Here is a 142,188-nt window from a genome sequence, read left to right as displayed (position 1 = left end):
AAAAGACCCAGATGCTGGGAAAGATTGAAACCAGGAGGAGAAGGGGAGGACAGAGCACAAGATGGATGCCATCGCCAACTCAATGGACATGAGTTGAGAAAGCTCTAGGATGGTGATGGACAGGGAACCCTGGCATGCTGCAGTCCAGTGGGTCAGGAAGAGTCAAGAGTCGGGAACAATTGTGCAACTGAACTGAACTGAATGGTAACAAATGTTGCTGAGGATGTGGAGAAATTGAAACCCTTGTACACTGCTGGTGGTAATGGTGCAGCCACTTCGGAAGACACCTTGGCAATTCCTCAAAAGATTAAACATAGAGTTCTGGTTCACGATGGTGGAGTAGAAGGACATGGAATTCACCTCCTCCCACCGATAGGTCAGAAATATTTCTACATGTGGAACAGTAGAATATCTACTGAAAGCTTGCAGAAAATCCCATACAACCAAAGATGCAAGGAAGGTCCCCACTTAACTGGGTAGGATGAAGGGAAAAGGGAGAAGAGGGAGTGGGACAGGACCTGCGCTCCTGGGAGGGGGCTGTGAAAGATGACCTCTTCCCTCACCTGACAACCTCCTTCACTGAGTGTGAGATCCGCCAGGACAGATAGGGAGCTTCAGAGGCTGGAGAGAAGGGTGTAGGAGCTGGCTTGCTACCCTGCAGAGTAGAGAGACCCACAGATGGTCTGGGCCATATTGCCTCACTTCTGAGCCCAAGACACCTGCCTGCTGGTGTGTGCAGCAACTGGGTGCTGAAACTTAGGTTTCAGAGGGCAGACCCAGGGGTAGGACATGGTTTGGGTGTAGGGAGACAGCCCAAAGGGCTTGGAGTATGGCCAGGCTGAACAAAAGGTGTGCACATGATTGATGGTATTGGCACAAAAACAGACATATGTATCAGTGGAACAAAATAGAGAGCCCAGAAATAAATCCACACACCTATGGTCAATTAATCTATCACAAAATAGGCAAGAATATACAGTGGAGACAAGACAGTCTCTTTAATAAGTGGTGCTGGGAAAACTTGAGAACTATGTGTAAAAGAACGAAGTTAGAACATTCTCTAATACCATATACAAAAATAACTCAAAATGATTAAAGATCTAAGTATAAGATCAGTTACAATAAAGCTACTAGAGAAAAACATAAGGAGAATACTCTTTGACATGAACCATAGCAATGTTTTTTTTTAGGTCTGTCTCCTAGAGTAATGGAAATAAAAGCAAAAATAAGTGAATGGAACCTAATTAAACTTAAAAAGCTTTAAAAGCACAGCAAAGGAAACCATAAATAAAACAAAAAGACAACCTGTGAAATGAAAGGAAATATTTGCAAATGATGTAACCAACAGAGATTAGTCTCCAAAATGTACAAACAGCTCCTACAGTTCAATATAAAACAACAAACAGCCCAATCAAAAAAATGGGAAGAAGACCTAAATAAACATTTCACCAAAGAAGACATATAGAGATAGCCAATGAGCACATGAAGAGATGCTCAATATCACTAATTATTTGAGAAAAAAAATATGGGGTATTGCCTCACGCCAATCAAAATAGTCATCATTAAAGAGATCTACAAATAATAAATGCCAGAGAGGGTGTGGAGAAAAGGGAGCCCTCCTACACTATTGGTGGGAATGTAAATTGGTGCAGCCGCTATGGGGAACGGTATGGAGGTTCCTTTAAAAACTAAAAATAGGGTTACTATATGATCCAGCATATATGCAGATATATGGGCATATATCCGGAGAAAAACTCTGCTTCATAAAGGTACATGCTCCCCAGTGTTCATAACTGCACTATTTACAGTAGCCAAGACATGGAAGCAGTGTAAATGTCCATCAATAGGTGAATGGATGAAGAAGATGTGGGGTGTATACACACACACACACACACACACACATACACACACATATGTATAATACATACACATACACAATGGAATACTACTCAGCTGTCAAAAAATGAAATAATGCCATTTGCAGCAACATGGATGGACCCAGAGATTATCAAATATACTAAAGTAAGTCAGAGAAAGATAACCATCATATGTTATCACATGTGGAATCTAGAATATGCAGGTGAGCTTATTTCCAAAACATGTTTGAGACAGACTCACAGACATGAAAATAAACTTATGATTGCCAAAAGGGGAAAGGTGGTGGGGGAGGGATAAATTAGGAGTTTGGGATTAACAGATACCAATATATCTAAGATAGATAAACAGCAAGGACCTACTGTATAGCGCAAGGAACTGTATTCGATATCTTGTAACAATCTATAATGGGTAAGTGTCTGAAAAAGACTAGGTGTATGTGTAACTGAATCCCTTTGCTCTACACCTGAACTAACACAGCATTGTAAATCAATGATACTTCATTCTCAGTCAGAAAGCAAAGGGTTAGAGTAGACTTCCCATATGACCCAGCAATCCCTTTCCTAGCTATGTCTTCCAAGAGAACTGAGAACATAATGTCCACACATACAAAAAGCACTAGCATTATAATAACCAACAAGTGGAAACAAATGTCCATCTACAGGTGAGTGGATAAACAAGATACAGTATATTATTGGAACATTACTTAACAATAAACAGAAATGAACCGATACATGCTACAGTGTGGATGAATCTCCAATACATTATTATAAGTGATAGAGTGTGTGTTCAACTGCTTAGTTGTGTTGACTCTTTGCAGCCGCATGGACTGCAGCCCGCCAGGATCCTCTGCTCAAGAAATTTTCCAGGCCAGAATATTAGAGTGGGTTGTTTTTTTTGTACTGCAGTGGATCTTTCTGACCCAGGGATCGAAGCCGCATCTCTTGTGTCCCCGACCTTGGCAGGTGGGTTCTTTACCACTAGAGCCACTGGGAAGCCCATAAGTGATAGAAGTCAGAAGCAAAAGACAACATATTATATGATCCTATTTAATGTTTCTGAATTATTGCAAAGCAAAAAAAAAAAAAAAGAAAATTCCACCCTCTGAAAGTGAATGTCATTTCTTCTAAATATGCTTGATTTTTTTTTTTTTCTTTCTCACATTCTCTCTTTAGGAACTCTTTATTGTTCATTTTTATTTTTTAGGCCCCTGGTTTGATATGTATTTAACTGCTCGAGATCCTGTTGTCCTGAACTTTAATCCGTTTATGTCATTCAACCCTGATCCAAAGTCTGAGTATAATGACCAGCTCATCCGGGCCACCAACATGACTGTCTCTGCCATCCGATTTCTGAAGACACTTCGGGCTGACCTTCTGGAGCCAGAAGTGTTCCATTTGAACCCTGCCAAAAGTGATACCGATACCTTCAAGAGATTCATACGCTTTGTGCCTTCCTTCCTATCTTGGTATGGTGCCTATTTGGTCAATGCATATCCCCTGGACATGTCCCAGTATTATCGGCTTTTCAATTCAACTCGTTTACCAAGACCCCATCGAGATGAACTCTTCACCGATGACAAGGCCAGACACCTCCTGGTCCTAAGAAAAGGACATTTCTACATCTTTGATGTCCTGGATCAAGATGGGAACATTGTGAGTGCCTCTGAAATCCAGGCTCATCTGAAGTACATTCTGTCAGACAATAGCCCAGCCCCCGAGTTTCCGCTTTCCTATCTGACTAGTGAGAACCGGGACATCTGGGCAGAGCTCAGACAGAAGCTGGTGAGTGGTGGCAACAAGGAGACACTGAGGAAGGTGGACTCGGCTGTGTTCTGTCTCTGCCTAGATGACTTCCCCATTAAGGACTTTGTCCACTTGTCCCACAGCATGCTGCATGGTGACGGCACAAACCGCTGGTTTGACAAATCCTTTAACCTCATTATAGCCAAGGATGGCACTGCTGCCGTCCACTTTGAGCATGCCTGGGGCGATGGTGTTGCAGTGCTCAGGTTTTTTAATGAAGTGTTTAAAGATAGCACTCAGGCCCCTGCTATCACTCCCCAGAGCCAGCCGGCCAGCACTGACTCTTCTGTGGCCGTACAAAAACTCAACTTCAAGCTGAGCGATGCTTTAAAGACTGGCATTAGCATTGCTAAGGAAAAATTTGATGCCACCGTGAAAACCCTCACCATTGACTACATCCGGTTTCAGAGAGGAGGCAGAGAATTCCTGAAGAAGCAGAAGCTGAGCCCTGACTCCATGGCTCAGCTGGCCTTCCAGGTGGCCTTCCTGCGGCAGTACGGGCAGACGGTGGCCACCTATGAGTCCTGTAGCACTGCGGCATTCAAGCACGGCCGCACCGAGACCATCCGCCCAGCCTCCATCTTCACGAAGAGGTGCTCCGAGGCCTTTGTCAGGGAGCCTTCCAAGCACAGCGCTGGAGAGCTTCAGCAGATGATGGCCAAGTGCTCCACATACCACAACCAGCTGACCAGAGAAGCAGCGATGGGTGAGACAGGGCTGGGGAGCGTGCCGCCTGGCCTTGTTGCCCTCAGCTCTGGGGTGTGCCTCAGTACTCTTCTGATTTCCACCCTTCCCTAGGCTTAATCCATCTGCCAGCTGGTGATTATTTTTTCCTTAGCAGTCTGAACAGCCAGACTAGCCACTAGGGACAGAACATTCTCTCCCCCTGAGCAGGAATGGGGTGATGCGTCTGACTTAAATGCATCATCCTCATTTAAGGTCACTTTCAGCTGTGTCACATACTCTCTTCCTATTACTTATTGGTCTTCAGCCTCATTTTTGACAATGCAGGATTTCTAAGCCCACGGGCCCTCTTACTTCAGCCCAGTTGTAGTGTGTTGGCTGTGTGTAAATAGGCCATCTCAGAAGCTCTTCCCTACCTAAGTGGCATCATTTTGCTCCTTTCTGATAAAATTCAAGACCTAGGAAGGACCTGAAGGATCACATAGTACAGTCCTTTCATATGGCAAAGTCCTGGAACTGAAAGGGACCTCCAAGACATTCTGGTCTCAGCCTTCTCTATTTTATAGGTAGGTTTCACTCACCCTAGCTTCTGGGTGAGTGAAAAGCCTCTGTTTCATCAGCATAGAAACTGGGGCCTCTGTAGTCAGTTAGGCACTGAGACCACTGGCCCAGGATCACACAGCAAATTATCAGGAAAGCTGAGATTAGAACCAAGTCAAATACCCTTTCCATTTTGTTCCACTGACTCCATCTTGACCTTTGTACTTGATTTGGGCTTTTGGTTTTCCCTCAGTTTTTGAGTCCATGGTTTGCTCTCCACATACTTTTCATGATTGTTTAAACTGATTGAATCTCAGAATTTTAAAAACTAGGTTTATCTTAGACCGATTTTTAGCTCAGCTATTCACTGCTTTTTTAAAAGGAATATTCTAGAATGCACTGCTCCAGAATTTAGCAAGGTAGAGGTGTGAATGCAGAGGTCGACAAACCCTTCTTCCCCTCTCAAGGATGCTGTGAAGGATATTCCTGTCTTGGGTGAGAGGTGTTACTTAGTGAGGTCCCTTTCAGTTCTGAGAGTCTGATTTTCCGTTTTGTCTCTGACAGGTCAGGGCTTTGATCGACATTTGTTTGCTCTGCGGTACCTGGCAGCAGCCAAAGGGATCAGCATGCCTGAGCTGTTCCTGGACCCTGCATATAGGCAGATAAACCACAACATCCTGTCCACCAGCACGCTGAGCAGCCCAGCAGTGAGCATTGGCTGCTTTGCCCCTGTGGTCTCTGATGGCTTGGGCATCGCATACGCTGTCCAGGACAACTGGATAGGCTGCAACGTCTCTACCTACCAAAGCCGCAATGCCCGTGAGTTTCTCCAGTGCGTGGAGAAGGCCTTAGAAGACATGTTTGATGCCTTAGAAGGCAAAACCATCAAATCCTAGCTTCTGGGTGAGTGAAAAGCCTCTGTTGCATCAGCATAAAAACTGGGGCCTCTGTGGTCAGTAGGCACTATTCTGTGACTAATGAAACTGATTATGAGGTGCCTGAGCACCATTGTTATAAGATTTGAGCCTTAAAACCATGGTTTTAAAGCTAAACATATGATTTCCAAGATCATAACTAAAGATAATGTGATATTTCGGTTTTAAGGACATTATCAGGAGGTAAGATTTGGAAAATAACTCAGATGTACTTATTGTTGAAGCTGAAATAAAATTTAATTCTTTCTTAGTGGTGGTTCCTCTTAGGCTGTTTTGTTTGGGGTTTTGTTTGTTTTAATTGTTTAACCTAATTGCCTAACCCCCACAAAGAGCTTCCCAGTAGTAAGTTCAGGTGACAGTTCCTGTTGGCTCCTGGTTCTTCAGGTAATGGTGGGAAACACGCATCTTTCCTGTAAACTTGCTTCTCTCTCCTGGGATATCCTTTCTTTAAAAATCCTCTTCATTTTTCTAAGGAGTAAACTGTTACTGCCTGATTCTGATAGTCCTGCTGCAGTGAAGGGGTTATACCCTTGGATTTAAGGAGTTCTGTTTCACCATTCTTCGAGCCAAATGAAGATTAAGAATGTATGTGTATTTATTTTTACCAGTTGAATCTTTTTTTTTTTTGATTATCACAGAAAAAATTTTAATTCCAGAAAAAGAACCAATTTAGTAATCCAAGGGATCAGTTAAAAAAAGATAATTAATCTTAAATGACGGAGTTGTGTCATTATTAAAATAATGTTTTACATAGGTATTTAATTGAATTAGCAAGAAATTATATCTAATATGACTTCTAAAATAGTATACAAAGTTATTTGATCAATATGATCCCAATTTTATAATATAGTTTTTCTAACACATACATATGTATCTTACATATATACTGCATATATAACATATATTTGAATAAATATTAATAGAGGTTTTACCAGTTGAATCTTGTGTGCTGATTATGCTCTGTATATTGTGCAGAGCATAGAAACCTCTCCATTGAGTGAAATGAACACAGAATTTATTGTTAGAACATCACTGCTCTAGCAATGTATTGTTTAAAGTACTGCTATAATGTGAAAAGGAAGAGTATTCTGTTGTTTTTGAAAAGGAAGGGTTTTTTGTTTGTGTTTAATTTTATATGTGTGTCCAGTGGCTTGCCCAGTGAGTTACTGGACAGCTGGAATTTGAACTCTGATAATGAGCCAGTCACAAAGTTCTTCCAGTGCATTATCTCATTTAATCCTCCTCACAGTTCATGTCAACACACCTGCCTGTTTTCTTAGCCAACACTGTCCATTCTTTGCTCAGTAACCATTTGGTAAATACCCAACAGATCCCAGGTCCTCTGTACTCCTTGATTTGATCGGAGAGAGGCATTTGGGGGCTGCCAGTGACTGAAGCGACTTAGTAGCAGCAGCAGCGCACATAAACATATGCTGCTTTCATTCAGCAAACATGATCAGGAGTATCTGAACGTGGTATCTTGGTTCCACCATGTCCTTACTTTATGACTATAGGAAAGTTCTTTTGTCTTTCTGGTCTGTGAGTTCCTTTGTAAAATGGGGATAATTCCTGTAGCATGGGGATGTTATCAGAATTAGCTGTAACAATATAGGTAAAGTACCCAGCACACAGTTGGAGCTGAGTCTCTGCTCTCTTGCTCTGTGATGTCTCTGCTGCCAGTTATATTCCTTAGTGAAATACTCACCTCTGTTGAATAGCAAGTTCCCCATAGCAGGAGCTCTTAAGACCAAAGCCTCAGTTCAAACTTGATGAAAAAGTATATATTTCATGTTTACATCAGGTGAATGTACCCTTGGGGGGTACACCTTGGGTGCAGGCAGTTCCTTAACGATGCTACGGCTGCTGGCCCGTCTCAGTGTTCAGCATTCCTATTTACAACTTTCCCCACCCTTCCTTCTGGTCTTGGGTTCACGCTGTGAAGGAGTCTATGGGGTGAGTAGAATGGCAAAAACAAGTGTTAAGTCTCAGTCCAGTTGGGGCTCACACACATGTCTCGCACATTGGTATAGAACTCTACTTGTAAAGCATCAGCTGATTTGATCCCCTCAACTTTGAAATAGAAGTTATCCTCATCTTCCATACAGAAGATGGGTAGGTTCAGTTCAGTTCAGTTGCTCAGTCGTGTCCGACTCTTTGCGACCCCATGAACTGCAGCACGCCTGGCCTCCCTGTCCGTCACCAATTCCCGAGTTTACCCAGATTTATGTCCATTGAGTCGATGATGCCATCCAACCATCTCATCCTCTGTCATCTCCTTCTCCTCCTGCCCTCAGTCTTTCCCAATATCAGGGTCTTTTCAAATGAGTCAGCTCTTCACATCACGTGGCCAAAGGATTGGAGTTTCAGCTTCAACATCAGTCCTTCCAATGAACACCCAGGACTGATCTCCTTTAGGATGGACTGGTTGGATCTCCTTGCTGTCCAAGGGACTCTTAAGAATCTTCTCCAATACCACAGTTCAAAAGCATCAGTTCTTCGGCTCTCAGCTTTCTTTATAGTCCAACTCTCACATCCATACATGACTACTGGAAAAACCATAGCCTTGACTAGACGGACCTTTGTTGGCAATGTCTCTGCTTTTTAATATGCTGTGTAGGTTGGTCATAACTTTCCTTCCAAGGAATAAGCGTCTTTTAATTTCATGGCTGCAATCACCATGTGCAGTGATTTTGGAGCCCCCCAAAATAAAGTCAGCCACTGTTTCCACTGTTTCCCCATCTATTTGTCATGAAGTGTTGGGACTGGGTGCCATGAGGTGTAGGATCAGGACAACTCTATTGATTCCTTGTCCAGAGCTCTTTTTCTTATGTATGTTCTTCTAGTCTCCCGGTAGAAAGAAAGAAAGTGAAGTCGCTCTGTCGTATCCCACTGTGTGCAACCCTGTGGACTGTAGCCTACCAGGCTCCTCTGTCCATGGGATTCTCCAGGCAAGAATACTGGAGTGGGTTGCTATTTCCTTCTCCAGGGGATCTTCCCTACCCAGGGATTGAACGCGGGTCTCCCGCATTGGAGGCAGACGCTTTAACCTCTGAGCCACCAAATTAGCTGGCCTCCCAATTCAGGAGGATGAATTTTGTTAAATTAACAAAATTTAATGACCCTAAAGCAGCTCCCATGTGGAGTTTCCCATGATGCCTTGGGAAATCAGCAGGCTCCAACCAGGTGGCTCTTTTCCATGACTCCTAAACAAGTATGGCATATCTCCACAGCCACACCAGCCTCTCTGGAAGTTACCTGCTACTCTTTGAGTTGCCTCCAGGATCCTCAGTTTCGTGGATACCACATAGATTATATTTTTTAAAACCAGCTCTATTGAGATAGACTGCTCATGCCATGTCTACCTTTTCATCTCACTTAGAGTTTACCGCTCTGCCATGTTTAGCATATTCGCAGTGTGCAACTGTCACCACAATCAATTCTAGAGTCTTTGCATCTCCAGTAGAAAGGCCGTCCTGATTAGCAGTCTTTCCCCTTTTCCCTCAACCTCCTAACTTCCCCCAAATCCTAGACGGAACTTTACTTTCTGTCTCTATAGATGTTCCTATTCTGGACGTTTCATGTAAATGGAATCCTATAATATGTGGCCTTTTGCTTAGTATAATGTTTCCAAGATTTATCCATGTTCTAGAATGTGATAGTGTTTAGTTTCTTTTTATTGCTGAAGACTGTTCCAGTATATGACTAGGTCACATTTTGTTTATTCATTGATCAGTTGATAGTAACTTGAATTACTTCTCCTTTTTGGCTACTATGAATAATGCTGCAATGGACATTTGTGTAGAAATCTTTGTGTTGACATATGTTTTCATTCCTCCTAGGGTGTATCCCTAGGAGTGGAATTGCTGGGTCATGTAGTAAGTCTGTGTTGACTCATTTAAGGAACTGCCAGGATATTTTCAAAGTAGCTGCGCCACTTACATTCCCACCAGTTGAGTGTGAATGTTCCAGGTCCTCCACACCCTCACCAACACGTGTTTTCATCTATGTTGATCATAGCCATTGTGGTGAGTGCGAAGTGGTATCTTACTGTGGGTTTTATTAGCTTGTGGTTTTTTTTCCAGCTGGTTCTTGATTGCCTTCCCTGGTGGCTCAGCTGGTAAAGAATCTGCCTGCAATTCAGGAGACCTGGGTTCGATCCCTGGGTTGGGAAGATCCCATGGAGAAGGGAGTGGCTGCCTACTCCAGATTTCTAGCCTGGAGAATTCCATGGGTTGTATAGTCCATGGGGTTGCAGAGTTGGGGGTCTTAGTTGCAGCACACATGATCTTTGATCTTCAGCTGTGACATGTGGGATCTTTAGTTGCGGAATGTAAACTCTTAGATGTGGCATGTTGGACCTAGTTCACTGACCAGGGATCAAACCCGAGCCCCACATATTGGGAGCATGGGGTCTCAGCCACTTGACCACTGGGAAAGTCCCTAGTTATGTTTTAAATTAGACCACCTCAAACGTATTTTCCAAATCTCACGGTTCCTATCCAGTTATCTTCGTGAGAATAACTGACAAAAAGGAATGGGAGCCAGGATTGGAGGAGGTGGACATGAGAGAGGGGTTAGGGGCTGAAAGGGAGGATGTTTAGGGTGTTGCAGGAGTCACAGCTGGGGCTTGATGCAGAAAGACATGACGGAGCTTCTAGAAGAGAACAGAGTTCAGGGGAGTGCTTGAGTGGAGTTGGTTACAAGTATATTTTCTTTCTGGGAGTCTTCCATTATAAAGGCATGGCCACTGAATAAGAAGAATCATATTTGGTACTTATGATATTAAGTTCAGTTCAGTTCAGTCGCTCAGTCGTGTCCAGCTCTTTGCGACCCCATGAACTGCAGCACGCCAGGCCTCCCTGTCCATCACCAACTCCCGGAGTTTACCCAAACTTATGTCCATTGAGTTGGTGATGCCATCGAACCATCTCATCCTCTGTTGTCCTCTTCTCTTCCTGCCCTCAATCTTTCTCAGCATCAGGGTCTTTTCAAATGAGTCAGCTCTTCACATCACATGGCCAAAGGATTGGAGTTTTCAGCTTCAACATCAGTCCTTCCAAAGAACACCCAGGACTGATCTCCTTTAGGATGGAATGGTTGGATCTCCTTGCTGTCCAAGGAACTCTCAAGAGTTCTCCAGCACCACAGTTGAAAAGCTTCAATTCTTTGGTGCTCAGCTTTCTTTATAGTCCAACTTTCACATCCATACATGACTACTGGAAAAACCATAGCCTTGACTAGACGGACCTTTGTTGACAAAGTAATGTCTCTGCCTATTAATATGCGGTCTAAGTTGGTCATAACTTTCCTTCCAAGGAGTAAGCGTCTTGTAATTTCATGGCTGCAATCACTATCTGCAGTGATTTTGGAGCCCCCCAAAATAAAGTCAGCCACTGTTTCCACATCTATTTACCATGAAGTGATGGGACCAGATGCCATGATCTTAGTTTTCTGAATGTTGAGCTTTAGGCCAACTTTTTCACTCTCCTCTTTCACTTTCATCAAGAGGCTCTTTAGTTCTTCTTCACTTTCTGCCATAACGGTGGTGTCATCTGCATATCTGAGGATATTGATATTTCTCCCAGCAATCTTGATTCCAGCTTGTGCTTCCTCCAGCCTAGTGTTTCTTATGATGTACTCTGCATAGAAGTTAAATAAGCAGGGTGACAACATACAGCCTTGACGTACTCCTTTTCCTATTTGGAACCAGTCTTGTTCTATGTCCAGTTCTAACTGTTGCTTCTTGACCTGCATACAGATTTCTCAAGAGGCAGGTCAGGTGGTCTGGTATGCCCATCTCTTTCAGAATTTTCCACAGTTTATTATGATCCACACAGTCGAAGGCTTTGACATAGTCAATAAAGCAGAAATAGATGTTTGTCTGGAACTCTCTTGGTTTTTCGATGATCCAGTGAATGTTGGCAATTTGATCTCTGGTTCCTCTGCCTTTTCTAAAACCAACTTGAACATCTGGAAATTCACGGTTCATGTATTGCTGAAGCCTGGCTTGGAGAATTTTGAGCATTACTTTACTAGCGTGTGAGATGAGTGCAATTGTGGGGTAGTTTGAGCATTCTTTGGCATTGCCTTTCTTTGGGATTGGCATGAAAACTGACCTTTTTCAGTCCTGTGGCCACTGCTGAGTTTTCCAAATTTGCTGGCATATTGAGTGCAGCACTTTCACAGCATCATCTTTTACGATTTGAAATAACTGGAATTCCATCACCTCCACTAGCTTTGTTCGTAGTGATGCTTCCTAAGGCCCACTTGACTTCACATTCCCGGATGTCTGGCTCTAGGTGAGTGTAAGTGATCACACCATTGTGATTATCTGGGTTGTGAAGATCTCTTTTGTACAGTTCTTCTGTGTATTCTTGCCACCTCGTCTTAATATCTTCTGCTTCTGTTGGGTCCATACCATTTCTGTCCTTTATTGAGCCCATCGTTCATGAAATGTTCCCTTGATATCTCTGATTTTCTTGAAGAGATCTCTAGTCTTTCCCATTCTGTTGTTTTCCTGTATTTGCAGTGATCTCTGAGGATGGCTTTCTTATCTCTTCTTGCTATTCTTTGGAACTCTGCATTCAAATGGATATCTTTCCTTTTCTCCCTTGCTTTTCGCTTCTCTTCTTTTCACAGGGAACAGGAGAAAATAAACACACTTGTATTAGGGAGCCAGGAGGGTGGGGCTTAAGAAAATGTTTATTTCTTAATGCTTATTTCTTTTTCTTTTTTCCTTTATTGATATCATATGTTTGTGCAATACCAAGTTGTTAGGCAGGAAAAAAAAGAATTCACATTCGCAGCCCCTCACTTCCTTACCTCACTCCTCCTGCTTCAGCCACATTCAGCCTCCCATTTGTCTCAGACACGTCTGCTCTTTACTGTGGCTCTGTCCTTTGTATATGCTATCCTCCATCATTGGAATGCCCTTGGCTCCAACACATTCTCTGCCAAATTCTTGCTTGTTCTTTTTGTAATTGTTGTTCAGTTGTTAAGTTGTGACCCCATGGACTGCAGCATGCCAGGGTCCCCTGCCTTCCAGTATTTCCTGGAGTTTGCTCAAATTCATGTCCATTGAGCTGGTGATGCTATTGAAATGTCTCGTCCTCTGCCACCCCCTTCTCCTTTTGCCTTCAATCTTTCCCAGCATCAGGGTCTTTTCCAGTGAGTTGGCTTTTTGCATCTGGTGGCAAAAGTATTGGAGCTTTAGTTTCAGCTTCAGTCCTTCCAGTGACTATTCAGGGTTGATTTCCTTTAGGATTGACTTTAGGTTTGATCTCCTTGCAGTCTAAAGGACTCCTCAAGAGTCTTCTCCAGCATCACAATTTGAAAGCATCAATTCTTCAGCACTCAGCCTTCTTTATGGTCCAACTCTCGTATCTGTACATGACTATTGGAAAAACCATAATTTTGACTATATGGATCTTTGTTGGCAAAGTGATGTCTCTGCTTTTTAATACATTGTCTAGGTTTTTCATAGCTTTCCTTCCAAGGAGCAAGCATCTTTTAATTTTGTGGCTGCAGTCACTGTCAGTAGTGATTTTGGAGCCCAAGAAAATAAAATTTGTCACTGCTTCCACTTTTCCCCCTTCTATTCGGCATAAAGTGATGGGGCCAGATGCCACGGTCTTAGCGTTCAAGCCAACATTGTTCTTTTCAGCCCAGCTCTAATGTCCCCTTCCATGAAGCCATGCTCGTGGAGTCTCCCTGGAAGAATAAACCATCCCTTCCTCCATCCTCCACTGCTCCCAGCTTCGACTTCTGTTTTAGCCAGCAAGGGGCCTGACACATAATGAGTTATTGCTGGAGATCCCATCGTTCCCTTCTGGTGCCCATGCCTTTGCAAGGAGGTAGCACCTTCTGTCAAGAAGTGGAGTCTATTTGTCCCCTCCTAACCGGCCCACCCCTGCCTCAAGACTCAAGTCATTCCCTTCAGTTCATTCTCCCTGTAGCCAGTGATTTTTTTCATGTGCAAGTCTGATTATATCCCTGCTTAAAATTCCTCAGTAGTTTCCCATTGCTTTGGAAAGCAGTCCATATGTCTTGATGTCACAGTTGTGTCCCTGATGGAGCTGGCCCTGCTTATGTTCTCAGCCCCACCTCTCTTAACAGGTTACCCTGAGGAAGTTGCCTCTGCTGGAACATAACCTCCTCTCCATCCTTTCAGTTATTTTCTGCTTAACTTTCAGGTTTCAGACAGACTGCTTCCATCTCACTCCACCCCCTGAGACTGAGTCAGTGCCCTTCCTGTGTATGCCCAGAGCATCCTGACAGTCTAACCTCTGTCACAGCCGTCCCCATTGCTAGATTGTGGCTATATTCCCTGTGTTGGACAGTAAGTCCTTGTAGCTCATTTTTAGTTGTGCATCTTAATCCCTTACCCCTATTTTGCCACTCCCCCTTTCCTCCCCCTACTGGTAACCACTTAGTTTTTCATATCTGTAAATCTGGTTTTTTGTTATATTCACTAGTTTGTTTTATTTTCTAAATTCCATAAGTAAGTAGTGTTATACAGTACTTGTCTTTCTCTGACTTATTTCACTCAGCATAATACTGAAGAATATCCATGTTGCTGCAAATGGCAAAATTTCATTTTTTTTCTTTTTTTTGTGCATATCTGTTACAGATTTTTGGTTTATAGTTACTGGGAGGTTTATATATAATAACCTCTCTATATATGTGATTAAGTTGCTGATCGCTTAATTTCAAATACATTTTAACCACCCTGCATTTGTACTCTCATCCTATCACAATGACTGTTTTTGACATCATATTTTATATTTAAATGTTTTGTGCAACTCTTAACTTTTTATTGTGGATATAGATGATTCTACCACTTTTTTCTTTTAGCTTTCCTACCAACTTTGTGTGTGGATGATTTCCTACCTTTATTGTATATTTGCCTTTACTGGTGAGCTTTTTCATTTTGTAATTTTCATGTTTCTATTTGTGGCCTTTTCTTTTTCACTTAGAGTTCCTTTAACATGTCTTGTAAAGCTAGTTTGCTGGGGCTGAACTCTGCATAAAATCTGAATGAGAGCCTTGCTGGGTACAGTATTCTTGGTTGCAGGATTTCCCCTTTCATTAGTTTTCATGTGTTATTATCACTCCCTTCTGGTCTGCAGAGTTTCTGTTGAAAAGTCAGCTGAAAGACTTATGGGAGTTCCTGCATATGCTGGTTGTTTCTTTTCACTCTTTCCTTTCTGTTTTTTTTTTTGTTGTTGTTGTTGTTTGCTGTGCTGGGTCTTTGTGGCATGCAGGCTTTCCTCTCATTGCAGTTGCGCGGGCTTTCTAGTTGTGGCACGCAGGCTTAGTTGCCTGTGGCATGTGGGACCTTAGTTCCCCGACCAGGGATTGAAGCTATGTCCCTTGCATTGGAAGGCAGATTCTTAACCACTGGACCTCTAGGGAAGTGTTCCCCCCACCCCCTTTCTGCTTTTAATAGTCTCTTTTTATCCTTTTTGCCGTTTTAATTACAGTGTGTCTTGGTATGTTTCTGTTTGGTTTAATCCTGTATGGGACTCTCTGTGCTTCCTGGACTTGAATGACTGTTTCCTCTCCCAGATTAGAGAAGTTTTCAGCTACTGTCTCTTCAAATGTGTTCTCTGCCCCTTTCTGTCTTCTCCTTCTGGGACAACTATAATGTCAGTGTTAGTATGCCTGATGTTGTCCTAAAGGTCTCTTAAAGCATCCTTACTTCTTTTCGTTCTGTTTTCTTTCTTTCTGTTCAGCATCAGTGACTTCTACTACCCTGTCCTCCAGCTCACTGCTCTGTTCCTCTGTATTTAGTCTGCTTTTGATTTCCCCTAGTGTGTGTTTCATCTCAGTTATTGTATCTTTCATCTCTGGTTGTTCTTTATATCTTCTAACTCTGTTAAAAACTTCTAACTTTCACTCTATATGTCCATTCTTCTCCCTAGTTCTTTGACCATATTTATGATCACTATCCTGAACTCCTTCTTGGGTAGATCGCCTATCTCCACTTCACTTAGTTATTCTCCTTAGCTTTTATCTTGATCCTTCCTCTTGAACTTGTTCCTGCCACCTCACTTTGCTTAAATTGCTGTTTGTATGTTGATGTGTCTGGTAGGTTAGTTGTTTCCACACCTTGGAGAAGTGGCCTTCTGTAGGAAATGTCCTGTGTCCCAGCAGCCCACTCCCCTCTTGTCACTCAAGTTATATGCTCTAAGGTTTCCCCCATGAGGGCTGTGTGGGCCCTTCCATTTGGCAGGCTATGAGGACAGTCTGGCAGGCTTGGGTAGCCCCCAGTCCAATATGTTGCCAGGCCCTGCCTTATTTGGAGGCTCTAGGTTCTTTGTTGGCAGGGCTATGTCACAAGGCAGCTGACTACAGAGCCCCAGGTAGCCCGGGGGCTAGTGCTGGCGCACTGGTGGAGCCATGGGCCAGAAAACTCCAGGACTGTAGCCTGCCCACTGGTGGGTGAAGCCAGGTCCTGAGGTTAGTGTCAGACTACTGGCAGGCAGAGCTGGGACTTGGAGTCTAGTTGCAAGGCACCAGGATCCCAGAGCTGATGTCAGATCACTGGCGGAGGTTGGGGGTGGGGGGAGGGTGGATTCCTGACACAGTTGGATGGAGTCTGAGATGTCCCAGAGTTTTGCTGACCTGCTAGTGGACAGGGCCAAGCTGGTCCCAGGGTGATCTCCTGTGGTCCAACTGGGTCAGGAGGCTGTGGGATTATGGTTTCCTTGCCTCTGGTGTCTGCCTTCTCGTGGGTGAGGCTGGCCTAAAGGTTAGAACAGGCTTCATGGGGGGCAGGGCTGGGTTCCAGGGAATTCTGGGACTGGTGCCTTCCACTGGTAGGTGGAACTGGGCGCTGGGCCTTGTAGTGGGTAGGGTAGTGTCCAGAGGCAGCTGTGGGCTCATGAGGTCTTTGGACAGCTGCGTGCTGACTGCTGGGGCTGCATCCCCTCCTAGTTAGTTCTTTGGCCTGTGTCCCAGCAGTAGTGCCTAGAGGCTGTTGTGTGGGGCCAGATCTTGGTGATAATGAGCTAGAGAAAGGAATCCACAATTTGGGTGCCCAGCAGCACCAGCATCCACGTGGTAGAAGCAGCTCCCAAGAATGGCTGCCACTAATCTGTTTCCAGGGGTGCTACTTGCCCCCCTCCCATCCCCAGGAGACTCCAAGACCAGCTGGTAGGTTTGCCCAGGCTCCTTTCAAGTTAGTGCTTTTGCCCTGGGTCCGAGAGAGTGTGAAATTGTGTGCCCTTTAAGAGTTACGGAGAAGGAAATGGCAACCCACTCCAGTATTCTTGCCTGGAGAATCCCATGGACAGAGAAGCCCGGTGGGCTACAGTCATCCATGGGGTTGCAAAGTCAGACACCACTGAGCAACTGTCACTTCACTTTTAAGAGTTGTCTCTATTTCCCCTAATTTTGTGGGACTCCTGAAACCAAGCGCCTCTGGCCTTCAAAGTCAAATGCTCTGCACACACATATCCCCAGTGCAGGAACTCCTGTGAGAACTTCTGCGTTGTAATTCTCTAGCTTGTGGGAGCCTGCCCCTCCCAGCTATCTTGTTATGGTTCCTTCTTTGTATCTTTAGTTGTAGATGTTTCCCAGGAGTTTCCCATCTTTTTCAGTGATGGCTGTTCTACCAATAGTTGTGATTTTGGGGTGTTTGCAAGAGGTGAGCTCAGTTCTTTCTACACTATCTTGGCCAATCTGTCAGTCACAAGCATTTTAAGATTCAATTCCCAGTTACTTTTGGGGTGGGATATACTTGGGTTGCTGTAGATGGGTGTGTTTTTGTACTGAATTGTGTTCTGCATGTTGCCAGTGTACTGAAACGCATTTGATTTCTGTATACTGATACTACATCCAGTGCCTGTTTATGTTTTTGGATTTGCTAAGTGGAAAATCACAATCTGTGAAAAGTGAGTTATTTCTTCCTTTTTGGTCTTTTCACCTTACTTTCTTTTTAGTCTTACTATGCTAGGGGGTGGGGACAATGATGAAGAGTGATCCAGGATATCCTCATCTCACCCCGTTCTTGAATGGAATACTTCAAACATTTCATTTACTCTGAGTTTCCTATAGATATCATTTGTGAGGTGAGGGTAGTTTCTTTCTGTTCCTAGTTTGCTAAGGGTGTCTGTGGTTTGTTGTTGAATTTTACCAAATACTTTTTTGCATCTATTGACATAATTGACTTCAGCTTTCCATCTGTTACTGATTATTTGTGTTCCTCTACCTCCTAAAAGATGAGAAAATAATGTACAATATAAAGAGAACCTTGAGATCCTTTTAGTGCTTGCCTTTATAACACGTACTGGCTGGTACAGGGAATAAACCCTGAAAGGCTATTATTTACCCAGCCTGATGTTCCTCGCTTGCTTTCAGGCCAGGCAGTAGACTGTTCCCAGTGGGTGGGGGCTGGCAGAAATGCTGGCTGAGGGAGGCCAAAGGAGCCCTGCCCTCTCAGGGGCAGAAAGCACAGGCCCAGGAACTGAGAACGTGAGTGGTCTAGAGGACACGTGACACAGCTGCCAGACTGGCACAGGTAGGTATCTCTTCTCCACCTTTAGACATGGCCAGGTTTTCCTGCCGTGTGGGGATCCCCTTCCTAGAGCCCCACAACTAGCCTTGGAATGGGCAGACCCTCTCCTAGAGGGCCACTCAGAAAAATGAAGACAGTAATTTTTTACTTCCAAAGAATCCCAGGCTCCAGCAGAACACTGAAGAATAAGTCCTCTTGTAACAGCCTTGCCAAATGGCAGTCTCCGGTATGGAGCTACGAGCTTGCCCTAATGACCTGACCATGCACGGAACCACTCTCTCCACCATGTAGAGCATCTGCAGGCCCAGGGGAGCAGGCCCATGAGACCAGAGGCCACGACTGTTGTCTGCACACCTCCACATGGCTGTTCAGGGGTAGAAGACAGAAGCGTGACCACAAAGGGGACAGACCAGGACCATGAGGAGTGGCAGGAAGCAGAGAGGCTGACTCAGTACAGGGAAGAGCCTTCACAGGGATTCCCCTGGTGGGAGGGGACTGCCCCATCACAGCAAGCGAGCAGAGACCCAATGGCCAGCTGGCAGGGACTACAGGCGATTCATGCTGGGACAGAACTACCGACCTCCAAAGTCCCTCTGAACCCTGGAACATGCAGCGACACCAGCTAACAGAAACGCCTGGGTTTACCTGAGGGTCAACCTGGTCAATGTGATGTTTTGGGTCAGGACTGCTGGGTTCAGCATCATTCCACAGGCTCAGCTGCCCTCTGTACCAATAACTTTACACCTTTGGTCCCTGGCTCGGCCTGCGCACTCCCCAGGCGGTTGAGAGCCCTTGGGAAGTCTGTGCTCCTGTTTTGCTAGCTGGATCAGGCTATGATTCAGTACTGCGGGAAGGTGCCAAGAGGCCATCAGAGCCCTCCAACATGGAGAGGGGTGGAAGGAGTGGAGTAGCCATGCACCCAGCGGTGTAGCACAAATGGGGACTTTATTGGCGGGGCTCGGGGAGCTGCGGCAGAGCCGAGCGTGCAGGCTGCAAGGGCCTGTGCAACTGCCAGGTGAGGGACGAGGGGGCCAGCCTCTGCTTGGGGCACGTTGTGCCTTTTCAGTTCTTAGAGGCAAGTGTACAGGAAGAGGGATCAGCACTTCACAAACTGGTGGGCAACCTCGTAGATTCCCACAGACTCCTGAGCCTTTTCGTCATAGTCAGTCCAGTCCTGTGGGGAAAAGGGCAGTGTTAGCCTCAGGCAGCCTGGGACAGCGTGGGGAGAAGAGAACTGGGACTTAAAGGCACAGCTTAGGCTCTAACTCAGACTTCAGGAGCATGTCTGACCCAGGACACGGAAAGACTGCTCAGGTCTGAATTCCTCCTCCTCTGGCTTTGTGATTTTTCAAGTCCCTAGCTTTCCTGAATCTTGGTTCTGTCCTCTGTTTTAAAAAAGGGAACGATAGATTTTATGGTGAACGTTGAAATGAGTTAACACATGTAAAAGTACTTGGCATGGTGACAGGCACATATGAGAGCTCATTAAATCCAGTTACTGTCATTATGCAGATTGAATTTTTTGTCCTTCCTTCTTCTGAGGCCTGACCACAAGCCTTCCTCATCTGCAAGGCAGTAACCTGTCCAGTGGTCCAGTTGACTCTTGGTGTTCACAGTAGTTAATGTTCTATAAAGTCCCCACAAGCACTGAATTAGTGAATATTGAACTCACTGCTCCCAGGGGAAACACAGGTTAGGTTCCTGGGAGCATCTGATCACAATATTTTCTTCAACCAATCAATACATAACCTTGTTTCATGTATGTTTCTGTTTAAAAACACCTTATCTAAATAATATATGTGTGTGTGTGTGTGTGTGTGTATGTATGAATATAGTTGATTCATTAAGACTGGACTCATGGCCAACAGCACTGTATCTCACGCCTAAACAAAGCTTATCTAAGATGTATTTTCTCCAAAAGGCACATCCCAGCCTTCCTGCATGTGATCACTAGGTAGCCCTTTAGCACCACACACTGGGTTATCATAAAAACCAGAATCACCAACAAAAAGCACAAAAGTGTGGAGCCAGCATCTCGCTGAAGAGCCTTGTTCACCAAAAGGATAATTCCCACCAGGTGCTGTATAGCTCCCCACAGGGCCGCCAAGTCCCGCACCTTCTCCTGTAGGTTAATGTCACTGAAGACTGTCCCCGATTCCACACCCTCGGCAGCAAACCCGGCCTGCAGGTGACAGGAAGAAAGCAGTTAATTGGGGGGAAGGCACCAGTGTGGCAGGTGGGCCTGGCCAGGGAGCCCACCCATCTCACAACCCTCTGGCACAGAAGGATACAGACGCAGTGTGGGATACTGTTCTGGGGACACAGACGCAGTGTGGGATACTATTCTGGGGACACAGACGCAGTGTGGGATACTGTTCTGGAAGTGTCCAGATCTTCTGGATACTGAGATCCCAGGGCCTAGCAGCTGCCCTGGGACTAAGACTGGTTTCTCCAAATTAGAGTCCTGGCCTAGAAGGCAGGAGGTGTAGGGTAAACCCTTCCATCACCCCTGGTTTCCTGAAAGACCCCGGGCATGTCACTTCCCTCTCTGCACCTCAGTTTTCTTACTTATGAAATGCAGATAACAGTATAATCTCTTTTGCCTACCTCAAAGGGTGGTGAGGTGAAAATGCTACACACATCTAGTGCCATGAGCCCTGGCTCTGGAGTTGGACTGATGTAGGTTCAAGTAACTGCTCCAGTGTTTACTAACTGCTTCCCCTGAGCAAGTCACAAAATCTCTGAAGTTCTTTTCTCATCTGAAAAACTGGATGAATAAACCTCACAAGGTTACTGTGAGGATGAAGTGAGGTAACATTAAAAGTAACAAGTCTGGTGTCCAACACAGATTAGCTGTTTAAGAGATGACAATGATTATTCTTAGGAAGGTGAATTCCTGCTCCACGGTCTGCAGGAAGCACAGTTCTGCTGTCACTCCCTGCAGTATACACGTTCCCCAAATATACAGGTTCCCTGGGAAGACAGATACCTGGGGCTGGAAATCCACTGGTTCAAGTCCTCGACACTCAAACTCGACTATTGTCTTGAACTTCTCGTTGTCTTCAGCCTATAAAGGAAGTTTGAGGATGATGCAGGATGATCCCACGGCCCCTGTGAGCCCAGAATGGGCCTCAGGAGCTACTCATCTCTCTCTGGAAGAAAGCCACCTTGGCACTGGCTCACCGTGAGGTCTTTCTGAATATGGACTTTCGGGTTGGGGCGCCTGGATGTGAGCTCACACACAGTTGTGCTTCTCTTCCTTTCTGGGCCTAAGATTGTCAGATGGAGCTGAGGAACCCACTACAGCTTTACCGTGAGACTGAACTAGGTGTAAAGTGCCCAGCATAGGACCTGATTCATTGGTCAATAAATGGCAGATAAAATTATCAAAGTAAAAACTATGAGAAGAATACTGAGGTAAAAGGTTTCCAGATCATCCAAAGGGCCTTGGTACACTTAGCTGTGGCCTTTTGGTAACCATCTGCCATGCTGTCAAGGCGGGGGCTGACTTAAGGTCTTTGAAGTGGGATATGCATGGGGAGGATACTCACTGAGTGGAGTGCTATAACCGAAATTTGTGCCTACCTGACCCTTGGGTCCATACGTCCCAGGGACTACACCTACACATTCATTCTCGTTCATTCACTGTTCACTGTAGAAACACTTTCTGCATGCCAACCAAGTGCCTGTCCTTGGTGTAGTTTTGTTTCCTGGTCTGTCTCTTTCACTAGATTATGATTTACTTGAGGGCAAGTCCTTATGTGATCTTTTAACTTCAGGACAAAGCTGAGAGTTTGGCATAAGGCAGGCATTTTTCAAAAACACCAAATAAGGAATGGATAAAGACAAGTAATTGCCCTTCTTTAAATACAGACCCAAAGCATACATTCCCTCCCCTCACTTCTGGACTAATACGCTATGCAGTAACATAAATAAATGTCTAATAAAATCAGATAGCAAGGATGGATGCACCATTCAAAGGACTATCCCACCCATGGATGCAGAGAAGGCTCACTAGTCCTCTAAGATACAGACAAGGCAAGTGTTCCCAGCATTGGAAATTGAGTGGCCAGGTTGGGTCAGAGGTCACGTGAGCTCCCACAGCCCAGCACTTTTAAGAAAGCACTACAATAGCCTGGTTATGAGTCTTTTTGCTCCCAAGCATTCAGTCAGTGTAAGGTGAATAAATGACTGACACAATGAATGAAGGAACAAGTTAGCATGTGCAGTCAGTCAGTCCCGCAGCTCATCACTCTGGTGCAGATGTAACTCTAGAACACAGGCCTCCTGGTTCCCAGCTTTGATCTTATCCCACCATGCCTGCCACTGCAGCGGGAAACTTACGTTGTAAGACTTGATGGTGCTGCTCAAAATCTCTGAAATGTAAAAGAGAAGACAAAGTTGATTTGAGTCCACATCCTGGCCCTACCAGGTAACCAGATGGTGCTCTGTGCAAGAGTCTACTGTAGAGGCTTGGATACCTCAGGCCTGCGTCCACCCACAGGTAACATGAGCATGCTTTCAGTCTGGTACCAGAAAGCTGTGGGCCAGCCTGGCAGAGGCAGTATCCATGGGCTACCTACCAATGGAGTTTTCCCTCGAACACAGCTTGCACTTCTGGACCATAGAGGCAGTGCCACGGCCTCCCTTCAGTGCCACACTGTCCTGGCAAGCAGGAAACAGAACCTCTAGTCACGTATCAGTCAGGTGTACGGGTCCTCAGGAGACCCAATCTTACCACTTCTTATCCAGTTAAAGAGATGAAGACCCAGACAGGGTGAGGAACTTGCCAGGACAAGAATCCTGGGGAGGCTTCTTGAGACGGAGAAAAGGACTACCCCTTGATTTTGAACTCTTGCCTCACATCCCAGTGTTGATCACACCAATGCCTGCCCTCCCAAACCACAGAAAGTGGGATCCAAAGGCCAGAGAGCTTAGGGCCACAGATCCCTGCCCAGAGACCTGTGTCTGTGTGTGGATATAGTGTTGGGGGGAGCAGTTACCATCAGCCGAATGTACTGCCACTTCTCTGAAATCTCACCACAGTTGCCACATTTCATCTTGAGGAGAGGGAAAAAGAGTATTAGTAAAGTAGTTGGCTCAGCTGGGCAGATGCTGAGGGAAGGGCAAGAACGGGGTGAGGTGGGCAGGCTCACAATCTTATCAGCCATCCAAGGACACAACAGGACTAATCTCTGGGCAAAGTGTTTCTCACGGTGACGGGCCCATCCTCCTCTAAGAAGCGCTCAGTCTGGCTACGGAGTCAAGGCTCATGTGGTACAGAAATGGCTTCAAAGTCCCCACAACACTCACTGAGTTAGGAGCTTCCCCTGTGTTCTCACAGGCCCTGGAGGTTGCTGGTAGAAACACTTATCACTCTGTGGCTACTCTATTTCTTTGTCTGCTTCTCTAAATTCTGCTTTTTGAAGCTAGAGACCATCAATTCCTCAAGTAAGACACGGCACTCGGGCTTCAAAAAATTTGAAAATGAACGTGGTCAGAAGGCTTCCTGAAAAGGGGATTTTTCCAGGTACTGAAGGATACTGGGATTTAGACAAGAAGGAAAACAGATGAGAAGCTCCGGAATGTGGGAAAGTGAAGGGCCTCAACTGCTCAAATAAGGCGAGGACCTCTGCAGACCATGCCACTAGGGTACCAGATTTACAAATATGGGTTGGGGAAGTAAGGATGGAGCCCCGCACAAAAATAAAACCTAATCAAGAAAAGAGGTGAAATTACTCTTACTAAATAATCACAAGATCCCTGCAAACAGTCTTTCATTTAGTGTCTGTGTACATAACATGAAACATTTAACGGAGGCAAAAATTACAAAAGGAACTTCAAGACACTGCTAATTAAGAATTAATCAATAAACTTTTAAAAAGAAAACATAAAATTCTACCCAGGAGAAAAGGGAACATTTAATAAGGATTTCTCATCTTGCCAGAGAGAAAGCTCCTGTTCACTACTGAGATCAGGAGGGGAAAGTTTTACGCGAGCCGGGCCTTGGCGCCCCCACCAGAGCCCAGAGGTGCCTGCAGCCTAGACGTCTAGAGCCCCGCCCCTCCAGCCTCACCTTCAGGTACCACCGGAAGTCTTCGCCCACTGGCCGGAGGTTGGTGACGTTTTCCAGCGTGGCTTTGAGCTGCAGCGCGATTTTCTGAGAGAAGGGGCGCCATGGCGACTGCGTCAACAGCGCCTGCGCAGCCCCTGCCCCGCCCCTCTCCTCCCTTCCCGCACGAGCTTTGCCTCCCGGCTCCTTCTCAGCACAAGCCCTCTCTCCTCAGTCCCTCGTGGCGCGATCTCCTGCCTCCTAGGTTCTCGCCACCTGCCCGCTCCTGCCCTGTCGGCGGCTCGCCCCCACTTACCCCCATAGCAGCCCGGCCCACCCTGCGCTTGCTGCGGTCACTGCTTTGCGGCTCGTCGTAAACGGCGGGCGCTGCCTGCGCACCCTCGGTGCGGCTCTGGGCGGGGCCTGGAGGCGGGTGTACGCGGGCCGCTGCTTTCCCAGGGCGCCTGGTCTTTTAGGCAAAGCCGTCTTGTGGAGGTGGTCTGAGACCGCAATTAGCCGGGGTTCAGACCCGCGGAAGGCCCCCTCCAGCAATCCGTAATTAGATATTTACTGAACGGCAAGTCAGTTTGAGGGACGTCGCACCAAACAAGACAGTTCTGCCCGAAACCTCTGCCGGGTCCTCACTATTCTGCCTTCCTTCACCCAACCTTGCCCCGGCTCCCTGCCTGCCCGCCGATGCATCTTAGATCACGTCAGTTCACGCTGCCCAGGGCCGGCTTCGCAGATTTGGGAGACGATTTTCTTTAAACTGCTCGTACCTCTTTACCCAGGGGACCTTTCGGAGGGTTGTCTCGTGTGCATGTCCTTCCGGTGGTCCCCAAGACTGGGCACTCCCCTTCAGCTTACTCTTCTCTGGGTTCCCGGTTTGCTCTAGCATACATTCACTCAACCTGTGCTTTTGTCCAGGGCTCCTCTGAGACCATACAGGCGCCGTAAGCATTACAAACAGCCTGTTTGAGGCTTTTATAGCCTCCTGAGGTCTAGACTGTTTAAAATTTGGAGCGACTCTTTTGATGTCTACTTTGCCACAAACTTACCTGGATTGCCGCCAGGTACCCTTCAATAGCAGAGGGTGCACTGCAGACAGAACCCCGACATCTCAGGTCCCAGATCGGCAGCTAACTTGCTGCCCTTTTTCCATTTTTTTTTCCCCCGTGATCTTTGGAGGAGGCAAAGTAGGGTGTGTGTGTGTGTCTATCTTTGGGACCCTGTGATCTTTTTTTCTCCGCGGTATTTATTTTTGGCTGTGCTGGGTCTTCATTGCTGCAGATGGGCTTTCTCTAGTTGCAGCAAACAGAGGCTAGTCTCTAGGACTCATTAGTTGTTGGCACATGCGCTTAGTTGCTCCGCAACATGTGGAAATCTTCCCAGATCAGAGATTTAACTCATGTCCCCTGCAGTGCCAGGTGCTGGACCACCAGGGAAGTCCTGGGACCCTGTGATCTTTGAAGGAGGCAAAGTAGGGGCATTGTGTGTGTGTGTGTCAAGGAGGCAAAGTAGGGTGTGTGTGTGTCTGTGATCTTTGGAGTCAAAGTAGGGCGTGTGTTGGGGAAACACTTGCTCAGGACTATTTGGGACCTGTCCCAAGTTGGCCACTCTTGAGAGATGTTGAGCTTAGCTTTATCGCCTCCCCTCAATCAAATGAGATTTAGCAAGACCATGCCCACTATCCGTTCAGTCAGCAGTTTGCCTAAGGAAGCCATGCAACCTAGCAGCAGGAAAAATTTCCTGCAGATCTACCTGCTGAACAAATCCCCACACTATCTATACCAACTAGGTGCTTCTTAAATGGCTGTTAGAATTCTGACTTTAAAATGAATTATTGGAAAGATTTTCTGAGAATAGCCACTTTATCCCTTATAATATATTAAACCAAGTATACTTCCCCATAGTGAAATAGTTTCAGATGTATCTTTAAAAGTGATTTTTAAAACTCCAACTTCCAGCTTCCCTGGTGGCTCAGTGGTAAAGAATCCACCTGCTAATGCAGGAGACATGGGTTTGAACCCTGGTCTGGGGATCCAACATGCTGCAGAGCAACTAGGCCCATGCACCACCACTACTGAGCCTGTGCTCTAGAGCCCAGAAATCACAACTACTGAGCCCATATGCCACAACTGCTAAGCCTGTGCCCTAGAGTTCATTCTCCACAAGAAAAACCAGCACAGTGAGAAGCCCAGCGATACAAGAGTAGCCCCTGCTCTCCACAACTAGAGAAAAGCCTGAGCAGCAACAAAGACTAGCACAGCCAAAAATAAGTAAAAAAACCCAAAAAACCCTCCAACCTCAATTATACCTCAGTAAAGCTAGATGAAAAAAATCAAAATATCAACCATACCACTTTACTCCCTACAAAATTAATATTTCATTAATACCAAATATGCAGGATTTAAATTTTCTTACTGATGGCAACTTTACATTTCCTGAATCATGATCCAAGCAGGGTTCGAACATTGTATTGATTATGTGATTGTATGTCTCTCAAATCTTCTTTAACATTCCCACTCCATCTCCATTTATGTTTGCAGCTTATTTTTTTTTAAGAAATCAGATCACTTATCCTGGAGTTTCCTCTGGTTACTGATTGGATTTCCAGTTATTTTTTAGCATGTTTCTCTAATCTTTTACTTCCTATAAACTGGTAGTTATATGTACAGAGTTGATTAGATTTTTGGCAATACTTCACATAAGAACCTAGTGTTAAAAAGTAATTTGAGACAAGTTCACATGTTCAGGTCTTTATAAAATAAAAAAAATTGCTTTTTGTTATGTATTTATTAAAGACAATCATTTATAGTTTATAAAAAAAATACTGCCCTGATATACACAAAAATGTCTAGATAATGGTAATTAAAAGCAGCACTCCCACCCCCCTTGTGTCCACACCAATGTTCCATCTAGATTGGCTTAATCTTGAAGTGTAATCCAATAAGACTGAAGACCAAACACTTCAGGTCCTGGACAAGATAATAAAATACTCGTAAGCCTTCTGGATCCCTGTAATGAAAGAGGAAAAATGTGTTTAAAAAGCTGAAAAAACTCAGCAAAAAATACCATTTAATAACCCAGCTTACTTACGTACCAGGATATTCCTTGTAAGAGGTATTTACAGAATTAAAACTTTGAAAACAACCAAATGTCCAAAAAGAAGAAAAAGTCTATATACATTAAAATGGAATATTAAGAAGTAATTTAAAACATTAAGGTTTTTTAAGAAGGAAATGCTTATATTAAGTAGAAAAAAATCATGATTAAAGTAACAGACCGTTGATCTCAATTCATTTTTTGTGCTTTAAAAGACTATTTTTTAAAGCACAGGAAAAACACAGAAATATTTTAAGATTAATGGTTATCTAACTGATAATTTTATGGGTGATTTTCACCTTTCTACATTTCTGTATTTCCTATATTTTCTACAGTAAGCACATATTACTTTCAGAATTAGGAAAACTTCCTTTTTAAGAGGTAGTGCTAAGCAGGACCAAGAGACTCACTCAACCTTACTATGGCGTAAGTGGGTAAGAACAGGGAGACTGTTCATAGGAAGACAACTATGCCCAACATGTACTAAAAGTGAACTATATCTAATCCCAAATCCTCAAAGAGCACATATTACTTTCAGAATTAGGAAAACTTCCTTTTTAAGAGGTAGTGCTAAGCAGGACCAAGAGACTCACTCAACCTTACTATGGCATAAGTGGGTAAGAACAGGGAGACTGTTCATAGGAAGACAACTATGCCCAACATGTACTAAAAGTGAACTATATCTAATCCCAAATCCTCAAAGAGCACATCTTACTTTCAGAATTAGGAAAACTTCCTTTTTAAGAGGTAGTGCTAAGCAGGACCAAGAAACTCACTCAACCTTACTATAGCATAAGTGGGTAAGAACAGGGAGACTGTTCATAGGAAGACAACTATGCCCAACATGTACTGAAAGTAAACTATGTCTAATCCTAAATCCTCAAAACACAAGAGACAAAGAGGCTGCCAAATTCTAATGATTCTGTGTATACAGTGTATTCATGTCTCAATAATTTACCCTCACAAAAAGGAATTTTAAAATTTATATTCTAAATGATTTCAAGTTTCACTAAAGTCAGGCTTTAAGATGTGCAGTCTGAATAACCAGCACTAAGGTACCCAGACTCACTGATCTCACAGGTATTCCCAGCAGTTGTTTTCTGTTTTGGCCAGACTCTCCCACTTTGGCTGCCCCTATGGCATTACCCTGTGGGTGCATCACTGAGAAGCGCTCACTGACAACGACTGACTAAAACACCAAAAGCAGAAGGAGCAAGCCCTTGAAGGTAATCTGGGAGTCTCTCTATTGATGGGGACACAGCTGGCCAGTTCTTAGATTTGTACCAGATTATTATCTTACCATAACAGTCTCAATTTGATTATGGGTTTCATATCAGCATGCTCAAAAACAGACATATCTGGATATAAGGATCATGTGTACTTACTTGGATTGATTGACATCAATAAGGGAACCAATTTTTGATGTTGTGAAAGAAATGTGTTCGTCTCCAATGACAATTTCAAGCTCCTAGAAACATTGAAAGAAATATCAATCCGAATTGGTTTTTCATCACACAGGAGAAGGGTTCATCATCTTTCAAATCACATGAACTCTAATACAGATGGCCACATTACCAAGACCAACCTGAGCCCTAGACTGTACTGGGTACTAGAAACAAAGAGATAAATGGTATGACCTAAATACTGGTTTAGTGCTTGAGTAGCTTATACTTAGTTGTGTCTGTGAGGCTCCACATTTGGAAGAATTTACATTGCGTTTCATATAGGAGTTTTCATTGTTAACAAGGTGGAGTAACATGTATAAATCTGTTTTACAAATACGAGAATCTAACATTTAAGGGCAACATTGGACAAGGAAAGGAATTCCAGACCTTGAGTTAATCCCAGCTTTCTCACTTACTAGTTGTATACCCTTGGGCCTGAATTTCTAAAGAATGAAAGAAGTACCACAATCTTAAAAAAAAAAAAAATCTATTAGGTGGGGAATAGGAGGGGGGGCCTATGGGACAGATCAGCAAAACCAAAGATTTCTGCCCTTGTGGAACTTATAACCTCTTGAGCTCTACTTCTTTTTAAAAAATATTTATTTAATTTATTTGGCAGATCTAGGTCCCTGAGCAGAGACTGAACCCGGGGCCCCTGAATTGGGAGCAAGGAGTGTTAGCCACTGGACCACAGGGGAAGTCCCCTGAGTTCTACTTCTTAACATTCAGACTTGAAATGTTAATATTTTGTACTTCTGTCAGATTTCTTTTTCAAGATAAATATTACAGTTTAGACCCACCTCCCACTCTATTCTCCTGCATGCCCAGAAGTTGGAATGTATTCTTTCCACTCATGGTTTTAGATTACATTGCAGTTTTTTGTTTTTAGCCCCAGGGCATGGCTTGTGGGATCTTGGTAGTGAAAACGCCAAGTTCTAACCACTGATCACCAGGGCATCCCCATATTGAGTTAAAATTGGTTTGTTACATAAGTACAATATTCTATTTCTACTTCTGTATTATACTGGGCTAACCACCAAAAATTTAAGTTTCTGTCACCATACAGTTGATTCCCTTTACAAATTCTGCACACTCAGCCCCTTCCCTCCAATAACCACTACTCTGTTTTTTGTATCTATGTGGTTCCAGTTGGTTTGTTAATTTATTTTGGTTTTTGTTTATTTTCAACAGTTTTTATATGTAGATCAAGTTCATTATTTTTAGATGCTTGAGAATATTCATCATCATGCATAAGGAAAACCAAACAAGACAATTTCAGACAATGATGAATGCTATGAAGACAAAAGCCAGATCTTATGTAAGTGATAAGAAAAGGCATTTTAAATTAGATAGGCTCTTAAGACATCACTGAAGAAGTGACATTTGAAGACCTCAATAATAAAGACAGTCTCAGATAGAATGTTCCAGGCAATATGTAGCAGACGCAAAGGTTCTAAACTAAGAAGCACCTAGGTGAATCTGAGTAACAGAAATAAGACCAATGAGATTTAAACCCAGTGAGAGATGGCGAAATGGTAGAAGGTAAGCTGGGAGTTCGGATTTTATTTTAAATGCGGTGGGAAGCCAGAGTTTAAAATCAGTGGAATATATAAACAAATCTACAGTTTAAAAGATTACTGTCACTCCGGGAAAGAAAAAATGGGCTCTAGAGGACAGAAGACACAATGAAATCAATTAGAAGTTGGAAGGCAGCATTAAAGTAGAAAGAAGAATCTTTCCGATTAATTTGGTCAAATACGACAGTGGCTTTTATTTTTTAATTACCACAATGTTTGCAGAATAAATATCTAAGCCAGAAACTTACACAGATAGACTTAGCTGCTGGTATAACTTTCCATTACATTGTTGACATGACTATGTTTTATTTATCTTGCTATCTTCACAGTGTTTTGTCCATAGTGGTTACTCAGTAAGAAACGTGGGTAGCAAATACTCTCAAGAAGCGGGAGGTGGACCAGAAGAAGAAATTCAGGGCTGGGCTCCAGGTGGTCCGCAGTTCCACCTGCTGTCCCTGGTCCCCCGTGTGGGCTTCGCGCCGCCTTAGACCAAGGTGCTGGTGACCTGCTCGGTGCAGGGCTCCAGAACACACACACATACTGAGTACATTCAGTGTCATATGCAGAGCAGGAAGCTTCATCTTATGTGTAAGATTTCTGCACTGTGGGTAGCTGCTAAAACACTCACCTGCCGGCCCACTCGGTCAGGAGGAGGCCACAAAGCATCATCCTCTTTGGTAATTTCACTGTCATCAATTATTCTCTTCAGTTCCTCCATCACACTTTTATGTACATAAGCCTGAAAGCAAGGTAAAAAACAGAATTTAAATTGTATCTCTAAGCAGCATTCTGACTCAGATAGTGATGAAAGATTTAAAAAAAAAAAAAGACTAATGAAGATTTATTTCTGGCACCTCTGTAAATGTGAAGACATTCCAGCTTGACTTCAGCATGCTAAGAGGATGGCAGGGTCAGAAGAGTCCAATGACTACACCTCAATCCCACATCTAGTTGTTTCTGTTTCTCGGTACATCCTGTTCATATGGACCTACTCCTTACCTACTTGCACACCTGAGCCCCAAAGAAAGATCTGTGAGTAACTCAGGTTATTTTAAACTAAATGACATGCTTCTGAAGAGCAGACACATGTCTTTTACATTTTACTTTTAAAAAAAAGTGAAGATGCTGACATGTATGGTTAAGCTTAATACTGATCGCTAATTAAATATTATAGTATGAAAGTATACTATTATGGCATTTTCAAATGTGACAAAGCAGTTAAAAGGAAAGAATGGCTTTAATGAAGTTCAATGGTGTGGCAGAAATCACACCAAACACGGACTTTACAAAGGCAGGCAGAGGTCTAAATTCCTGCTCAGTTTCTTACTAGGAAGGGTAACTTTGAACAAGCCCCATAATTGATATATAGGTCTTCAATGTCAGCTGTAAAGGATATGTAACACCACCCATCATAGAGGCTTACAATAGGGGTTAAAATAGGACTACAGATGTGGTACCTAGTGTCATGACTAGAATCTAACATGCATTCAATGATGTTAAGTGCTTTCCCACACTCCCCTTTTGCCTACTCAAATGCAAATTAAAAGAGCTCTATTGAGTGCTAGGTACCAGGGAATGCAGATGATACCACCCTAATGGCAGAAAGTGAAGAGGAACTAAAGAGCCTCTTGATGAAGGTTAAAGAGGAGAGTGAAAAAGCTGGCTTAAAACTCAACACTCAAAAAACTAAGATCATGGCATCCGGTCCCCTCACTTCATAGCAAACAGATGGGGAAAAAATGGAAACAGTGACAGACTTTATTTTCTTAGACTCCAAAATCACTACAGACAGTGACTGCAGCCATGAAGTTAAAAGACACTTGTTCCCCAGAAGAAATGCTATGACAAATCTAGCTCAGTGCCATCGCTCAGTCGTGTCTGACTCTTTGCGACCCCATGGACTGCAGCACGCCAGGCCTCCCTGTCCATCACCAACTCCCAGAGTCCACCCAAACTCATTTCCACTGAGTCGAAGTGCCACCTGTCGTCCCCTTCTCCTCCCACCTAGACAGCATATTAAAAAGCAGAGACATCACTTTGCTGACAAAGGTCCGTATAAACAAAGCTATGTTTTTTTTTCCAGTAGTTATATACGGATGAGAGAGCTGAACTATAATGAAGGCTGAGCGCCAAAGAATTGATGATTTTGAACTGGGTGCTGGAGACTTGAGTCCCTTGGATAGCAAGAAGATCAAACCAGTCAATCATAAAGGAAATCAGTCCTGAATATTCACTGGCAGGACTGATCTTGAAGCTGAAGTTCCAATACTTTGGCCACCTGATGCAAAGAGCCAACTCATTGGTAAAGATTCTGATGCTGGGAAAGATTGAGGGCAGGAGGAAAAGAGGCCAACAGAGGATGAGATAGTTAGAGGACATCACCAACTAAATGGACATGACTTTGAGCAAACTCTGGGAGATACTGAAGGACAGGGAAGCCTGGTGTACTGCAGTCCATGGGGTTGCAAAGTCAGATATGACTTAGCAAATGAACAATCACCACCAAGGAATATATCAAACACTAAGTTAGTGACGGGTATGTTTTTCAGACGAAGCAACTGAGACTTATCAAGCTCAACCAGGAAATTTTCCCAAGGGCACATGTTAGTAAAAGATTCAAGGTTCAAAACCAAGATCTGCAAGACTTCAATGATTACCAGTTATTAACTCATCACTATTAAAGAAAAACTAAAAGAGGATTTGAGAAAAACTTTAGAAGCCGTCTACAGAGACATTTATACTTTCCTATTCTTTATCTTTCAGTATTACTCCCAGATTGGACTTCCCTGGTGGCTCAGACGGTAAAGTGTGCCCACAATTGCAACGCAGCAGGCCTGGGTTTGATCCCGGGTCAGGAAGATCCCCTGGAGAAGGAAATGGCAACCCACTCCAGTACTCTTGCCTGGAAAATCCCATGGATGGAGCAGCCTGGTAGGCTACAGTCCATGGGGTCACAAAGAGTCGGACACGACTGAGCGCCTTCACTTTCATTACTCCCAGAAAGAATAAAAACAGGACACAAGGCTAAATGGTAGTGAACGAAAGGCCCTCAGAAGATTCATTACCTCTTTTCTGATCATGACATCATTTTTGTAATTGCTGTTGTTGGCATATCTCAATTTCCCTGTGAGGGACAAAAAACAAATTCAATATATAATAAAAACATAAAGCGTCATTAGCCTACCAAGACTATCAGCTATTGCTTAAAATGTATCCTAACTTACCCTTCAAAGTGTCTAACAGTTTTAGTATTTACCCCTCTGGTGTTTCCGAAACACTAGAGTTTTTCACTTTAGGCTTTGGTGAACAAAAAAATGTCACCTGCCTTGTCAGTCAACAAAGGCTGTTGCAGCCATTAAGCCATCAGCCACTGCAGCCACACCACCCCCAGCCCCTTCCCCGAGGGTGCACTCTGAGGGGATTCAGGATGTTGAAAACAGGATACTGGTCCTGGACAGTTAAGGTGAATATCAAAGGAATGATTTCAAAGAGCCTAGCATCCTCCCATACAAAGAAAAATGCTAACTTCATTAACTTTAGATGTCTGGTATTTCATTAACAGTAACCTTTAGATGTTATACCTGTTTTTTGTTTGTTTGGGGTTTTTTTTTCCCCTCTAAAACCTCCTATATATCCTGGCTCATCCCTCACCTCTTCAGAATAGTCCCTCAAAGCTATCTGACAGCCTGTCTCCCAGGCTTAAGTCCCCAGTGTTTCCACTAAATAAAACAATTCTCAAACGTTGTTATTTATTTTTTTCCCCAGTGAATCCTATTAAATAACCGTCTAGCCAAAAATACAGCTGACAATGATTTACAATTCTTGCAAAAGGCAGCTCAGGTGTGATAAAAGAACAGACTCTTTTGTGACTGGCAAATCGTATCTCAGCTGGTTAATGTCCTCAGCTGAAAATAGGAGTGACTGATAACCTACCTGCACACAGGGCCTTCAGAGGCTCAAAAGAACTGTGAAAGTTTCTGAAAACTATAAAATGGTTTTTACATATATTTACATATGACTGTGAAACACTGATCTATTCCTTTTCTAAACATGATAGAAAAGCTGTGGTTTTATTATTAAGCATTTTTGGTATACAAGGCCCTCTGTGACACTGTTCATCAAACAGGCTGATTTGGGTATATATGGTGGATATGAAGAAGATAAAAGGAAATAGAGGAGATAATTTTTTCCCTGTAGAAGGCACACTAAAAAGAGTGAAAACAACTGATGCCTTACTGCACTGTGTCTCTGCCTCAAGTCTCTCTCCATTCAGTTCATTCTCCATAGAGTGGTCAGAGTGAAACAGTAACAGATGGATCCAATTGGGTCACTCTAATATTGATATTTTAATACTGACAACGGCTCCTCACTACCTTCTTGATAAAGTCCAAAATCCTCAATGTGGCTTCCTGCTAAGCTGAGCTCATTTCCAGCCTCATTCCTACAACAGGACTCTCACACAGAGCTGGAGTTAATCAAAATACAGTTCACCCTTAAACGATGTATGGGTTAGGTGCCTTCTTTCTGCTCCCAGAGTCTTTTCTGTTTCTTTCTAGAACACCTTATACACTGTCTTATCATTGTTAACATAACTTTCTCCACAATTTGGGCTTGTCAGTTCATTCATGGGGTCCCAAAGAGTCTTAGCAACTGAACTACAAGAAGCTCATTTTTATGCCTTCATTTAGTGGAAGCTTTCTGTCATCTTTCACTCCTTTTCCTTTACCATATTGGTCCCTCACCAAATCCTATCAATTGGCAAAGTCCTATTGGTTCTGTCTCCAACTGTATCCTAAATCCTTCTCTACTTTTACTATCACTCTAGTTCTAACCAACATCCTTTTTCTCTTAACAATTGTAACCATCTCCTGTTAAGTAGTTTTCATTCTTGCCTATTCTGCACCTAATAATTACAATACTTTCTCAAGAACAGATTACACCTCTGCTTAAAACTTCCCAATTGCTTCCTGCTGCACTTAGAAAAAAGTCCAAACTCACCAAGACTGTATGGGGTGGCCCCTGTCTACGTAATTGACATCATCTCTTACTATTCTCCCCAGAGTTTTCACTGCTCTTCAGCCACAATGGCCACCTGAAACATGCCTAGCTCATCTCTGCCTAGAATGTTCTTTTCCCGAGCTGGCTCCTTCTTTGTCAATCAGAGCTCAGCTCGAACATCGGCTCTTCAGCGAATTCTCCAATAGCTATCCTTCCTAAAAGCGGCCCATCAGCAATTGTTCCATCATTTTATTTTCTGATCACTCAACACTATCTGGGATATTTTTTATTTACGACCTCCCAGTAAAAGAATACAAGCTCCACGAGAGAAGAAGCTTGTTTATCGTTCACTCCTACACCCCAAATTGTGCAAGTGAGACTGGCACAGACAGGTGCTCAAGAAAGGTTTGTTGAATAAAGCAATATGGTCAAAATCGTCACTAAACAGAAGCCCCAGCACACGGACAGAAAGAATCAGTGGGGCGGACAAGGATCGTTCCTTCCAAATCGGCGCCTCACACCCTTAGTCCCTTCCTCTAGTTCTTCGTACATTACGGATCGCCGGCCCCCCCACTCTCCCGCCCCCAGGCCTAGTCCTCGCTCCCGGGGAGCCGGGAGGCTTCTCTCACCGTCGGGCCGGAACTCAAATTCCAGGAATTCGTGCCCGAATTTGCCTTTGTGCCCCACGTAGTAACGCAGGTAAAAGTCACTCTCCATGGCTCGCAAAACGGAGACAAGACCGAACTTTTAAGAGAAATCCGCACCGCCACTACAAGCGCCCAACACTGACGTTTACTGCGGCGCGAGGAAGTGACGTTAGGAAACGTCATCGTGCGTCGCGGAGCGACTCCCTCTCTCCTCCCACTTCCGGAGATGGGACCAGGAGACTTTTCCCCTCCCGCCGGAATAAAGCCCCTTCCCCCCGGAGGCGAAGTCGGTTCAGCCCCGCCCCCTCGGCCTGCGACTAGGAGAGGCTGAGGGCTGTTCGTCAGTGTCCCCTTGGGGCTTGAGGCCCAGGCTCCAGTTTCAGTTAGGATACCCAACAGTGTGAGTCAAAATAGGCCCTTCACCGTCTCTGAACCTAGGTCGTCCCATCAGTAAAACAGGGTTAAAGGATCCGATCTCTTGGGAGAACGCAGCGCGGCGCGGCGCGTCTCTAACGTTGGCTCCGACTGAACTCTGCTGTTTAAAAATCAGTTCAAGAAACTTCTCAGCGACACTTTCCCTAAATCCACAGTGGAGCTTGCCATTTTTTTTTTTTTTTTTTGCAACTAACTCTCCCTCACTTATTCTCCATTTTATCTCTTTCTACCTCACTTTTCCCCCTTTTTGCCTCACTGGTCTCTAGATGAGTTGTTGTGAGTAAGAGTTAAGTTTTGAGTGTTTGATCTCCCACTCCGCCCGCGCAATTGAATCGCCTCGGACGGAGCACCTAAAAAATACTGGTTCCAAACCAATAAAGCCAAAATCTTCCACAGTGAACCTGTGTGTGGGTGTTTACTTTTTCTCCGCAGTTTGAATCAGGGCTATGAACTACTGTCCAGGAAGCTCTTGTGTTTTCAGGCCTAAGTGGTTGACTGCGAATGTTTTCTCGGCTGTGGAAAATTTTTTCCTCCTTGATTAGGCCAAGGGCAACCAAACTCTTATTAGAAACCTGCTTTAGCTCATCTAAGTTCCAGCCAAATGGAAATCAGACGCGCGACTATAGCACTATTCTGTCTTCAGGCTGCTGCTGCTGCTGCTAAGTCGCTTCAGTCGTGTCCGACTCTGTGCGACCCCATAGACGGCAGCCGACCAGGCTCCTCCGTCCCTGGGATTCTCCAGGCAAGAACACTGGAGTGGGTTGCCATTTCCTTCTCCAGTACATGAAAGTGAAGTTGCTCAGTAGTGTCCGACTCCTGGCGTCGTCCCTGAAATCTCATTCCCAGTCTTGCCGTTACTACTTTTCTCCCCGAAAAAGTATTGATAATAGAATGAAGAGTGGGTGCTGGGGTGGGGGGTGGGGGGAATGTTACTGGAGATTTGTGTTAAAATAATCCCTCGTGTGACAGTGATTCACTGTGACCAAAGATGAACTGATTAAACTTTTTGGACCTCAGGTTTCTCATCTTTTAGGTGAGCATAGTAATGTTCACTTTTCACTTTCATGCACTGGAGAAGGAAATGGCAACCCACTCCAGTATTCTTGCCTGGAGAATCCCAGGGGCGGGGGAGCCTCGTGGGTTGCCGTTTATGGGGTCGCACAGAATCGGACACGACTGAAGTGACTTAGCAGCAGCAGCAGCAGTAATGTTACACATCTGGCAGAACTATTGCAAGGATAAAAAACAATGTCTTGGAAATTGAAAACTACTTTTCAAACTCCAAATTGCTATAAGGCATCTTATTAAGAAAACACTGGATGTGGGTGGTAACAAGGAACTTGTATAAAAAAGATAAGGGAATCGCTTAATAAATATCAGCCCCTAGGCTGAGTGTGTTTAATTTCTTTGAATTTTCTTTGAATTTTCTCTGAATTTTCACAACAGTCTTGAGGTGGTAATAATTAGAGTTAAGTATTTAGGGACATTGGGTAATTACCACAGGGTTATTTTCCAAGAGTGAAATTATAAAAATTATAATGTAATTGATGAATCTGGGCATCTGGAGACATGGCAAGTATCAAAAAGTGATGAGAAAATTTAAAGGACACCCAACTCCAATCATGCTGTAAGGTAATTTCAGGCTTGGGGGTATGAAACCACATAGTAAAGTATAGCTGAAAGAGCATGGTCTATGTGTCTAATGTGTCTGAAAGTGAAAGTGAAGTTGCTCAGTGGTGTCCGACTCTTAGCGACCCCGTGGACTGCAGCCTACCAGGCTCCTCCGTCCATGGGATTTGAGGTTAGCATAATTTACTGAGCATCTACTGTGTGTCATGTGCTGGAATACAGTGATGGCAGTCAAGGAGCATATAAGCAATTATAATGTAGGCATCAAATTTATAAATAGGGGAAGCACAGAATACTATGGAAGCTCATGCAGGGGCTCCTAATCCAGTCTAGGGGACTAAGTTAAGTCTTCCTGAAGAAAATGTTCCAGACAGAGGGCTCAGAACTTTTTGGTTATAATACAGAAAAAGAAAAAAAAAAAAAGTTGAGAATATAGTAATTCAGTTGGAGAAGAGGTACAAGACTAATCACAAAGGACCTTATAACCCATGTTAAGGGGTTTGGGTTAAAACCCAAGGCTGTTGGATTTAAATGCAAGGAAAACAGATGAAGGGCTTTAAGCAGGAAAGTGGAAAGGGGTGTTGGTGACAAGACCGGTTGCATTCTAGAAAGATCACTCTGTGCAATGTTGTAGACTGGACTGTAAAATGGAAAGATTAGAAGAATGAAACTCACAATGGAGATTAAGATGAAGCCAGAAAGGTAGGGGAAAAATCAGGAGTATGGTATCATGGAAACCAAAATAAGAGTATTTTAAGACAGGAGAGCCAGCAGTGTTATATGCTGCTTCTAGGTCAAGGAAGAAAAGGATTGAAAGTATTTCCAAGGTTTATAATTAAGGAGATCCTGGGTCACCTTGGTAAAAACAACCTCATTGGCATGGGAGTGAGAGGCAGAGCATTGGAATACAAGTAGGCAAAATTTGTTGTGGAAGCACAGAGTTATCTAACCTTACGAGTAAGGTCTGAGTCTGAGAGAACAGAGAAGGCTCCCTAAACATAGTACTCAGGACAAATAGGAGTTAAGCCAGATGAAGAGAGAGAGAAGGAAAATTGAGGCAGAGAACACCACGTGTGCTATATGTATTTTGGGGGCACTAAACATAACTTTGCCAACAAAGGTCTGTCTCGTCTAGGCTATGGTTTTTCCTGTGGTCATGTATGGATGTGAGAGTTGGACTGTGAAGAAAGCTGAATGCCGAAGAATTGATGCTTTTGAACTGTGGTGTTGGAGAAGACTCTTGAGAGTCCCTTGGACTGCAAGGAGATCCAACCAGTCCATCCTAAAGGAGATCAGTCCTGGGTGCTCATTGGAAGGACTGATGCTAAGGCTGAAACTTCAGTACTTTGGCCACCTCATGCGAAGAGTTGACTCATTGGAAAAGACTCTGATGCTGGGAGGGATTGGGGGGCAGGAGGAGAAGGGGATGACAGAGGATGAGATGGTTGGATGGCATCACTGCCTCAATGCACATGAGTTTGGGTGAACTCCAGGAGTTGGTGATGGACAGGGAGGCCTGTCATGCTGCAATTCATGGGATCGCAAAGAGTCAGACACGACTGAGCGACTGAACTGAACTGAACTGAAATATAACTGTTGACTTTGGGCGGTGTCTTCATTCTTTTTCTCATCTCTAAAATAGGAATGATAATATTGAGAGTCTTTATCTCACAAGATTGCTCACTCCCCACTCATTAAAGCATCACAGTACTTTCAGATTTAATAAAAGGAATTTAATCTCTCTCTAGAAACAGTGCACCGAGTTTACAAATGTCCACATTTGGTTTTTAGTTCACCAAGATGATGTCAGTACAACTAGTGAGATGCAGCACGTCACCCCTTGCCTCTGGAAGAGAAACCAGGTTGCAAAGGGGACTGAGTATAGAAGCTAAGGGAACTCAGAAGGACAAGACAAAAAGCAGAATTGGTTAGTGCGACCCACCATTCTAACATGCCTGTTACATCAAATATGATCATTTAGGGGTGTTCAGGGAAGACAAACAAGGAAAATTCATTTGGGTACAATGGGATGGAGTCTGCAAACCAGTACTTCACCTCACATCAACAACAGCTTGTATAGAACAAAATGCTATTTAAAACACATGGTTTGTACAGATATTTTCTCTTGTAATTTTTGTAAAAAAGTATCAAAACCTTCATGTCTTTAAATATATATATATACACACATATACAGGTGGCTTTTTAAAAATTACTTTTCATAGCACAAAGTATTTGCAAATGCGAGGATTTCTGCTGATTCTCAACTATGCACACGGTGCATAGCCTGAATGAACAAAGCTTCCCGATTTCTTATGTTAACTGAAAATATGAAGCTGTTAATTCCTCCATCTCAAAGTTGTCCACATCCTGAAAATCCTCAATACCCTAAAAATAGTGGGGAAATTCCAATACTCTTTGTGCATTGCCAGGAAAAGAAATGATTTACTCTGAAGCACTGAACTGATAACTCGGTTCTGTTTTGTGAAATGATGAGTGTGTAGCAGGATTGAGGGAGAGGAGTAGAGAGGCTCTCATTCCTGTGCTCTTTCCCCATTCCTTCCAGTACCTGACTGGAGGTCCCCTCTGCGGACACCACGTCTTCCAAAATTTCCAGTTTTCTTTTTCACAGTTGAGAAAGTCCCAGAGGCTCTTGACAACATGGAATGCTTCTGTGAAAATCCCACTGCCCTCATATCAGTCTTCATTGACCATGTCAAGAAACTCTGACACAAATACATGAAAAGCAGTCACCATTTCCCTTTGGCCACAGGAAAGCTTGAGTGTAAAGACTGTCATGTCTGCAAAGTGCTTGCAACACATCCTGATCAATTTTCCATGATGTACTTGGTGCCTTACACACAATAAATGACCAAGAAAATTTGATTAATTGAATCAGAAATTAAATAGAAGTATTGTATAAAGTGCTTACATTGAACCTATCTTTCCATCCAGCCTCATTTCTTGCTACGTCTCCCTTGAGCCTTTTGCTCATTACAAATTACATCCAGTTTCTTAAAATCCTCATGCTGTTTCATGCTTCTGTGTCTCAGCTCAGTGTGTCCTCTACCTGAGGCAGCCTGGACACCCCTACTTCATTTCTGAGACTTAGCTTCGGTCTACTTTTCCCACAATGCCTTTCTTGACCCCATTCTTTATCTCCTCAGGTAGAAATGACCTCTCTCTCCTTTGTAATCTAATAGTACTAAAAAAAAACAACAACAAGAAAAAACTACTCCTTTTTTTTGTTTGTTTCCACATATGTCTCCCTCTAATTGCTACTGTGAGTTCCATCAGGACAGAAAGCATTTGATTGACTTGTACATCTGCACTACCTGGCACTTTGTTGGTACCTAGCAAATAGTTTCAGTGGATGAATATACATATTGCAATCACACAGACAGCTGGAGGGATGGTTCATACTTATTGCTATAAATTTAAATCCAATCTCATTCTGAGGTTACAGTTTACCTCAATCTGTTTTATAATCATGCTCTCAAAAGTAAATAAATAAAATTTTAGTTTTCTCTGTTTCTGGAAGACCATTTCTGTCAGGGCCTTCAAAATTCCACCAGAAAGATAGGCCCTAAGATAGGTAGCAGGTTTGATACAGTGTTCTGGCAGCCCAAAGTAGTCTCCTGGAAAAGGAAAGGGAGGAAAAGGGCTTGGAATAGTTTCTTTTATATATATATATCTATCTCTGATAAATTGTCTAACCTTTGGGCCTTATCTCTAAACGCCCTTCCAGCTCTACTGTCCAGTGACTCTGTGATCCATTATTGGCTGTAGATATATGATGACACAGGAGCAAAAGGCAACAGAAGTGCAACTACACCTCAAAATGCCTCCAAGAATAGGGAACGATGGCCCTGACTCCTCAGACTTCATCTTATTTACTGCCATCCAACACATCAGTATTCCACAATTTAGGGTTTTTTTTGTAGGTTGTGCCCATAACAGCCTCTTCCAAACCACAGCTGTAGCATAGTCAGGAAACATGGGCAGAGGAGCCTGGCGGGCTATAGTCCACGGGGCTGCAAAGAGTCAGACATGACTGAGCACATAGGTTCTTATGTCACAGGAAACGTGTATGTCTCCCAGAGAGTTGTGTTTCATCGTCATTTTGAGATTTCAGGCTGAACCATCCTGACCCCACTCATTACTCTTTCTTCAAAGGCCAGGATCTGACTGAAAGTTTAGAAACTATGCATTAGTCACTATTATCATTTCCCCGGAAATTCTGTTTCTTTGGAGGCAGGTTACAGGGAAAGTTGCTTGTTTTGTGTAAATTTCTGTGTTTTTACTTTCGTCATTTTTCTTCAGTCAAAAATAATTTTACTTTCCATTTCTGAAAGAATACTAGTAAGTCATTAAGCTCCACAGGAGTTGTCCCTCTGTTCTTAAAATTCTGTTTGGTGTTGGTCATTCTATGTCAATTGCGTCTACCCTCTTGATGAGTGTTTTAGGACTATCCACACATGTATATCATGAAGAAACTGCTTGTTTATGCAAAGCTTAGTGCCCAGGTTCCAGGACACAGTTAGGAGACCAAGACCATGAATGATGTGGACAAAGGTCCTAGGAAGAGGGTGACAGAACTCCAAATCCAGAGGGCGTCAAGCTGGTGAGACATCCAAGCTTCACTGAGCTGGAGGCAGCTCGCGTGGAGGGGAGGAATGTGCTTAAAAGCATCAAGCTCCAGGTGTGTTCAGGTTAGATACATGCCCTCTGCTATACCACACATTTCCATGTCACATCTTGTCCCTGGTTGTCCAGTGGGTGTGAAGTGGCAGAACATCTGAGTTAATAAAAGACCACACCTTGGATAAGAGTCGACAGGGACTGAATTCCTTCTGGGACTGTAAGATTATCTTTTCAATGGTAGACCCCCACGAAAAGAAAAGTGCACTTCTCCCCGCATCCCCCAAGACCCAGGAAAAGCAAAGTAAGTGTCCACAATGAAAAAAAAATCTATACTTATACCCAGAGTTTTCCTTTTATTTACAAAGCAGTAAACCAAATTCCTGTGTGAACATATATATCCAGTGTACTATAATATTGTGTATGCCATTTCCTCCTCAAATAGGACTTTAGGTTTGGCCACTTTTTCTGATTTAAGCCAAATAGCAGTTCATCTATGTAGACACATGATGGTAACAAACCTATGTATCACCTTAAACTGTTTTCCCACCCTAAGGATGTGGCAGAGTAAGGGGAAGGGTGAAATAGAGATTAACAAAACCTATTCCTCCGTCCTTATCCTCACCCATAGGATACTCAGAGGTAAGTGCCTGAGCCAGTCCCTAAAGTAAACTTGGGTGGTTCTAAAAACATCTCCACTTAGCTCTTTCTAAGTAAGGATGGCACCCTCAGTATGCTTCAGAGAAAACAATGAATTCAATCCAAGTGTCCTGAAGGAAAATGAAATTACTTGAAATGCTGGACTTTAAAACAAGGAGTAGCCGAGGTTCAGGAATGTTCTCATCTGAGCTTGCGAGAACTTTGTGTATTGTGTGAAGTCTGTACACTGGCTTTAGCCGAAGAGAAAGCCCAGGTGAGAGCTACGGCAGCCCCTCATGAGCCAAGGGGCTCTTCTCTGACTGACTGGAGTCCCAGGAACAGCCAGAGGCAGAAAAGACCTACCTCTTCCACTGCACCTTTGCACAAATCATGATATCTCTTTTCTGAGCCAAATTTACAAAGGCTTCTCTGGAAACTACAGATACCCCTCTCTTGTGGATTGTTTTAAAATATACTTATCTTTACGTAAGTGAACAACAGCCACAGGTGCGCCTCTTCTCTACAGATTTTTCTCTCTCACTCGCATACACGCAGAAACATAAACGCACACAGAGACCACATAGTGGGCCAGTCACGCCGAAAATAAATACTCTCATGTCTCTAAATTACTTACAGATCTAATCTTGGTTTTGAAATATGTTAATAAATAACCTAAATGGGAGAGGGAGTTGACGTGTCTTCTTTTTTTTTTTCTTTTTACTTATGTTGATGGATAGCCACAAAGTATTATCATTCTATTTACAAAAAACAAAACACAACTCTGAAACCTAAAAAAGACCCTCCAAACCAAAAGCCCTCTGTACATATAATTTTTAAATGATGAGTAAGCTACTGTACCATCGGCCCCATTTGGTTATGTACATCATGTTAGTCACTCAGCAGTAGCTAATCCATGAATTCTTCATGGGTAGTGCAACCAGTTAAAAAGTGTATAAAACATTATACATATAAAAATTCTCACATCCTTTGGATGTCTGCAGTTCATCATAACTTTGTGGTTACCTTTCTGCAACATAAATTAAAAAAAATTACACACACACTCATACACACACACATACACACAGACTTAAGTACAGAAACCCTTCCATCCAGGCATACACCATCCAGAGTGTAGTGCATGGGACTGAATTCCATGAGGCACGAAGGGAGTGGTCCCATCCTCAGGGCAGTCCATCATCTTCAAGGCTTAATGCCACTCGCTGGGGGAGACAGAGCAAAGAAGTCATCATCAGATCCACTGGAGCTATTTATTGGATCACAACATAACAGAAATTCTATTACTTTATAGGCAGTAGCTCACATACTCTTCTAACTACCTCAGAAGACAGGTTTGTCATATTTATTTTACAGATGAGAAAACTGAGACGCAATGAGCTTAAACAGCATTTGTCCTGGGTCACACAGCAAGTGGGTGAACTCAGTTTGAACCCAGATCTGTATGACTCCAGAGCTGTAGTTTATTTCATCATTCTGTGTTGTCTCCGTAAAGAAGGGGGCTACAGAGATCTAAACTCTCTCCATCCTCCCTGATAGGATTTTAGGTTTGCTGAACTTCAGTGGGTTAGCTTTGCAAATGTTTAATCCCAGGCCTCTAGACAGGAAGGTAATCAGCTGCACCCCTCCAACTAACTGTATAGAATTGGAAGGCAAGGGAGGTCAATTATGTTAACCCCTCTTTCCCTTACCCCTACTTCCTAGTCACTAGATACTCGACTTCCCTCTGCCTCAAATGGGTGACCCTAGATGGTGAGACCACGAACCCCTGAGCCAGTCTATTCCACTGTAGACAGTAGATTTACATTCTTTCCTATATTGACATGAGATCTGTTTCTTTATTTCTTCTGATGTTCCCTGATTCTCTCTCTCAGACTCAGAGAGTTCTACACAGACAACCCTTGAACTTTTCAGTTAGAATTCCCTTCCCTTTCTTCTGAGCGTCTTCTTCTCCCGACACATCTAGCTCCCCCCACGTGGTCCTGATGTTATCCTGTGCCCCACTCTTCCATTTCCTCAGTACCCTCCTTTGGATAGGCCCCATTGTTTTAAGATCTTTCTCATAGCTTTATGAATTTGGGCTAGCCACTTTATCTCTCTGAGCCTCGGTTTCATCACCTTTTAAATGGGAATAGTAGTAGGACCTATCAAATGAGATCATGTATGTAGAGTGTTTAATATAGCATCTAACACATATGGGATCCAGAGTATTCCACATCAACCTAATCAGCATAAGATAGAACCAGACTAGCATTTTCCATTTCTGGACATTATACAAATCCACTGCCTTTCAAATCATCTTTGGGTTATTTGTGATTTTGCATGAATGTCATGGCCTTGCTCCACTAAACTTCTAGTCTGTTACCCTCCACCTCAAGACAGATCTCCAGGCCAAAGGCAGGTCCCAGCAGCGATAGTGGAGCTACCCAAGAAGGGGCCAGGGGAGAGAACAGGTTCTTGAGAACACTGATTTCCACAGCTTCCAGGCTAGATACTCTGAGATATAGCGAAAAGAGCATAGACTTTTGTGTACATACAGACAAGAGTTTGAATTCTGGTTCTGCCACTTCCTAGTTGTGATCCTAGGTAAGTTATTCAATTTCTCTGAGTCTCAGTTTCCTCATCTGAAAAATGGGGCTAATAATGTCAAGTATGTAAGTTACTGTAAAGACTAAACAAGAAAATTTATATAAAACACTGGGTAGTGTCTGAAACAGTAGATTCTTACTAAATGTCAATTTCCTCACTGTCCTACTCTATTTCTCTGCAGCTGGCAGGAGCTTATTCTTCAGGCCTTAGTTTCATCAGGAATAGCTCCTCCTGAGTGACTGTTTCCTTCTCTGGAAACAGTGACACGTCACATGCACAGGAAGCTTTATAACTCACAAATCATTCTCACATGAGCTATCTCACTTGAACTTAGGCCATAAAGGGAATGGGGGTTATCATTCCCATTTTACAAATAAAAGTGAGCACACAGAAAGGATGGAGGTCACAGGGCTGTGGAACAGTGAAACCGGGAGTCATCTCCTTACTCCAAGCTCAACATTCCTTCCACTGTGCCCTTTCTGATCTTTAAAAACTGGTTAAGCAACTGTTTGCTTGGACTGGCCGAGGTTAAGGACCCTCAAGGCCTTCTGCTAACCCTCCTCACTTGTCAAACTTATCTCCCACGTCTCCCCTTCACAGCTTTAGCAGCCATTCTGTCCGTCCTGCCCCATACTCAGCCATTTCTTCCACATGCCATTTCCTTAGTCTGCAACTTGCCCATCTTTCCTGTTTGCCCCAGCACCCAGCTCACAGTTTGCAGCCTTCCAGAACCAGAAAGCCTGCAAGGATTGGCTGCACCTGTCTGGTTCATGCCCTCGCTCATCAGCCCCTCAGACTCGGAGTGGCACTGCCCTACCTTGCACTTGACGACAGGCAGCTCGGAAAGAGGGTTCTTCGGGAGTTGGTGCGGCTGTGACCTTGGTTCCCCCGGCAAGACAAAAAGCTCCTTGAGGGCAGGGGCTGGGTCTTCCAGTTCTCTGGTCTCCCCAAGACAGGGCTCTGCCCACAGTGGGTGATCAAAGCTGCTGATTGCCTGACAGGGGGATGGACTGGATGACCTATGAGGTCACACTCAGCCCCGACTCGGCTATACAACCACGACATCTGCTTCGGCCACTGTGTGGTCCTCGCTCCCCCAACAAGCCATGCCCTGTTGTGCCTCTCGGCCTCTGCAGGTGCTTCTTTCTGAAATGTCATTTTCCCCCTTCTCTACATGGAAAACTACTATTAATCTTTCAAGGACACAGTTCATCTGTCATCTCCTCTGTGAGACATTCCTGCCTGATTTCTCAAACAGCATTAACAGCTCCTTTGTGGATATTTCCATAGCATTAGCTCAACAAATATTTACTGGGAGCCAGCTCTGCTGCGCTAGGTACCAGGGAAATATCAATCAGACAATCCTGCCCTCAAGGAGCTCACAGTCTAGTGGGGAGACCAACGAGCGTAAAGGCAAGTAGACTGCAGTGTGACATGTGTTGTGATGGAGAGAGGCAGCAGGAGAAAAAGAAACCAGGGAAAGCTGCTTAGAAGAGGAGGCCCCTGGGCTGCCACCATGGCACTTAGCACACAGCTGTTCAGGAACAAGTGACTCTCTAACTCCCCCACCAGCTCCCCGGAAGCAAGTACATCCCTTCTTAACTTTTGGACACTTGGCATCTAATGTGGTACTTGGCACATAACTGGTGTACCGTGCTTACTGAAATGAATGTGTTTGAACTGAACAACCACAGTTACCTTTCGAGGCCACAGGTTCTGAAAACTTGCTCAGCACAAAGACAGGCCTCTTTACTCCAGGAAGAGCTTCTAGATATAAGGTGGTTCTGATACCCTTCTACCCCAGCCACCTGCCCCAGCATTTCTGTGTCCCCAGGGCCTAGAACAATGCCTGGCAGGTGGTTGGTTCTTGATAAATGTCTAAAGGAGGGAGGGAGGGAGGGAGTGGGGAAGGGAGGAAAGGAAGGAAGGAAGGCATCCTTCCTGCGAGGAATACTTACTGCTGGGTAGACGTGGCCAATCGGAGCCGTCCTCCCTATGTGCAGCTCCTCCTCCTCCTCTTCCTCGGTTGTCTTCCTGTACACTGGATTGTCGAAGTTCATGCTTTTGGTATTCTTCCGCTTCCAGTTTCTCCAGATCAGGTAGCCACTCATGCACAGCAGGGCTATGACCACTGGAGGAGGAGACACATCACACTGGGTATATCTGGCAGGCTCCAGCCCGCTGCCCGGACGTCAGTGCGTTTCATGTCACCACTCCTACCTGACTGCCCCTTGTTCCTCAGGCTCTGTTTCTGCATATTCTTTTTCTGCTGTCGGGAAGCCCTTCTCTTAGCTTTTCCTTCAGTAACTGCTCACCCTTCAAGACCCAGCTCAAATGCTCTCAGCCTCCCATGGTGCAGTCCGTTTTTCCCTCACGTGTGTTTCTAGACCACAGTGTGGTACTTTCCGTGCATCCTCAGCTAGACTGAGCTCCTTGAGGGCAGCGACTGTGTCTTCTTTCTCTCTCTATGCCCAGTGCCCAGCATTGAGTAGGCGCTCAGTCACATGCTGAGTAACTGAGTGAGTTTCTTCACCCCGTTCTTGCTGCTTCCCTAGATTTCTCTAAGAAAACCATTCTCTCCCAAAATTGGAGGGGGGAGGGTAGGGAGGGGTGGGGTGCTTTTTCCCAAAGCTGGGTCTCTGCAAGAAGAGGAGCATCTCTAGAAGGGGACACAGCAGGGAAACACAGGCTCTGAGGTAAAATAAATGGTATACTAACGAGTGAAGGAGGAAATTCTCAAATAGAGCTGGGCAAAAACGAGGCAAGCAGATTCATAAGATATAGTAAGCGCTCACCCTGAGTGAGCACTCAAGTGAGGCTGGATGACAGCCATCCAGGGTGCTAGAGAGGGATTTCCACTTTGGTAAGGTTATTATAATCAATAATAATGATACCCATAAAGGAACAGGGCAAGGATGCCTGCTATCGCTGCTAGTCTTTGTTATCCCGGTAAGACCAGACAAAGAATTGAAAGGCACACACGGGAAACAGAGAAAGCAAACTATCATAAACAGATACTGAGGGTCTGGAAAATCTTAGAAAAGCAGATGAAAAACTAATAGAAATAATTTTAGTTCCTCGAGAATCAACATAAAAAACTGGGGCTTCCCTGCTGGTTCAGTGGTTAGGATTCTTTGCTTCCACTGCAGGGGCCATGGGTTCAATCCCAAGCTGGGGAAGTTCTAAATGCCACACACTGTGGCCAAAAAAAAACAACATAAAAAATCAATAGCTTTCTTATTAATCAGCAATAATCAATTAGAAAATGGATATAATAAGAACACATTCATAACAGCCCAACAAAAAACTATAAAGTACTTGGGATAACCCAATAGGAAGGTGTAAGCCCTATGTGATCTATACAATTCTACTGAAGCCCATAAAAGAAGGTTCAAATAAATAGGGAGATGTGTCATGCTCCTCGATGGGAAGGTTCAATGCTGTAAAAATGTAAATTCTCCCCACGTCAATCTACATACCCAAAGTGTAAGATTTCATCATATTTTTTATAGAATTAACAAGATGATTCTAAAGTTTACCTAGAAGAGAAATGGAATAAAAATAGCTAAGAAAATGTTGTGAGAATAATAATGCCCTATTAGATATTAAAACATATCACAAATGTGCTTCTAGTAGCTAGGAACGGTATATAGAAATTGGTGGAGGAGAATGAATAGCCTAGAAGCAGATGAAGGTATGTATACGCATACAGTTCATAATAAAGATGACAATGCAAGTCATAAGGGAAGGATGGACTATTCAATAATGGTCTTGAGAAAACCAGACAGGCATGAGAAAAAAACAGTCAAATCTGTACCTCATGCTGCACTCTAAATTCTGAATAAATTAATAATCAAACACTAAAAATGCTTAAAATATTGATAGTAGAAAAATATATAGGGGATATTTTAATAATTTAGAATGAGGCAGACCTACCTAAGCTGTACACAAAACCCATGAGACTAGTGGTATGATATGATTCTTAAAAATTTTAATTTATGCATGGCAAAAGAGACCATCGACAAATTTTAAAAATCAAGTCATGGTATAGGAGAAATGATTTATAACATATATTACAAAGGTTTAACATTTATTATATATCAATATTTCTATAAGTAAGAACAAGACAGAATCAATAGAAAAATAAGACCATGAATAGCCAATTCATAGCTGTGAAAAGAAGAGAGGCAAAAAGCAAAGGAAAAAAGGAAAGATATAAGCATCTGAATGCAGAGTTCCAAAGAATAGCAAGGAGAGATAAGAAAGCCTTCCTCAGCGACCAATGCAAAGAAATAGAGGAAAACAACAGAATAGGAAAGACTAGAGATCTCTTCAAGAAAATTAGAGATACCAAGGGAACATTTTATGCAAAGATGGGCTCGATAAAGGACAGAAATGGTATGGACCTAACAGAAACAGAAGATATTAAGAAGAGGTGGCAAGGATACACAGAAGAACTGTACAAAAAAGATCTTCACAACCAAGATAATCACGATGGTGTGATCACTCACCTAGAGCCAGACATCCGGGAATGTGAAGTCAAGTGGGCCTTAGGAAGCATCACTACGAACAAAGCTAGTGGAGGTGATGGAATTCCAGTTGAGCTATTTCAAACCCTGAAAGATGATGCTGTGAAAGTGCCGCACTCAATATGCCAGCAAATTTGGAAAACTCAGCAGTGGCCACAGGACTGGAAAAGGTCGGTTTTCATTCCAATCCCAAAGAAAGGCAATGCCAAAGAATGCTCAAACTACCACACAATCGCACTCATCTCACACGCTAGTAAAGTGATGCTCAAAATTCTCCAAGCCAGGCTTCAGCAACATGTGAACCATGAATTTCCAGATATTCAAGCTGGTTTTAGAAAAGGCAGAGGAACCAGACATCAAATTGCCAACATCCGCTGGATCATGGAAAAAGCAAGAGAGTTCCAGAAAAACATCTATTTCTGCTTTATTGACTATGCCAAAGCCTTTGTGTGGATCACAATAAACTGTGGAAAATTCTGAAAGAGATGGGAATACCAGACCACCTGACCTGCCTCTTGAGAAATCTATATGCAGAACTGGACATGAAACAACAGACTGGTTCCAAATAGGAATAGGAGTGCGTCAAGGCTGTATATTATCACCCTGCTTATTTAACTTCTATGCAGGGTACATCACGAGAAATGCTGGGCTGGAAGAAGCACAAGCTGGAATCAAGATTGCCGGGAGAAATATCAATATCCTCAGATATGCAGATGACACCACCCTTATGGCAGAAAGTGAAGAGGAACTAAAAAGCCTCTTGATGAAGTGAAAGTGGAGAGTGAAAAAGTTGGCTTAAAGCTCAATATTCAGAAAACTAAGATCATGGCATCTGGTCCCATCACTTCATGGGAAATAAATGGGGAAACAGTGGAAACAGTATCAGACTTTATTTTTGGGGGCTCCCAAATCACTGCAGATGGTGATTGCAGCCATGAAATTAAAAGATGCTTATTCCTTCGAAGGAAAATTATGACCAATCTAGATAGCATATTCAAAAGCAGAGACATTACTTTGCCAACAAAGGTCTGTCTAGTCAAGGCTATGGTTTTTCCAGTAGTCATGTATGGATGTGAGAGTTGGACTGTGAAGAAGGCTGAGCGCCAAAGAATTGATGCTTTTGAACTGTGGTATTGGAGAAGACTCTTGAGGGTCCCTTGGACTGCAAGGAGATCCAACCAGTCCATTCTTAAGGAGATCAGCCCTGGGATTTCTTTGGAAGGAATGATACTAAAGCTGAAACTCCAGTACTTTGGCCACCTCATGCGAAGAGTTGACTCATTGGAAAAGACTCTGATGCTGGGAGGGATTGAGGGCAGGAGGAGAAGGGGATGACCGAGGATGAGATGGCTGGATGGCATCACAGACTTGATGGACATGAGTTTGGGTGAACTCCGAGAGTTGGTGATGGACAGGGAGGCCTGGCATGCTGCAATTCATGGGGTTGCAAAGAGTCGGACACGACTGAGTGACTGAACGTAACTGAACTGAAAGGATGAAATGTAAATGGCCAATACGTTTATGAAAATATGCTCTACCTCACAGGGAAGTATCAGGGAAAGAATATTCCTCTTTCACCCCTCAAATTAGCAGAAATTGAAAATAATGATTGTATTAGGGAAGGTTACCTCTGGGAAACAGCACATGCATGTTCTTCTATAGACCAGAGGATGGCAGGAAAGGGGTTGATTTCTTTTTCACTACATAATGCTGAGTATTTTCCACTCACTCCACTCAACATGACCCTGGGTCTCACCATCACCTTTACTGATAAACCTTTCAAGGCCAATTCACATGCCACCTTCTCTAGAAGTGCCTACTCCCTACTTCCTCTCCTCCACAGAGCGTCATGCCTCTATCACGGCACCTTATAACATGCAGTAACTCCTCTCCTGTCTCACCTTTTTAATGATGAAGTCTGATTAAAGACTAAAGGCTCTTAAAAGTCGTTAATCTTTTCCATCTCTGAATCCTTGGTACCTCGCACAGTCCCTTGGGTGTTGTTGAAGTTTTTAAAACATTCACTCGCTAACTCACCACGATATTGGGGATTGCCAGGATTAAAGGGCAAAGTCCTTATCCTTGAGATACTCATAGGCAAGTAGGGGAGATAAACCTACAAACGGACAATCACAACGCAAGGATCCGACCAAGAGAAAAGATTGGCATGAGAGACAGGATGTGCAGCATACTAAATGAACATCAGGGTAAGAGAGAATGAATCATCCCGCAGGGCTCTCTGTGAGGTTTACACAAATGCTGCCTCCTGGCCATGCTCCACATCCACCCGCCTCCCGCCCTCCCATGCCATGTCCCATGGCTTTGCTTGCACTGTCTTCAATTGCTTGGGTTGTGCTTGGCCCTTCATTTGGCTGATTTGGCTCAAATATCATTTCCACTAAGAACTCTCCCTTACCCACGTTCCTTCTCTCCCAGTTTCAGGATAAGCGCCCCCTCAACCAATCTACTGAACTGCCTATGGCTTCATTGTAGGACTTACCATTTCAGAATCAAATTATCTGTGTTATGTGTCTCTCCAACAAGTCTATAAACTTTAGGAGGACAAGAACCATGTCGTACTTATTTTTAACCACCTTCCCTCCCCTTATCACAGAATCTGGTACATCATAGCTGCTTGATGTGAAAGGGAAAGTCGCTCAGTCATGTCCGACTCTTTGTGACCCCATGGACTATACAGTCCTTGGAATTCTCCAGGCCAGAATACTGGAGTGGACAGCTGTTCCCTTCTCCAGGGGATCTTCCCAACCCAGGAATCAAACTGGGGTCTCCTGTATTGCAGCTGGATTCTTTACCAGCTGAGCTACCAGGGACGCCCTAGCTGCTTGATAGGCCTTTCCATGGGGCTCAGTGGTAAAGAATCCACCTGCCAATACAGGAGACATGGGTTCAATCGCTGGGTTGAGAAGATCCCCTAGGGAAGGAAATGGCAAACTATGCCAGTATTCTTGCCTGGAAAAATCCCATGAACACAGCTGTTCGATAATGTTTGTTGAAAACCAAACAGAAAGAAAGCAAGATAGCATGATCTACTAAAGAAATGGCAAGTAGCTCTACTAATAGTTTTCAATCTATTACTTTTGTCCTACTCTTTAATTCAACAAATTTGTTATTTCCTCCCATGTGCCAGCTACCGCTAGGAGCTGGGGAGAGTGGGAGCAAGAGCGACACCAGGCCTGTCCTCATGGAGCCTACCATTTGGCTTCACATGGCTGGCATGTAGAGTGTCAGTGAGGGGTAATGGAGGAAATATCTGGATAGTTGTTTGGGGCTAGGTCCTAAAGGGCCTTGGGTGCCAAGCTAAGGAACCAGACTGCACCAGGACTGGTAGGTGAGCAGAAAGGCTTCCAGGGCAGAAAAGTCAGCGAGAGGTCAGTGTGCTGAGTGCTCTGTTCTTCTAACGATTTTCCCCCGAACTCTGGGCAGGGTTTCTCTTTTCTCCCCAGGGGTTTGGGGTCACACTCACCCATGGGCACGATGATCCCAATGACAGCAGCTGTGACTGTGGAGCCCATCTTTCCACCTTCATTCCCATCTGCAAAACACAGACATTTGCAGGATGATGCTCTATCACTGTGAGCCCAAGTCTTTCCTTGCTGGCCTCATGCAGTAAAAACTACCCAACTGCTTCTTGATCCCGTTCCAAAATGATGGTCCTGCTCAATGCTTAATAATTTATTCTTTCCAGATCTAATCAGGACAGAGGTCATCTCCATTTCACAGATGAGGACATTGAGTCTTGCTGGAGTTTGGGGGACTCTCAAAGTGGCAAAGCTGGGGCTCAAAGCCAGGACTTGTGACCTGAATCCCTTACCCCTTTCCACAGTGTTTGGGTGGCAGGAAGCTCGGGGCTGAACCCTTAAGTCTTTATGTTGCTGATGCTTGGGGAAACTGCCTCTTTCAGCCAATATCTTTTGCTTTATCTCTCCTTATTTCCACCCGAAATAGAAATACTCTCTGCAGTACTGTTTGCATTATCAGTTTACTTTCAAAAAGTAGTTAAAATGAGACACAATATAGCTTAGTGGAATCCAGAGTACAGGCTTCTCGATCAGACTTCTAGGGTTCAAATCCTGGCTCTATTCACTCCTCTGTGACCTTGGGCAAGTTGTTGTATGTCATAAATATCATATTTCTTTACCTTTTAAAGGAGGATAATTATATACCTACTTCCTAGAGATATTGTGAAGATTAAATAAGATAATTCATGTAAAATGCTTACTTAGCACAGTGCCTGACACAGCCTTACCAAGTTCAAAGAGGCCAGAGAGTGGGGTAGGAGTTCTTGTGAGGCCTAAATAGGGCAGATAAAAGCAGATTCTAAACTGAAAAGTGCTTGGAAATGGTACTATGTAGTTTTAAAAATAAGTTGTGCCATCTTTTCCATCTTACACTCATCTTCATTATAATGTCTGTATAGAATTTTTTAGCTTAAAAAGCAGTTTTCCCTTGGATGCTCGTGATAGCCCTTTGAGGTGTGAGACGAGCCATCACCTCCATTTACTCCTAGACAGGAGATGACTGTCCCCTGGCAATGGCCAGATGCCATCCTCTCAGCATGTCTAGTTCTCCAAGTTACTCTAAGGGAGCCCAATTATTAAGGGGAGGAAGAGCTGCACTGTTTACAAAGTTTTCTGCAGAAATGCCGCTCTCTCCCCCGGGTCAAGAGAAAACACAGGACAGTGATATTAAAGCCTAGAGTGTGATGAAGCCAGTGGGGAGACCCCTTGGTCAGAGCTCTGCCCACATAAGAGGAACTGGACTTTACACCACTTCCATCTGCCTCTCTGAACTCCAGGGTAAGCAGGCGCTCAACTCTGAAAATCCCACTCTGGACCAAGATGGGCCCAATTAGAAAGGTGCTGCCAAGCTGCATAGTTTCTGGGCCATGCACATGTGGGAAAAAATTTAAAAGATAGTTTATCCTCTTAAATGAACTTCCCCTAGCAGGTAACTCAATTTAAAAGGTATTCACTGGTTAATGAGACAGAACATTTCTAGCAGTGACAATTACGGCTCCTAATGATTTAATAAGTGGTGAACTTATCCCAGGGTTTGCAGAGAGGCATGAGCAGACCATAGTTATGGATATGACTATCTGGGGAACCTACCTACCTGGGGAACCTTTCAGAACCTCAGTTCTCAAAGAACTGAGACCAGGGCTTTTGAAGTTTAAGTTTCTGAATCTGAGGGTCGCGCCCTCATACTCGTCAATAGCGTGTAACGTAGACACACCACCGGAGTCAGCAGAGGCTGTGTGCACAAGCACTTCTGTTCACATGGCCTCCTCTGTCTCTCATCGTAACCTTGCAAAGCAGGTAGGGAAGGGTTATTATTTTCCCAGTTTGTAGGTGACAAAACAGGCTCAGAGATAAGAAGTAGCTTCCCTCAAGACCCTCTATGAGGCAGGAGCACCTGTGACTCCAAATTGCAGGCTGGTGCTCTACGTCCCCCTGCTCCCTCCCTGCTGATAACCCAACACTAAAGTCTGGTATGATCTCTTCTTCCCACAGATCCTCCCACCCTGGCTTCCCTAGGACCCCCCCCCACCCCGCCCCCGCCCCACGTCATGCAAGAAGACAGAACTCTTTTCCTTACAGTGTTGGGAGTGGTTGCTGGTTGCAGGGCTTGGGGTAGACGGGCTGATGCTGGGAGCCCTGGGGACACTAACTGAGCTTGGGACCACGGTGGCCAGGCTCGGTGTCTCTGTGCTGTGGTTCTGGTAGGCGGGGCTGTGGATGGTGGTCCCAGGGGCTCTGGTGGTGTCGGCCAGTGTCCTCGCTGTGGTAGAGGCTAATGTCGTAGTTGAGGTAGACTGAGGTGCTGAAGGGGAAATACCATGAAGATCACTTGGACAGAGCACTTTGCTGTTTTAGTGCCTAAATTATTGCTCTGTAAGTATACTCGGTGAAGTATAAACTCATCCTCATGGCTCAACTCAAATGCCCTCTCTGAATGGGCTAGTCCTCCTGAATGGGCTATGATCTTTTCTTTAGCTGAATGACAAGCATCTTATCTGTTTATACTGTACCTTGATTTTACAAAGATGAGTTATTAAAACAGTGCTGTCAGATTAGGTGTGGGAAAGATCATTATAAAAGAACGGGAGGAGTGGAAATCATGTACATTGAGAAGGATTTCTTTTTCAATACATGTATACTGTTATATTACTAGGTTCAAATTCTCACTCTACTACAAACAGTTGAACCTGGAAATCATAAATGATAGAGCAGACCTATGCTCAAACAAAAGGCCGTGTATCTTCACTGAGACTGGGGAATGAATGTGAGTTACATGGTTGAAGTATTCACTGTTAGTCCCACTCATATCACAAAAGGACTTTTGGTAGTGTGTGAAGTTCTGGGTGAAAAACAGGCAGGATTGAAGTCACCTGCATACAAATAGTAACTGAAGCCATGGGGATAAAGGCTTCTTAATTTGAGGTCTTCAAGGGGCTCTGGATCCCCCTGAAGCTGAATTTAAAATGCTGTGTGTATATGTGCATCTTTCTTGGAAGTGAGAAGAGACAGCCTTGGAGGGACCCTACAGGACACCGGCATTCAGGGTAGGTAAAGAAGAGCCTACAAAGGCAAAAAGCAGCCAGAGAAGATGGAGGAATCCAGGAACACAGTTTCCCAGAAATCAAGGCAGATTTCAGCAGATGGGTCTGACATTCCCAGGGACCAGCCCTCCAGGTAGCTCTGCTCACCTCGGTAGCACCTCCTCATGTCAGGGCCCAGCCACATTGTGTCAGGACAGGCACACGTGTATTTGGGGGAGTGGCTGGAGATCTGAGGAGCAGGAAGGCACAGGTACTCACAGCCCCCATTGGGCTGGGCACTCAGCTCACAGGCATCTGCAGCTACGGGCACAGAGAGAGATGGCGAGAGAGAGTGTCAGGGCACAGACAGGAAATGCCAGGTTCTCCCTCCTCCCAGGGACGAGGCCCTGCCCACTCAGCTCAATCAAAACACTTTCTCTGCTACTTCTTTCGAGCACCTTCCGCCACTGGACTTGCTGTTTTATCCCCACATTTGTTTAATGCTGACGACAACTCTGAGGGCTGGGTGTTATGCCCAGACTCATCAAAAAAAAAAAAAAAAAAAGACTGCTTAAAGGGAACAAACTTGTCAAAGCTCTACCTCTTGTAAGTTTGAAGACAATTTAAACTCGGGTCTGTTGGACTCCAGAGACCATGTTTTTTTCTCCCTATGCCACATCTCTTTCCTCTTTAAATTTCTAGATCTAGAATCAGGCACCAACCTTATTTCCGTACCCCCCTTTCCCCACCTTCACTCTCTCTGTTGCAGTTAGACTGAGGATACCCTAGTGACAGAGGCGGGAACAACCTAATGGTAGGATTCCTGGCTTTTGTTCCCAACCAGCCAGCTGACTTACTGACGGCCCTAGGATACACTGCTTTACACTACTGCCAAGCATGAACAAACGACAAATGAGAAGCAATGGGCTCCTTCACGGCCAAAGCTGCTCTGGAACCAGACAGATCTAAGTTTAGGCGTTAGCTCTACGATCTGCTGACATTATTTCACCTCTCCACTACAGTTTCTTCAGCTGTTAAATGAGAACAGTAATTGCCATACTTTGTAAGACTGACAAAAATGGGACATTTGTATGTTCATTTATTTATACCCAGCCTTAGTTCACCAAGAGTTTGAGGCAAATGAAATAAAATATGTGACAGCTAAGCAGTTCACCAACGAGAGGGATTGTCACCACTGCCTCTGGGGCTGCTGAGATGTGATATGAATGTGAACACAGCCTGCCTATTGGATGGAGAGGATGTGGGCAGGGGACCTAGCACTGGGGAAGGCTCACCTCTTGGCTGCTTCAGCTCATGGAAGATGACGATATCATGTGGGTTGTTGAGGTTCTCAGCTAGGATGGAGATTTCCAGGCCATTGAGCCGATTTGCACTGAAAATGGCCTCATTCTCCAGGTCTGTCCAGAACACCTTGTCCTGTGGGGTACAGATACAGAGAATGGCCTAGAGCCTAAACCCATGACCTCTGTCTGAGGGCTCAGGCTCAAACCACAGCCACAAGAACTGCTCTGGCATTTCCCCTGAGCTCTCCTGTCCGCGGATTCATGGTGGGACTCTCAGCTCTAACCTGTGGCATACGCTGTGGTTTCCTTCTGTCTCAGAGGGTTACTCAGTGATTCTGTGCTTTGGCCTAAAGGCTGCTCATTAACGCTGAGCTTGGCCTGCTTCTTGGAGTTCAGCAGAACCAGGGTTGGGTTGGGTCTCTTTAGCTATTACCATCGCTAGGGCCCGGGACCAAGATTGGAGAGGATGTGTGGTTTAGTGAGTATTATCCCTACAGGGCCTCCTCCTGCAGCCTCTGGGTGTACACGCGTGTGGAATGGTTAGTCCACACAAGCCTAGATGCGCATACGTAGGCAAATTCACATTTACAGGTACAACCGTGCACCCTGTGCAGACCTAGACACAAACCCACATGCTCATCTCCATGCCCAAAGGCACCCTTGTACCTAAATGAGCACTTGTCTAAATATTGGTATACACGTTTACATTCACAAGCACTAGCACATACAGGGATGCACATATTTTAGCAGATGCATTCATGTTTACACATGCACATACACATACGTGCCACATATATGCACAAGTACAAACACATGTGTCTGAACACACCTGTCTTTTGAAGCAGAGGCTGGACGTGGGAGGTGGAGCTTTGCCCAGTTTCAGAGCTGTGCTGGGTGATGTTGCTCCGAGCAAACACTGCCCACACCCACCACGGGCCAATGTTCCCTTGCTTCCCCTCCCCCTGATGGCAGAGCGAGTTATGGGGAAGAGGTATGTGTGTACAAGGACTTGATTGGTTCTGGCTTCCTTATTCCCCGAGGAGGAAGGTTGTCAGGGTCAGAACACAGGAAGGTCTTGGCTCTTCACTCTTCCATGAGCTTCTTTTTTGTTGCTGTGGGGTTTTGTGTTGTTGTTTTTTTTTGCGGGGGGCGGGGGGCGGGGTCTTTTTTTCTTGAGGGTTAGGATGATGCCTGGTTCACCTCTATGACCCCAGGATCCAGCAAAAGTGAGTGAGAGTGTGTTGAATTGAATAGCATCTATCAGGCCATTTCCAATAGTAAATGATACTAAGGAAATGTACATTCCTTCTCCTCCCTTTATTGGGCACCTTCTGTATATGTGGGTACAGTGCTCGGTGCTGAGGGTACAAGGTCTAGCAACTTACCTATGAGAAGTGCTCTGGGGGAGGGGCCTTGGGGAGGAAGCACAGGAAAGGCTGCCAGGTGGACAACGGACTGCAAAGCCTCTGTTTGCAGGCAGCTCACATATTGCATACAAACGAGCCAATTGGCTTCCCTGTCCCTTTGTTTCCACCTGGACAAGTCTCAGGGAGTCGTCCTGTGTGAACAGCCTTTCCTAGGCTCTAGCTTCCTGAAGGAGCCTTGCCTCCCCTCTCGGGGCTCACCTCAAACACAGCTATCCCAAAAGGGTGGCTCAAGAAGTCAGGGGAGGAAATCAGCATCTTCCTGTTGCCTCCATTGAAGTCAATGCTGGACAGCTGGTGCAGCTTGGAGTCCACCCAGTACAAGCGCTGGTTCAGCAAATCTTGGGGAGGAAAAGGACGAGGGGATCAGTTGCTGAGCCTGCGACTGCAACCTGGATCTCGGCTCCTTTGTGCCTCTTCCCTGCCCACATCTCCAGGCCAGGCCTCAGGATGAGGCCAGCCCAGGGAAACCATCAGGCACTGGCTCTAAGAGGGGATGTGGAGACAAGACCCATGGAGCTCCAGGCAGTGGTCAGCACTAGGTGCTAGAACAGCCCACTCCCCCGCCCCCATCCAGGAAGGCAGGGCTCACCCAGGGTGATTCCATTGGGCCACTCAATACCATCCGACACCAGTGTCTGCCGGCCCACGCCGTTGAGCCCGGACTTCTCAATCTTGGCCTGGAACCCCCAGTCAGACCAATACATGAACCTAGAGGAGAGAAAACCCAACTGAGCTTCTTGACAGGGAACATGACTGGGGCGGTCTGGCTCACAAGGACTCAGTGGCCCTCTGGATCATGCTTAGTGGGGACTGGAAGTTGACCTCTGAAGTTCAGAGGAGCATCAAATCTTGGAACTGACAGGTGAGCTAGTTTCAGGAGCATAACACAACGATTCAGTATTTGTATTTATTGCAAAGTGACTGCCATCATAAGCCAGTTAGCATCTTGCACCACACACAGCTACAGTTGTTTTTCTTGCGATGAGGACTTTTGAGATCCACCGCTCCCCAGTTTTGAGACTTTATGATGGCTTCTCCTATTGACCTTAAAACCAGATCCCACATCCTTACCACAGCTGACAAGGCTCTGCATGACCAGGGCCCTGCCTACCTCTCTGGCTATTTCTCCCAGCACCATCGCCCACCTCCCTTACAATCCTCACAGCTGCCCCACAGGGCTTCTCCTAGGTCCTTCAGGGCACCAAGGCCTCCACAGAGCCTTTGCTCCCACTCTTTTGCCATTTACAATGTCTTTTCAGTAGAGAATCTTCCTCTGTTAGGAAGTAGGTTCTTCCTTCCCCTCAATGTAAGTAGGTTCTCCCTGTTACCTTCTCTTAAAGCAGCCCGCTCTTCCCTTCCGTAGCGCTCACACCATTGTTGACTTATGTATGCTTTCGGTGTGTGGTGTATTTGTTTACTGTCTGTTTTCCCCACTAGACTACAAGCTCCACTAAGGGAAGGTTCCTCATCTGCATTATTCCTCATTTTATGCCTGGCAGGTGGTTTGTGTGTGATATAGGTCTTCATTTACTATTTGTTGAACAAACTAGTGTTTTCATTCTAGTCTCACAATTACCCCAGAAGGGTATCATTACTAGTCCCATTTACAGATTAATAAATTGTGGCTCAGAGGGGCTGACTTTCCTAATATCACGATGTGAACAAGCAGCGAAACCAGGCTTCAAATTTAAGTTGAAATTCAAGCCTGCATGCTTAACCCTCCCCATAATGCCTCTGCTGAAGCCTGGTGTCCAGCCAAGCTGGCTCCAGGCTAAGGGGCCGAGTAATTGTTCTGGATCCTTTCCATTTGCTGTCTGAATCCCATCGTCATTCTGCTCCGTACAGCAAAAGGCTGGCGCACGTGGGAACCACATCAATGGGCTTGACTCCCTAGCAATCTGGCTTCCAGTTGGATTCAGCAAAATATTGGAGTGGGAAGAGGACAGACTGAGGTCAGGATGTCTATTCCCCTGACTCTCCCACACAAAGCTGACTCCAACTGGCTCATGCTCTAAAGGTTTAACCGGCCTCAAATCATCTTCATCTGAGTGTGCAGTGGGTTTCCTGCTGGGACCCTGACAGATCCACAATGGACCAGGGATGGGCTGGGTGTAACCACATGGTTTGGGGGATGTGGCAGGTACAGCCCCAGGTCTGTATGACAGCAGATAGGGAACGGGGTTGAGGTGGGGGTTAAATGAGATGACTCAGCGTCTGCAGAATGCCTAGGACTGTGCTGCGTGCACCTGTGTGTGCCGAGTAAATGGCAGCTGTCAGTCACTTCCCAGGGCTGCTTAACAATTAAGGAAACAGCAGAAGGAGGAAGCTGGTGATTCTGGTAAGCAATGTGATGCAGCTGCTTAAAAGCCGTGCCATCTCAGGACATCCCTACTGAGGAAGGGAGGGAGTCCTGCTCTGTTCAGAATCCCTACCCCCAGTACAGAGGCATGGCCAGAGCAGGTCAGCCTGGGTGATGAGGGGCCCGGAGACTGTGGGCAACATGGGTGGGGATGGAGGCGGGCAGCCTGGAGCAGAGTAGACCCTGTAATTTTGTTCCTCAAATCTCTCTGGCTGTCTGGAAGGGCAGGGAGGAGACATGCCAGAGGTAACTCCAGAGGACAATCAGAGAGATTTGGGAATGTGAGGAACAAAGATCACTTTCCAGTGAGCAGAGCTGCCCCCAGCTGAAACAGGCCATGTGGGATGGAATGGGCTCCTGTCTCTGGGAGCCTGAGCACCTACCAGATGACCACCTGCAGCGTATGGCAACCTGAGGGAAGACGTCCCGCCCCAGGAATATCTACGGTCCCCAGCACTCTGAGCTGCTCAGCTCTGTGATATGATGAGTGAGTATCCCAGTCCTGGGAGTGCCCCAGCAGCCAGTGCACAAGGACCCCTGGTCAGGCGTTCATAGGCTGAGGGGCCCGCAGGGACTTTCTCCCCCACTGTCTATGTCTGGGCGGCCCATGGCCTTCTGAAGCCCTTGAGATAGCTCTGGTGACAGACACGTGCAGACTGAGTGCCCAGCACAGTCTGGGGGTGGGAACACTCACCCTCGCAGGGGGTCGACAGCAATGGCCCGGGGTTCGCTGAGGTTGCGGCTGAAGAGAGTACATCGGCGTTTGCCGTCAACTGTGGCCACGGAGATGGTCTTGTTGCCAGAGTCTGTCCAGTAGATGTGCTTGTGGACCCAGTCCACTGCCAGGCCCTCGGGAGAGTGCAGCTGCTCGTCAATGAGGACATCCTGCTCCACGGGGTTGCTGGCTTTGTCCATGTAGGCACTAGGAGCAACCAGGGCTGGCGTGGGCAGGCGTGCCACCCCCGGGGCCTGTCTGCAGCTGCCCTTCCCCTTTCTTCCCTCTGGGCCATGGTGGTGCACCAGAGAGGAGCTTGGCTCATTTCCATGCAGTGTGTTCCCTGGGCCACCAGGGTAAGTACACAAGCTCGAGTCAGCCAGTCTCTGGCCTGAAGAAGCTCAGTTTAGAAGGGATGGAAATTTATAGCCCGATAATTACACCAATACTCTGTGATTACGGAAAGTATCAGAGGCTGTACCAGCAGAGAAGTGGAAACTGCATCATCCTGGGGGGCTGGAGGAGGCCTTGTGGTTGAGCCCTGAAGGACCAATTCACCAGGAACTCAAAGAACAGACAGGTCGGGTTACAGTCAGCATGTGCAGATGCCAAAGCACGTGTTCTGAACACTGAGCGAGCCAGCGGGCGGGGGTGGAGGGGGTCGGTGAGGGTGTGAGACGGAGTAGGTAGGAGGGACCACCTCCCGATGGCCCTCGCATATGCGCTAAAAGGGTAAAACTGAACAGGTCAGAGGACATGGCCAGACAGGGGAGTTAGATCACTGTGGCATCTGCCGAATACGCGAGGGTTTGGAGGGGGAGGGGATGAAGGCAGGGAGACCAGTTAGGCTGTGAGCACGTCCAAGTGAGAGACGAAGAGGGTCTGCAGAAGGGCTGAGGCAGTGAGAACAGAGAGAAGAGGCCAAAACACAGCAGACACTCAGGCGGAAACACTAGCACGGCTTTATGTCTCCCAAATGCTGTTTTCCCCAAGGCTTTCTTCTCCCAGACCCTCTCTCTGCTCTGTTAGTTCCACAGTGCCCACGGCCATCCTGACTCAAACTCTCTGATCTTGACAACTGTCTAAGACTCAGACTATAAAGCCAACTGGCCCCCTTTGGACGCCTTGGATGCAACACATCCCAAACTATTCACCCCATTCCCCTCTTCTCAGCCACACTCAGCCTGCCTACCCCGCCACCATCTCTCCCCTCCAGGTCTCATCTCAGAGAACGGTACCCAAGTGCCAAGCGAGAAACCGAAACTCTCAAAAATGAACTCTCAAAACGAAAGTGGGAATTCATTTCAACTCTTCCTCCTACAGCCCCATACCCAGTCTGTCATCAAATCCTGCCTCTTTCAGTCACAACTGTTGGACACACACTGCTTGAGCTGGTTCTGGGTGTGTGAGTGTGAGTGTGTCTATGTGCGCTAGGGTGTGATAGGCACTGGGTTGTCAGTGAGTAGCCACTGGCGTTGCTTCCATCCATCCATCCCACCATCTGTTCAGCAGTCCACTCAGGGTCTGGTCATCAGCAGTCCTGAGTCCAAGTGGACCTCAGGACAAAGAAAGGACATGACTACCAAAGGGGACTTGGGCACGCGGAAGCTCCCAGGAGAGAACTTGTGTGTGTAAGGAGCCTTCCTGGGAGCCAGAGCCAAGAGACTGTGACGTGAAGGGCTGGTCTGGGCATAGTGCAGCCCCCAGACCGGGTCGGAGGTGTCCTCTATACTTTTCCTTCATGATCATCACAAGGGACATCACCGTGTTCTGAGTGGGATGCTCCATGCAGGACCAGGTCTGAGTCATCTTTCAGTCCTGAGCATCCAACACACATGTATGTGAGCGGCTCTGAAAGTCCCCGCCAAAGCCCCAGGCACCTTCCTGTGCCTTGCACCGCCCGACTAGGCCGCCAGAGGTCAGTCAAAGCCCCCACGTGTGGGCTCTCCCAACAAAGCCCTCAGACTCCGCTGGCCCAGCAGGTGGGGAAGTCCCGGCAGCTCCCTGCGCTCTGCGCTCCTGCATCCCCTCCTCAGCCCCGGCTCTGTCCTGGGGGAACCTAGGGAGAGAGGGGGTGCAGAGGCCCCCCGTCCCCTCCGCCTTTGTCAGTCCCTCTCCACGCCTTGGCTGCAGCAGCCAGGCCTCTGCTCACCTGTAGATCTTGCGGTAGGAGAGGTCGCACCAGTAGATGCGATTGGTGGCAACTTCAACGTCCAGCGCCACGACGTTCTTGAGCATGGGGATGAGCCGCGAGTAGTCCCGCTTTACCAGGTCTATCCTCCGCACTTCGTGCCGGTTGGTGAAGATCAGGGATGGGCTTCTGCCAGCTGCCATGCAGAGGGGGTTGAGAGGGCAAGGGTCAGCGCCACGGGTAGGGGGTCTAGAGACCAAGGCTCTGCCACCGGTTTGCTGCGGGGCGCCTCATTTCCTGTAAAAAGTGGTGGCAACTCCTACCTCACAAGTTAGAGAAGTGAGATAATGGGTACAAAAAGCATAAGATGCAAAGCACCACACATAACAAGAGGGATTTTTTTATTAGACACAAACTCCCCCAAATCTGAGATGACTCCATTTCCTCTGGCCTGTATGGGAGGCTTTCTGCAGTGACTCCAGCTCCCTGTCTAGCCTCATTACTCACCCCCCCTAACACCTTGGTCCCAGCCACTAGGCTATCTGTCATCATCTCCCCACGGCAGAGCTTTGCTGCCTCAGGGCCTTTGCTCAAGCTGTCCTTCTACCTACAGTGCACTTCTCCCCAACAGCTGCCTCTTCCTCTGCTTGGGCCCCACTGCAACATTCAAGAAGGGGCAACAGGAATGTTACATGATTTACAAAGATGGCTGAGGCTGCAGGATGGAGCACAGACCTCAGGGCTGGTGGTAAGGCTCAATGGAGGAGATTCAAGGAGGTCACTGTGAGTCTTCAATTTACACAGTGTGTTTGGGGACACGGCAAGAGATGAATCTGCAGACGCCAGCAGGGACCCAATCACAAAGGATCCTGTGATCTGGATTTGCACTTTATTCTGAGCCAGTAGTTGGGGCAGGATGTGTATAATATGATACAAATTATTCACATGCAAAGGAACACACAACTGGTGTATATACAAACTCATTTTCAGACTTAGGATTAGATTTTAGGAAGAAGATCAAAGGTTTAACACTCCTGGATACTCCATGAGGAAGGTCACTGTCCCCCAGGCCTAGAAGGGTCTAGAACTTGGCACAGGCTGCCGCTCCTCCAGCCTGTTTTCAGATGTAACGGGCCACTCTCAGGTATATGCACTGTCTGAGTGGCAACACCTATCTCTGGAGCTGCCTGGGCCTTCTCCCAGTCTTGTTTTCCAGCTGACGCTTCTGCAGGGCCCCTGGTCCCTGTCACTGCACATCTCTGCCAGGGTAATGTGCTCCTTGGGGGTTGGGAGGGACCAGCACAGAGCCATGTGGGGCCTGGGGCTGAGAGTGTGACCTGTGTGTAGTGATAGAGATCATTTCAGAGCAGGGTGGGGGTGACAGGGAGGGCATGGGACAGAGAACATGGAAAAATACAGCTCCATGTGCAAGGAGAAAGGAGAAAGGCTGGGTTCAAGGCCAACTCTGCCATTGACAATCTGTGATTTTCCTTGCCTGGAAAGTGAAAGTCGCTCAGTCGTGTCCGACTCTTTGCAACCCCATGGACTATACGACCCATGGAATTCTCCAGGCCAGAATACTGGAGTGGGTAGCCTTTCCCTTCTCCAGGGGATCTTCCCAACCCAGGGATCGAACCCAGGTCTCCCACATTGCAGGCGGATTCTTTACCAGCTGAGCCACAAGGGATTCCCTCGCCTGGAAATGAGAGCAAAGACACCTTATCTTCCTGAGGACAGGAGCTGGGTTAAAGGGTATCTTGAACTGATTTTTACCAAGAGTTGTGACTGCGACAGGTGCCCTGTTTGTTTACGACGGAGTTTTTGTGGAACTGCACTTTAGATATTGATATGTGGGGGTTGTATATACGTGGGCCATTGTGTGTTGTCTCCACTGCAAGTATATAGTCTCTGTTACATGTCACACCTGTCCTAGGTGGGGGAAGGAACTGGTTGCAAGCTACATGTGATGCGCTAATGTATGTGCTGTACATTGTACAGTTTGGGTGCTGTGTGTTTCGGGTTTGCCGGCTATATATCAATTATTGTAGCTGCTGTATTGTTACAGCCTATAGAGTGGGTATTTGTGCATCTGAATTCCAGGTTCATATATCTAACAGCCTACACAATACTTCCACTGAGATGTCTAAACAGTTTTGTTAAATTTAACATGTCCAAATTAATCCAATATTCTCCCAAACCCGCTTTTACCATCTTTCCCAATGCCTTAAATAGCAATCCCATTTTTTCATTTGGTTAAAAACCTCATGGTCATCTTTGACTCCTTTTTTCAATTTCACATCCTACATTCAATTCATAAGAAAATCCTGTTGCTTCAAAATAAATCCTGACCTTGAAAATATATTCACATTGTCTACTTTTCATTATCTCCATGCAACACCCTGTTTTAATCCACCATCCCCTCTCTCCGGGCTGACTGCAAAGACCTCTGCAGCAGTTACCCAGCTTCCTCCCCTGCCCCTGACAGTCTGTTCTCCACACAGCCGCTAGAGGGAGCTGGTTAAAATGGAAGGCACCCTGTCCCTTTACTCTGAACCGACCAAAGCTTCCTTCCCCCTGACTGATGGTGAGAGTCAGCCCTTTACAATAGTCAAGAAGGCCTTTATGATCGCCCCAAGTCACCTTGTGGGCTTCATCTCCTCCTACTCGCTTCGCTCCAGCTGCACTGGCTTCCTCTTCGTTATCTCAGCACAGCAGGCATGCTGCTATCTTTGGTTTCTGCAGGTCACGCATGGCTCACCCCTTCTCCTCCTTCAGGTCTTTATGCAAATGTCACCTTCTCAGTAAGGGCTTTCTTGACCACTCTATTTAAAACCGTAAGCCACTGCCCCCTTGGACTGCTCTACTTTATATTTCTCCTGAACCCTAATCACTGTCTGCTATGCACTGAATTTTATTTCATTTTTTGATTTCCTGTCTCACCCACTAGAGTGTAAATCCTATAAGGACAGAGATTTGAATCTGCTTTGCTTACTGTTGAGTCTCTAGTGCCTACAACAATGTTAGGTGTTCAGTGTAAACAAATGAATAAAACAAGTGAATTCCATCGGCTGACCTGAAGACCAACGTCAGGTCTGCACACAGCTCTTTGTGTGGGTTGCCTATGCCATGTGTGGCCAGCATGGCCCAGCTTAGATCTGCCATGTGAGTGCAATCTCTGGGTGGCTCTGTGCAGGGTGAGTGTTGTGTGCACGGTTGCATTGTGTGTGTGCTATATATTGCAACTTCCTATCTGAGTGTGTGAGGGGGTGTGTGTGCACACCCACTCCTTGCATGTGAAGCACGCTGCTTCCTGGACTCCCTCAGAGCTGCTCCCCTGCCCCCCACCTTGTAGTGTCCATACTGACCAACGGCCTTGCAGTTCTTGGTCAGTGTGTCCATCTCGTAGCCAGGGTGGCACTCGCATTTAAAGTAGCCCTTGTAATTGACACAGATCTGGCTGCAGGCATCTGGGTCCTCGCACTCATCGATGTCTGTGGGGAGGAGCAGAGGTCAGAACCAGCAGGAGGAGCTGCCTCTGCTTGAGGGGCTGGGGTAGGGGTGCTCACCGCCACAGGTCTTCTGGTCCAGGAGCTGGTAGCCTGCAGGGCACGTGCACTCAAAGCCAATCTTAAGGTCGGTACAGATGTGGGAACAGCCACCATTGTTGTGCAGACACTCGTTCAGGCCTGGGGAGGGACATGGGCTCCTGAGGGTCCAGGAATTGAGACTGGGGTGGGGAAGGGACACGGATGGGCCTGGAGCTGAAGCAGAGACTCAGGGCAGCCTCAGCCTCCCCCAGAGCCTCATCGAGCCTCAGCCTCGTTAGCCAGGTGACTGGGCAAGAGGAGGCTCACAGAGGGTCCTTGCTTAAGGCCAGACACACAGACAGGACAGGGTGGAACCAGAACTCGGGTCCTTTGCCTCCCAGGCCAGAACTCTGTCCATCACCAGCCTGGAAGCAGCCAGGCTGCCTAAGGTCTTTCCTTTCACAAACACATTTCTTACGTCTCCTTCCTCATGACCTCAGTAAGCATGTGCCATGTCCAACCCTCAAGTACCTTAAGAATCCCCCGTGAAATGCCCTTGCTTAGCCACCTCCAGTCTCGGGAAGCCCACTTCCCCCCGAGGCAGCTGGTACCACGCAGGGTTGGCCAGAGTCCAATGGCTCCCTCAGCATTTCCTTAAAGCACTGATTCCTGGTCCCCTGCCTTTCACGGGTCTTTCTCTGGATGCACTCCATCTGTCCATGCCCCTCTCTGGACGGGGCCCAGAGCTAGTCTGCCACCCAGAGGGGTCTGAACTACTACAAGGGCTGCCCATTACTGAGCTTGTGGTTATTTAAGACTGCCAGGCCTCTGTCTCCATGGCACTGTTGCTAAGTCAGTTCTCTCCCACTGTGAACTATGGTGGACTTTTTCCCCCTCCTCTCCTCTCAGCACCTGTCCCTATTCCTACACTTGGTCACAAGTCTGGTCCCAAGATTACCGACTGCTGCAAGGGATGAAGGGATCTCGTTCCCCCATCCTCCACTCCCTCACCACGTCTGGCAGGGTCCCAGTGGAGGTCAGAGAGGCCAGGACCAAGGCTCACCGAATGCTCACAGCATCTTCTGGGCTTTAGAATCACAGAAGGTTAACTCTTCAAGCCAGGGGAAGGTGCCGTGCCACCCTCTGCCCATTAGACCCCTGCCCCGCCACTCCAGCCAAGCCAAGCAGAGCTGTGCCGAGCCAGCCAGGGCCATGCACACAGCTGGTCTGAGCTTCCCACCCCAGGCCATGCATAGCTGTGGGTGCCCCCCCCCCTCTCCAGCCTGAGCCATGCTGGGGGAATGTTCCCCTTTACCCCTGGGCCGCCTTCTGTTTCTCTGGGATGCTGGCAGAACTGAAAGAACAAGACCACGGCAATCCCATGACTGGTGGGCTGGGGGTGACTTGGCCAGGCCCAACACTGGGAAGCCCCAGCCCCTTAGGGTGGGCTGGTTTCTGGAGGGCACCACCTCCAGGAATCTCCCCATCACTCCCAGCCCTCCCTGACCTCTCCCATAGCACACTGCATACTACTGCCTCAGCGCCATCCATTCACTTGTTCACCTGCTCACTCATGGCCTCAGTCACCATCACTCACTTCCTCCCTCTCCTTCTGCAGGAGCGGCAGTTCAACCACTGTATTTACTGAGCACTGGGTGGAGCAGGAGGTGCCAGATGGCTCTGATGGGGGAAGGGGAGAGTGCCACGTGACTTAGGCTTCCATGAAAGACGAAGGCACAGAGGCCTCCAGGGTTGAGGTGAGTCAGGGTCAGAGAACGGGTAGAGGGTCCCTCAGCCCTGGAGAGCCAGCACGGAGGCAGAAGAGGGGAGTCTCTGGGCCTTCCCAGTTTGGTCTACCCTGGAGGTGAGTCTGCAGGGGGCCTGCAGTGGGGGGAGGGAGGGAAAGTGGTCCAGAGAGGCCCGAGGGGCATTTGGGGTCCCCACGGAAGGAAGGGGCAGTGCCCCAGCACTAGTGCACACCTGCATGCACACACGCCAGCTCACATGCACAGGCGCATTCACACAGACATGGCAGCCACACAGAGACACGTGACGCAACTCCCTTGCCTTCCTCCGAGAAGGAGTCACGAATACAGACACTGGTCTCTCACCAGCACAGAGACACAAACACATGCGTACATACGTCTCTTTGGAGTGTCATGCAAAAGACAAGAGAGAAGAGAGTTCAGCAGGTTAGTAGTCTCTGGTAGGGCGCCTAGGCTCGGATGTTCCTGCTGCCCTATCCTCTTTTCCATGACTTCCTTATTCTGGGACTTTTCAGGGCAGAGGCTGGGGGCAGTCTGTCACCTGCAAGCTCAGATGAAGGCCGAGTGACCTTCTCCCAGCTTCTCTTCCTTTCCGAAATCAATTTCCCAATTTTCAACAGGGGCAAAAGTGTGCTGTTTCAGGAAGCTCAAGGGAATGATCTGCTCTGAAGGCCCAGGAAGGAGGGTGCTGGGTGGAAACGGGCCTGCCAGGAAGGCAGGGGAGGGAGGATCTGACCTAGGCTCTGTCCACTCAGGTGTTCTCTGTCCAAGCTGCTGACCTCAGAAATGAACCTTCCTAGAGCCCACCCTGAGTTTCCCACGAGCTCTTGGTGATGTCCGCCCACCTGCAATCCAGACTCTCCCGCTCCTTTTAGCTGGGAACCCAGCCTGACAGCTCTGGCCGTCAGGGCAGCCGCCTCCTTGCATTCCTTGCTTGTGTCCAGCCTGTGAGTCTGGTCTCCCAGAAGGCTCCTCAGGGCATAGGATGGTGCCACCCTCTGCTGCTGGGTCTGCCCTATCCTTACCCAGGCCCGGCCTGAGCCCAGTGACCTTCATCTGTGCCTCGTCTGGCCACCCGCTGGCTGTTCCCCACCTCTTCCACTGCAGGGTCCCCTGCTGGGGGGCTGGAAGGCCTCAGAGGCCAGGGCCCTGGCTAGGACAGCAGGGCAGAAACAATGAGAAAGAGAGAAAGTTCCCAAGTGAGCACACACTCAGAGGTCTGAATCTGAGACAACTGAAGAGAGGCTGTGTTTACGAGAGGAAGCACAATTTTGAGCATTTGGAAAGGAAAGGCCCTTAGATTTGCAGAAACACAGAACAAGAGGCCCCAAAGGCAAAGAGCCCCTTCTGAGACCACGGGACAGCACACGGGTCCAGAGAGAGGGTCGGAACAGCACATGTGCAGAGGGGCGGGTGAGGGCTGTGGCCTGAAGGCCAGGAGTGGGTGTCACGGGGGGTTGGTCCAGCAGCCGGACGGAGACAGGTACTGTACCACACTCTTTCAGAGGCTCATCCGACCAGTCCCGGCAGTCCCTCTGAGCATCACACACTTTCCTGCCGTCCACGCACTCGCCACTCTTACACTGAAATCTGCGGGGACCCTCACATGTTGACTCTGTCGGGCCGGACAAGAGAGTGGACAGCACCTGTGAGACCTTAGGCAGGGAGGGTTGGGGTGGACTGGGCCCGTGGGAGATGAGGAGAGCTCCAGACGGTGGCCCAGGATTGACAGCTGAATACAGGGCTGGTGGGAGCTCTGTTCACAGGACAGGACCTCAAGGATAACCAGGATCATGGAGGTGGGCAGGGTGTGGGGGTCTACATCTGAACTACCAGCATTAGGGACCTTGGAGGGAAATGCAGCCCCTCTACAGACACCCTGAGGGCTGCAGGGACCATCTCCTGAGGGGGCCTATGCTCCAGGGGTCCTAGACTGGGGAGGCCACCTCACCGCCCAATCCTTGATCCACTTCTCCAGATGACCAGGGGCTCAGGGTCCCTACTCCTGCAGGGTGATGACAGAGAGCCACCTGAGAATTAAGGGGGCCCCTGGGGAGCAGGATCCTGCCTCTGCCCAGCCCAGGAACCAGTTAGTGAAGCTGCTTGTAGGTGCAGATGGACACAAAGGGTGGGGGCTGGATCTCCGCAGTGCCTTCACACCCCTCCCCCAGGCCTCTTTCAGCTTCTGCGAAGTCCTTAGGGCTCCAGTTCTAGTGCCATGTGGACCCGCAGGGAGGGGCTCTGGGTGGTTTAGAGACAAGTAATACTCTGGGGGAAGAGGCATCATAAGGGCCCAGGGGTGGTGTCTCCCAACTCCGCTCTCTCCAGGGAGCCAGGGGAAAGCTCAGGGGGTGCCGTCCCCTTGCCGCTGACCACACTCACCCTGCAGGCAGCCAGTTTCATCACTCCCGTCTGGACAGTCCTGCTCCTGGTTGCAGCGCTTGATGGCAGGCACACAAGTCCCATCCCCGCACTGGAACTCATCTCCACGGCAGGTGCCCAGCGCTGCCAGGGGAGGGTGAGCGGAGAGGGTCAGCGCCCTCAGGTGCTGGGAAAGCTCTGCTCCCCCACCTCCAGCCCCACCTCCACTCCACAACCACCCCCGGCAAGAACAGAACCAGTCGCGGAGCTTGGGAGTCTTCGGAGGACACCTGGCCAAGGCACAAGATGGGGAGACTGAAGCTCAGAGAGGGGGAAGGCCTCACCCAGGGTCACACAGCACTCTGGCAGGCTAAGCCAGCACTAAAACTCAGGTCTCCTGTTTCCCTCTCTACCGGTTCTCCCCAGGGCCACCCCTCCAGAACAGACACGTGAACTTCTTTGGAATCTCAGGGCTCATTACTTAATGACCTCACCCTTTCAGCAAACCCTTCCTCAGTGCCCAGGATATAGGGGTGGGGGGCACAGATTACTAAGTGCCTCCCCTTCCTCTAAGACGTCAAGGGTGCAGAGCAGGGCTGAGGGGCAAAGGAGATCATTGTGTGGATGTGTTGTAAGATAAGGTGGCCAGGAACCTGCAGGAGCTCAGGGGAACCCAACCCAGCAGGGCCCATCAGAGGAATCTGAGAGAAGCCTTGAAGGATGAGCAGGCCCAGGAGGTAGGGAAGGGTGGGGTGGGGGCTCTTCTTTAGTGTACCAAGGTGTCTGGCATTGGAACCAGTGGGTGACTGCTTGGGCCAGGGAAGGCAGAGGTGGGAGGTATGACAGGGGCAGGGGCGCATCCCGGAGGGTCACAGGTACCTGTGAACACCCTGAGCTCCGCAGCTTAGCAGCCATGTGACCACACACACTTCACGTTTCCCCAGTTCTGTCGCCCCCGTTAAACCAAGACTAGGGTCGGAGTAGGGCGAGAAGAGGCGGCCTCCTCCGCGGACCGTGGCGCACCCGCGGCCCTGGGCGATATGGGGGCGGGCGGGGGCTTACGGCAGTCGGCCTCGTCCGACTTGTCCTTGCAGTCGCGGTCACCGTCGCAGCGCCAGCCCAGGTGCACGCACTCGCCGCTGCGGCAGGCGAACTGGGCGGCGGCGGCGCAGGCGGCCGGCGCGGGCGTGGCCCGGGGGCCCGCGCGGCCGCACAGTTCGGGCGCCTCGTCCGAGCGGTCCTCGCAGTCGAACTGGCGGTCGCAGACCCAGCGCTCGGGGATGCAGGCGCCGCTGTCGCCGCTGCAGCGGAACTCGCGGGGCCCGCAGGCCGGGTCGGCGCAGCCGCGCTCGTCGCTGCCGTCGCCGCAGTCGTCGTCGCCGTCGCACACGAACACGGCGGCCAGGCACGAGCGGTTGCTGCACTGGAACTCGTGCGGGGCGCACACTGCGCGGGACAGAGAGCCAGTCGGCCCGCCAGACCCTATCCCCCGCGCCCCGGGCCCGCCGGTCCCGCTCCAGGGGCCCTGATCCTCACCCACCAGCCTGAATGAGCCCTGCTGGGGGCCCCAAATGTGGACGGCAGAGGGGGCCTCCAACCGGGGTCCAACTAAGGTCATGGTGAACGACCCGGGGCAGCAGGCTCTTCCCCTTAGCCTCACTGGGAGCGGGAATTCCTGTCCTGCTGCCTACAGGATGGTGGGACTAAGAGTCTCTAAAGCTGCAGAGTGTAACCTGTCTTGAAGGCCTCTCCCAATGTTCCCAGGAAATGATATGTAGCATGACACCGACCCTTCCAGGAGCAAGGCCCTCGACCTACTTCCGCAGCTCAGGCCCCTCCCCGCTCCCTGGTTTGCTTGCATATCCCCTCTAAGTCCCTTGGCCTGGCATCCAAGGCCACTGGCATGGAGCTATTGCTGCAGCTCCATCACCTCACTCCACTCACACCCTGCTTCACACCACACACTAGACCATTTGTACACTTTCCCACTTCCCAGCCTTTGCCCAGGCTGTTTCATCTTCTGGACGCCCATCTCTTGTCTGCCACTGTCTCTCTTTATCACAGTGATGAGTTCAAATCCTTCAAGGGTCCAAATTCTACCTCTTTCATAACACACTTCGTGTTCCCTGCTTGGGAAGTTTCCACACACCTCCAATCTTCTTTCAGGCGCCCTTCACAGCCTGCTCAGGGGTCTGGGTCTCGTGTCCTTCTCTGTCTGCCGCATGACCACAAACTGCATAGGGGTGGGCTCTGAGATTGGCCCACTTTTTCCTGAAGGTCCAGCACTGAGCTCCCTGCAGTGAGTGTGTGTGGTGGAAATGGAGGCTGGGCCAGCCCAGGTGTGAGGAATAATTTAGGGATTCACAATCATTATGGAGAAGGAAATGGCAACTCACTCCAGTATTCTTGCCTGGAGAATCCTATGGATGGAGGAGCTTGGTGGGCTACAGTCCACGGGTCGCAAAGAGTCGGACACAACTGAGTGACCTCACTTTCACTTAATCACTATGGGTATAGGTCATTGGCCCTGCCTAGGGCCCTGGGCTTCCCCTCCCTGGTGGGCTGCTCTGAGCTCAGAGGCTGGGAGAGCCTTAGAGACCAGTAGCCCCACTACCAATTTACAGATGGGGAAACTGAGGCCCAGGGAGAGGAGAAACGTGCCCAGGGTCGCACAGTCAGTTTGCGGTGACGAGGGGTCCAGAACTCAGGTTTGGGGCTCTTACTTCCTGCTCTGACTCCTCTGGGCTTTCCAGTTTTATTCCCACCTGGAGTTTCTAGAGTAGCGACCTGGCTTCCTCCCTCCTTCTTTCCTTATACAGAGGCCAAGAAGAGGCCTGGAGCCCCAGGCCAGGCATGGATACAGAGGCTGCGCGTGCATGCATGCTAAGTCACTTCAGTCGTGTTCGACTCTTTGTGACCCAATAGCCTGTAGCCCACCAGGCTCCTGTGGGATCCTCCAGGCAAGAATACTGGAGTGGGTTGCCATGCCCTCCTTCTGGGTATCTTCCCCATTCAGGGATCAAACGCTCATCTTTCATGTCTTTGCTTTGGCAGAAGCGCCACCACTAGCGCCACCTGGGAAGCCCGGTAACTTGGTGGTGGCAGCACCCCATCTTTCCACGTGGGGGCGACAAGAGTCCGTGTTTTTACTTTCTGTTGGAAACCTGTCCTTTTTCATTGTTACTGAACATAAAATAGAAGGATGCCTTCAGTTTCACAATGTAGGCAGCTCATGTCATGTGTTGCTGACGGCTCTATCAAGTTTCTGACAGATGAATTTTTTCCCCTTCTGGGCTTTTGGGATGTTGGGGCCTTGGTAGGAAAAATCACCCTACTCTGTGATGTCTGCCCTTCAAGATTAAGCTGATGCCTAGATGAGCCCTCCCTGTCTGGACAGGGAGGAGGAGTCACTATGATCAGAGTTCTAGGAGGAAGAGCCACTTCATCGTGAGCTTGCTCCAAGGTTTCAAAGCTGACAGCACCTTTAAGATCTACATCACCAGGCCTGTGTTGAGGGACCCCTCCCAGCATTCATGAATAGAAGAAGCTTTGAGGGATGAGAGAAGGGAGAATTCTTTTTCCTTTGCCTTGGTGATTGGGAGCTGAAGCAGAGAAGCCCAATAGGACCTTTGAACATGACTATTTTCTATAATTAACAGGGAACAGCCCTGCCCCGACATGCCAGAGTTAGAGCTATTCCCACTCCTGGAAATAGTGGCTGATAGCCTTGATGACTGCGGAAACATTTGATTTTCAGGAGGTATGGAGGGGAGAGGATTCTCACTGGCCAGTGAGGCCCCACAGCATTATCACAACTGCAGAAATGAGGCAGTGTACCACTGGGTCTTTGCAACTGCTGGTCCCAGCCAGGATCTGCCCCCATACCCAGACGCTTCCAGCTCCAGAGATATCCAAATTCCAGAGACTTACATTCTTAGAGTGCTGTGACCTAGAAGCCCCCAGAGGAAGCGGCACTTTCCCCGGGCCAGGAAGGATGGGCAAGATACAAGGACAGAAGCTGGCAGAGTGAGCAGGGTGGGAGACAGTGGTGGACAAGTCCTTGGCAAAAGCCCCCGAGCGATCGCCCGGATCTCTGCTCAGCCTCACAGCCCAGTTCCAACAGCCAGTCTGTCTCCCCCATTCATCATGAGCTCCCAGAAAGAGGCCTATAGGATTCACCTTCTTGACCCTTCCAGAGCCTGGCACACAGTAGGCACCCATTGCATATGAGACATGCCCGGCCAGACCGCCTTCCCCACTGGCCCAGGCCCTGCTGGCCTGCCCCCTGGGAAGGAGATAATCCTGTGTTTGAAGCCCACTGATGTGGAACTGCCCCAGTGACCACTTCCATCTGTCCCTGCAGAAGCCTGCTGAGACTGTCTTCCTGCCCCGTGACATTGGTGCTCAGACCTGAGATTTCAGCAACAGTCCTCAGGAATCTGCCCCCCTCCTGCCGACACTACCGGTGTCCTCCCCCAGGCCACCACCATCTCTCACTGTGGCCCCCACTCTGGTCTCCTGCCCCTGCTCAGAGATCAGTGTAGACTTATGGAATGGATGAGCAGATGTCAGGCATGGTTAAAACACGCGTGGACTTTGCTGTCCGGACCTGAAGTTGAAACTCACTCAGTCCCATCACTTAGCTGTGGGCATTTTTCCTCGCTTGTCTGAGCCTCAGTTTCCTCACCCACAAATGGGGATGATAATGGCTGCTCGTGAGGTGGTTGTGAGGATGAAAAAGAATGTCTGTTCAAAGTGCCCGGCCATTACTAGTGTCCTGACCGTCCCCCTTTCCTCTCCACCTCCCAAGCCCCCTGCAGCATCTGGCCCTCCTTCCCCACGAATGGACACTGCTGCCCAAGGCTGCCGGACCGAGACCCTGGGGACCAGACCCTGGACTCACACGTGGCACATCCAGCCTCGTCCGCTCCGCTCTCGCAGTCCTTCTCCCCATCGCAGCGCCACGAGGCCGGCACACACTTGTGGCTGGAGGGTCCGCAGCTCAGCTTCTCTGCAGGACACACCTGCTTGGCTGCAGAGAGAGACAGAAGCGCATGGCTTAGCCAAGGGGGACATAGGGCATGGTGCCAGTGAGCCCTACTGCCTGACTCCGGACACATGGCCTGAAGCCCTGGGAATCCACCAGGGCCTTCCTGTCTCAGTTTCTTCGTCTGAGAAGTTCCTCTGCCCTAAGGCTTTCTTATTCGTGTATTTGCTTTCGGCTGGGCTGGGTCTGTGTTGCTGTGTGCGGGCTCCTCTAGCTGTGGTGAGCGAGTTTGTCGCGGCAGCGGCTGTTCCCGCTGTGGAGCACGGGCTCTAGGGGTGCGAGGGCTTCAGTCTTTGTGGCAGGAGGGCTCAGTAGCTGTGGTTCTCAGGCTCTAGAGCATGGGCTCCATAGTTGTAGCACATGGGTTTAGCTGCTCTGCAGCAAGGAGAACCTTCCAGGACCAGGACTCGAGCCTGTGTCCCCTGCATTGCAAGGTGGATTCTTAACCACTGAACCACCAGGAAAGTCCTACCCCTAAAACGTTCGGAATCCTACAGTTGACCCTGTCACTGCCCTGCTTAACACCCTCTTATGGCCGCTGGTCCCTGGCCCTCAAGACCCTCTTCAGTTGAGCCAACCCCTCCACCTGCCTCACTGGCCTAACCTCCCAGCCTTCCCTTTAGGCTCCAGCAATATGGAGCCACCATGCCCTGCATGCACCTGTGCCATTTCCAGCTGTGTGCCCGTGGGCAAGATACGCCCTGTTTGGGTCTCAGTTTGCCCTCCAGATCAGTCACTCTGTGATCCGAACCTGCAGATGGGAAGGGCTCACCACAGCCCCAACAGCTCCCTCCAAGCCTGCCTCCCCCCGTTAATGTGCTGAGCCTGCTGCTGAGAGCAGTCGCTGTGTGCCAGGGCCCAGCGGGACCACACAGCTATAATTACTGCAGCCGCAATCAGAGACTGACTCAATCAGGGGCCCGAAGCTCCAGGGCTGATTCTCAATTTGGAAGAAAGAATGAGAACCCTGATCCAGCCTGGGGATGGCTCTCGTCCTGAGCACCCCAGGACGACCCACGTGATAGACCCAGCCGAGGCAGAGACATCTCAGACCTCCATGTTGGCTTCCTCACCCTGCCTTCCAGGGTGTACACGGGCCAAACCCAGTGGTCTCTAGGATGTGCCAGGTGCAGTACTAGATGCTTCCATTGTATCTTCATAGTACTCCAGCAAGGTATAGGTTACAGTGGGGCCTCCAGCATGAAGGTCGAGGGCACGGGCTCTGGAGCTTGGTGGCCTGGGTTCAGCTCAGTCACTTGTTGGCATCTACCTTGGCCATCAGTCTTTATCCCTGTGCCCATTAAGTGGGGATAATACTATTCCCAGTCCCACTGGACTGTTACAACAACTACGTTAATGTCTGTAAAGCAATTAGAATGCCCAGCCAGTGCTCACTCATGATACCTACTATTATTCTCCGCACGTAGCAGCTGAGGACGTATCTATTTCCTCAGTGAGTATCCTGCTGTGTACCACACATGGCACCCAGTGCTGGGTCCTACTCAGTCCTGAAGACCCAGGATAGGGTGCAGTCAGCTGTGTCTCATGCCAGAGGCTGAGAACAGTCCACGGCATCCTGGAGGCAGTGGGTTACTGGTATCTTACCCTCAGTTCTTCTCTCTAATCTCAGACCAGTTTCCCCAAACTTTTGCTTCCATAGCTGGGATGAAAGCCCACAAGAGATGGAGAGAAGGACACAGAGAAGATGAGTTGGGGGCAGGTGTCTGAGTCAAGACCCCAAGATACTACTACACCATGGGAAAGGAGTACCTTGTACCTCCCAACTGTGGACCCCAAAGTTACCCCTAGGAATACATTTCATAAATATAAGGCAACCTGTTGGGAATACAGGATTCAGGGGATTCATTTTACAGGAATTTCCCTTTACAAATACTGTCGGGCAGAGCCCTGGAAGCACTAACACTCAAACATCCTTTACACAGGCTTCCTTGGGAGGTGGCACAGGTGATGAGGGGCCTGCCAGTCAGGGGAGGGGCCCAGAGCACCTCCATCACCCACACACTGCAGGAACCAAGAAAGTACTTCCCGCTCTGGGCCCAGCTGAACACAAGGGGGCTGCAGCGACCAGCAATGTCCCAGATAAGGGGTGGGCTGGTGGGTGGTGGGTGCAGGTTCCTGGGCCCCAGCTCACACTAGACTGAATCCAGGCTTCCAGGGCAGAGCCCAGGCATCTTAGCAACTCTGCCCACCCCGGCTTGCCCTGGTGATTCTCAGCACCCCATTTGAGAAACCCTGGGTTACCATTCTGCAAATCCAAAAGATACAGGAGATTTCATATCTTTTAAATCCACTTCCAGAAAAGTGTTAGAGGAGGCGCTGTATGTCTGCAAGCCCCTGACACAGAGGGGACAGAGGGCCGAGGCAGCATCTGTGCGCCAGGCCTCAGGAAACAGATGCTCACGGGGAGTTGTTAGGGAGCCGTGGTTACTGAGCACCTACTGTGGGGCAGGCTACTTGACGCTGAGTTGATATTTTCCCATGTCACCCTCACCCTCTCCCTGTCACATAAGCAGGCCCTGCAGGCTGTGAGTGGAAACCCCAGGAACACCATTCACAAAGACGATGTTAGGGGCACTCCTAGAACAGAGCAGGACACTGGTCCTGCAGGTAAGCACTCCATTTTACAGATAAGGAAACCAAAGCTCAGAGAGACCCGGACCAAAGCTCAGAGTAACTGGCCCCAAATGCACAGCAGTGAGAGTCAGAGTCGAGATTCCTTTGCCTAAACCCTGCCCTTTCCATCAAACCCCTCACTCTCCTGTGGGTAGGGTAGTGGCCCAATCATCACTGTTAAGTCGCTCAGTCGTGTCCAAGTCTTTATGACACCATGGTCTGCAGCATGCCAGGCTTCCCTGTCCTTCACCATCTCCTGGAGGTTGTTCAAACTTATGTCCATTCAGTCAGTGATGCCATCCAACCATCTCATCCTCTGTCGTCCCCTTTTCCTCCAGCCTTCAATCTTTCCCAGCATCAGGGTCTTTCCCAATGAGTCAGCTCTTCACATCAGGTGGCCAAAGTATTGAAGCTTCAGCTTCAGCATCAGTCCTTCCAATGAATATTCAGGGTTGATTTCCCTTAGGATTGACTGGTTTGATCTCATCGCAGTCCAGGGGACTCTCAAGAGTCTTCTCCAGCACCACAGGTCAAAGCATCAATTCTTCAGCATTCAGCCATTTTTACGGTTCAGCTCTCACATCCATACATGACATAGTGACCCAGAACCAACCCCAAACTCTCTGCTCAAAAGTCCAGGTGATTGAAACGGCCCTTGACCCATCTGTACCATCTCCGGGGGCCTGGTTCTGCATACCCCAGTGCAGCAGGCAGCTGCTTGAACTTTGAATGAATATTTATACAGTTAATTGCATAACCTTTCAGCAAGGACAATGATTAAACAATCCGTCTGCTTCCTTTCTTTATAATTAATAAGACATTTGCTGTGTCCCTAAATAGACAGCTCTAATTACAGGCTCTTGAGGATTCTGCAGTGCCTGACACCAGCCCTCCTACCCTCAAAGAGCCAAGGCACCTCCTTGGCCTGTGGGGGACACAAGAGGCCTTGGAGGTCACACTGAGGAGCACTGGCTGGAGTGACAGGAGGTGGAAGTCCAGAGAGGGGAAGTGACCTGCCCGGGATACTGGATGCTGGGCATGACAACCGCCGTCTCTCCCAGAACCTTGCTGTCTCTGTTGTGATGCAGCTACTTCCCAAAGCAGGACCTGGACCTCGCCCTCTGGGCTCCTGGGTCAGACCTCTCACTGCGCAGCCCCGGAAGCTGGTCTGGGGAGTGTTGACGTGCAGCATCTCCTCAAGTGTGTGCGCTCAGTCGTGTCCAACTCTGAGACCCCATGGACTGTAACCCACCAGGCTCCTCTGTCCATGGGGTTCTCCAGGCAAGAGTACCAGACTGGACAGCCATCTCCCTCTCCAGGGGAATCTTCCTGACCCAGGGATCTGCGTCACTTGTGTCTCCTGCATTGCCAGGCAGGTTCACTACCACCGCACCATCTCTTCATGAAGTGAAGGCTATTATCACCTTCATTTCACAGATGGGGAGAGTGAAGCCCAGAGACCGTAAGTCGTTTGCTTAAAGTCTTGTGAAGAGCAGAGCTGCACATCTTCCCCAGGTCCTTCAACTCCAAACACTGTTAACTTATGGCACTTCACACTGCATGGAGGGGAAAGTAGGCCCCGATGGTCTCCTGGTGACCCTGGAGAGGGTCACTGCAGGCAGGAGGCTCACTGGGCCTTGGCAAGTCTGCAAGATGGGAGGTGGCTGTCTAATGCCCACTTTCAGGATAACTGAAGCTAGAGGCCCCAGGTGGCATAGCACGGGAGATAGAGCATGGGTTTGGAGTCAGACAGAGTATGGTTTAGACTCCACATCAAATTTACTAACATGAAGGTCCTTCAACAAGTCACTTAACCTCTCTGCACCCTGGCTCCCCTCACCTGCACATGGGGTTACATCATCTCCCAGAGCTGGTGCGTGGCTTATATGAAGAAACATGCAAATCCCTATACAGAACCCAGAGCAAACTTGGAACTCAGCAGACAGTTGTCCTTGTTTTATTTCATGAAATGCGAAGGGCTGGGAGGGCCCAGGTCTCACCCCTGGGGATAGACATCACAGCTTATTACAGTCCAGAGGACCCTCCGTGATGCAACCCCCACCATTGAACTGAACACTTCTCCTTCTCTCTCCATCTCTTTCCCTCTCCCGCTCTCTCTCTCTCAGAAACAGATGCCCCAGGGAATGCCTCTGGCTGGCTGTCCAAGTATCTCCAGGTTCTCAGGGGCAGGAATGAGGAGCCCCACTTCCTCAGACATCAGGAATCCTCCAAGTCACCAAGGGCCTGCCACTGTACTCCAGAGTGGCTGCAGGCATTTAAAAATTCCCAGAGAATCTTGTCTTAGAAATCGAAATCCAACCATCCTTTCTCTAATTCAGAAGCTCACAAATTAATAAAGAGGGAAATGTCTGTTGACTGAAGGAAGGAAAGGGCCTAACGGCTTCTTATTGAGCAAGCACATCAGCAGAGCCGGTCATGGGAGGCGCAGGGTCAACACCCTCCACTTAGGGACTGCCAGCTCCCAGAGGGCTCAGGCAGTGGTGACTGTGGGGTCCAGCTGCTGCCCAAGGAAGCATGGCACGGATGTCCCACTGCGCAGAAGGGGGCAGTCACACCAAGCTCCTTCTCACAGGGTCAGCTGGGTGGGCCCCTGACTTGCCAGATGAGCTCAGAAAATCTTTGATAGGAAGGTATGCTTGGTTAATCAGTGAGGTCCCCCTTCCAGATGGGAAGGCTCTAACATGCATGAATAAAACCTCATTTTCAATAAGCAGCAGCCAGAATTGTAACTCACTCACCTTGAACCAGCTTCCCTACCCCCATGCCGCACACCTCCCAACAGATGCCTGAAGGTGGGTCACAAACATCCCCAATCAAGGGAGCTATAATTAGAGCTGAAATGCTACTTTCATTAGGCAAATGTCCGGGCGTTCCTGCTGTGACTCCTGGCTCAATGTGACAGTGACAGAATCCAGAACCAGAAGGAAAGAGATCTGGGAGGAACCCCAGCCAGTGAGATGCAGATTATATAGAGGGGAACACAGGAATGGGAACCTGCTCCCAAATCCCTCCCTACTCCACGCAAAGCGTCTTCACTTAGACTTCGAAGATCTTAAATCGGGGATAGGGCCTAACATCAAAACATAATGATAAAAATCCCACTGCCATCGACACTGCGAGTGCATCTTTTTCATTCGGTCCTCACCACCCATGTAAGACAGGTACCACTGCCCCGTTTTGCAGATGAGTGAACTAAGGCTCAGGGAGATTGGGCAACTTGCCTGCGGTCTCACAGGTTAAAGGACCTGAACCCGAGTATATCAGACATCAAACCCACTACATTTGACTACTGCCTATAATCTTTCTTTGCAGGTGGGGAGGGGGCTCTATCCTAGAAGCTGGCACAGTCCCCAGGAACCTGGTAGGCTGTGGAGGTTGCTATGACAACGCCAATTAAATGGGCAGTGAATTGGCTGCTGGGTTCTCACTTGGTCAGGAGACTGTGAGCAAGCCCGTTACCAGGTCCTGCTGCCCCCAATTCTACCTGGCCCTCAAGGTCCCACACTGGCTGACCTTCTCCAGGCAGCCCTCCCCACACACAGGTCTTCCCACCTGTGACCAGTGTAACTGCACAGAAAGTGGGATCCTGGCCTTGTGCCCAGCTGGGTACAGGCAAGGGAGAAAAGGGCCTCAGACTCTTATGAGTCCAGGAGTCTTAGAATCAGGGTCTCTGGAACTCTGGAATGTTAGAGACTAGAGCAGAGAGGGGGCGGGAGAGCATGCAGGACTCACACAGCATCACTGGGAGAGCCCCCTGACTCCCAGGATGCAGAGAAGGGAGCTGGGCGCCCCGACTCCCCTGGTGGCAGCTCCCACACAGTGCTCTGTCAAGCCCCAGAGAGACTTCAGAGCCTGCCTGTTGTCATGGAAGGCCGACCAGCCACAAACAACCTGTGTGTCTTAGAAGCAGGGCCCTCAGCATCTCTAGGCTTCCAGTTACTCAACTACCTGATAACTGTGCTTTACAGCTGAGCCCAAAGCAGGCCTGGGGAAGCAGGAGGTGTGAGGCCAGAGACCCCCACCCCCCACCACCCTGGCCCAGCACAGCCCAGAAGATGGGAAGGCAGCAAGTGCTGGGAGGGGTAAGAGGCGGGAAGACAGAGAGAAACAGAGGCAGGATGAAGAAAGAGGGCAAGCGGGAAGGGGAGGAGGGGGCAGGCAGAGAAGGGAGGCAGCCCAAATAGAGGGCTGGGCAGGAGGGAGATGGAAAGGAGCACCACTGCAAACAGACAGAGATGTGGGGAGTTGCGGGAGCATAGTTCGTAGGCAGCAGGACAGACCCCAGTAATGACTGTGAGGACGCTCCCTTCCCCTCCATCCCCAGTGTCCAGGGTAACTGCAGGCACGGGGTCTGGATGGCTGAGCTGGCTGACTGCCAAGGCGGTCACAGCTCCCCTCCCCAAACATGCACTCCGGGCTGCACACAGCTCTGCCCTATGTTAGCTAGGCCGCCTTGGGCAAGCAGAGGAACCTGTCCCAGCCTCAGTTTCTTTCTCTCTAAACAGATCCACCTCTCGCCCAAGCTGGCCCTGAGGAGGAGTCACAAGTGGGCGTGGCTGGGCTTTGTTCCTCTGGAAGCGCAGGACAAAGCAGTGGGCTGCCCTCCCCCACCGTCCAGCACCTCCAGGACTGCATCGGGGTGCAGGGGCTGCTGGGTGGAGTGAGCGAAGGGCAGGGCCTGCGCTGTGGCTGGGAAGGCGAGGCAGCTGTGCAAGGAAACGAGGAGTCCCTTGTCTTGGGCAGGGGGGTGGCTCCTGCTCTCCCTTTCTCTCTCCTGTTCCCTGTTTCTCATGCGGAGACTGGTAGCTCTGTTGCTAGGAGACAAGGAAACCCAGTTATCACCAGCCACAGCCCTAGATAGGACGCTGGCCTCCATTGTCCCCACTTCTGCCTCTGGGGTGACTGTGACCCCTAAGGAAGATCCGGGGACGCTGACTAGCAGGTCCCCGCCAGCCCTACCATCCTCCATGTGCTGCCCCTCTCCTGGCCTTTTGTTTCAGGCTCATTCTGCTGAAGCTCTGCCTCTGGGACCACTGGGTCCTTCCCTGCCCCCTTCTCTTCTCCTTTTTAATTTAACAAATGTCACGGAATGACCTGCCCAGTGTACGTTTGCTTTGAGGATTAGGGCTTGGAAAAGAAATCACAGAGAGACAAAGGCTGAGTGCGGGAGGTGGGCCTGGGGCTTGGCTTCGGCCTTCATCTTGCCCCTGTTGCCTGTTGCCATCTGGGCCGGGCTCCTAGGCTCCGTCCGCCCAGAGCAGAGGACAGAGTCAGGGCCTTGAAGACCCCAGCTGGGTGGCCTTGGGCAAGTCACTCAACCTCTCTGAGCCTCAGCATCCACCTCTGCAAAAGTCAGAACGTTACAGTACCTGTCTCACGAGGCCACTATGGGAATCAGATGAATGAAAGCACAGACAGCGCTTTGCATATAGTGAATGCTAGATAAGTACCAACTGCCATTAGTGTTATTAGAATTATGATTAGAATCCTCAAAAAAAAAAATACTAGTGGGGGAAACTGAGGGGAGGCCTGGAGCATGTGTGCTGGCTGCTTCTCACCATCAGGGTTCAAAGGGGCTGCTTTTAGCTCCTGGAACTCTAGGAGCAGGGCCTAACCCGCCAGAGAGCTGGGAGGAAAGCCCAGACACAGGCCACCAGACACCAACGACTTGAAGCTCCGGAGCTCACGAGTGCTCAGCACAAGGTGCGTATGGGGCTGTGCGAGACAGGTCACCTCACCTGAGCCTCCAGCTTCCCCACCAGGAAGGCCTGGCAAGGAAACTGAGGCCCGGAGCCAGGCCCCACCCCCAGCCCAGGGGCAGGACTCACTGCACGTGGCCTCCGACTCGTCAGAGCCGTCTGGACAGTCCTCCTCGCCATCACACTTCCACCGCTCTCGGATGCAATGGCCATCGTTACAGGTGAAGTCGCTGTCTGCACAGGTCTTCTTGGCTGCGGGGCAAGGAGAAGAGCATGAGGGGCCTGGTGGGCACAGGAGGCTTTTCCAGAACATTCAGTCAGGTGGCTACAGGGCGACCAGAACATCCTCCGTCTGCAAACTGGACCATGTGACCTCCCACGGCTCCAGGAGAGAAAGACTTATTCACTCCACACCAGGAGGAGACAGGCAGTCCCTGGCCCTGCTCTCCAGGTTCAACAAGGGTGACAGCATCCAACTACCAAGGGACTGCCTCTTCCCATCACACCTCCCTCTTCCCCTCAAGTCCAGTTTCACTGTCACAGCCTCTAGGAAGCCTTCCCGGATCACATACAGTGGTGGCCTTGGCCCCTTCAGTCAGTTCTCCTTTACCTGCCTTTCCTCCTCCCCCCAGCCAGACTGAAGTCAAGGCCTCTTCTGCAAGCACCAGGGAGCTTATCATTTATGATAATAAATCACAAAAGTAAGTGATCACCTCGCGGCAAGATTAATGAGGTACGTTTTGTTCACAGTGAGGGAAAGAGACTCTAGACATCCAAATCAGTCTCTGTCCTGAAGGCCTTTACAGCCCAGAGGGGAGGCCTCCACACTGTGGGCTGGAATCCCAGCTCTGCCTCTTTCTATCTGTGTGACCTTGGGGATGTTACTGGACCTCTGAGCCTCTGTTTTCTTATCTATGTGATGGGGAGAAAGACACAAAGGGCTCCGAGGAGAAGTAGCAAGAAGTTATAATGTATGAAGATAAGGCAACAGAGACCCTGGTACACAGCAGATGCTCAGTAAGCAGCAGCTATTGCTGTTTTTATGGTTCAAGTCTTAATCAGAAGCAAAGGAAGTGAGGTGTTCCACACCCTCACGGGGGATATACGTAACAGGCTGGGCTCTCACAGCTGGGAGCAGAACTGGGACCAACTCAGGGACCAATATGGTCTGCTTTTCTCCCTGTCCCTCCACTGGCCCGATGCTCCTCCAGTGTGGATATTACATTAGATTTGACACAGGACCCAACTCAGGGTAGATTTCAGTGGAGGCCATTGAACCCAAGGGAAACACTGCCGCTGCTCCCACACCTCCAGGCCAGGCTCCAGTTCTTCCCAGGAAGCGCCTTCCCAGCGACCAGCCTTGGGTTTTGTAAATCCTCCCACAGGCCCTCTGGCCTCCTCTGGAGCCACAAGACTGCTCCCTCCCCCTGAGCAGCCCAACAAGGATTTGAGGACAGACACTAGGGCTCCTGAATCCATTCCATTTCTGCCTTCCTTTTCAATGAAATCTTTGCAGCGCATCTGCATTCTAGGATGAGCTTTCACACTTTCCTTAGAAGAACATCTCTGCCTTTGCAGGGTGGGAAGAAACCAGGGGAATCAGAGTCTACCTACAGATGGGGGTCTGAGGCCTAGAGACAGAAAAGGGCTGGCCCAGGGAAACACACCACCATGGGGATCAGAACCAGCTCACTTGCCTCCCAATCCAGGACCCAGAAAGCCCTCCCTGAGCCCTGCACTGAGAACTCGACGTGGGTAATAGATACCAATGTTGTTGTTCAGTTGCTAAGTCGTGTCTGGCTCTTTGTGACCCCTAAACTGCAGCATGGCAAGCTTCCCTGTCCTTCCCTTTCTCCCAGAATTTGCTCAGACATAACCACTGAGTCACCACCTTTTGGCAAATCACAGCCTATGACACATCAGAGAGTAAGTAGTTATGAGCCATGGCACCTGGACATTTCCAGCGTGCTCCCTTGACAGGAAGCTCTGCATCCAAGAGAGAAACATCTATTCCCGTGCTTTCTTTTTCCTGTTCTAACATTCTCCAAGTGCATCCCATGTGCCAGGCTCTGTGCTTAACACTTTACCAGGAAACCCCACGACAAAAGGCCTGTTGTGGCCCTCACTTGACACGTGGGGAAGTTCAGTCCCAGGGTGTTAAGTTACACACTCAAGGTCACAGCTCGGGGGCAGCAGAAGTCACAATTTGACCTCACTGTCAGACAACCTTCTTCCCCACCAGGGTTCTCCAAACAAAATGCCCAGTGGCACCAGATATGGAACAAAAGATCTGGAGTAGATGGGAAAGTCCATGGAAGCTCCAACTCAGTGCTCGGTGAGCATGTATCTGTGCCCTGAGCACACGGATTGGGAATCAGCCCGGCCTGTGAGTGCAAGTGCACAACCAGCAAACCCCAGGCTGACCAAGAAGGTGATGGAGGGGCTCCATTGCTGGGCCTAGGCCAGCCAGATGCTCACCAAGGACCCTCTCCTCCCTGGCATTCTGAGAGTAAGCTTGGCCTCCCACAGTGTGCCAAGTCCTGGTGCGCCCCAAGCAAGGAGGCCAGAGCAGCCACAGGCACCATCACAGTCCTGAGGGTAGGAAATGGCAGCCTCAGGGTGCATGTCCTATGGCGGTGTTTTAGGGAACAGATTCATTCACTGTCATGACTGGTTTGAACATTTTCCGCCCTGGCTCTGCCCTGGCACCTTTCACTCAATATCCCGGTGACGACTTATAGCTATCCTGACAGCTGTTGTTAATCCCATTTTGCAGAAGAGGAAATTGAGGCTCCAGAGGTAGACGTGGTAGGTGGCAGAAGTGGGATTTCAATCCCATGTGGCAGCTGCCAAAGCTTGGGCTCTCTGTGCTAAGTCCCTTAGCCGCCACGGTATTATCAGGCTAAGAATGAGGACCCCAGCAAGGCAAATGCAGCGGGACTAGGTCCCAGGGGCAGCAGGACAAGGCAATGTGGAAGATCAATCATAGACCAGAGACACCTACACTGAAGGGCTTCCCCTGGAATGTGCAGTAAACCTGGGCCTCGACGGCCTGTGCTCGGCCAATGTGCCACCCTGGGGAAACTGAGGCAGCATGGTCAGTTTCATGCTGGGAACTGGGCTAAACTACCTGGGCAGGCCCTGTCTGAAGTGTAACCACATGGAAGGATTTGGAAGCAGAGCTGTCTAAATCCTGGCACAGCCACCTCCTCTCTAGATGATGCTGGGCAAGCTCCTTCCCTCTCTGGGCAAGTGGAGAGGGTGGCTCCCCCAGGAAGCACTGCCACAAGGGCAGAAGGCAAAAAGGGATCTGAGCGAGCATCCTCGTGTCGGGCGGATCAGTGTAGAGAGGCTACATCACCCCTGCCAGGAGATGAGGGCTCAGCAGCCTTGTGAGGCTGTCAGAGCAAGCCAGGACAGCCCCCACTCTCCTGGCCTTGGCAGCCTTGGCTCCAGCTCCCAGGGTGATTCCCAAGCTGGGCTCAGGGCTGTAGTTCTCTATTTCCAGGGATTTATGTCCCTCCATGCCAGTTGCCCCTTGGACAATGCCCACCTCTGTGAATCCCTGTCCTCCACAGCCCAGGAATGGTACACAGTCATCCAGGGTCTGCGACATCATAATCTGGTGCCATGGCAACAGATGGGCTGCCACAAAGGACTCGGGATTCCAAAGGGCAGTGGGGAGGGGCCAACCCCATGGCAGAGTGGGAGAGAGTGGGAAATCCAGGACAAAGGAAGTGAGAGCTGCTTTATAACAAGAACGCAGACCAAGGAAAGTGTCAGGCTGCTTACGGTTGATGGAACTCTGTTCTGCCACTTGTGGGCTGTGTGACCTTTTGCAAGTTACACAACTTCTCTGAGTCTCACTTTTTTTGTCCATATTCAGGGATCATATCCCTGCTTTACCGCACAGGGTTGCTGTGAGAAGCAGTCGGGCTAAATTAGATGGTGTCTGGACTTCATGAAAAGCAGAAAGGTGCGAGTCTGCGATGTGTGAAGTCAGCAGCCTCAGCTGCTGCGTGTGTGGCACTGGCTCATCCACCACCTCATCTGGAATGGAGGGGTGGTGCTGACTGCATCTTCAGCCCCTCTCTGTGCCCAGAGCCCATGGTCTTGTGAAATTGTTATGATCACTCAGCACCTCCCAGCTCCTCTGCCCCTTCCCCGAGACAATGTGCATCCTTCGTGCTGTTATTCCCCACCCACATTCATCCCGCAGACCCAGTGCAGACAGGGGGCTCCAAAACAAAGATTAGTCAGGGCTGCCGGGCAGAGCTGCTCAGTGTGGCTTGTCTTGGCAGTCACAGTGCTCCCTCCTGTCAGAGCCCAGGGCCTTGAAGTCCCCTCTGCAGCTCTCCCATTCTAGAAGCAAAAGCCAAGCCCAGGGAGAGGCGGCAGATCAAAGGCACAGCACATGCGCACCTGAGCCCAGGTATTCTGTCTCCGGTAACACTGTGTGGCCAGGAAGTCAGGGGAGGGCTACCCAACCACCCCCGGGGTCAGGGAAGGCTTCCTGGAGGAAAGGACTGTGTTCAAAGAAGAGAGGTCAGCCAAGCTGTGGGAGTAAGGAAAGCGGAGAAGGGCATTCAAGGAGAGGGGTAACGGCACGGGGTGTGGAGGAGCCAGTGGAGTGGCCGTTCGGGGTTCATTCGACACTTGAGGAGGCAAGTGGCAAGGGACCTGGCAGATCTACTTGGCCACGGGCCGACTCATCCTGCCTGGCACCAGGCTGCCCCTCAGAGGCCCAGTGCAGCGGCCTGGCTTTCCCTGAGCGTATCCAGGGACTAGCCCCCATCCCTGCTAATCACAGGACAGCCAACAAAACCCACAGCTCCTAGCTACCCGGGTCTCCTTCAGTATTTGGGGGTGGGGTTGGATACATGGACCATCAGGCCCTAGCAGGGGAGGAGAGAGGAGGGATCCCGACAGACAGCTGGGGGACCATCCGTTCAGATGTTTGGCATAAGCTTTCTTCTTTTCCCTTTGGGAGACGCTTGATGCCCATTGGCTCACCAAGGGCCCTGAGAGGCCTACAGGAAAGATATCAGATGGATTTTGTTTCCTGCAGTAATTTCCAAATTTGTTAAGCCAAAGACCATCTTTGTTGGATGCCATGTCTACTAATTTCCCAAGAAAAACCAGTGCAATGAACCACACTTGATGAGACACTGCTGTAGGGCGAGCCCTGCATCCTTCAGATCAGAAGATGAGGCCCGGAGAGGGGAGGACTGGCCTGTGGTCACACAGCAGAGGCTGGTGCCCAGTCTTCTGTCTCTGGGCCACCTCCACCAAGCCATGAAAAGCACAAAAAGCTGCTCCCAGGGCATTTGGCCCTGAGCGAAGCTGAGAGTTTCAGTCCTAAGAGCAGGGACATGTCTAGAGGTGAGCCCAGGATGGCTGGGGGGTGGGGGGCACTGATACCAGGCCGCACAGGACAGGGAGATGAGAGAGACAAGGCCTGTGTTAGCCCTCAGGTTTCTGCAGACAGGTCGCGGGCCTCAGAGAACATTTTTTGATGGCAGAGCAGAGACCCACAAATGAGATGAATCCAACTGAGCACTGTTGCTGAGCCACCTGGGGCAGATCCCTTCCCTCCCAGGGCAGTTGAGAGTCTGGAGGGGCAAAGATGTAAACCCCTACCTTGGAGACTTGTGCACAGAGGGGACTCATCTGTTCCCATTTCCTCTCCCAGGCCTGGGCCAGCCCCGAGTGTCCTGGCTCTGGCCCTGCAGCCCAGCCTGAAGGCAGCTGGGCCACTGGTACCCGGGTCGGGCAGATGAAAGAGCGGCTCCCCCCACGGTTACCCTTCTGCAGAGCTTGCCAGGCCCCAGCGTTGCCAAGACGACCGCTGCCAGCTGAAGGAAGATCCGGGGTGGGGGCAGGGGGCGTGCCAGCCCGCCCCTGGCCTACTAACCTGGCAGACAGATTTAAATGACAGCCCAGGAAGCTACTATTAAACTGTCACCCCAGTCAACAGGACGACAGACCCGGAGTGTTCTCTGGCTGCAGCAACAACACAGCAGGAGTGAGAGGGGGAGGAGACGGTGGCCCAGAGCAACCTGCACCCCCTCCCGGGAGGCCCAGTCTGCCTGGCCGCTCACCCGCCGGCCAGAGCCGCCCTCTAAGGCTGTGGCACAGAGCTGCCGCACAGCCAAGGCCTGGAAAACTTGGTTTTCAAGCAGAGGGATGATTTGTCTAAGTGAAACCCCAGGGTATAAAATAGAGAAAAATGGAGATGCGCTACTGAAAGCAGGGTGAGAGCGGTCCACACCAGCCTTTGCCCCATCCCTCCCTTAGCAGCCCTGGCGGGGCCATAACACCCTGGGCTCACAGCCCCCCCAGCATTGGGTTCAAACCCAACCCTGATCCCATCTCGGACACATGATGTTCCCAAGAACCCTCAGTTTAAAGATCTCGTGAGTTGGGATGGGGGGCAGATCCCATGAGTCTAATATAACGTTTAGAACAGCCTCTTCAGGTTCAAGGTGCTCACTCTCTAAGAACCGAAGGTTCTAAGACTGTGCCACCCTGATCCACACACCTCAGCCTCATGATGGGACTCCAAGATGGTCCCTGCACACATCACATAATGTCGACAAGCTGTGAATGCCCCCCAACCCTGTCCTGTGAGGGACTGACTCTGAGTCCGCGCTGACAGTCAGACCCAAGGCTCCGGTGCTGCCAGAGAGGCAGGCCGTTCCCACAGTGTCCCGACACCCACGGAGCGCGGGAGGAGGGGCTCAGCTCAAGGCTTTGTGCTGCCCAGCGGGCTCCGGGGCGCAGGCCACCACCATCCATCAGCAGGTGACATCTGAGTCCGCTTTCTCGTCCACCCTCTCATCCCACCTGGGGAGACAGGAAACGCAGCGGCAGATGCTGGGGGGCGGGGGGCAGGGAGGGGTGGGCATGTGAAGGGCCCGAGAGAGAAGATGAAAGAACGAAGCAGGCAGTGTGGGAGGACCACTCTTTGGGGAGGGCTCTTTGTTCTTAAATCGGACAATGTCCTCAGCAGGGTGTCCCCCTGGCCCCACCCGCCAGCGCCTGCCAGCACTTCCTTCATCTTAGTGTTCCCCTCACACAGGATCTGGCGCCAAGCAGGTGCCCAAAGAGCGCCCGTGGCCCCACACCCCTGACAGACCGTGCGACCCCTTCCCACTCAGCCTCAGGTGAGCACATCTGTGAGGACCCCTCCCGCTGACAGTCTGGGTCTGACACAGGTGGGCTGTGCTCCTCGGTGCTGCTCCAGGGGATCCCCTGGGGCTTCCGGCAGCCAAGTCCCTCTTCCAGGCCCCCGGCACATCCCAGCTGCTCTCCGACGCTGCCCCACCCCGGCCCCGCTGTCACCAAGGGAGGTCCAAGCCATCACTGGGGTATGTGGGACTCCCTGTCGCCACAGGGAAGATGCGTGTCTCCGAGGGACAGACGACAAAGGGGTCTTCCTGTCGCAGTGACTTGTGGAGGCAGGGTATTGAGCCAGTGACGGCTGTGAGGGAACGGGGGCAGTGGGTGAGGGGACAGTGGATGGGGATCAGCAGGGGTCCCGGGGCGGTGTCTGCGCAGGACCAAGCACCACGCACGGGGCGCCGCTCAGAGCAGCTGGTAGCACGGAGCGGACAGCCACTCCCTGCCCAATCTCCAGGCTCAGGACTGCCCGCCCTGGGTCTGGGACACCCCCTTGGCACTTGGATTTGAGGTCCCAAGGAAACAGCTAGAGGGAAACTTGCTCTACTTCAGAGTGGAAGCCCTCAGAAAGCGGAAGGTATGGTCAGAAAACCCTCCGTGACCTCCGGCCAGGGCCCTGCCTGGTTCCCACCCACCCACACTGTCCCTCCACTCAGGGGAGAGCACATAGCTAGCCCCAGCGGGGACTCAGCCTCCTCTGACCTGGGGACCGTCCCGGCTCACCCCATCAGTCATGGCTCCGCCTCCCACGGGCAAGCCTCAGAGCCTGCCGAGGATCCCAACTTCCAGCCCCTGCTCTCCATCACCAGCCCCGACAGGAGAGGGAGCTCTTCTGCCTCCTCTTCCACAGCTGAGGGAAAGGCTCTGGGTCTCATTGCAAGGGGCTCTGCCACCAACAAGCTGGGTGACGCCAGCGGGCCTCTCTGGGCTCTGTGGCTTCCACCCCACTGATTTGGACCATTCGGAAGCCCAGGGCTCCGTGGACAGAGCTCTGCAGCAGAGGGCGAGGAGGCCAGACCAGCGGGGCCTGAGAAGTCACCAGGGGCAGATGCCACCTCAGTCAGCAGCCTGCGTCGGGTTTGCTAAGGGACTGGGAACCGGGAGAGACTTCCCAGGTGGTACTAGTGGTAAAGAACACCCCTGCTAGTGCAGGAGATGTAAGAAACACGGGTTCAATCCCTGGGTCAGGAAGATCCCCTGGAGGAGGGCATGGCAATCCACTCCAGTATTCTTACTGGGAGAATCCTATGGACAGAGGGGCCTGGCGGGCCCTAGTCCCTAAGGTCGCAAAGAGTTGGACATGACTGAAGCGATTTAGCATGCACGCAGGAACAAGGTGGCCAGCTGTTCCTATTCAGAGGCCACCAGGTGGCACAAGGAAGTGAATGATGGAGTGATGACCACCACCTGTCTCCTCAACGCTGCCCCACCCCATTCACACAGGCACCCTCTGCCCATGAGGCAGTGGCTGGGAAACAGCCCTACCTGAGTGGAAAATGAACCGCTTTCACCAATTACGTGGTAGGAGAAGCGTTTCAAGAGGAGCTTCACTGGGTTATGGGATTCCCAGATGGCTCAGCGGTAAAGAGTCTGCCTATAGTGCAGGAGACGCAGGTCCGAAGATCCCCTGGAGGAGGACACGGCAACACACGCTGGCGTTCTTGCCTGGAGAATCCCATGGACAGAGGAGCCTGGCGGCCTGTGGTCCACAGGATCGCCAGAGTTAGACAAGACTGAGCAGACACGTGCCACTGGGCTATCCTGGTGATAAATGGGCAAGAACGCCCTGTTATTGGGAAATCCATCTCCTGGGATTGGGTGGGCTGCAGCCTCTCTGGGGGTGTCCCTTCTGTGCTGGCCCAGAGTTTCTCACCCAGGAGGCTGGTACGAGCTCTCTGTCACCCTCAGCCCCTTGCTGGCAATCCAGGAAGCCTCTGCCCACTAGGAGGTGCCAGTAGGAGGCCTGAGGATGAGGACACTGCTCTGCCAAGTAGTTGAGGCCTGTGCCAGGATGGCTGCTGGCTTTTATCTAGAAAGAAGTTAAGACCATTTTACTGTGCATGGTGTTAGCACTAGGCTCTCTCCGACCCCTGGCCTGGGGGCCTGGCTCCACTGTGTGACCTTGGTAAGCTCTCTGCCTTCTCTGTGCCTGGCTCTTTTCCTCCATGACAGGACTGGATTAGACGAGACGATCTCTAACTTCTGTCTTTTTTTTTTTAGGTATGATACCACTATCACCAGGTCCAGAGTGAGGCTGGCAAAGGAGGGGACCCGTGGCTCGGTCCCCAGGCCCTCCCATCTGCCTCCATGGCTCCAGGTGGGGGCTGGAGATCCACAGTGGTCACTGACCTGTTGAAGGCCCCTCCATCATCAGAAAGCCACCTTTTCTGGTCTTTTTGGGTTCCCATCTCCCCTAGAACCTGACCAAGGATCTTAGCAGGTGCTCAGGGACACTTGAAGCTGCTCTGCTAACTGCTCTTGCCCACCCCTGGCTACCACTGCCCCACATCCACCCAACAGTCACGGACGAACCGTGGGCTTGCCTACCTGGTGTCTATACTTGTGTAGCTCCACCTGCAGGAGACGCTTCCTCATCTCCACCTGGCAGAACCTCCCCACTCCTCAAGGCCAGCTCAAGCATCAGCCCTTGACAGCGTCTGATGATACCCTCTACCTCCAACAAGGCCCAAAGGAGTGGAACTCCAGCCCAGGGCCCAGAGCACCGAGGGTAGAACATTAGCCAGCTCAAGTCTCCACAGGCTGCTTACTTTGCTGCCATATTTTTGGCAGGCCAGACATACTGGGACAGTGTTCTCAGCCAGCCTTCCAGGCTGTGCCCACCCTGGCCGTCAGAGCCAAGGTGAAGCTCTGCAGCCCAGCCAGACAGCACTCATCCTGTTGACAGCCTGGAGGCTCCAGGAGGCTCCACCCGACCAGAGCGGGCTCAGTGAGTCATCCCAAGGCCCAGCCAGACTGTGGAGCCAGCCTCAGGGAGGGGCAACCTTCCTCTCCCATTGTAGCTGGGCCCCTGGGCCTTTGGCTGCAGGAAAGCCCTTCACAGGATTGTTGGGAGGGAGTTCTGCAAACCCAGGCCCTGGTTGGGGGTGTGGGAGAGCCTCTGACTGGTCTGAGCCTTACAGCCTTAGCACTACTCCAGGTTGCCCCCAAGCCCTTTGCCTTCCCCATGCCTCAATCTCATCAGAGGAGAAAAGAGTCAGAATTTCCATGTGCACGATTCATGGACCTGCAGCCTCCAGGTGGAGAGCGGAAGGGACAGAAGGAGGGCACGCCAGGCATGCAGGCAGGGCTGCATGCTGCCAGCCTGCGCAGTCAGCACCCGCCTCTAGAGGGGAGGCAGGTGTGCAGCTGGGTGGTGAGGATGGCAGAGCACTTGTGTTGCTCAGGGTGGACGCTCCATGAAGAGAGGGCAAGGGCCCTACAGCAGGGGCCACCCAGGAGCGGCAGCTCAGCCGTGGGGAACTATGGGGCTGTTCTGGGGACAAGGAGTGTCTCTGGCTGGAAACTCAGCAAAGGCTGAAGAAAATCTGGCAGAAGTGGGATTCTGAATGAATGCAGTGCCGAGTAATAGATTCGGTGAGCCCCCCACCTCCCACTCTTCAGCAGGGGTCTTCACAGCAGCTCTGTGAGGCGGCGGAGGGAGGCATCACTTCCTTTGAGAGATGACGAAGCAAAAGCCCTTGAAGGGCAACGGCCTGTCCTAAGGTCACAGAGCTCAAGGCAGGACCAGAATCCAGGTCCTTCTATCCCTAACGCTCAACAGGAAAGAAAAAGGTGAGAGGTGGACCTTCGCTCACAGAAATTACAGCCAGGGTGAGGAGACAAGAATTCAGATATAACCGTCCCAACCCAGAACAAGATTAGATGGTCCTGATCAGAATCAAGGGTGGTAATGATGCTGTGTGGCCTCAGGCAGTCATCTCCCTGTCTGGGCCTCAGCTGAAAACAAGGATGCTGAACTCAGCCCTGACGAAGCTCTCACCAGCGCCTCTCCCCTCTGTGGGTGAGGCATGGTTGGGGGGCAAGGGTGATGAGATAGGAGCCTTTTGAGCAGGATCTCAAAGAAGGGCTGATTTTGCACCAATGGGGAAGCAGTGGGGGCTGAGGAAGCCCACCCTGAGAAATCTTATTTGATCCAGAAGGAAAAGGTAGATTCTAAAAGCAGATGAAGGAGGCAGTTTCTTTTCTGGCTTCTTGGTGCGTTGGGAAGGAAACGAGGTCCATTCTCTGAAGCCTTTCAACATCTCAGCGGGGAAGTGTGAGCACGGGTGGCAACCCCACCCAGCAGCAGATTCCGGTGAGAGATGCCCCCAGGCTCCCTCATCACACTAACCACCTGGAGCTGCTCATGACTCATTCAATCCATCCTGCATGTGGCTGGTAGCTGTGCAGGCAGCAAGCGATTCAGGGTCCTGAAACTACAGGTGAGTTAACGTCTCAGAGCCTCAGTTTGCTCACCTACAAAATGGGGATAACAATCAATAGTTATACCCTTCAGGGGCAAGATGTACAGGAGATGATAGATGTTGAAATTATATAGTGAACTGTATACAATTTGGCCACCTGATGTGAAGGGCCAACTCATTGGAAAAGACGCTGAAAGGAAGAAAGAGGAGAAGAGGATGACAGAGGATGAGATGGTTGGGTGGCATCACTGATACAATGGACATGAGTTTGAGCAAGCTCCAGGAGATGATGAAGGACAGGGAAGACTGGCGTGCAGCAGTCCATAGTGTCGCAAGGAGTCAGACAAGGCTTAGTGACTGAACAACAATATCAACAATAGCCCACAAGGGCGATGGAGCTCTTGTCAACAATATGGTTAATTTCTTCTTATTACTCCCAGCGGCTTTCCTGCTAGGACTTTGGAGGAGAGCTGAGTTGCCTTCCTGCTGGAATGGGAGAGGGCTACAGGCAAGTGGACAAAGGATGTGGCTCAGATGGAAAGGCTCCTGGGTCCCCCGAGGTGCTGTGGGGTGGCCAGTGCTTATGGCCTATGTGGAGAAGGCATGGAAGGGGGCAAGGGGCTGCAGGCAGAACACACCTGCAGGGCGTGTTCTCAACCCTTGCATTTCATAAATGTACAAACTCAGGCCAGAGAAGGCCTGGGCCTTTCATACTTCCAAAGCAGCCTCAGGCAAAGCTTACACTCCCTCCTGAGACCCAGTCACAGAGCAGAATTGCAGCTTAAGAGGCTCATGGGATCGTAAAATAGCCTTAGAATTACAGAACACAATCTCCAGTTCCAGGAGAGTATCTTATTAGAATCTTAAAACACACAATTTAAAAGTACTTAGGCCCAGGCAGCTTAGTCAGGACCATGGATTCACAGATTCTTTCCAACTTTGAAATCAGAAAAAATCTTAAACTTACAAACAACAGAACCCTAGAAGCTTCCAATCACAGCATCTAATTTAGGCACCAGAAGTGGCAAAGGCCTATCCCTTCCCCCAACCCCTCCCCTGAGCAGTGCAGGAATCCTCTGTTCCCACCACTGACATATGGCCATTCCGCCCTCTTGAATGCTCTCTGCGACAGGGGACTCAGTCAGCTGTGCTGGCTGGAGGCTGGACACGTTCCTTCCTCTTGAACAGGGAGGGAAATAAGTTCTCAACAGGAGATCTCCACTTTGTACAAATGGATTTTTCACCCCTCCTTGTTCTTTGGCTCTGGTCGGAAAGATTCCCAGGGAAGTGGCAAGGAGCCAAGAGCTGCCACAAAATGACTTTAACCAGCAGACAGGCTGGTAATGGGTTTCGGTGGGAAAAAGGAAGGAGAGGGGCGATTAATTCCAACTTGCTATGCGATAAAGGAAATTAAGGCATAATACGGAAAGGCAGCAGTTCTATTAACCTGTGTGGAATACCAATTACTCAGCCTCCTCAAAATTGCTGGAAATAAGAAAGAAAACCCCCAAAGAGAATGTGATTGTGGCCCAGGGCTCATCTGGATTAGGCTATTTGTTTGCCCTGGCACCCTAATGATGGGAATGAGGGGAAATTCCCCGTTTCCTGGGAGATGGCTACACCAGAGTCAGGGAGAAAAGGCAGGCCCACGTGTTGCCACGGGACCACTTGGCAAGTTTTCTGGGCAGAGGGGGGTCCTCGGCCCACTTGAGGGAGAGTTGGGTGCATTCAGGCCCCAGCATACACCCTAAGTCCTGTGTTCTGGGAGGGACCCTGGGAGGGACCCTGGGAGAGTCAAGCGTCTGATGACCCTTGTTCCAACTGGAAAATCTCAAGTCTCTGCTGCGGGAAGCTGAAAGAATCAAGCAGGGGCCCTCGGGTGCTGAGTACCCAGCTAGGTGCTGGCACGTCCTGCTGTGAAGCCAGACCTTCAAAGGTGCCACATCTCAGGTTCCGGTCCTGCCAGGCTGGGACCCTGGGCTCTGGCCAAGGCTGCCCACCTCTCTGCAGCTGGCCGAGGGGCAGACAGCATGGGCAGAGTTAACAGCCACAGGCCGCAGCTCAGTGCCTCCAGCCAGGGGCCCAGCAGGACTTTCGTGATGGCTCCCGACCAGACCTGGGCAGAAGGAGACAGTCGTGGCTGTGGGAGGTGAGCTGAGGGTGGGGATGGGCAGGTGCCCTGGCTGAGACCCCTGCCACTGCACAGAGCCCTCAGACAGGGGGCTGTCACTCAGGGGTTCTGAGCCAGCATGGTCCCCCACCAGATAGGTCCCACCACAGCTTGGATGAAAGGGAAGCTGCCTCTTAAAGAGCCTGCTCTGTGGGCATGCCTACCGCCCACGACAATTCCACCCTCCTCAGCCTTTTCTTCACGGGGACGTTGTCTCCCAGTACAGAGATTTGGAAGATGCTAGTCTGCAGCCCTCTGTGGCCCTCCTCCCACAAGGAGCAAGTTAAGGAACCAGTGTTCACATCCTGGCGTGGCCCCTTACTGGCTGTGTGACCTCAGGCAGGTTACTTGACCTCTCGGAGCTTCAGTTTTCCTCATCTAAAACTGTGAGGCTGAATCCTGACTTGCAGGGTGGTTGGTTGTGAGATAATGTATCAGTGCCTGACATAGTGATGCAAAGTCCTCTTGATTTTTTTTTTCCCACACTCCCACCCCCTGGCTGTGTACTAGTAGGCCCTCAGGAAGCTCTTGTTAGAATTGTTAGAGGGTTGGGTCAGTCCAGCCACCGGCACACCCTGTCATTCTCTACCCATGGCCCCACACTGGTCTCTCCTGAGCCCCAGAGAGCCAGAGTTCCACAGGCCAGCGGTGCACTTGTCAAGCCCACCACTGTCCCACCCGTGCATGCCCCCACCGCCCCCCCACCCCCGTGAACAGCACTCTGTCAAGAGGGGTGGGGGGGCTGAGCCGCCTCTGCACACAGCCCAGCTTGACCCTCCGCCCTCACAGCCAGGCCTGGTCACAGGGGCGTGCTCAGGCAGACACACAGACCCAGGGGTGCAGGCACACAGCACATGCACGTGCAGACGGGCACATATGCACACAAACGTACACTGCCCGCTTGCACACTCGGATGTGCACCACACACTGAACACAGACACACGTGCCTCCCTGTGCACACACCGCAGCACACAGGCCACACACTCACACATGCACAGGTGGCTTCATATGACGCTCACACACTCCAGACAAATATGCATAGATTTTCCTGCCTCTCCTGTGACAGCCAGATGGTGGGATTCTCCCAGAGGGCTACCATTTAATGCTCTAATTAATTTTTTAAAATTCTGTGTACCCAGAGCCTGGGTTTGTTCCAAATGTCCCAGGCATGGTCCCAGTCTGAAATCAAGGAAGGAGATCTTAGGGAGAAGGATGGTGGGGCTTCCACTGCCCCCAGGAGAGCCTGAGAGCCTGCATCCTCACTGGAAGGCTATGATACCTAGCCTAGTAAGGGGGTCTGGGCTCAAAGTCCTCTTCCCTGGTTCCAAGAGCACTCTATAACCCAGGACCAGGAGAGAGCCCTCGCAGCATCCCTGGCAGGTTGTCTGGCCCTACCTGCACTTTGGTGCCTGCACCCTGCACACTGCACACTGGTCCACTGGGCTCCTGTTCAGACTGCACTGCATGGGAAGGTGTTTACAGACACCAGGGTGGGCTCTGGGGCTCACGTCTAGATCCAAACTCGCCCTTTACAAGCCCTACTGTGTGACTCCAGGGCACTGTCAGTGGAAACGTGGCACAGAGCCAGTGCAGTCTGCCAGGGGAAAGGGATGAGGTGGGAAGATGATGGGCCAGCCCAGAGGGACTTGCGATGCTCCCTGCCTTCCCACTTGCATGCCTCCAGTGAGGGGGAGCTCACTCCATCTCCAGGCAGCTCTGACTGGACCAGAGCGCATCCTCACCAGGTTCCCTGGTGAACCCTGCCTGTTCTCTGGGCCATGGTCCCCGGTGGTTCAGGCTGGCAGGAACCACACAGCACTCACCCTCCAGGCCTTTCCTCCACCTTTCCCGGGGGCACGTTCTTTGCTGCTGAGTGTTTGGGAAAACGCAGCAATAAATTTACCGCCTCACTTATGAGTAATTTGCTGTCAGGAGCTCTGCATAAGCAGAGGGCTGAATTAACGAGGCTTAATTAACATTAATGTTGTGACAGATCTCAACCGAGTCGGGAAATCCCCCATCCTCGCAGCCCAGGCCCTCGCCTGCCGCTTCTGGGCTCATGTGGGAGGTGAGAGGCCCGGGGAGGGTGCTTAGAGCTGCTGATGGACATGACCGAGGGCCGCCTCTTTCCCAGGATTAGAGGGATTTGGGATCTTGGGGCTGGAGGTTTGCAGATCAGCACAGGAAGCCAGGAGCCTCTGCATCACCAGTTCCAGAGGAGCTTTCAGGCTAAGCCCTTCGTTCCCTTTGCCTGGCTCAGCGACACCTGCATGGGCCTCCGAGCCTGAGAGCCCAGGGTGTGGATCTGCCACTCCCAAGCTGAGCCACCCCACCTCTCTGTGCCTCACCATCCCCGTCAGCAAAGCAACAAGACACACCCCCGCTCTCAGGGCTGTCAGAGGACTCTCGAGGTCACGCGTGGAGAGCAGAGGGGCTCTGACATCTGCCTCTCCTCCTCCCACATCATGCGCGGAAGAGGAAACATTACTGAGTGACTACAACGCACTAGGCTCATCCCCTCATTTGATTCTCCTAACAGTTCTTTGAGGAAGAATACCATAAGCCCATTGTATGGATGAGGAAACCAAGGCACTGAGGGGAGCTGATCTGCCCAATGTCACATGAATAGCCATGGGGGGGGTAGTGAGGGGACCACAGTCACTCACTACGCTCATTGAGCGCCTCTGGAAGGATCTAGAGAGCCAAGGCAAGGGGTGAAGTCAGGCAGTGGGGGCCATGAGGGGCGGGTACAGGGCCTGGGCCAGTGGTGGAATCACTCTGTGGATGGCAGAGAAGTGCGTCCCACCACACAGGTGCCTGTTCTCAACCACTAGGACTTCATTAAACTGCCCCCAAGGGTCTAGCCACGACAGGCATGGGGAGGAGGAGGCGACAGAAGGCGCACACCCTGCTCTCGGGACCGGCCCCTCTTCCGCTTCTCTAGGCTTTCCCCCAGGGCGCCCGCCAGCTCTGGTGGGGGTAGGCACACCGTCATGTACCGTTAATGACTGCCATTATTAATATTAATGTGGAGGACAGCTCCAACCAGGACCAACTCTGAGGAGCAGCAGGAAGGAGGCCCAGCTCCCACTTACCCATCCAGACACCTGAGGCTCTCAGCTATCATCCTGCACACTTCTTAGATCACCGAGCAGGACAGGCCATGTCAAGGGCCTGGGGCTCCTCAAGGGGGACAGGAGAGACTCTGGGCCCCAGGTCCCTGGGGCTCACCTGAGAGACGACCAAGTTGGGGTCTTAGTGTCATGGATGTGTCTGAGAACCGTGTAGGAAGGAGGGAGGGGACAGCATGTGGTGCGGGGTCAGATCTACCTCCAGGGAATAAGCCTCCTCAGCCCTGCCAAGCCCCATACACCCTCAAGTCTTGCCCCAGGAAGCCTTCCCCTCCCGCAGTCCCCCCCCCCACCTCCTGACTCAGGCCCTGGCCACATGACCCTGGGGAAGCCTCTCGTTAGCTATGCCTCATCTTTCCCCTGCATGATCAGGGATAAAAACAGTGCTATCTTACGGGGCTGACAAGAGGGCCAAGTGGCAGCAGCTCAGTAAATGACGGCTATGATTACTGACCCTCAGAGGTCAGTGGATGCCAGCCCAGTCAGGTACCACCAAGGAGTGGGGTGGGTTCAGGGGTTTTCCAGTCTCTACAGGGCCACTCTCAGGCAGCAGGATCAGCTGGGGGGCTCTGTATAGCCCCTGTGACAGGCCAGGGACCCAGAGTGCCTCCAGGGGACTCTGTACAGCCCCCATCACAGGCCAGGGACCCAGGGTGCCTCTCAGGACAGAATCAGAAAAAGCTCTGCTTTTGGAAATAGAACTGCCTCATAAGGAAGTGAGACCTCCATTCCAGCAGGTGTGTGCAAGCAAGAGACCCATTCGTTTATTCAACTAGCGTTCACTGGGGCCTTCCTTCTCGGTGCTGGGCCCTGTGTTAGGCACCAGGAGTTGGGAGAGACAGAAAGAGACCCAACCCCGCCAGGGAAATAAGAAAGCAAGAGATACTGAAGGTGCCAAACCGATCCCAGGCCAGGTCTGCCCAGTCCTGTAGATGCGTCAGAGGCTAGAGAAAAAGCAAGAGGCCCTTTGGCATGAAGGGGGCTTGGGGACCACTCGGGATGGCTTAATGAATGTGCTTTGGCCCTGCAGACATAAGGCCAGGCTCCACCTGCTCTGAGCCCCTCAAGGCCCGCATCATCACAAGGGCCTCCTGGTGCCCACACTCTCCCTGCCCTCGTCCACCTTGACCACAGCTCAGTGCTGGTCCCCAGAGCCCCCACCCAGCCTGATACCCAGTGAGGGAAGGACAGGAAGTATCCTTGGAGGGAGGGTCCTGCTGGCAGCAGGGAATGGAGGAGAGAGGGGTGGCTGTCTCTGCTGGGACAGGGACAAGGGCATGGCTGGCCCCAGGCAGGGGGTGGGTTCACCCCTTGCCCACTTTCCCGCCCCACAGCATCCATGACTCCCCCACACCCCCACCCTCCCACCCCAGTCACGGTTCCCCGGGGAGCGGGCTCCAAGGAGGCCCAGCAGCCAGACCACCAGCTGCTGCCCCCTCCCCATACAAACCCTGGCCACAAAGCACCCTCCCCCAGCTCTGCCCGCCTGCGGTGACAGCCTCTTGGCACCAGCTTTCCCCTTCCCTCCATCTGTCAGGAGCCGGTGCAGACAGACTGTGAGAACCATCAGAGGAAGTAGCAGCGCTGCTTGGACCCTCCCCCGCCCCCGCTGCCCCAGGACTACCCCCACCCCACGTCCTTTCTCTCCCCATGCCTGTGTCTACCTTTCCCTTGCATGAAGACGCTGACAAAGTGGGAGTGGGGAGGAGAAGAACAGCCAGCCAGGGACCCCCACTTCCTGGTAACCACCACACATCACGGCCACCATCCTTGACCTTCTCCTCAGTCATTAAGGAGTTGAAATCCTGTGTGCTTGTGGGCTCAGTGTCCCCACCTGAACAACTGGCATAGCAAATCCTGCTGAGCCCACCTCTCAAGGGATAGGAGGAAAATGCCACGAAGAACATAAAGGGTAGCAGGAACGCACAGGCAGGGCCGTCGAGGTAACGATCCTCACCTTACTGATGTGATGTTATTGATGTTATTGACATGAGGTGAGAAGGGCAGGGCTGGGGGAAACCAAGTCTCAGAGAGAGCTGTCACTCAGCTGCGTCAGAGGCAGGGTCAGATCAAAGGCCAGGTGTCCTGGCTGTGTCCACACCAGCACCCCAACCAGGAGGCTCAGCCCTGGCTCCTTTAGACCTTCCAAGGAGCTCTGTGTCTCCTTGAATTCTGCCAAAAGGTGGGGAAGAAATCAGCTTTTTTTCTTTATTTAGAGTGAGCCCTGCCCAACTAGCAGCAGAATCCACAGGTAACAGAGAAGCCCTGTTGCAGAGCCGGGGGGAGTGGTTGCGGGAGTTGACAGAGTGCAGGCTGGCAGGCCAAGTGTCCCATTGGACATGAGCTTTTGTTTTAAAACTGGGGCGGTTCCAATCAAACGAGGACAAGCTGGTCACCCCGCGTGGGAGCAGGCTCTTGGTAATGCCAAAGTACTGGCTAACGCGGGGGCGGGCCTTTTCAACCAACAGAGAGCAAAACCCCTGTCCCCCTTGATCCCAGCAAAGCTTGGCCCAAGGCCCCAGAGGCCCCAGGATGGGGGGCAGGGAGGGAAGTTCTGGTCTAGCTGCCATCTTGGGACCCTGTGGAGCCATGTGTGACCCCAACTGCAGCTCAGATGTGCCCAGGGAACAGGGGAAGGAGACTTGGGTCCTCTATCCCTTTCACCTCCAAGGAAGCTTAAGGTTCAGAGAAGCCAACTGCCCAAGGCCACATACTGAGTTAGGTGACCAAGGCTTGCTTTTCCATCTGCAGATCCTTCCTAGGTCCTGGAACAGAGCAGGCCTGCAGTGAATGCTGGAGCTCAGACTTGAAGACTCCAGTCCATGCCAGGTGCTTCTCTGGGGCTCACACGTGGCTCAGGAGGATGCAGCACAAGGAGCAGAAACACGGCCTGGGAGAGGGGACCTGGGCCCAGGCCAGAGATCCCACCCACTCTCCTCCCCTCCCCCTCCTTGGCAGGCCCTGGCCAGGTCCCCTGCCCCAGCCTCCTGAAGCCTGAGTCTGTGAACCACAGGCTCTTAATCGGACCATCTCGGTACAACGTGGCAAGGATGGAGGGAAACACAGGGACAGGCGAGCCCAGAGCAGGCCCTGACCCAGCCAGGGTGGGAAGGCTCCCTGGAAGTGGAGACTATTGAGGCAAAGGGGGACTGAACAAGCAGAGGAAGGGTCTTCCAGGCACGTGAGAGTGTGAAGATGCCTCTGCGACATCACTCATATCGGGGGGTGGGGGTGGGGCTGGAGCACGGAGCTGATGGTTTTGTGGGGCAAGAAGATGGTGAGGTCTGGGGCTGGAGAGATGCCAGGTGCGTGCTGGGTCTTGAAGGACCCTGAAGGCCAGCCAGCAGACTGTCCTGTGAGTGGTGGACCTCCCTGCAGGGCGCCGAGCGAGGGCACAACAGTGCTTTGAGTGTATGAGCAGAGAACAGACAGGAGGGAGGGAACAGAGGCGAGGCTGGGGCTGCTGCCCTGGTCCAGGAGGCCGCAGTGGGATGGAGTAAGGGCCTGGGACGTGAGTAGGAGAAGGACCAGGCCACGGAGGCTATTAGTGGTAAGGGAGAAAGGAGCTACAACGACTCCCAGATTCCTAACCAAGAAACGGCGGTGTCTGCACTGTGCACTGGTCTCGGGGGCAGAAGAGGTCCAAGCACCAGCCTCCAGCACCCAGCCACAGGTTCTTGCAGGATCCAGGCACTGTCGCCTTGCTGACCAGGAGACAAGCTGTCTGTAGAGATGTCATCATTACCTCTGGACACAGCACATCTGTCTTCGGCCCCCACTTCATAGGGAGGTAGGTCACAGTTACAGAAGGCAGCCAGTGTTTATAGAACCTGAGAGTGTGCAGCCTACCAGGCCCCAAGAAACAGTGGCCTGAGAGGGAATAGGCCTTACTCGAGGTTACATAGCATGTCAGCTGTCACAGGCCAAGAAGGGATACTAAGCAGGTTTGAGATGAAGGTAAGGGGCACAGTCTGTGCACAGAGGCCCCAGAAACAGAGGCGGGACCAGGACAGGACAGAGTGTCACAGGAGGCAGATTTGAGGTTGAAAGGAAGACAGATTCTCTAACAGGAAGAACTGTCCAGGGACAGAAAAAGCTCTCAGTTGCTAAGTTAGCTCCCTGTCCCTGAAGGTATTCAAGCAGACACCTCCCCCACCCCCACATCCAGCCCCTGGAGTTGCTGGAGGAAATTCCCACATTGGGATGAGTGTGGAAGCCTGCTTTGGCCAAATAAAGATGCTTCTCCCAAGAGCCACAGCTCACTCAACTCATTCACTCAACACAGAGTCACCAAGGCTTGCTCTGTGCCAGGCCGGGGACATCAAGGGCAGGTGGAACAGAACAAGAGAAACCGTCTCAGTCAGTCTTCCTCGTGCTCATCCAGGGAGATGAGGCCAAAGCTGGGAAGGGGGCACAGGGTGGAGGTCCTGGCTGCCCAGGCTCCATGTCACAGGTCTAAGGGACTGGGCACATGTGGGGCACAGGGTCAAGGGCTGGACAGGGTCAGACACAATACAAACTCCTCCTACACCCCATCCCTCCTCGAGGTCCCCAAGGCTCTGGGCTCATTTCCTAATGAGGTCCCTGGAAGGACTCTTCCTAATTAAATTAGGACAGTAAGTTATGGCCTGGGGCCACCAGGAAGAAGCAGGGATAAAGCAGACTTCTGGGCGGGGGCTCCCCTGCCCTTCCTATTCCACCCAGCAGTGAGCATCCCTGCATGGGAGGGAACACCTAAAGGACAGGTGGGAGACAGAGGTTCAGAGGAAGAGGTCAAAAAAAGCCGAGCAAATCACATGCAGGCTTACTGCTCTCAGGGCTTTTCTTAAATAAACTTACATACTCATCCAGCCACTTGGAGGGTTAGGTGTTGGCTCCATTTTAGAGACAAGTGAAGTAACTTGCCTAGGGCCCACCGCTAGGAAGTGGGAAAGCATGGACTTGCTCCCAGGCAGCCTGGGTAGAGGCCCTGCTATTCTCTGTGCCGCAGTGGGGTTACTCAAGGATAAGGTGATGCAAGAGCAGTCAAGAGGAAGGGGACCTGGGGGGTCTTTATGTCTGTGGCTCCCACCTGGCCACAGAGCAAGCAAAGGTTTGGTGTTAGACCTGGACGAGGGTCAGGGTATCCGAATTTCAAAAGCTGCCCAAAGTGACTCAAGCTCCTGATGCAATCCTCACAGGTGGGAAAACTCAGGCTCAGGACAGGTCAGAGACTCACTCAGGCCCCTCAATAAGTCGGTGACAAGGGGAGGCCCCCTGGCTCCCGGTGTGGTGGCACTGAGAGCCTAGGGGGACTGGCTCTCGACAGGAGAACAGTAACAAGGGCTCAGGCCTCTGCTCCCGGGGGGAAAACTCAGTGCAGAACCACATAGCCACCAACCTCTGGGCCCTGGTGTGGACCTGTGCCCAGCGCAGGAAGAGCTGACAGGTTCTGCAGGACCCAGTGAGCTTCAGCTACTATACCAAAACCAGGAATTGCTCATTGTCCATGTGCATGGGCCTCTCCGGCGGTTTACATGGTAAAGAATCTGCCTTCAATGCAAGAGACCTAGGTTCGATCCCTGGGTCAGGAAGATCCCCTGGAGAAGGGAATGTCCACCCTCTCCAGTATTCTTGCCTGGAGAATTCCATGGACAGAGGAGCCTGGTGGGCTATAGTCCACAGGGTTGCAAAGAGTCAGACATGACTGAGCGACTAACACTTGCACTTTTTCACACAGTGCAGGAGTCTGAGCTTCCAGTTTGAGGGACTTGTCCCAGGCCTGCAGCTAGGACACGGAAAGACTGCAGTGGAAACTGGAGTCCAGCTGACACTGGGAGGCCATACGAGCCCCTGTCAATCACCTCTGAGAAGCAGGCAGTTGTTCAGGTAGGGGAAGGAGAGCGTGGAGGCATGAGAGCATCACGTGTGCAGCAGATAGAAAGCCTGGGGCTGCAGGTATTAAAGAATCGGCCTGGTCAGACTCAGTGAAAAAATAAACAGGCACAAACTCCCAAGTGGAGGCATGTTCTGCTAATAAACAGTTGGTTCCAGCTTTGCATGTTTGGTTTAGGCCACATCCCCTGGGTTGGGGTTGTGAAGGGTTGGATTTCACACCCCTTACTCTGGGCCTCCTGAGCCACAGAGAACAGGGGCAGCTCCTTGGATCCCCACGCCTGGGGCCTGCCCATAGCAGAGGTCCTGTGAACTCCCTGGTTCTCAGGGGAAAAAGAATCCCAGAGAATTAGAGCTGAGAGGGGCTGGGAGATGCCCCACTCCTAATGAGTAGAGACCCAACAGGGTCAGGAACCTGCCGATGGCCAGTTGGTGAGGTAGGAGCAGGGGTGGAGCTGAGGTGGGCCTGGAGTCCAGGCCACGATGTTTCTATCAAGCTCAGCCCTCTAGGTGGGGGGTGGGTGGGTGCAGACAGTGGGCTGCAGGCTGAGACTTGGAGGTGGAGAGAGGCTGCCATGGCAGGGGGCAGGCTGGGAACAGAGACTCCTGGCACCTCGCCAGCTACAGATAATTCCCCGCCACAAACAGCCCAGTGGGGGGCTTTGGCTTCGGCTTGGCTGGGCGGCCTTGGCCGGCGTGGAAGGAAGGGCGTCACCGTGTCCCTGCCACCTCCGTGTGTCTGGGACGGTCACCTCCCTCCTGGTGCACACCCCTCTCTGAGATGTACACCCTGTTCACATGCCCATGTACTGGGACACATGGCGGAGAGGAGGCTGAGGGTGACGGGGGCAGCAGATGGCAGCTCAGAGTCTAGGAAGCAGAGAGGGCAGGCAGCGGGAGGAGCGCTGGCCTGAATATCCCTGGATTCGCGCCACCAGGAAAGCCCACCCTGGGCCTCCAGCTATTCAGTCCTGCAGCTTAACCTGGGCTGATGGGCCCTTCTTGCCTCTCATCAGCTTCCAACTCTCTGATGTTAAACGGACCCACTGGGGAACCAAGGCCCCCTCCTAGACAACTATGCCAGGCGCAGCTGGTTAACCAGCTCTCCTTGTTTCTCTCTGCTTAACCAACTCCCCCAGGCCACCCAGGAAGCAGCCACTATGAGGCCTCCAGTGCAGATGGCAGTGGATGAGATGATTCTTACAGTCCCTCCCAGCCCAAGAAGCTGCTGTTCTCCCAGGCAGCCAAGTCCTCCCAACTGGCCAGCTGACCTACATCTCTCCTGCTGCTATTTCAGCAGTTGCCCTCTTGTCCTGTCCTTGGTGGAGGAGGAGGAGGAGGAAAGCTGCTGATGGTCCCTTCTACTTAGCTGTTCCCTGTGCGGGGATCATGGGCTTGGGAGGGGAAGTGGGGTGCTCATTTCAGGGCCAGGTCTGGGCAGAACACTTTATATCAGCCTGCATACCTCTGAGAGGTAGGCTCATTATCCCCATTTCAGAGACCAGAGATCTAAAGCTCAGAGCATAAGACCCATACCAGGAACCCTGGCTAGTGGGTCACAGGACTAGTGGTCTGACTCCATTTTTCTCCATCAGTCCACAGCATCCAATCCAATCACAGGCACAGGAAGAAGGCAGAAGGGAAAGCAGCCCAAGGAACATGAGCCCTAGGGCTGAGTTCTGGAAATGGACCCTAAATAGTCCAGCTACCCTCCATCAACCTGCCTGGAATCCACGCACAAAGCCAGCTACACTCCCACCAACCCTCACCAGGCATCAAGGAGCTTGAGGGCCACAAGTCCCCTTCCCCCAGGCCAGGAATGGCCCTGAGCCCAGCTCCAGGGAGAAGAAAACTGCTCAGAGTGCTGGTTACAGTGTAGGCGGAGTATGGACCAATGGGTGAAGGGGAGATGAAGTTCAGAGAGGGAGAGCCCCTCACCCAGGGTCACACAGCAAGTCAGGGGCAGGGGCAGCATTTTATAATGCTGTGGAGGAGACAGATTCTACAAACATCCTGAGAAAAATGAAGGCTGGTTGTGTTCCCTCTTGTGTCCTCTGGTGGGGGTGTTCTCCTTGGGGCCAGAATACAGTTGGCCTTTCTCCTCACTTTGCTTTGCGCGGCCTGGATCTGGCCGCCTTGTCTGCCCCCTGGGACTGGGGTGAGGTGGCCCTGTGCTCACGGGAAAGGGAGGTCCTGTGGACTGCCCGCCTGGCTGGGAGGGGCCGCAGCGAGTCGGGGCGTCGTGAGATAGGAAACTGTCTCCTTGAGGGAGGGCGGCAAGGTGAGGAGGAAAGCGCGCGCTCAGCCCCGTCTCTCCCAGGGCTTTCTTCTTCTTAGGGGAAGAACCAGAAAAGGGCACAAAGGTGTAATCCTGATATTTACCCCAGCACTGTGTAGACAGGAAAAAAGACAGAACCAACTAAACACAAGTCTATCCATAGGAGACTATGTCATTAAACCAGGGAAGATTCATGCAGCGGAATGCTATCTAGCCCTTTAAAACGATGATCGGCATCTACTGTGCCGGACACAGAAAGATGCACATGTTGTAGGGAGAAAACAACTGGCGTAACACATGCTCATTTTGCTAAAAAAAAAAAAACCAACACATGAACTCACATGCAGAGAATACAAGAACATCTCTGGGAGGACAGGCAGCTCCCACAGTGGTATAACCACATGGGAAACTCCTGCCTTCCTCTTTGCACTTTTCTGAATTGTCTGGGTGTCTTCACTTTTTTTAAACAAGTATGAAACTATCTTTATATAATCAGAAAAACTTTCTTCCATTGGAAAAAATAAATGAAATCAACTGAAGTGAGTTTTGGCTTGAGCACCACCAGTAACAGGCTGTGTAGCCCCAGGCAAGCCCCGCACCCTCCCTGAGCCTCAGTTTCCTCAAGAAAATGGGGATGATAATGAACTTCTGCACCACCTTCCCCACAGAGCAGCTGTGAGGCACAAACTGGAAAAAGCCATATTGTGGTTCTAACAGGCTGAGAGGGCCAGAAACTGAATCGTCTGCGGAGTGGCTGGTGTAAAGTCCCTTGCGGAACTCAGAGCCAGTGACCAGAGGAGGGTGGTGGCCACATGACCATTCCTGTGGACTCCCAGACTGGCAGACCTCAGGGAGGCTTTGGGCTGCCATATCCAAGGGGCGGGTGTGTGGAGGCTGAGAGGGATCATGGGAATTGTGTGGACCTAGGAGCTCCATGGCCCTGCTTCTCCAGGTGACTCTTCCAGTCACTAGAGGGTATTGATAATAAGCTGGACTCTGCACCCCCAAAGCACTTGGCTTGTGGGCACCTGCCAGGGACAGAGAGGTCTGACCTAGTGCAGGGGGATGGGTGAGGTCACAGTTGGGGCCCCTCCTGAGCCACTCCAGCCAAGGGGCTATTCCTGGGGCCTATGACATACACGGAGGAGCCAGGGCCACACGACTGGTGATGGAAACTGCTGCTTCGGGCTCAGCTCATGCCCAGGGGCACCAAGGGGCCAGAGCTGCTCAAGAGGAAGTCCATACGCCCACTGGCAGGGGTTGGCAAAGACAGATGCCTGGGGTACCCAGAAAGGAAGAGGGGCCACAGCACACCCCCACATCACTCCCACTGCAGCTGTGACTGGGATGTGTGAACATGCATCTCCTCCCTTACCTGCGTCACGCTGTAGCTAGACAGGCATGGCCCAGCCTGTCGCTGACCGACCAACCCACCCGGGGCAAGTGACTTGGCTTCTCAGAGCCTTGGCCTCAGGTGACCCAGCTCACAAGAGAGGACCTGACTATGGTCCCTAAAGGACACCCAGCTCCCTTTTCCAGCCTCAAGGACCCCTCAGGGGCTTCTCAGAGGCCCCAGGGTCCCCCTCATCTGACTGATACTAGCTTCCCACTCTCAAAGGTGGGGGGCATTTCCTCAGTCCATTCATCCATTCACATAGCACTCCTCAAACGCCTCGGCTCTGGGCCAGGCCCTGTGGTCCCCCACCTCAGATACTCCCCAGCAACCACAAGACCCTACAGTGGGCCATGACAAGGGTCTGCAAAGCCATGGCATCCAAATATAGGCGAGGTTAGATCACACCAGGAAGACAGGGAAGGCTTCGTGGCAGAGGTAATGAGCTAGGTTTTCAAGGATTAGTAGGAGACAGGGCAGGACAATCCAAGCAGAAGGAAAGTATTTAGGAAGACCCACAGTCGACGAATTGCGTGGGAGCCAGAGAACCAAGAGCTTTCCTGGTAGCTCAGCTGGTAAAGAATCTGTCTGCAATGCAGGAAACCCTGGTTCAATTCCTGGGTCAGGGAGATCCCCTGGAGAAGGGACAGGCTACTCATCCCAGTATTCTTGGGCTTCCCTGGTGGCTCAGATGGTAAAGAATCTGCCTGCAATGCAGGAGATTTGGGTTCAATCCCTGGGTTGGGAAGATCCCTTGGAGGAGGGAATGGCCACCCACTCCACTATTCTTGCCTGGAGAATCCCCATGGACAGAGGAGCCTGGCAGGCTACAGTCCTTGGGGTCGCAGAGTCAGACACGACTGAGCGACTAAGCACAGCACAGCACAGAGAGCCAAAGTCAACGTTTTGGATGACTTGGGTTCTTGGCCTTTTCTGGAGGAAAGACGGTGAATTGGAAATGACACTCTTTGAGGTTACCTGCATCAGTGACATATCGCTGGGGCCCTAGTTTCCCTATCTGTATAACGGGAACAGTAACCACCATCCCCAGGCAATGGCCAAGGAATACCCTTGGAAACTATGGAGGTTCACATTCATGGGGGGCTATGTGAGGAGAGGACCTTACGTTGGGGCTCTGTGCTGTCTCCAGAGAAGAGGGTCCCTCCCAGACAGAAATCTGTAGTCCAAGGAGGCATCACTGGACACTGCAATCCCTCACCCACTTCTTCCACACCCTCTGAGCCCCAGGCCCTCTGACCTCTACAGGGTAATCAGAGCTTGGAAAGGAAGAGTCTGAGGAAAAGTCCAGGCTCCAGAGTGGACAGGCCTGGGTCAAGTCCCAACTCTAGCACTCAAACATCATGACACTGGCCAAGTCACTTCTCTTTGAGCCATGGTTTCATCATCTTTGAAAAGGCAATAATAAAACAGCCCTCCAAGGGTTGTGAGTAGCAAAGCTACTGAATGCAGACTTCCAACATGATACTAAGCACGGGGTAAATAGCCTGTATTGATTGTTAGTAATTCCCTCGAGCGAGCTATTTTGGCATATTCCTTGCTCAGCACAAGGTTGGCAGGACAACTTGGAGAAGAAGGATCTGGGACCAAAGGAAGAACAGGGACAGATTATGGGAGCTCAGGGACCAGGGAGCAAGAGGACAAGAGGTCAGGGAGGGCCACCTGGGGGAGGTGGCATCTCCACCAGACCTTCAAAGACTGGGCTATCGGGGCATGTGGGCAAGTGTTATCAGTGCTGCTTAGATCCAGGGCCCTGAGGCTTGGCTGCACGGCCCCCACAGCAGGGCCCCACACCCTCCCCTCAGCCCAGGGCTGGCTTCCTGGGGGTGGCACTGGCCTAGGGGGTCTGACCTGGGCCAGAACACTTACTTCCATTTGCTTACAGCCCTGAAGGGCAGCGCAAACAAATCGGTCCTCTCCTGCTCCATCAGCCCTCTGCTTCCTCCCTCTCTTCACCCTCTCCCTGGGGGCATCTCTCTGGCCTCACCTGCTGCTGCTATTTCCCCAAGGAGGGAGAGCTGTCAAGTCAGTTTCGTGCAGATAGCTAAGAGGACTGAGAGGCCTACTGCACTCAGAACCCTCAGCAGGCCTGAGTGAGCCCAGGGGGTTTCTGGAGGGGAACTTGGTCCCAGGAGAGCCCGCAGGAAGGCCCATGGGAGAGTCTTCAGCAAACGCTCCTGAGGCCTGCTGGCACCAAGCCATGGAGGCACCATCCTGGCCCTGGGGAAGGGAGAAGCTTGGGGTCTGCTGGGGGCCACAGGGCTTCCTCCGCTTTCCAGGCACAGAGAGCTCATAAACCAGCCTTGGGACAATCATCTGGCCTCAGGGAAGGCTTCCTCTGCCCCTCCCAGGGTCCCAGACACTCCACTGAGACCAACCAGGCTGGTTTGGTTCACTTCTTCCCTCAGGCCCTCCCTGGGTGACTTGCTCCATTTCCAGGTTCAACTCAGGGCTGAATGGCCTTGGGGCTACCTCCACTGGGGCTCAGCAACCCTGCGGCTGGGGCAAGTCTCAGACATGGGAGCCTTCAGACCTCTGGCTAAGCAAATAGGAGCAGGAGAAGTAGGGACATTTTGGCAGACAGATATGTAGAGTCTTCAGTGAACTCCTCCAGAGCAGACAGACCATTGCCATTCACTGGACACCTATTGCTTATCAGGCACATTATCTCACTGAATCCTCACAGCACCTCTGGGAGAGGGAGACTAATCCTACCTCCAAGGCCATTCAGCCAGAGGTCACAGTGGGGATAGAAAACCAAAAGTGTCTAATTGGGGGCCACATTGAGTTATTCCAACACCAAGTCTCTAACTCCCCTCTCTTGACTCATGAATCTCAGCCCAGGAGAGAGACGGTAGCAGGGAAGGCTTTCTGAAGGAGGTGAAACCTGCACTGACAATTCGAGGACGACGAGAAGGAGGCTGCCAGATGAGGCAGCAGAAAGCGTTCCACACAGACGGAATAGCATGTGCAAAGGCCTCGCCGTGAGAAGCAGCAGGAAAGCTAGAACGTGACAGAAGGCTGGGGTCACAGGTTCGTTCACAGGAAGAGCAGGAAGGGGTTGGAGGGCAGCGGCCATTAGGAGCTGGTCACAGAGGCCCATATGTAGAGGAGTCTCAGCTGAACTTATGCTGTGGGGACATGGGAGCTTCAGGAGGACTCTGAATGGTGGAACTGGCAGCTCAGATGAGGAAACCGAGGTTCAGAGAGAGCAGCACTGTCTGTCAGATGACTCCATCCAAAAAAGGACATGAAGCTGGGCCTGGTGTCAGGGGTGTTAGAATGGCTTAGGTCAGGTGGCACACCGAATACCAAATGCAACGTGGAGCCCCAGCTGGAAGTGGTAGCCAAGCTTTAATTATTTACAAGGCCACTGCCCAGCAGGCCTCAGCACTCCTGCAGCCAGGCCTCGCCTAGCTAATGAGCTCTTGGCTAGGGGAGACCTCACTGCAGCCACTGCTTATTAAACTTGAAGTGGAGGGGTGATGAAGGCTAGGAGAACAGGGCAGCCTAAAAGAGCCTGAATAGGGAGAGAAAACTGAACATACAACCGGGCCACCTGTCTACACAGCCCATCCACACAGAGAAGCTGGAGGGGGATGTGAGGGAGAGGCTGATGTCCCCTCAAAATGAGGAAACAGAGGCCTGGGAGGACTTGCCTGAAGTTACCAGCTAGTGCTCGATGTGGTACACATTCCATAGTCGGGTGCCTGCATTCAAACCCAGCAGCTTCAGTTTTACTGAAAAATCATACCCCCTTGAGAGTGTTCCTTAACCCCTCTGTGCCTTTGTAAAACGAGGATGTGCACAGGGACTTCATAGAGTCACCCCGTTTTGTAGAATCCCAGCACAGCTCCTGGTCCACAGCAAGGGCTCAGTAAATGTGCACTGTTCTTGCTGTTGCTGCTCTGGGAGCAAAGGGCTGGCTGGAGACCAGAAACCCTGTCTCTGCCCCAGACACTAAGGAGCAACAGGAAACTGAGGCCAAGACGCCGGCTGGTCTATGTGGCCCAGGTGCAGCCAGGAACCCCACCCCTTCCCTTGGCTGGGCTGCCCCTGAGCTTCCAGCCCCTTCCTCTACTTTGAAGACCCTTTGAGTTGAGAACTGACGCCCCATGAGCCTTTCCCTTTCCCATCCTGCCAGCTCTATTCGAAAAGCCAAGTCCCATCCATTGTGGGTTAAGTTTCAGCACTTAGAAGGTCAAGTTCCAGCTCCAACCATGAGGAGCTGTGTGACTTTGGGGGCATCATGTCACCTCTCTGAACTCCAGTTCTTCCTCTATAATGTGGGGCCCATATCATCTATTTCTAATTGCTAAGTCCTAATGAAAGTGAAAGTGTTAGTCACTCAGTTGTGTCTGACTGCGGCTCTATGGACTGTAGACTGCCAGGCTCCTCTGTCCATGGGATTCTCCAGGCAAGAATACAGGAGTGGGTGGCCATTCTCTTCTCCAGGGGATCTTCCCGACCCAGGGATTGAATCCAGGTCTCCTGCATTGCAAGCAGTTTCTTTACCACCTGAGCCACCAGGAAGGCATCAAGTCCTGAGGGAACGCCATTCATTACCATCTTTCAAGGCCTGGCTCAGCTGTCTCTTCCTCCAGAAGGTCCTCCTTGGCTTCCTCCAAAGACAAGCTCCCTCCCCACAACCTCCATCATCTCACGGAATTCATGGTCAGCATTCTAGCCCCTTTGGGAGCTTGAACTCATTTTGCTGCACACAGACTTCACTTACAAATTGCGATCCCCAGTTTACAAGCTAAGAGGTACAGAGGCAGAGTGGCTGCGGCCCTCTCACAGGGTGGAAGGGGCAGGATGATTAAATATACGGCAGGGAGGATGGTTCCAAGCAAAGCAGTTTGGGCAGGTGGCCCAGAATGGAGGGAACTTCCCACATGGGGAAGGAAGAGGTGACAAAATACCATTTTCCAACACCTGGCCCCATAGAGCCACTGAAGCTTGCAGCCCTTTCTTCACTACTTCTCATTGTGACCCCTAGGAGTCCCTTTCTAAAGACCTTGGTGGTGTGAACTCGCATCCATTCCCTTCTCTTCACCAGCCCCATGTGAAGACTTTCTATGTGTACAATCTGTAGTGAAGGAATGGCTACCCTCATTTGGCAGATGATGAGACAAGTCTAGGAAAGTCCAGTGTGTAGGATCAGTACTCGATACTAACAGCCAAGCCCTCAATGTCAGTTGTTTTTGTTCACTAACCCTTAGTGAACAACAACAACAACAAAACCCCTTAGTGAACCCTTTTGTTCACTAACCTCTGACCCCACCCCAGCCATCTCAGAATGAAAGCAGGAGCCCATCAGATTGGCCCTCGCCCGGCCACCAGCTACTTCACTCTCATCTTGCCCAGAGCCTTGCATGGACATGAGAAGCACTGGGATCCCCCTCCTGGGTCCTTCTTCCCCACACTCCCACCACCACCACAGACAATGCCCCTGAGCTAGCAGGCAGGCGGGCACCCTGACCAAGTCGTGTCCCTCTCAGTGTGTGGCCTTGGGCAAATCACTCAACTTCTCGGAGACAGAATTCTTACCAACAGATGAGAATGACAAGAAACACTTTTGCTCTTCACAGCCATCCTCACAAAACTGTTGCTATGCAGACTCAGGGAGATAAAGTAAAACCAGCCCAGAAATGTAGTTTCTATTTGCCCCCCCACCCCATCCTCAGCACTCCTACTAAAAGGAACCACAGAAGAACAACTCCCAGGGAGGAGATTCACTGTCATTTTACCCTCACCTAGGCATTTTCAGAATTTCAACAGAATTGGGAAATGGTCAGGATCATAATTAGGCTAAGAACTCTGGAGTCAGATGCTTAAATTTAAGCTCCTACTTAACAGCTCAATAGCTGTGGGGTAAGTAACTTAATCTCTCCCGCCAGTGCCTCTTTTTTTGTGTGGGTTTTTTTTTTTTGGGGGGGTGGTCTGTAAAATAGGACTGTTCTGAAGATTAAAGGAATTTATATAAGACACAGTGGTGGACTTGACACAGTGGTAGACTTCCCACAGTGATGGACACACAGCTAACAGCACATGTTAGTTGCATCCCTTTAAATGACATTTCTAGAACTGGTCCTCAAAAACAGGGCAGGAATCATTAGCCCAAGTGGTCAGGAGAGGAAAGACAGGAGGGAAAGATGTACCCATGTCACACAGCCAAATCTGAGATCAGTTCAGTTCAGTTTGGTCGCTCAGTTGTGTTCACCTCTTTGCAGTCTCAAGGGCTGCAGCACACCAGGCTTCCCTGTCCAATACCAACTCCAGGAGCTTGCTCAAACTCATTTTCATCGAGTTGAGTCAGTGATGGTCTGAGAGTGAACCTGGAGGCTGACTGGCTGGCAAACCAAGGAAAATCAAAACAAAAACAAAAACTAGAACTCAACAGACAATGCCAGCCCAGGTGGTCCCTCTACCCCTTGCCACTGTGTGGAGCTGTGGGCCAGTTGCCCTCATCCTGCAGAAGCTGTGCTCCCTGGCCTGGGCAGGGTGGGGGTGGGGGGTTGTGGGAGGTCGGGGAGGATTGTAGGGGGTGGGGGTGAGGGGGTTGTAGGGGGTTGGGGGGTGAGTCTGCTCTCCAAAGTGCCCCAGTGCCTGGCAGACGGCAGGCGCTCAGTAACAATGGATGAATGACTACCTGTGTCTGTGTTTACAGAGTCTTGTTTTTCTGTTCCTGGAACTACATTCCTTCCACAGTGACAACTGCTTGCTAACTCGCTTCAGGTTCCGCAGACATCAGAAACCGCGTGCACTTCAAGAAAGAACTTCCAAAGCTGCTGCGCCCGGGTGCCGGCGAACACCACAGTCAGCAGAGGCGGTGGGCCACCTCATGTAGCCCGCGGTTCACGCACGGCCTTGGGGTCCTCACGCCCCTTCCAGGAAACAAACTCTTCCTTCTGGTCCGCTTCTTCCTGCTCTGCCATGACTCACTCCTGGGCCTGGCTGGCAGGAGACCGCAGTCGGCCAACCAGGGTGGCACAAGAAAGGTTTTCACCGTGACTAGGCAGAAAAGCAGCGGGCGCCAGCGCCCGCCCTGCACCTACTACCCAGGGGATGAGCGGGGGTGTGACCAAGGCGGGGCCAGGGCAGGGCCCCACCGCCCGGAGCGCCAGAAAACTGCACACCCGTTCGCTCCACGATTGGCCCGCTCAGACCACAGAGACCTATGGGGTGGTCCTCCCACAGCCAATCAGGGGCCCCGGGGAGCCCATTCATTCACACAACGCGGCAGGAAAAGAAGCAAGGCTAGGCCCAGAGTTGCGTGGAACTTTGAAACACGAGCGCGTTCAGTGGTGCCGAGGCTAGAGTTCCGGGGGGCCCGATCGCAGAAAGGTAGGCGCCTGTAGGGGCTGTCGCTTCGCCGCCTACAGATCCTTCCCAGCAATCTGGGCGTGGCGCACCATCCTCCCCGGCCCCGCAGTGCCGGGTTCCGCTCCGGCCCCAGCGGGACCCGCGGGCCGCCGGGAACCGGCCGGGTTCCTAAGTGCCCAGAAGGAAGCGGCTCCCGGGCGGACTCCTGGCGGCAGCCTCCGGCAGTAAAAGCCCAAACAGGTGGCCCCGCGGAGGCTGCAGCCACGTGGGCGCTGAGCAAAGCGTCCCCCCACCGTTCCCTCCTTCCCCAGCCAACCACTCACGGCAGTCGTCCTCGTCACTGTTATCGGAGCAGTCGTCGTCCTCGTCGCACCTCCACACGGAGGGGATGCAGCGCTCGTTCCGGCACCGGAACTGGTTCTCTTCGCACTCCTTGACCGACCCTGCGCGGGGGGAGAGGAGGCGTGAAGCAGATCCCCAGAGCATAGCGGTCCCGGCCGCGGGGAGGGGTCTACTGAGTGCAGGATAGGGGGCGACGCTGAAGCCAAAGCCTTGGAGGCCTCTGGCACCCTCGACCAGGAAGGAGGGCAGGATGATAAGAGTTCCAGGGATGACGGGCTGCTCTGTGGCACGACGAGGCCAGGCACACACAGTCGGTGTCACACCATTTTGATACACTCCCCATTCAGAACACTCACCCGCCCACAAGGCCCATAATGAGAGATCCACACAGACAGAGCCCACAGGGAGCCCCCCGAACACGCCGCGACACGCGCACTAGGCGCTGCGGGCACATCCCCCTCGCACGCAGCCCCTCTTTCTCTGCAACACGCAGGGGTCGCCGGAAACGCATTGTCAGCCGGGGAAGTCTCCTGGCTCTGCTCATCGCCGCCGCGAAGCGCGCGTGTCAAATTAACCCCAACGGCGAGAATCACACAGCCCTCGCGAAACCATCAGTGACCAACCCAGCAAAGTTCCTGGCCCCCACGGCGCCCATCCCCCAAGAACGGGTGCCGGGGCCAGAGCCCACTACACAAGAGAGCCGCGAGGGTGGGGGTCGAGGGCAAATTAACGGAGACCTGGGTCCCCAGGAGTATATCCTGCACAGGCGCCCCCCTGCCTGGCCCGTGCTCAGGGACCCCGACGCAACCCGCCCGTCGGCCGCCGGGCAGTGCTTTGTTGGCCGCTCCAGCGGCTCAAAGCCGGGCCGGGCATCGGCCGCACGCACCTTGGCCGCCGCGCAGTGGATCCGCTGCCGCCGCCGCGAGATGCTGGAGCCGCAGCAGCAGCAGCAGCAGCGCCAGCGGCCGGAGCGCGCCCCGCTCGGGGCGGCCCATGGCGGGCCCCGGGCTCCGGCCGCCGCGCCCCGCGCACCCTGTGCCGCCGCCTCGCCTCAGCCCACCGAGTCCTTGCCGCGGCGCCGGGGCTGCCGCTGCCCCCGCCGCCGCCGCCGCCGCTGCCGCCCGCCCCGGCTCCTCGGCTGCATTTCAAGCAGGTTTCGTGACGCTCGGCGGCGGGGCGGGCTCAGGCTGGGCGCGCGGCCCCGGGCCTGGGCTGCTGCCGCCGGCGCGCGCGCCCCCTCCCGCTGCCGCCTCCGCCCCACGCTCCTCCCTCTGATGCCTCCTCTTCCTCCTCCCTCGAGCTCTTGGTCTGCTTCTCGGTTGGTACATTCTCAGTGACCCTACTCAGGGTCTCCCTCCTGCTGGCCGTTGCAGACGCTGGGATGAGCCAGGCAAGACCTCTACCCGCAGAGGTAGCAGATGGCCTAAGGGAAGCAGCACAGGCTGCCTGGAGGAGGTGTCAGGATGATAGGAGGCTGAGGAATGCCAAGGAGTGAACCTGGGCGGGAGGGGGGACAATGTTCCCTGGTGCACAGGCCTGTGAACGTGCACATGGAGTAGGGATGATAGTGGGTAGGGTTGGGGTACCAGGATTCATGTGATCTGGGAGAAACCGGGGGAGCAGGAATGGACCTCTGCACCCCTCCAAGGCGCCAACCCAGACATCACACATCCTTGTAGCTGGTTAACGTGCCCATGCTGCATTCTCACATGAATGCAGTTTGTGAGGCCAAGGATGAGAGGCAGGTGGCTTGGGCCTGGTGCACAGACTTGATTCATTCATTCTCACTGGGTCATCCTGTTGGGCCATGCGAACGGGCAGACAATCAGGGGGACCGGCAGGGACAACGGGGTTGTCTTCACTGTGATAGTGAAAGGCAGAGACTGTGGGGCCCCCCAGAAGGGATGCCTCATCCCTGCTAATGGAGGACTCACACCCAGGGCTGCTGTCCTCCCCTGCTGGCATGAGTAAGACCCCTCCTCTGAAAAGTCTCAGCCCCACTTCACTCAGTCCAGGGTGCCGGTGACTGGATTTTAGTTACTTACTGGTAAGCAAGCCCCAACCAGCACAGCCTTTTTGGACAAAGAGTTTTGAGTGCACTGGCCACTGAAAGAGACAGACTTGAAGGTGGTTAGGCCCAGTGTGGGTCCACCTTCCCCTCCTTTCTTGCTGTCTCACCTCCATGGCAGGAATATAGAAGAAAAGGCCTCAGGAGTTGTTAGCCTCAGGCCTAGAAGTCACTGTCTCATCAGCAGTCCTATTACTGAGCCGTATGTCTTCCCACAAAGAGCAGCCCATTGGCAGTGTTTGTGGCCACCCCATGAGAGAGGGTTGGGACCCCAGGGAGCCCAGCAGGTGCTGCTGCCATCACCTCTTCTATCTTTTGTTCATTCAGTCATCCAACAAACACATTCCAGCCTTGCTCTGTGTCAACCCTGGGCCTAGGAGTACCAAGGTGAATCAGACACTCTACCAGCTTCATTGGTGGGGAGACAGACCACCAACCGACACACGATGAAATGCAGGCATACTCTCAGCACAAAATTATGGAGCACCTACTATGTACCTGACGTTGCCCAGGGATACAGTATGGAAACAGATGACATTCCTCCTTTCTCTCCTGCACCTTAAATCTTAGTCAAGAGAGAGAGAGACACAAAAACAAGAAAACAGAAACAAAAAAAATGATCATAATTTCAGATCATCATAACTGCTATAAAAAATAAAGTAGGATGATGTGAGAGTAATATGAGGTAACTTTAGAGAGGTGATCAGAGAAGGCCTCTCTGAGGAAGTGACATTTCACTGAATGGCCAAGAATGAAACTCCTGTAGATTGAATGTATCTTCCCAGAATTACATTAAAACCTAATCTTCAGTGTGAAGGTATTTGAAAGTGGTGTCTCTGGGAGTCAATTAGGATGTACATGAGATTAGTGCCCTTAGGAAAGAGGCTCCAGAGACATCTCTGGCCCCCTCTACCAAATGAGGACATAGCAAGAAGATAGTCGTCTACGACACAGGAAGTGGGATCTCACCAGACATCAAATCTGCAGGCATCTTGACCTTTCATTGCCTTGACCTTGAACTTCTCAGGCTCCCAACAAATTTCTGTTGTTTTCAGGCCACTCAATCCATGAGATTTTGTTATGGCATCCCCAGTGGACTGAGACAGAATCCAACCCTAGGAAGATCAGCTGCAGAGGCATTCCTGGCCAGGAGAGCAACAGACAGACTCCTCCAGGTGGGCTGGAATCTGGGGATAAGGAGAAGTTGGGTGAGCAAGTGAGGTCAGAGAGAGCAGCAAGGTTCTGATCACATGAGGGCTTTGTAGGCCATGGCAAGAGGTTTGGCTTTTGTTCCAAGCACAACGATGCCCAATCTGACAACGGGATGCATAGGACTGGAGCCCCTCTCGCAGCCAAGACTGACCACTTCAGCTTAGCACCTCCTTCACTCTGTGGTCTCAGGAAAGTCATTCCCCATCTGTGAGCTTCAGTTGCTCATCTGTGAAGCAGAAATGGGGAATTTCATAGGCTCATTTTAGTTTTCAGATTGTGTGGGTTGAAGTTCAGAGGCAGCAAGGTAAAGAGATTAATAGCATAGGCTCTGGGTTAGACTGCCTGGGTTTAAGTCTGTTCCTTCTCTTTCTAGCTACGTGATGTTGGGCAACTCAACCTCTATGGCACAATTTCTTTACCTGTAAAATGGAAATGATGACTATCTCACAGGGTTGTGAGGATTGCGTTAAAGGAGATTATTTATGCAGAGCATGCAGTGTACAGTAGGCACATAATAGCTACTAGTTTAGTTGTGAAGTGAAAGTTGCTCAGTCGTGTCTGATTCTATGCATCCCCATGGACTATAGTCCATGGAATTCTCCAGGCCAGAATACTGGAGTGGGTAGCCATTCCCTTCTCCAGGGGATCTTCCCAAACGAAGGGATCAAACCCAGGTCTCCCGCATTGCAGGTGGATTCTTTACCAGTTGAGCCACCAGGGAAGCCCAACTAGTTTAGTTCAGTCAGTTCAGTCACTCAGTCGTGTCCAACTCTTTGCAACCCCATGGACTGCAGCACACCAGGCTTCCCTGTCCATCACCAACTACCGGACCCTACTAAAACTCATGTCCATTGAGTCAGTGATGCCATCCAACCATCTCATCCTCTGTCGTCCCCTTCTCCCACCTTCAATCTTTCCCAGCATCAGGGTCTTTTCCAATGGGTCAGTTCTTCACATCAGGTGGCTAGAGTATTGGAGTTTCAGCTTCAGCATCAGTCCTTCCAATGAATATTCAGGACTAGTTTCCTTTAGGATTGACTAGTTTGATCTCCTTGCAATCTAAGGAACTCTCAAGAATTTTCTCCAACATGATTATTCAAACATAATTCCTCATCAAAAACTTCTGATAACTTCCTAGTACTCAAAGAATAAAAACTGAGCCTTCCTTGACCTCCTCTCCAAGAGGAGTCTTTACTCCTACTCTCTGACACACATCCAGCTGCCGAAGCGGGGAACTCATCTCTTGAAAAAGCCCCTACCAGAGGTTCTCCAGGCTCCTCTCAGCCCCCACCCAATCTGGGCCACTTCTCTCTCTCCCTAGTTAGCCTGTGACCTTCCCAAGGACAGGAACCAGCTCTCATGCATGTCTGGGTTTCTGGCACAGGGCACATTTGATCCGTGTTTGTTTGTTCTTGCCTTTATTCATGATTTCTGTATCTTTAGGGGGACTATGTCATATTCACCCCTATTTTCAGAGGATAAGTACAAGCCTTGGTATATAACAAGCATTAGATAAATGATGTTTAAATCCTTGAAAAGATTAGAAAGAAAACCATGTCAAGTAATAATGATAGCTAATGCTTATTGTACACTTGCTGGGAGGGAGGTGTTCAGGCACTGTTTGTGTGTTTTAAATGCTTTAACTCATTTGGTCCCTACAGCATCTCTATGAAGCAGGTTTTATGTTGATCCCATTTTACAGATGAGCAAGGTAAAGGGTGGGGAGATCATAAAATGACAGGGCTAACAGTTGAACCCAGAGGACAGATCTGGGAGTTTTTCAGGGCACCTAAGTTGGACTGCAAGGAGATCCAACCACTCCATTCTAAAGGAGATCAGTCCTGGGTGTTCTTTGGAAGGACTGATGCTAAAGCTTAAACTCCAATACTTTGGCCACCTCATGAGAAGAGTTGACTCATCGGAAAAGACTCTGATGCTGGGAGGCATTGGGGGCAGGAGGAGAAGAGGACGACAGAGGATGAGATGGCTGGCTGGCATCACCGACTCGATGGACGTGAGTTTGAGTGAACTCTGGGAGTTGATGATGGACAGGGAGGCCTGGCATGCTGCAATTCATGGGGTCGCAAAGAGTCGGACACGACTGAGCGACTGAACTGAACTGAACTGAAGTTGGTCAATTCCCGTGAGGGACAAATGGAGAAAGCCAGCCGTTGCCATACACCAGACACCAAATGGACACTGAGTTTCTGGTACAATTTGTGCCCAAGTGACTTCTTGTCCTCACCTGTCCTCTCTTTCCATCCTGGGCTGACTCAAGCATACTGGCCTCATCCAGTCCTGGGTTTCCAAAGAAAACCCTCAAACCCAACCCCAAGTACAGTGAGTTTTCTATGAAACAGAAACAGGTGACATTCCACCTGCTGTCAGCACGTCCTTCCCAAGTCCCCTGTGTCCTGCCTTCAGAGCTATCAGAGGCCGAGTGGCCCACCCATTGCACATTCTACTCCCGCACTCTGTCCCCCAAGACAGCCTCAGCCCTCTGCCAGGCTGTAGTCTCTGCTGAGAATACTCTTGCCCTGGCTGACTTCTGTGCATACTTTGGGCCTCACCTCACAATCCTCCTCCTCTAGGAAACCTTCCAGCCTCCTCTAGAGAGGTCCCCCCCTGCTTCTCTAGACTGCCACAAGACTGTGTGTCCCAGTCTCTCTGATCACACTGGGATATCATTGTTGGATTCCCCATCCAATGAGGAGTTGCTCAAGTCAGAAACTGGGTCGTCCTGGTCCTTGCTGTGTCCCCAGTGATGATTTGTTAAAGGGTAGTGCGGTATGAATTCTCTCCAGGGCCAGGGCCAGAGAGCCTTCTGCATATGCACCTCCCCCAGCTGCTCCAGCTGGCTTTGTGCTAGGCAAGAAGCACATATGGGCCAGACTTCATCCCTGTCCTTGAGGATCTTGGATCTAGGGGCAGACAGTGACAGTGCAGGCTGATAAGAGCCCAGAGAGGGGGTACCCATGGCATCACATCCCCACCCTCAGATACCCAAGGCTGCGCCACCCATCCAGCCAGAGTCGGAGACCAGTGGCCCCAAGCTAATCACAGCTGAGCGGCAAGGGCAGCAGAACTCTCCCACTGTCCGCTGCCTTCACTTTACAGAAGTCTAGCCTAGTCTGTCGTGTGTGCTAGAAATGAATTGCCATTTTCTCTTTGCCACTGTCCTTACATATTTATCTCTCTTTCCCGCCCCCTTCTCTTTTCTAGCAGAGTATCTTCATTTCCCATAATAGAAGAATTCTCGTTTATTACATGAACTTTATACAGATCCAAACTGCCATGGTTTAAATCATATGTTAGCTGCGTAACCTGGGACAAGTTACTTGAAGTCTCTGTGCTACATCCTCATCTACAACCTGAGGATGACAATGTTACCTAATAGTATTAATTACCTGCATAGCAAAATAGCCTAAAACTTAGCAACTCAAAGCAACAACAAATATTTACTATCCCTTATGGTGTCTATGGGTCAGGAATGTGGAAACAACTTAGTTGGGTCGTGATGTTGGCCAGGCTCTAGTCTTCTGAAGGTTGAACTGGGGCTGGAGGGTCTTGGTTGACTCACTCGTGTGTGCCTGGCAATTTCATGTTGGCTGTTGGCAGGATGACTCAGCGTTTCACCAGACAGATTTCTCCGTAGGACTGCTTGAGTGTCCTTACAACATGGCAGCCAGCTCCCCCCATCCAAGAGGGAGAAGGAGAAAACAAGGAGGAAGTCACAATGTCTTTTATGGCCCAAGTAGGGAGGTCACTCCATCATTCTGGCAATATCCTTTTGATTTCACAGGTCAGCCCTATTGCTTGTGGGAAGGGGCTATATAGAATAATGACAGTCAGGAGACAAAAACCACTGGGCCATCTTGGAGACTAGCTGCCACATATCTCATAGGATTAGCAAGGATGAAATATATTAATATAAGTGAAGTGTTCAGAAGGGTTTTCTGTATATAGTACATCTTATATATGTGTTTGTTGTTGCAATGATTGCTGTTTTTTTCTGGTACATAGTAAGGACTCCATAAGGGTTATTTACAAATACCATAAACATTATTGCTATTATCTACAGAACCCTATTCATCATATAGAGGAAGACACCCAGGAACTGAGAGGATAAAAGCATTTCAGGGTTTCAAAACTGACCAGAGCAGAGCAAGACAAACCCAGCCTTGGTTTCTTGCCTCTTGGCTGTGTACTCCCAGGAGAGTCATATCTGCTTCCTTCACTGCCTTGCTGGAGGACACTGGGCAGGTCCCTTTTCCTCTCTGACCTGGGGGTTCCCATCCCTAACATAAGGGTTGGATTAGGTCAGTATTTCCTGTGACAGATCAGTCACTGTCACCCACTGGGCGAGACTTTCTCCATTTCCACCTACCTCCTCTACTGTCACCCTAGAATTTTCCTTTAAGTCCTTTCACTTAATAATAAACTTCACTTCATCCTAAGCAATCCTAAGCAATAATCTCCATAAAACCACAGGTTTGATATGTTTATCATATTTTCCAATACACATTAAAATAAATGTGTGCTTATTCAAATAAGCAATACCCTTCCGTCCAGCCAGATGCATCTCTTGGGGCCGCCAGCTCCTCGCCCCGCTTAATCTGAAGAGGATGGAGCACAGGAGCCCTGAGCATTCAAGGTGACGGAGAGGCCATCCGGGTGCTGGTCACCTGAGTCAGGGGACCTGCTAGCGGAGGCTCAGCAATTTTCCATTTGCTTTGTTTTGGTTTAGTTTTCATTTCTTTCTTTCTTATTAGAGTTTCACCTCCCATACTTTAGAGAATCAAATACTTCCGCACGCTTGTCATGAGAAACTGAAGTCGTTCACTCCCCACCTCTATTTCCTTCTCCCCAAAGGCAAACACTTTTCTGTTTCTGTTTCTTGATCTTTCCATTCCAGGCACTATCTTTTGACTTCCAGGAAGACAAGGATTTAGCTCTCTTATCACCACTACTACAACCCCCTGCACCCCCAGAAACATAAACACATAGACATCCACACAGTCACCCTCTGAGTCAACCGTTACCCATCCTTCCAATATGATTGTGATTATTTGACTTTAAAAGGTGTTTAAATCTTTTTTATTTTTAATTGTGGTAAGAAACATTTAACATAAAATTTACCATCATAACCACTTTTAAATGTACAGTTCGGTGGCATTAATTACATCCACATCGTTGCATAACCATCACCCCCAGCCAGCTCCAGAACTCTTTTCATCTTGCAAACTGCAACTCTGTACCCATCAAATAACTCCCCATTCTCCTTTGTTCCCAGCTCCTGGCAACCACATTATAACTTCTGTCTCTATGAATGTGACTACTCTAGGTACCTCATGTAAGTGAAGTTGTACAGTATTTTCCCTTTTACAGTTGGTTTATTTCCCTAGCATAATGTCCCCAGTGTTCACCCATGTTGTGGTGTATTGCAGAATTTTCTTCCTTTTAAGGATGAATGCAAAGAAATAGACAAAAACAATAGAAGGAAAGACTAGAGATCTCTTCAAGAAAGTTAGAGATACCAAGGGAACATTTCATGCAAAGGTGGGCACAACTAAGGACAGAAACAGGACGGACCTAACAGAAGCAGAAGATATTAAGAGGCGGTGGCAAGAGTGCACAAAACTCTACAAAAAAGATCTTAGACTCAGATAACCACGATGGTGTGATCACTCACCTAGAGCCAGACATCCTGGAGTATGAAGTCAAGAGGAACTGATGAAACATCACTACAAACAAAGCTAGTAGAGGTGGTGAAATTCAAGCTGAGCTATTTCAAATCCTAAAAGATGATGCTGTGAAAGTGCTACACTCGATATGCCAATAAATTTGGAAAACTCAGTAGTGGCCATAGGACTGGAAAATGGCAGTTTTCATTCCAATCCCAAAGAAAGACAATGCCAAAGAATGTTCAAACTACCACACATTTGTACTCATCTCACAAGCTAGCAAAGGAATGTTCAAAATTCTCTAATCAAGGCTTCAACCTTGCGTGAACCAAGAACTTCTAGATGTTCAAACTGTATTTAGAAAAGGCAGAGGAACCAGAGATCGAATTGCCAACATCTGTTGGATCATAGAAAAAGCAAGAGAATTCCAGAAGAACATCTACTTCTGCTTCATTGACTATGCTAAAGCCTTTGACTGTGGATCACAACAAACTGTGGAAAATTCTTAAAGAGATGGGAATACCAGATCTCTTTACCTGCCTCCTGTGAAATCTGAATGCAAGTCAAAGAGCAACAGTTAGAACTGGACCTGGAACAACAGACTGGTTCCAAATTGGGAAAGGAGTACATCAAAGCTGGATATTGTCACCCTGCTTATTTAACTTATATGCAGAGTTCAGTTCAGTTCAGTCACTCAGTTGTGTTCGACTCTTTGCGACCCCATGAATTGCAGCATGCCAGGCCTCCCTGTCCATCACCAACTCCCAGAGTTCACTCAAACTCACGTCCATCGAGTCGGTGATGCCAGCCAGCCATCTAATCCTCTGTCGTCCTCTTCTCCTCCTGCCCCCAATGCCTCCCAGCATCAGAGTCTTTTCCGATGAGTCAACTCTTCTCATGAGGTGGCCAAAGTATTGGAGTTTCAGCTTTAGCATCAGTCCTTCCAAAGAACACCCAGGACTGATCTCCTTTTGAATGGACTGGTTGGATCTCCTTGCAGTCCAAGGGACTCTCAAGAGTCTTCTTCAACACCACAGTTCAAAGGCATCGATTCTTCACCACTCAACTTTCTTCACAGTCCAACTCTCACATCCATACATGACCACTGGAAAAACCATAGCCTTGACTAGATGGACCTTTGTTGGCAAAGTAATGTTTCTGCTTTTGAATATGCTATCTAGGTTGGTCATAACTTTTCTTCCAAGGAGTAAGTGTCTTTTAATTTCATGGCTGCAATCACCATCTGCAGTGATTTTGGAGCCCCCAAAAATAAAGCCTGACACTGTTTCCACTGTTTCCCCATCTATTTCCCATGAAGTGAGTACCTCATTCAAAATGCTTGGGTAGATGAAGTGCAAGCAAGAATCAAGATTGCTGGGAGAAATATGAATAACCTCAGATATGCAGATGACACCACCCTCAGGGCAGAAAGTGAAAAGGAACTAAAGAACCTCTTAATAGTGAAAGAGAAAAGTGAAAAAACTGGCTTAAAACTCAACATTCAAAAAACTGAGATTATGGCATCTGGTCCCATCAATTCATGGCATATAGATGGAGAAACAATGGAAACAGTGAGAGACTTTATTTTCTTGGGCTCCAAAATCACTGCAGCTGGTGACTGCAGCCATGAGATTAAAAGACATTTGCTCCTTGGAAGAAAAGCTATGACAAATCTAAACAGCATATTGAATAGCAGTGACGTCACTTTACTGACAAAGATTCATCTAGTCAAAGCCATGGTTTTTCCAGTAAGACATGTACTGATGTGAAAGTGGACCATAAAGAAAGCTGAGCGCCTAAGGATTGATGCTTTTGAACTGTGGTGTTGGGGAAGACTCTTGAGAGTCTTTTGGACTGAAAGGAGATCCAACCAGTCAATCCTAAAAGGAATCAGTCTTGAGTATTCATTGGAAGGACTGATGCTGAAGGTGAAGTTCCATCACTTTGGCCAACTGATCCAAAGAACTGACTCTTTGGGGAAGACCCTGATGCTGGGAAAGATTGAAGGCAGGAGGAGAAGGGGACAACAGAGGATAAGATGTTTGGATGGCATCATCAACTCAATGGACATGAGTTTGAGCAAGCTCTGGAAGTTGGTGATGGACAGAAAAGCCTAGCATGCTGTAGTCCATGGGATAGCAAAGTCGGACATGACTGAGCAACTGAACTGAATTGAACTAATAAGGATGAATGATATTCATTGTGTGTATATTCCATATTTTGCTTATCCATTCATCTGACAATGGTCACATGGGGTTGCTTCCACCTCTTGGCTTTTGTGAATAATGCTTCTATGAACATGGGTGTACAAATATCACTTCAAATCCCTGTTTTCAATTCTTTTGGGTATATACCAAAAGTGAAATTGTTGGGTCATATGGTAATCCTATTTTTATTTTTTGAGAAACTGTTGTACCATTTTTCATAGTGGTGGCACTGTTTTACATTCCACCAATGGTTCACAAAGGATCATACCCTTTACAGCATTTGTTATTTTCTGTTTTGTGTTTTACAGTAGCTATCCTAACAGGTATCTCATTGTTGTTTTGATTTGCATTTCCTTAATGGTGATATTGTGAGTCATTTCATGTGCTTACTGGCTATTTGTGTATTTTCTTAGGAGACATGTCTATTCTAGTCCTTTGCCCATTTTAAAATTAATTCATCTGTTTTCTTGTTGTTGTTGGGTCGTAGGAGTTCTTTATATATTCTGGATGTTAATTCCTTCTTGGATACATGATTTACAAATATTTTCTCCCACTGTGTAGGTAGTCTATTCACTGTTGATTGCGTCTTTTGATACACAGTTTTTATTTTTGATGTAGTCTAACTCATCTATTTTTTCTTTTGTTGCCTGTGCTTTGGTGTCTTATATTGAAAGGATTTTTATGTGATCATAATAAAATAAATGCTATTCACAGTGTGCCATGATAGTATTTTTTCCTGAATTATTATGTTTTTCCTGGAATTGGTAATGGACATTTATTTATTTGTCACTTTATTTTTTGCTTCATTCTAAGTATTCACTCATTATTCTCAAACTCTCCATCATTTGTGTAAACTTCTCTTAATGCAATCACCCATGATAGCCTTTTACCCACTTACTTGTCTGGGAAGTCCCTGCAAAGTTCTGACGAGTTGATGGCAAGGTCAGCTGCTCAGATCTCATTGTGGGTTTTCCCTTCCCCATCATCTGGAGGTTTCTCTGCACATTTCTCCTGTGTTGAATCTCTTGCTTCCTACATCCCATGTCTTCCTTTTTCAATACTCACTATCTTATTTGGGGGAACATCTGCTCATAGCTTTTTTTTACTATTGAAATATAGTTGATTTACAATATTGTGTTAGTTTCAGATATACAGCAAAGTGACTCAGATATATATATGTGTGTGTGTGTGTGTATATGTATATATATATATATGTATACATATATATACACATATACATACTTTCTTCAGATTATTTTCCATTACAGGTTACTATAAAATACTGAATATACTTCCTTATGTTATACAGCAAATCCTTGTTGCTTATCTATTTTATGTATAATAGTTTTTATCTGTTAATATCATATGCCTAATTTATCCCACCTGTCTCCCCTTCCCTTTTGGTAATCTCAGATCATGAAAACAACCCAAGTACCCATCAATAGACAACTGGTTTAAGAAGACCATATATAATGGAATATTAGCCTTTAAAACAATGAAATAATACCATCTGCAGCAACATGGATGGACCTAGAGATTATCATATTAAGTGAAGTAAGACAGAAGAAGACAAATGTCATATAATATCACTTATATATGGAATCTAAAATATTATACAAGTGAACTTATTTATAGAACAAATAGATTCACAGACATAGAAAACTTATGTTCATAGCTTTCTAAGAGGAGGTATTTGAGGTAAACTTTTTGAGAGCTTGCCTAAAAGTGCCTCTCATTTAGTTGGTAGTTTGATAAGATATAGAGTTCTAAGTTGGAAATAGTTTTCTTTCTGAATCTTGAAGTCTTGCTCCATTGTCTTCTGTTTATCGGGAAAGGCTATATTTTGTCACCCTGCTTATTTAACTTCTATGCAGAGTACATCATGCGAAATGTCGGGCTGGATGAAACACAAGCTAGAATCAAGATTGCTGGGAGAAATATCAATAACCTCAGATATGCAGATGACACCACACTTATGGCAGGAAGAGAAGAAGAACTAAAGAGCCTCTTGATGAAAGTGGAAGAGGAGAGTGAAAAAGTTGGCTTAAAGCTCAACATTCAGAAAACTAAGATCATGGCATCTGGTCCCATCACTTCATGGCAAATAGATGGGGAAACAATGGAAACACTGTCAGACTTTATTTTCTTGGGCTCCAAAATCACTGCAGATGGTGACTGCAGTTATGAAATTAAAAGACACTTGCTCCTTGGAAGAAAAGTTATGACCAAACTAGACAGCAGAGACATTACTTTGTCAACAAAGGTCCGTCTAGTCAAAGCTATTTTTTTTTTCCAGTAGTCATGTATAGATGTGAGAATTGGACTATAAAAAAAGCTGAGCACCAAAGAATTGAAGCTTTTGAACTGTGGTGTTGGAGAAGACTCTTGAGAGTCCCTTGGACTGCAAGGAGATCCAACCAGTCCATCCTAAAGTAAATCAATCCTGAATATTTTATTGGAAGGACTGATGCTGAAGCTGAAACTCCAATACTTTGGCCACCTGATGTGAAGAACTGACTCATTTGAAAAGACCCTGATGCTGGGAAAGATTGAAGGCAGGAGGAGAAGGGGACGACAGAGGATGAGATGGTTGGATGGCATCATCGACTCAACAGACATGAGTTTTAGTAGGCTCCGGGAGTTGGTGATGGACAGGGAAGCCTGGCGCACTGCAGTCCATGGGGTCGCAAAGAGTTAGACACGACTGAGTGACTGAACTGAACTAAACTGATTTATTTATTTATTTGGCTGTACCAGGACTTAGTTGCAGCATGCAAGATCTTTCGTTGTGGCATGTGGGATCTAGTTCCCTGACCAGGGATCGAACCTGGATTCCCTTCATTGGGAGCATGGAGTCTTAGCCCCTGGACCACCAGGGGAGTGCCTCCGCTGTCTTCTATTGATAGTTACTATTGAAAAGTCCAATGCCATTTAGTTTTCTGTTTATAGGACCCTGCTCTTTCTCTCTAGAAGCATTTAGACATCTGTGTCCTCAGAGTGTCTTTGAGTAAATCTGTTTCCATTCAGTGTGTTGGACCCATGCTGAGTCCTCTCATCCTGGAAATTCATCTTCAGTGTGGAGAAAGTTTCCTAGAGTGATCTCTATAAAATAACAATTTCCTCACATCCATTTTCTGTGTTTTTTACTTTCTGGATCTCCTTAATTATTCCAATATTGGCCCTTCTGAACTAATGTTCTATGTTTCATATATATATATATATATATATATATATATATATATATATATATACACACACACATATATTTCACCTCTTTTTGTTCTCTATCTGGAAAATTTTTTCAACCTTCTGCAGAGGTTTTTGTTTCTATTTTTCCTCTGATCATATTTCCAAGAGCTCCTCGTTTTTTCACTGACTATTCCTTTTTTATAGTACCTTGTTCTTTTTTCATAATGCAATATTTTCTTTTATTTCTTTAAAGATGTACATAACATTTTGTTGTTGCTTCTGTTAAAGTGTTTATCACCCTGCAGAAGTCTCTGCTTCCTCCAAGTTAACTTTTCTCTCATCATTTAAAAGACTAGCCACAAACTGGGAAAATATATTATAGCGCAAATAATGAACAAGGCATTCTACCTGGAATACATAAAGAACTCTTACAAACCAACAGGAAGAAGACAGACAGCTCAATTAAAAAATAGCAAAAGGGACTTCCCCGGTGGTCCAGTGGCTAAGACTCTGTGCTCCCAATGCAGGGTTCCCAGGTTGGATCCCTGGCAGGTATCTTGCATGCCACAGCTAAAGATGGACGATCCCTTGTGCCACAGCCAAAACCCGGCACAGCCAAATAAATAAATAAAAAATATATTTTTAAAATAGCAAAAGCTATGGACAAGCATTCTAGAGGAAATATGAATGAAAGAGAAGCCCAAAGAAAAGATGCTGAACCTTACAAAAAATCAGGAAAAAGTAAGTGAAGATCACAATGAGATTTTCTACGGAAGAGGAATCTGACAGTGACAAGTATTGGTGAGAATGTGAAGCAACAAGAATTCTCCTATGCACCTAATACAGTGAAAATTGCTGCAACCACTTTGGAACTTGTGATTTCATTACTAAGGGTAAACACTAGAGATAGGCATTCACACAAGCATTAGGAGACCCATACAAAAATGTTCATAGTAATGCCATTTATAATGGCAAAAACCTGGAAACCAAGCTAATGTCCTTAGAAGAAAAATGGATTAATAAATTATGCCATCTCCAAATAATGAAATCCTGTATGGCAGTGGAAATGAAGCAGATAACGACTGCAGTCAACTATACAAGGGAATCTTAGGAACATAATGGAAGCTTAGAAACATAATGCTGAGGGAGAACAGCTTATTGCAAAAGACTTCAGACATCACAATCCAACATTTAGAGGGCTCAAAACAAGCAAAAACAAGCTATATTGTTTAGGTTTTCATACATATGTGATACAAGTTTTACTGAGGGAATGACTCAACAAAATTCGAGATAATGGTTACTTTTATAAGGAAGGCAGATTGGAAATGGGATAAGGAAGAGGCCCACAGTGTTAATCATGTTCTCACATTTAAGTTAGGTTCAAAGGTGTTCATTATGATCCCTTATTCCCAGGGTTGCCATACATCCGGTGTTTCCAGGATAGTCCGGGTTTATACCTGTTTTCTCATATAATTATTCACTGCAATTCCTTTCTGTCTCAGAAAGTTCTGATTTGGATAATAATGTATATGACTACTCTATTTGTTTCTTATAAAATGCAACATGCATCTCTTTTGTATATAACTTTTATTACATCATACCTGTAATGTTTAATGCCAGGGCCATAGCCTGGCCACGATTGAAGGGGTTGTTTGTGGTTTGGCCCTGGTATCCTTCTGAACCAGCCTGGGTATCTGTCCTCAGGGCCTCAGATGACCCCTGCAGCTGTTTGGATTCCCCAGTGCCTGAGTCCTTATACCCCACCCCACCCAGGGTCCCACTCCCCCACTCCCATTCACTTGTCACTCTGTGTAGGACCATCCTCCAGTGTCCCTAAAACCTCGCCTGCAATCAAGGGTCACTGACATCCCCTTGGTGCCAGGCCCTGCACTGGGCAACGTTGGGCTCCCAGTCCAGGCCCTGCCCTAGAAAAGCTGTCAAGGTTCAGATGGAGATGGAGCTGTGATAATTCAGGGGGCCAGAGGAGAAACACGGCTCTGGGCTATATACGGCACTGCAGGAAACATGGGCCAACCTGGAGACCCTGGGATGGCTGCCTGGAGCTGATCGAGCTCACGGGAAAGGTGGGGAGAGAGCTCCAAGCAGTTAGAAAGAACGCAGAGAGAGCCATGCTGTAGGGATGAGTGGGCTGGGCTCAGGGAAGGCAGTTCACATCCTTCAGTCTAAGTAGAGCAGAGGGCACTGGACAACGGGGCAGTGCAGCAGCGGGAAGCAGGATTGGAAAGGGCACCTCCTGGGGGCCCTGGATGCAGAGCCTCAGATCTCGAACTGCATCCCAAGGGCAGCAGAGTTAAAGTGAGGCAAAGAAAACTGAGAAGTCGGGAAGAGAGGTATCAAATGAGGTTAAGAAGGAAATTGGGGGGAGAAAGTCAGAGAGACAGAAGCGGACCAAGCAACAGAGAAGTGGTACTATTCTGCTTAGTCTTGGAAACCCACCCCGACAGCCTCCCTTCCTCCATCCTGCATCCACCTCCCGCATACCATGCCACACACGTGCTAAGAGATCTGAACAGCTCAGGGGGCTGTTTTCACATTGCTGTAGGGCTTCCCGACTGGATAACTCAGTAAAGCATCAGACATTTAATCTGCGGGTCCAGAGTTCCTGTCCCTGTTCAGGTGCTCTGATGTGGGGGGCTTCCCAGGTAAGACTTCCTGGGTTCAAATTCCAGCATCGCCTGCGCCCTTCCTGTGTAACCTACTGGCATCCTACCTGTGTACCTTGGCGTGTGGCTCAGTCTCTCTGTGCTCCAGTTTCCTACTCTGTAAAAGGAGACTGGGGAAAGTCCCCACCCCAGCGAGGCTTCACTGAATCATTAAGGGCTAGGAACCTCTTCATGAGCCATCACTGTGATTAGGGTAGACACCATCCCTCCCTCCAAGACAGAGGAGATACAGCTGAAAAGAGAGACGATGTCTCTGCAGAGCCTTGACTGTGGCCCAGGACCCCACACAGGGCTGGACCTGTCCCCTACCTGAATGAATGAAGCCTCATGCCTCTTGAAGTCTCTTTCCCCTGACCTTGCCTGTATTGGGTATGGAAGGTGGAATGATCATAATGACAAAAACATTTATTGAGTCAGTGCCTTCCCTGAAGCAAATCTCTCCCACTTTACAGTTCCTCATGGATCCTCACAGCAGACCTGTAGGTGAAGCATCTTGCCTCTACTTTTATAGGTGAAGATACTGAGGCTCAGAAAAGTGTGAAGCCTTGCCCAAGGTCACACAGTCAGGGTATATGACCAAGTTCAAGCCACAGCCCACAGCTGTCTAAACATAGAATCTCAGGATATCAGAGCTGGGAGACCCTAAGAGGGGGCATCTTGGAAGTGAGATTTTAGTCACAGAGTTCTTTCCTCAATAAAAATATATGTGCAAACTCAAGATATAAAATTCATCCAAGAGGAATATATTAGCCATGCGAGTCCAGGCTCTGCTGAGGTGACAGATAAACTCTGAAATCTCAGTGGGGGTAACACAATAAAAGTTTATTACTCACACAGATATAGTGGGTTAGTGGCTCTCCTGAGCATCTCTCCTCCGCCTGATGATTCAGAGGTCTAAGTTGCTTCCATCTTGCATGTGTGCTAAGTTGCTTCATTTGTGTCTAACTCTTCGCAACCCCATGGACTGTAGCCTACCAGGCTCCTCTGTCCATGGGATTCTCCAGGAAAGGGTACCGGAGTGGGTTGCCATTTCCCCCTCCAGGGGATCTTCCCAACCCAGGGATTGAACGTGGGTCTCCCTCATTGCAGGCAGTCACTTTACAATCTGAGCCACCAGGGAAGCCATACCCTATAGATAATGCAATTTCAATACATTGTCACTATGGGAAACAAAGGAAAGAGCCAACAGTGTCACACTGGGGATTTAAAGCTGGGCCTGTACCTTGCTTTTGCTCACACTTCTTCCAAAGAACCCAGTTACCGGCCTTTGTCACCTTGGCAAGTTCGGTGAGAAATGCAGTCTTCCTGTGGATCCAGAAAGAAAAAATAAGACTGGTGAGCCTGAAGTCACACTGAGTGCTTCTGCTGAAGCGTGGTGAGGAATCCTAGAACCTCGAAGCTGGCAGCACTCCACGTAGGCCCCTTCGCCAAGTGGGGAACATAGTTTGAAAATCTCCACTGGAGTCCAGCAGCTGAGGAGGCTCAGGCCAGGAGCAGTTTCATGCTTCCACTAAACATGATTTCTATCTGCTCCTGGCTGTCTTGCCTAATTTTTAAAGGCAATCAGCTGGCATGGAGATCTCGTGTGTGTGTGTGTGTGTGTGTGTGTGTGTGTGTTAGTCACTCAGTCATGTCCAACTCTTTGCAACCCCGTGGACTGTAGCTGGCCAGGTTCTTCTGTCCATGGGATTCTCCGGGCAAGAATAGTGGAGTGGGTTTCCATGCCCTCCACCAGGGGATCTTCCCAACCTGGGGATCGAACCCAGGTCTCCTGCACTGCAGGCAGACTCTACCATCTGAGCCACCAGGGAAGCCCCATGGAGGTCTCTTAGCTCTAAGCATTTCTGAAACCCTTGGCACCAGCTCCAGATGTTCCCTTGCTGTGCCCACAATAGCCTTAGATGCTCAATCCCTTCAGGGATGAGGGGCTTCATGTTCCACAGGAACCTGCATGGATGTTGGCTCTACCTGGTAACTGGGTGACAGTCTGTTCAGACCCAGAAATGGGGCTGGGAGTACAGGCCTGGAGCCCCTCTCCTGATATGTCAAGGAGTTAACCTCCCAGAGGCAGAAAGGCCAGGCTGCATTCCAGCAAAATCAATCTCACCGCCTCCCCAGACCCCCAAAAAAGACTCCACCCTGGCCTGGGGTCTCCTAACTCCTGCTTCTTCCCTTGAGAGTAGGTGAGGGTGACCCAGGGCTATCCTGGGAGCCCAAGGACCAGGAGCTTCCTTTGGGAAGGCTGGTCCATTTCTGCCCCACCACTCCCTGGCTGTGTTACTTTGGGGAAGTTCCTTCACCTCTCTGAGCTGCCATTTCCACGTTCATTTAAAATGGGCAGAATAATCCTGTATGTCAGGTGTCCCAAGAATCCCTCCCACTCGTGTCAGTGCTGTGAGAGCCGGGACCAGTGTGATCCCTGTGAGGCCACTGGGGTGGTGTTCTCCCAGTTCGGCCCTGTGGTAAGCAAATGCTGATAAATCCTGGTTCTTTTTATTTAAGGAAAAGGCTACTACGGGCACCTGGAAAACAGCTTGGGGCCTAGCTAGAGGGCAGGGGCTTGCTGGTCTGAAAGCACAAGTGGCAAAAAGGAAACAGGAGCCAGGGATCAGCCCAAGAGCACCCCTCTCACATGGCAGCCTCCACCCAGGAGCCCAATAGACTCGTCATTATCTTCCCCTCCAGGCGAGAGCTCCAGCAGGAGGTGGTGGCCTGGTTTCCCAGCCCCTGCTACCCGGACTCCAGGTTGTCTCTGAGGAGACGTCCTCCAAGCCTCAGGTCGGAGCCGGCCAGCCCACCCGGGGAGTGACGCCAGTGTGGATGCAGTTCGGCATTTCCACATGTGGCTGGTGTTGCGTGTTTCTGCATGATTGGAACTTCATGTCTGTGTTCAGGAGTGAAAAAGCCATTTCTGCAGTATGTGATTCTCTGCGGGTAGCTTGGCCCTGTGTGCTTGGATTGTGTGCTGTGAGTGTGTTTGTGCCTCTGTACGTGTGTACCTGTATGGGTGTAAAGTCACAGATATTGCCTTGTTGCTTGCTTGAGTGTAAACACGTATATGGGTGTCTCATAGTATGTGCATGGGCCTTTGGCTGTGTGGATGCCCCCTATGAGAAGAGAGTGTATATTTCTATGCACTTGCATGTTTCTGAGTCTGTCATAGTGTGTTTGGAGGGGATCGTGTGCTTATGTAAAACTATTAGGTGAACAGGCCAGGGACTGAAGCAGACACGTACACCGTCACAGTGGTGTGTGATGAGGCATGAAAGGGGCCATGGAGGCCATAGGGTTTCGGAGGAATGTGGGACACACTGCTTACAGGGAAAAGGAGGTCTTTCCAGAGGGTTGTGAGGGAGCCCTCAGGCAGAGGGAGTAGCCAAGCAAAGGCCCAGGAATCGGAAGGGGCAGAGTGAAACCGTGCCGTAAGTGTCCTCACTCAGGAGGAGCTGGAGGGTGGGGTACAGGGCAGAAGGCAGTGTGGTCATGGCTCCCAGCCGAGGGGCCTGCTGCTGACTCTGCTCTCTAAGCTCAGGAACCGAGAGCCGGGAGCCCGAGGGTGGAGGACAGGAGGAATCACGGGGCCCCCTCCCTGCATCAGCTGGGCCGGCGCCGACTTGGGTGACTTGGGTTTCTAGGGAGATAGATGTCCAGGCTCCTGCATTGCTCTCGGGCTGTTCTCTGTCCTGGTGGTTATGGCCTGTGTACCCAACTAGACCCTGGGGTGGGGCTGGAGTGATGAGGGTGGGGAGCAGCCTGGGACAGGAACCCCAGGGGCCTGCATCTTCATTGCTAGCTCTGCAGCTGACATATTGACGATAGAGCTGATGGGAAGGATCCCTGTGGGTTTGGGATTCAGAACCCACTTTATGCACGGTGCCCTCTGTTCACAGCATAGTGGGTTAAAGCAAGGGCTCTGGAGCTGGAAGGCTTGGAATCAACTCCTGGCTCTACTGCTCACTAGCTTGTGGCCTCGGGCATGTTACTTAATTTTGGTGTGCCTCAGGTCCCTGATCTGTGACGGAGAGATGACAATAGGAGGACTGTCTGGTCCTGTTGATGGGAGGGTGAAACCACTTAACTTGGGCAAAATACTTAGAACAGCCCTGGCATGGTAATTAAAAGCTACAGAAACTTTAACTACTACTTTATTTTTTTTTATTCTATGTTCTCACAGTGACCAAATGAGTACTCATCACTTTCTTCATTTCAAGAATTCAGGCTGTGAACTCTCCCATACCTGGCTCTGAATCCGCCCTGAGCTGTGTGACCTGGGGAAAGACTGAGCTTCCATCCTCTAAGCTGTGAATCAGGGCTGTTGTCAGGAACATACGGAGGGAAGCATGGAAGTTCTGAGCCCCACCTTGAGAAGTCATGTGTCTACCCATCCAAGAATCTTCTCCAAGCCACTTCCCCTGTGATCTTGAGCAAGTTCCAAGCCCTCCCAGCTTGGGGGGCTCATCTGTTCACCAACGTGAGATCACTGCTGTGAAAATGCCTGGCTTGTGTATCGATGGCCAGTGCTTATTGAGCACCTGCTGTATGCCAGGCTCTTTTCCAGCCACTTTAGCTTCATTAATTCAGTTAATCCTCCCACCAACCCTGGGAGCAGCGTACTGTTCCGTTACCCTGTCCTCCCCAGGATGGAGAAGTCCCACCTCATAGACCATGGCAAGGGGCAAATGAGATAATGGAAAAAGATTACTTTGGCCAGGGCAACCTGGTGGGCTTTCTAGGTGGCTCAGAGGTAAAGAATCCACCTGCCAAGTAGAAGACGCAGGTTGGATTTCTGGATCAGGAAG

General features: G+C 49.5%; 4 protein-coding genes across 9 annotated transcripts in view; 1 reads left to right on the top strand and 3 right to left on the bottom strand.

Annotated features, from left to right (window-relative positions):
* Nucleotides 1-6,077, top strand: part of CPT2 (carnitine palmitoyltransferase 2) — an 18,944-nt gene extending 12,867 nt beyond the window's left edge. For 2 of the 3 annotated variants that reach the window (XM_068964584.1, XM_068964583.1), the window contains 2 exons: nt 3,082-4,386; nt 5,469-6,077. In XM_068964584.1, the coding sequence (XP_068820685.1) occupies nt 3,082-4,386; nt 5,469-5,800 (1,637 nt within the window). In that variant the 3' untranslated portion in view covers nt 5,801-6,077. Of the gene's footprint in view, nt 1-3,081; nt 4,387-5,465 lie in introns of all 3 variants that reach the window. The other variant, XM_068964585.1, reaches the window with a different exon arrangement.
* A 13,221-nt stretch (nt 6,078-19,298) lies between these two features.
* Nucleotides 19,299-24,803, bottom strand: CZIB (CXXC motif containing zinc binding protein). Its single transcript, XM_068965939.1, has 8 exons — nt 24,728-24,803; nt 24,436-24,519; nt 23,363-23,419; nt 22,943-23,024; nt 22,704-22,735; nt 21,349-21,426; nt 20,476-20,541; nt 19,299-19,533 (listed from the first exon to the last, which is right to left on the bottom strand). Exons 1-8 carry the CDS (start codon nt 24,731-24,733, stop codon nt 19,456-19,458), a joined length of 483 nt encoding a protein of 160 aa, XP_068822040.1. The 5' UTR covers nt 24,734-24,803; the 3' UTR covers nt 19,299-19,455.
* Nucleotides 24,804-27,262: 2,459 nt separating this feature from the next.
* Nucleotides 27,263-36,321, bottom strand: MAGOH (mago homolog, exon junction complex subunit). Its single transcript, XM_068965361.1, has 5 exons — nt 36,166-36,321; nt 33,604-33,662; nt 31,167-31,277; nt 28,902-28,984; nt 27,263-27,429 (listed from the first exon to the last, which is right to left on the bottom strand). Exons 1-5 carry the CDS (start codon nt 36,251-36,253, stop codon nt 27,330-27,332), a joined length of 441 nt encoding a protein of 146 aa, XP_068821462.1. The 5' UTR covers nt 36,254-36,321; the 3' UTR covers nt 27,263-27,329.
* An 8,384-nt stretch (nt 36,322-44,705) lies between these two features.
* Nucleotides 44,706-121,340, bottom strand: LRP8 (LDL receptor related protein 8). 4 transcript variants are annotated; one of them, XM_068963608.1, is made up of 19 exons: nt 121,232-121,340; nt 120,327-120,446; nt 86,337-86,459; nt 77,710-77,838; nt 73,869-74,252; nt 72,828-72,950; nt 68,719-68,838; nt 68,518-68,643; nt 65,174-65,348; nt 63,001-63,228; nt 60,537-60,655; nt 60,146-60,285; nt 58,512-58,653; nt 57,385-57,537; nt 56,274-56,498; nt 54,142-54,210; nt 48,087-48,259; nt 46,946-47,122; nt 44,706-44,744 (listed from the first exon to the last, which is right to left on the bottom strand). In XM_068963608.1, the coding sequence occupies exons 1-19, from the start codon at nt 121,338-121,340 to the stop codon at nt 44,706-44,708; spliced, it is 2,874 nt and encodes a 957-aa protein (XP_068819709.1). The 4 variants fall into 4 exon arrangements, with proteins under 4 accessions (XP_068819709.1, XP_068819710.1, XP_068819711.1 ...); XM_068963609.1 differs by lacking the exon at nt 46,946-47,122; XM_068963610.1 differs by lacking the exons at nt 72,828-72,950; nt 73,869-74,252.
* Nucleotides 121,341-142,188: the final 20,848 nt, after the last annotated feature.

This window comes from Capricornis sumatraensis, chromosome 2, assembly GCF_032405125.1.
Source record: "Capricornis sumatraensis isolate serow.1 chromosome 2, serow.2, whole genome shotgun sequence".
Classification (NCBI taxonomy): domain Eukaryota; kingdom Metazoa; phylum Chordata; class Mammalia; order Artiodactyla; family Bovidae; genus Capricornis; species Capricornis sumatraensis.
The sequence above is the reverse complement of the archived record's forward strand: the minus strand, read 5'-3'. Positions and strand labels throughout refer to the sequence as shown.

Coding starts and splice junctions, on each gene's coding strand:
- CZIB (XM_068965939.1), bottom strand. Junction 22,736..22,942: donor TTCGAGGGAAAACTCCATTG/GTAGGTAGCCCA, acceptor TTTACATTTCAG/AGATTTTGAGCAGCACCATC. Junction 20,542..21,348: donor CAGTGGATTTCCAGCCCCAG/GTATCTGTCTTC, acceptor TGTCACCTGCAG/GCCGGGTTTGCTGCCGAGGG.
- MAGOH (XM_068965361.1), bottom strand. CDS start 36,253: ATGGAGAGTGACTTTTACCTGCGTTACTACGTGGGGCACAAAGGCAAA. Junction 31,278..33,603: donor ATGTCATGATCAGAAAAGAG/GTAATGAATCTT, acceptor CCTTGCTTTCAG/GCTTATGTACATAAAAGTGT. Junction 28,985..31,166: donor CTGACCGAGTGGGCCGGCAG/GTGAGTGTTTTA, acceptor CAATGTTTCTAG/GAGCTTGAAATTGTCATTGG.
- LRP8 (XM_068963608.1), bottom strand. CDS start 121,340: ATGGGCCGCCCCGAGCGGGGCGCGCTCCGGCCGCTGGCGCTGCTGCTG. Junction 68,644..68,718: donor GGACCAGAAGACCTGTGGCG/GTGAGCACCCCT, acceptor TCCTCCCCACAG/ACATCGATGAGTGCGAGGAC. Junction 48,260..54,141: donor TGGGATCATCGTGCCCATGG/GTGAGTGTGACC, acceptor CTCCTCCTCCAG/TGGTCATAGCCCTGCTGTGC.